Source organism: Pyrgilauda ruficollis, unplaced genomic scaffold (assembly GCF_017590135.1).
Source record: "Pyrgilauda ruficollis isolate IOZ18807 unplaced genomic scaffold, ASM1759013v1 scaffold35, whole genome shotgun sequence".
Lineage (NCBI taxonomy): Eukaryota > Metazoa > Chordata > Aves > Passeriformes > Passeridae > Pyrgilauda > Pyrgilauda ruficollis.
The window spans coordinates 1,038,777-1,182,955 of NW_024524934.1; the positions used below are offsets into that span (position 1 = coordinate 1,038,777).

General features: G+C 37.8%; 2 protein-coding genes across 3 annotated transcripts in view; one reads left to right on the forward strand and one right to left on the reverse strand.

The window, feature by feature from the left end:
- Window positions 1–2,391: 2,391 nt before the first annotated feature.
- Window positions 2,392–113,692, forward strand: EXOC2 (exocyst complex component 2). Its single transcript, XM_041475421.1, has 27 exons — window positions 2,392–2,542; window positions 7,257–7,433; window positions 8,873–8,999; window positions 18,854–18,967; window positions 23,114–23,238; window positions 35,041–35,121; window positions 38,945–39,090; window positions 39,188–39,269; window positions 39,772–39,874; window positions 42,833–42,951; window positions 54,585–54,710; window positions 55,873–55,997; window positions 59,278–59,346; window positions 59,625–59,782; window positions 62,816–62,937; window positions 66,482–66,543; window positions 68,836–68,916; window positions 69,834–69,893; window positions 70,740–70,801; window positions 71,710–71,776; window positions 73,730–73,846; window positions 77,785–77,926; window positions 102,776–102,831; window positions 105,810–105,932; window positions 108,226–108,287; window positions 110,128–110,187; window positions 112,120–113,692. The coding sequence occupies exons 1-27, from the start codon at window positions 2,425–2,427 to the stop codon at window positions 112,211–112,213; spliced, it is 2,778 nt and encodes a 925-aa protein (XP_041331355.1). The 5' UTR covers window positions 2,392–2,424; the 3' UTR covers window positions 112,214–113,692.
- Window positions 113,693–139,618: 25,926 nt separating this feature from the next.
- The window catches only part of IRF4 (interferon regulatory factor 4), a 15,538-nt gene continuing 10,977 nt past the window's right edge, over window positions 139,619–144,179 (reverse strand). For both annotated transcript variants that reach the window (XM_041475536.1, XM_041475535.1), the window contains 2 exons: window positions 143,380–143,492; window positions 139,619–141,430 (listed from right to left, as the gene is read on the reverse strand). In XM_041475536.1, coding sequence (XP_041331470.1) covers window positions 141,287–141,430; window positions 143,380–143,492 — 257 coding nt within the window. In that variant the 3' untranslated portion in view covers window positions 139,619–141,286. The remainder of the gene's footprint in view (window positions 141,431–143,379; window positions 143,493–144,179) is intronic.

Consider the following 144,179-nt stretch of genomic DNA (forward strand, 5'->3'; position numbering starts at 1 on the left):
AAATAGGAGTAGGCCAGTGAAAGAAATGGGAGAAGGCTGTAGATCACAGCCTTCTCTTCCATAGCTGGAGACGACTGTCAGCTGATTTCTTTGTAATCTGGTGATACAGTTCTTTTCTTCAGTGCTGTTCTACCCTTATAGCCTGCATCTGTTGACTGCTTGCTTCTCCAGCCTCATGTTGGGTTCATGTGAAGCGTTCCGATATTTTACATGTAAGGCTATTAAGAGCACCTATATAATTCTATATAACTTAATTCCTTTTTCATAAGTTCATTGTTTGCAAAAAAACCAGAGAAACCAATGTTATTAAACACATTATATAGTTTTTAATGTCAAGAAGTATTACGAGGTTTGCCACAGAAAGATACAAAGCCAAACTAGATATGCATTGTATGTGTTATCATGGGCCCTTAACAGCCTTTCTTCATACACTGGACATGGCTCACATACTGCAGCTTGCTATGTTCTTGTTTGTTCAACATGAATTTACATCTCTTATTCATTGCACACTGTTCAGTCTGAAAAGCTCTCTGAAGATATTAATACTTCTGTTGTGTTCAGGGTATCTAAATGCCTTTTCTATGTTAATGAATTTGTTTACAAAAGTAGCTTTTGAAATGAGTGATAGTATTCCTATCTTAAATATGTAAAACCAAGAAACAGACATTTGAAATCAGACATATTTATAGAATTTTTGTTTAGGACCTCAGTATATCCGAGCATTGTGTAGTATTCCAAAAAGTAGCTTTTGAAATGAGTGATAGTATTCCTATCTTAAATATGTAAAACCAAGAAACAGACATTTGAAATCAGACATATTTATAGAATTTTGGTGGTTGTTTAGGACCTCAGTATGTCCGAGCATTGTGTAGTATTCCCTATATTCAGGATGAATTTCACACTGACTTCAGGTGTGGCTGTGGGCTCTGAAGTTGGATCAGAATTCAAAGTTTTGTTATAGGTGACCTGCTATGAACCTATGGTATGGACAGACATAGACAGGAGATCCTGTTCTGAGGGTAGTATTTGATTACTTTTAGCATGAGATCTTCCTTCCAGTTCCTGCCTTGTCTATTTCCATCTTAATTGTCAGTGTGTGTTCCAACTTTGGAATGTGAAGAATGAAATCAGCTGGTGGGAGCTTCTTTGATTCTCGTGTCAGATCTAGATACTACTAGTGAAAAATGTGGGGAGGCTGTGTAGAAACATGGGGTATCTTGGTACAATGAAAGTATTTTGTATATGCAGAAGCAGCTGAAACAAGTGTTTCTTAATTCTAGTATGTCTTAATGGCAGGTACTTGGAAACTGCAGTTTTGCTGCTATTTATTGTTAGAGATGGTTTAGAGAGTTTCTGGGTTTCATGGACCTGACCGTTTGCAAATAAAAGTAGAAAATACATTTTGATTCAAAAAAAAGTAGCTAAGAGGAACCTTATGAAGCTTGGCTTATATTCGACAACTTTTTTACCAACCTGAACTTCCAAAATTGTTTACACTAAACTGTTGTGTGTGTGTAACTGAGGTTTTGGGATGGTGATGGTATTTAATAAGACTTGTAATTCAGGTTATACTGATCATACACACTCAGCTTCTTACAGGTGTTTATAGCTGCAGAGCTACACAAAGGAAACTGCTAATAAAAACCAGGCATTTGTGATCAGTGGCATAGTAAACCAAATATGGACCATATTACATCGGTACCATATTTCTGTTTGAGCTACAGAGCTAATTAAACTGATCTGAGTTGACTAAATTTCAGGTGCAAAGAAACACTCTTCTGAAGAAATGCTTCTTCAGTAATTTTATGTACATTTTTGTTGATATGTTGGGGTATTGTTTGTTTTGTTGATAATCTCTGCTAGTGTAGTATTTGCAAGTCATCTTCTAATTTTCTCAGTGCATGTTAGCATTGATGCTTTATACAAATAAGTGCTTAGTGCTTCCTCACATGGGACTGTCTATGTCAGTAGGTCTTAATTTGATGGAGAAGTTGTCCAAATATGTAATCATAGTCTATTACTTATCTTAGATTAACAGTTCTGAACTTTCTAAGGAATACAATAATAATTTTCAAATAGAAGTTGTAATAGACTCATTTGAATTCTGGCATAAGTAATTTGGAGTCTGTGTGTACATTTTCCTTAAGCATTCAGAAAGTTTAATATTTTTCTTAATATACTTTTTCTTTCAGAAAGCTATATTTACCTTTTTTTATAGTGCAAAGATGGTATAATTTTTCTTTATTGTTTTATGATTGTGTCGAAAAATACTTTGAGTGGTGTTTACATTTGTATTTCCCTACCATTTCAGAAGAACAAGTTGAAATTATTTTAATAATTTTTATATAATTAATGGGGTTTTAATTTATTATTTCTTGATGAACAGATAAAAGCACCTCAGATTGCAGTAACTGAATAGTCATCATGTCTCGAGCACGGCAGCCCCCGCTTGTAACCGGTATCTCTCCCAATGAAGGCATCGCATGGACAAAAGTGACAATTAGAGGAGAAAATTTGGGTACTGGACCTACAGACCTCCTAGGTAAGTTGAAAAAACACCTTTTGGTACTGCAGAAGGTAACACTTTGGATATGATTAGAGATGAATTTTTTTGCGTGATAGAATCTCTGTGGGATGTTATGAGGAATGCCTTTTACACTAATATGCACTTGAATCCATAAATTCAGAGATGCTGCCCAATGTGCAACTAACCAGACTGACTGTACCTTTTTAGATGAACCCTTAGTCTGACTCATCATCCTGTGCTGATCATGAAAATGAAGAATGAGTGCTTTTTACAGTGACTAGAAGAGGGTAGACATAATGAGATGCTCCTTTGTTACTTTCTCAGAAACTGAGAATTTCCTCATTGAAATTTTCATGTCAGAAGTGTTTTCAGTGTATTTAGATAGTCACTGGGGATTTTCTCCCAAATTTGCCCTGAACCAGGACATTGCTATGCCTTGAATTAAAGACAGTTTATATGTCTGTAGCAGTTATGATAAAGCAGGTTCAGTGATTTAGCTACACAATATGTGAAGAACCCTTTTCATTACTGTTTTGATTTTTGACATGGTGATTTCATTAGAATCGTCGTAGCTCCTGTGCTGAAGGAGAGGACAAGATCTTTTCACTGATTCTCCTGGCCACAGACCTGGTTCATTACTGCTCTTTTACTTCCTTTTCAGGCTGAAATGTCTTAGCTTATTTAATTTTTCTGCATGCATCCTTGGCCTTTCTTCTTGCTCTTCAGTGAATCTCTTTTACTTTCACTACCAGTTGTGGGTGACACATCTTGGTTGTGTGCAGTGTTCAGGATGTGAATACCCTGTGGCATAACATTGTACTTTCACTTTTGTTTTGTATTTCAGCGGTAGTTCTGTTTTCTGTGTAACTCCTACTGAGAATCAAGCTAATGTTTTTGTTGTTCTGCCTACTACAGTTCCATGATTAAATGCATGAGGATTAGTGGTCAGTTTGAGCCTGCCTTCTATGAATTTAAGGTTCTGCCTGCGTGCGTCTTGCCTTTGTTCAGTGAATTTCATCCATTGTGTTATAATATCTACATTATAGTGCATCACTCGGTCTAATAAGTTCTGGCTTGCATTTTTCTGGGGTTTATGGTCTTCACGCTCTAATATAATAAATGAATATCATCAGCAAACTTTATAACTTCTTTATCTTGTCATTTATAATTGTACTGAACACAAGTGATCTTGGCATATACTATGTGGAAACTTTCCTCAGTCAAAACAAATAATTTACTGTAACCCTATTTCTATGTTGCTGAGCTATTTATCCATTAGAGGTTTGTATTGTATAGCTCAATCATTTTCTTAAGCCTTTCAAGAAAGACTCAGTAAAAGCTCCTGGAAATCCAAGTTAACTATAACTCTATAACTTTCCCTTTTTTTTTTTTTTTTTTTTGTAAGTTATGCATATGTGTACTTCAGTAGTCATGTTAGATACAATTTGTCTAATTTGTTGTGGAATCATGACTCCTCTGAAGGCCATTGGAATTTTGTTTGGCATTGCTAGAAAAAATATTTCGCTTCATGGCTGTAAACCAAAGTTCACAAATTCCATTCATGGCCACCACAATGAGCTTTATGGCCAAGCATAAGCTACTACAGTTTTCCACTCCACTTCAGTTTGCTGTCTCTCAAAAGGAGAAATAGTATTTTCCTGAGCTGCTAGGTGAGATTGCAGTACACTATATAATTCATATTGAGAAATCTTCAAAAAACATAATGATCATGTTAGGGGTGAGTATATTTCTGTGTATTTGTGTGGCTGATGTACTTCAATAGCCTCGTTAGTTCATTGGTATGATCCTCTTAGAAATGATCAGTGCTATGTTTTTGGAATGAGGATGTGTCCTGATCTGTACCTCGGTATTACAGCTGAGCAGCTGCTGATATTTCTTCTTATATTTCTTTCAGAGTAATATTTGTAAAACACAGCTGCTAATAATTTTATGCTTCGAGGTAAAAATAAATAATGCATTGCCTTATTTTCTCCTTAGCTCAGTTGTCTGCTTTCTCCAGAAAGTGACTAAGGCCCCAGATAGGTAAAGATTTCTTTTAATGGTTAAATTAGTCATGTAAATATTCCCTGGTACTTGAATGGAAATACTTGGAAAAGTGAGGCTTTGTAGGCATGAGAGTTAAGCGAGTTTGAGTGAGGTCTTTATAAAGTTTAAAAAGTTTGAGATGCATTAGTGTAAAATGAAAAACAAGAAACTTTTTTTCTTTATATAAACACGGTATCGCATAATAGAAGAACATTCTTTTGGTTTCATTTAAGAGAGAGCCTTCTAGTAATCTCTTTGTATCTTTGAAACCAAATAAACTTTTTATTTGTAACTCTATAGCTCATGGTGCAAAATGTCAAATCCAGGAGGTACCTGTAACATGTGTTTTCATGGTTTAGCTTGTCTTTTAAGACATTTGCAGCTGTATTTTTTAACATTGTAAAGTTGCCCATATATGAGCTTTACCAAAATCAGAAAGTCTCCATAAGAGTATTACTTATGCCTATTTATAGAAAGGCACATAAATACTGGAAGCTGAGAATGATGTTCTCAGAGATCTTTATACCATGCAACAGATTCAAATTAAGTTTTATTTAAAAGGAAGTTTCCTATTTCTGGAGAAAGAAATGTGGTAACTGTGCTATCAAAACTTCTCCCCAACATGCCTTTATATGTTTTAGAAATTGTGTTGTGCCATTACTGTTTCATGTGGTATATAAAATGTTGATAGAGACTTAACTTCCTTTTGCATTTTTAAGATACAGGCAAAGGCCATTTCCTGCCATTTCAAAAGTACTGGACGTTGTATCTTGATGTCTTGAGAGCTTTTGGAACCTCTGATGAGTAGACAATAATTGATAGAAGGATCTTCAATCAGTTCCTATAGCTTAAAGTATTGCTCAGTTGAACCACAAATTCAGAAAATACGGGGTGAAAACATCTTTATGAATTGTTTGGGCAAAGCATTTCAGTTAGTCTTCGTTCCTATCACAATCTTTTTTCCTTTAGAGAAGATGCTAGCATAAATCTGTAAGAGATGTAATAATATAACAATATAACATAAGGTTAAATTATTACATATATGTAATATGCATCGTAATATATGGGTTTTTTTCTTTCCCCCATGAAACTAAAACCTGGCCTGATTAAAATTTTATGAGCAAATAATATTTGCACATAAATAAGCAAAATATTTTTTTCAGTCTTTCTGTGTGTATATCCTATTTCATCTCACTCCCCCCCCTTTTATTCAGAAAGAATATTTAAGAAACAATCTGTCCTTTCTCAAGTAAAATTAATTTCAGTTGTAATAAGATTCAGTGCCTTTCCATTTTTTTAATTTTTGGATTTCATTTTCAAGATAGTTTTTGGCAGGGAGTAATGCATTTTTATGTCTGACAGCCGTGAAAACTGCCAAATTTCTCTGCTGTGTCATGTCAGAGACTTAAATTGTAGGAGAAAATAAGTGTGAAGCTTTGGTACTAAGCCACATACACTGGCCCTTTTCTGTCTCTTAAGTATTTTCTAAATTGGTCAGAGCTTTCTAGAAATTAAAAACAAAAGTCAAGCCAGCAAGGGAGGAACTGCTCTGCCTGACTAATTTATACTCCAGTGCAGCCAACACACTAGTACAGCCTTGTTCTTTTGGACATAAGGAAAAATGTTTCTGGCTAAGAGTGTTATTTAGGAAGAACCTAGTGAAGTTGTTCTCCAAGTTGATACTGGAGCAGTTAGGATCTTGCCAGCTTTCCAGGACAGCAGAACTCCAGCTACGAATATGGAAATTGTTCTTCTAGATCTGAGAAAACAATCCATCTATTCCAGCATCCCGAGTCCTGATCTGACCAGAACCAGTCGGTTGGTTGGTGATTGGTTGATGATTGGTTTGATCAATCAGACCAATTTGATGTGAAATCTCAGGAAGCCTTGGGCCTTACATTAAGGTGCACTTTGACTCTTAAGTCATGAGAGGTGTTCTTGAACTCTGAAGCTTGTCAGTCTCTTCCAATGAGAAAAGACCTTCTTGTATTTCATAGTTTGTCATCCTTCTTGTGAAAAAGTATTGAAGAGGGAACAGATGAGCATTACATCATTATTCTTTCCTATAACAAGGGCAGGTTATTCATTGGAATCAATCTTGCATCATGGATTTTTTACAGAAGAGGTTGGGATGGAATATTTGTCAATTAATACTACTTCAGCCAAAACAGCCTTCTGTGTCCACTGAAGTACTGCTAAACAAATAAGGTTGAAGAAACATTCTTCATTGTAAATATTTTACAGAGAGTCTTCTTTTTTTTTTTTTTTTCTGTGCAAAGTCACATAGACTGAACTTGTGAAAAATTTGCTGTATGCAGCTTGTAAGGGAAGTTTCACAGAAATTCAATACTGAACTGCAGTTCTCCAGTGTCTTCCAGACAGAAAATCTATTGTTCTATGTGAAGTAAAAGTCGCAGTAGCCCAAAAGTGATGGAAGAGGTTAAATGAGTTCCAAACTGCACTGCTTGTGTCTTATGAATTGTCACTGGGACAAAAGACCTGAAGTCACCTAGGAAATATCTGAAAAATGTATTTGTGATTCCTTTACTGTAGGAGACTGGTGAAGGGTTATATATTTATGTAAAATGCATGTATCATCATAAATGAATTTGCATTGCAGAATTTCAAGAGATACTTCTATTCACAGAATTTTTTTTTTTTTTTTTTTTTTTCTTTTTCCCAGGTTTAACAATCTGTGGGCACAACTGTCTCCTCACTGCAGAATGGATGTCTGCCAGTAAAATTGTGTGTCGAGTTGGACAGGCTAAAAATGACAAGGGAGACATTATTGTTACTACAAAGTCTGGTGGCAAAGGAACTTCAACTGTTTCCTTCAAACTGCTTAAACCTGAAAAAATAGGTATATTTCTTGTTCAAATCCACATCTATTTTCTTTGCTAAGAAAATCCATGACTGAATGTCTCTTTGTATGAAATGTATGTTTGGAATGGATCCACCTCCGGACAATTTTCAGTTGTTTAGAAAATGTAGAGTATATAATTAAAATATCCATACATATATAGAGATAGAAACTCAGGGTATAGGTAAAATTATTCCTTTTTCAATATCTTGATAAAATCCTCAGTGATGAATGAAAATTCGCCCTTTATTTTTCTTTATGGAATGGCTCTAAACTTCTGAAATTTTAGAAAACTTAATAACAGATCTAGTAATTACTCTCAAGTGTAGAGTAGATAAATAGAAAATCTGGACCAGCTCATGAGCTTTACACCTAAATCCTGACCTGATAGTTAATCCTTTAAAGAAAGTTGAGTCCTCAGTGCCATTTCTTATTTGTAATTCAAACCATCCAGCAAGACAAAGTCTTAAGTATTTCTCATGAGATGCTTAACCATTGAAATTATTTTGCCAAGCAGCCTAGGACCTCTGCTTAACCTAGAATCCAGTCTAAATACCCTGTGGATTGAAAATGTTTCTCTCAGAACCCCTCATTGATGAGCTGGATAGTTATCTTTCCTAACACAAGAGTTCCCACAAGAACTGTTTTAGGCTTTTATTCTCAGCCCTTCAGTGACAGTTAAATAATATGTAATTTCTCCCAAGATGCACTAATATCTTAATACTAGAAACGTGAAATGTGGAAGCGCAAATGTTATACAGTGGAGCTTTTGGTGATGAGAGAGGAGAATTAATCTTTGAAAATATGGGAAAGTGTGGGGATGCAGTAATTTCTGGTGGTGCATCTGATGGGTATGTTAAAGGAGGGTAAGACCAAGGGTATGGCTGGCCCCATTTTCAGCTGAGATTCCAGAATGTATTGTGCCTCACCTTTTTGCACTGTCTGTGCTAAGGCACTGGAAGCAAAGTCAGTTCTCTGTCCTTGAAGTCATTTATCTTGGCATGTGGCCGAAGTTCAGTTACCTTTTGGATAGCAAATGGAACAGAAAAGGAATTTCCCTAAAATATGCAAATGAGAAGACTTTCAATTAATTGCTCTTTTGAAAGTAGCAGATAACAAGGTTTGGACAGAAACCAAAATACTTGCAGGAATGAAAATACTAATACTTTGTGGTCAGGAAATAGCTTCTAATGTACATGAAACTGTGCACTCTGCAAAAGGATAATGTTTGATGCCCAGCCATGAATACCTTTTCAGCAGCTATAATAAAATAATTTGGCATAATTGCATCCAGGTTGTTTTGCCATGTATCTTTCAATATATTACCTAGGCATGCATTTTATATTTATCAGGATTTTTCAAATTAATTCAGTATGTTAGAAGTTGATGGTGCTGGACTGCCCTTGTTGTTTTAAGGATCTGTGCTTTGTTTTCTCTAGGTATCTTGGATCAGTCTGCTGTCTGGGTGGATGAAATGAACTATTATGACATGCGCACTGACAGGAACAAAGGGATTCCCCCCTTGTCCTTACGTCCAGCTAATCCGCTTGGTATTGAGATAGACAAGTGAGTACCAAATGCCTTTAATCCCCTTTTTTAGTGGTTTTCTCTATATGTATCTTTGTGAATTCCAGGAAAGTTTAATGGTTTGCAGGGCAGGGAAGGATTTAAAAACACATGCATCTATTAGCTGCTAGTATTCTATTTAGTACTCTAGGTTGTTAGTGGACATTGTATCCTGCCTCATAATCCTCTATTCTGAATCATCAATGAGAACTGTAGATAATCCAAAAGGCTGATATATTGAACCCCAGTGATGTTTTGATTGTGAGGATTGGTAAATAACCTAAGGCTTCAGATTTATACATTGTAGTTACGGAATACCTACCATTGCATTTGAGTTTCACGGGGCTTTTAAGGATATTAGATTGCTATCTGTTGCTAAAATTGCACTGTAAAATGTGATTTATTATGCCACACCAGCTAGTTTACTTTAATTGAAATACTAATACTGTTTTCCAGCACACAGTCTTCATTACTTTAGTTCTTAAGTGTGGTGGAATTTATGACTTTTTTGTCTGAAATACTAACTTTATAGTGAATGATAAATGGAATTAGGGGTCTTTAAATGAGACACTCTTCAAACCTGCCCAACTCTTAGAAATAGCATCAGGAATACTTCTCTCAATCAAGATACCAGCTCTACCAAACAAAAAGCTATTTAAAATTAAACTATTACAAAGGTCTCATCTGCTGAATATCCTTGTTCATGAGGGGAAGTGCATTGGGAAAAATCTGCAGTGTCCATTGTTACCTTGTTCTGATGAGAAAGCTGCACTTTCCCAAAATCCATATGGAATTTCTAGTGGATCCACACCACCTTCCAGCCTCTGGCTGTGCATTTCTTTCTTAGTTTGAATATATATATTTTTCTTTCTTTTCAAAGTACTAACCCAATTTTTTGTAATAGGTTGGAAATTTTATCTGTTAAAGTCTTTTTCTTTGGTGTTACAGATAATTCTTTCATGGTCCTTAGTTTTCCAAACCCTGACAAAATGTGGACCTTCATATTATGGATAGTATTCCAATGTGTTACTAGAAGACTTCTGTCACTCTTCCACTCTCCCTCCCCATTTTGTAAATTAAAAACACCATAACAATCCATTTTACCACTGTGCTACACAGCAACTAGCAGTGAGTGCTTTGTTAGCTGATTCGCTTGAGTTGCTACTTATAGTTAAGACATTGTCCATATGATAGATTAAGAATTACCATATAGAAACTTAAACTGCATTAGTGTAGGATTTGCTTAATTTAGAGTTATCTATTTGGATGTTTGTTCAATAGAAAACCAGTCATGTTAAATTTAAAATGTTTCTTCCTGAAAACATTAGAAAATGTGTTACTGAAACCTAAAGCTTTGTTTGAAAATAAATAAATCAGAAACATGTAGATACTAGGAAATAATCTTTTGTAGAGGGAGGGAATTAGGAGATCTTTGGGCAAGCATATCAAGCCTAGTTCATTGTTCTTGATCTCCCAGATTCATTGTAGGAGAAGCAGGAAGATTATGGCAAGCACCAGTTTGAGAGATGGATCACTGAGCAATAAAACAAGTAGTTTTGTGGAGGAATTGAGGGGTTACATTGTGCTGAGGGGAAAGAGAGGAAAAGCCTGGTCTGCCCTCATGCTAGGGTTGATACCACAGTTCTGACTATAGATGAACATTCTGGGTTTCATTAAAGAGTGCCTTCTCAATGGAAAGTCTTCCATAATTTTCTTGATAAATTTTAGCAATGTGAGATTTATTTTCTATAAAATAAACTTTAATACCATACAGTTTAGCTGAACTCACGATTGCAAATACTTTACATATGGAATGGGTAAATATTGAGAAGTTGTACAAGGTAGTGAAAAAAGGCAATTGTAAACTAAGAAAGAGAGTGAATACGCAAAAAATTAGCAATAACCATTACTAGATACAGGAATATTTGTCACTAGAAGTGATAGAAGTTGTTAGGATGCTTTAAAATAGAAGACATCCTAATATGATCCTAATAATACTGTTGTGTATGCAGAAAGGATATGTGTATGCAACATTATGGATCTCTCTTTTATTCATACCTTTGGTTTCTTTGAAGGTTTTCTTTAAACATGTGCAAATAGGTATTTATTTTAATTTTGAAGCTGAAGCATTTGGCATTGGTCTGACTTGTTGGGATTTACAACTCTTGCAGCCTGATGGCTGAAAAGGAAGGGAAAGGAGTGCCTTGTGTTGATTATGAAAACAGTGGTAAACAAAAGAAACATTAATCGAGAAACTCAGGGAGAAAAACAGTGAAAAACAGATGTGATAAAATGGAATAGGAATGAAGTATATAGGAGCACACTGACGAGAAGGCAGAGGAAGGTGATTAGACTACAGACTACAAGAGAAAGAAGCCCTCTCTGTAGAAAGTGATTATCAGGTGTTAGCAAATGATACAGAAAAGACAAGCTGCAGCATGGGAATGATGTAGGGTTTTTTTTGAGGGATTTTTTTGTTTTGATTTTTTTTTAATATGGGTTATGCTTGGCTTTAAAAGTTCATTTTGTGGCTTTTTAAAACATTTTTATAGTACTTTGTCCGATTAAAATCTGTTTTAAAATTAATTGTAGCTTTTGAACCATTCAGGTGGATGCTTTTAAGGTGCTGCAAATGAGACCTTGAAATAAGAGAAAAAAAGACCTTGTACGTAATGAAAAGAAGAGCTTCAGTACAGCAGTTTGCTAAATTATTAGGCATGCCCAGGGACAAAAAAAAATTATTCAGACTCAGTAGATAGAAGATTGGAGTTTAATTGGGAGTGACTGAGATTTAGGTGAACAAATGGTTTGAACTATGAATTAAGGGAAATATGTAATAGTGGGTCTGGCATTCTAGTAATAATTAGAATACTAATATGTTACTCCTACAATATAGATATATTGTAGGAGTAACATATATATACTCAGAATATGCACTGAAATTGTCCTTTCATATTCAAATGTTGCAAGGATGCAAAAAAGGCAACGATCTGTATACAGTCATCCTCCTGGCTGTTCTTTTGCATAATCAAGATATTTTAAATGTTACACACACAGTCAAGATATTTTAACTCCATGTGTATACATAATGTTCAGGCCATCATCTCACAGCCTGCAGGTTTAGCAAGTAGTAAGTACATGTAATTGCTGGCTGATAAGTTCTTCACATTTTCCAAATATTAGTTGCAGTTCCTGTATCATGTAACTAAGTATCTTACTTGCTAATAAAAAAAATCAATTATATTATAATGAAACATGAACTTGCTGATCTGTGTGTTTTGGTGGTGGTGATCCTTAAAGTCACAAATGTATTTGCAGAAGAGTGTTTGCACATGTTTGTTCTCCTCTCTTCCTAAAAGTTGCTCATTCATCTTCTAAAACAGAGAGCTGATACAGTCAGATAAGAGTTTTTTGGCATTGATGTAACTTAGTGCCTATTGTGTTTATGCTGTGAGATATTCAATTCCCACAGAAAATAAGTAATTAAAATACTTAATCTTTGAACTCTGGTTTTTAAGATTTAGTATGGGGTAAAGACTGATACAAAGGTTTCGTGTCCTATCACTACCTTTATGCTCACTTTTGAGTTCAGAGCAGGTCTGTGCCATCTTCCTCACCAGGGAGTATTCCTTGCTGTTGTGTTATGCAGATGTAGCCAGGAATCCTTACAGAAACATTGAATCATAGAATCACAGAATTGTTACAGTTGAAGATTTTCAAAGTCATTGATTCTAGCTTTTGACCAATCCCCATCTTGTCAACTGAACCATATCCCCAAGTGCCATGTTCAGCCATTTCTTGAACACCTCCGGGGCAGTGACTCTACCACCTCCCCTGGGCAGCCCATTCCAATATCTGATGATCCTTTCAGGAAGAAATTCTTCCTGATGTCCAACCTAAACCTCACCTGGCACAGCCTGAGGCTGTGTCCTTTTGTCCTGTTGCTGGTTCCCTGGGAGAAGAGGCCATCCCCCACCGGGCTACACCCTCCTCCCAGAGAGCTGTAGAGAGCCTCCTTTTCTCCAGGCTAAACACCCCCAGCTCCCTCACCAGCGTCTCAGAGAAGTTAGTCTCTAGACCCCTCACCAGCCCCGTTGCCCTTCTTTGGATGTGCTCTAGCACCTCAATCTTCTTGAGTCGAGGGGCCCAAACTGGACACAGCACTCAAGGTGTGGCCTCACCAGTGCTGAGTACAGGGGGACAGTCACTGCCCTGGTCCTGCTGGCCACGCAAGTGCTGATACAGGCCAGGATGCGCTTGGCCTTCTTGCCCATATGGGCACACACTGGCTCATGTCAGCCAGCACCCCCTGGTTTTTTTCTGCCAGGCAACTTTACAGCCACTCTGCCCCCGGCCTGTAGCTGCCTGGGGTTGTTGTGACACAAGCAAGATTCAGCCTCGTTGAACCTCATACAGCTAGCTCCAGCCCATCAATCCAGCCTGTCCAGATCCCTCTGCAGAGTCTCCCTATGCTCCAACAGATCAATACTCCTACCCAACTGGTTGTCATGTGCAAACTTAGAGAACACTCGATCTCATTGTCCAGATAATTGATACAGATACTGAACCAGTCTGGCCCCAGTACTGACCCTTGGGGGATCCCAGTAGTGACCATCCAACACCTGGAGGTAACTCCATTCACCACCACTGTCTAGGCATGGCCATCCAGTTTTTAATCTAGAAAAGAGTACACCTGTCCAAGCATTGGGTTGCCAGCTTCTGCAGGAGACATCTTAAACAGATTGCAGGAAGAAAAACAAGTGTGCAGAGTAGTTGTCTCAGTATGAGAAATGCGGGACTTGGTGTGAAAATTCTGACCTTAGCAGCAATGTGGCAGTACTTTGATTGGTTTTAGCAGTTTAGAGCTGTTACAAAAGCAGGTTGGTAACACAAGATCATTCAGAATTTTGTATGGTTCTGGGAGACATTATGTCTCGTAGACACCGGTTAAATATGTTGATGGAAAATTTAGATATACATGATATTTGTGAATGAATTGCTGTTCCAATGTACCACATACTTCCTCCTCCTGCATGATAAGTCCTTGTTTAACTAAGGGTTCCCTGACTCCTCTAACTACTCTGTCAGGCTAAGAAAATTCATTCTCTGCAAAACAGTAACATCAGTCAGACCTAGTGATGGTTAGAAAATTTTTGAGTAGTGTTTGTTGTTTTGCATGTAGCGGAGGTCACTCTGGTGGATCCATCTCGTACATGAAAGCAAAGGCTGACATGCTAAGTACATTCCACATACTTCTGTATCCACCCACTCAATACAGATGCTTCCCTCTTCCCACGCCAGCTTCCAAAACAGTTCGTTCGGGAGAAAGAAACAGATGATCTTGCGCTGCCACCTAATGGTAAACATCAGCTTGCTACCACGAGACAGGAAAAGACTTTCTGGAGGTTGAGATGTTTATTTTTAAATGGCTTGTATGGAAATGCAGTAAATTTCATCATTGAATGTGATGGGCATGTGGAAACTTGATCACAGAGATGCATGCAAAAAAATTCTGAAAGCTACAAAAGAGAGTTGCAGTATAGTCCTAGCTTTATGATACCAAAATATAAAGTAGCGCTTACTGCTTGTTAGGTTGATACATCAGCTACAGCTACCAGCCTATAATCTCTTAGTAGATTTCTCTTACCACATTCTGCCAGCTCTAAAGTACAGTTGCCACTTTGTTTTTGTATTTCTAATGAACCCAATGCTACTGGGGAGGAATTGCCAGAGTACACCCTTGCCTTGTTGCTATTGGAGAGACCTTTGTTAACACCTTCTGATTTGTCATGTTTAGTCTACACCAGTGTCCCTTACGCTGATCTTTTTGCATGCATTATTAACACAGTACAGCTGGTACAAAGCCAGCTTCAAGGAGTCTGACTGGTACCAGACAGAGGGGAGAGTGTACAGCAGCTCTAGCTGGAGCTTGTTTATGCTGGTTGCTATTCAGAATCTGTGTTTATTTAAAGTTGCTCCTTTTGACCTTTTGTAAACTCCTGTGGAACTGAGCTTCAAGTTACTTTTTGGTGTCTGTATCTTGCTTTGGGACGTACCTTTAATCTGCAAATATTGTCAGATATGCTGAAATTATTACCATAAGATCCTGAAGTTCTGGAGCAAAACAAATTTTGCAGAAAAATTGCTACTTACTCAACTGCGTTCATTGTCAGGCTTTGTTAATTAGTATCTGTTGCACCCTGTTGCTATTACTTGGTTGTGACTGCTTGGAGGCTGTGATTACCCATGGACGTTTCCAACTAATCTCTGGAGAATATAAATGCTGTGTATGGACACAAGTTCTGTAGTAGAATTTTTAAGAGCCCATGTATCCTCTACTGTTAAATTTGGTTTATTGCTATTAGTCTATACAGAACCTGAAGTTTGGAGTAGTGCAAGGAGGGACTTCTATTGATGGGTACAAGTGAATTGAACACCTGTTCTGAATCCAAAGTAAATGTGCATGGCCTTTACATGGAAGCAAGGACCACTACATCTAATGTTGTATGACTATTAACTATACTCAACATGTGTTTGATGGAAGTGAAAGGGTATCGTGGCTTGTAACCAAATGTATTTTTATTATACTTCTCATTAATATAACCACAATGTGAACTCTCAATTTCTTTTGTATTTAAAATTGTTGCTGAAGCATAAATAAGACTATTTTAAAATGTTAACTATAGGTCTAGTATCAGATCTAGTTCTATTCTAGGTAAAAATAGTGTGCCAAGCAGAAAGTACTAGTATACAAATCCAGTATGTGTACCTTTGCTGAAATTGTAAAGGTCGTGTAATACTTGGGGTTGTCAAGGATGGTAAGCTTCACTCTTCTTTTTCTGAGGTTTTCTGGATTCAATTTGTGTGGTTCTCAGTTTCTTTTACAGTGATTACTTTTAAATAATGATTAAGTATTCTTCATGAAGTGATTCTTGTATAATGAGCAAATCAACAGAGAAATGATTTACAGTTTAATTGCATGCCATTGTGATCTAAGCTTTTGCTACTGGTTCATCTTCACCCTATAACATTGAAAAGAATAAACCAGAAATACTTTCTCAAGCTTATATGGGCTTGTTTATAAGTAAACAATAAGCAAGTTTTCATGAGAAAAAACTTACAAAACCTGACTTACTTAATTTACTAATGGAAGTTAATGAAACAAACTTGTGTATATGTGGAGTCAGTCTCCTTTTAGATGCATCTGGCCAGACATTCTAGAAATACAATTGCTTTCAGTGTGAGCATTTTAGTGTGCACTTGGTTTTGAAGACAGCTGTAGCAAGTCTGTGTGTAGCAAGCTGTAGCGTATCTGTTAGTGGGAAAACTACTGGTAAAATGTACGATAAAAATAAGGGTACTAAACCATACAGTATAACATATTGTTAACATACCTCACACATTCACATTCATGTTTCTAGTCTGTTGTGACTATGTCTAAAATATGTCTGTACAGATAAAAGCATTGTTAATTTATGGTTTTATACAAGTACATCTGCTGGAAAAAAACCTCCTAATAACTTTCCAAGGCAGCCAAACATCAAACTGAAAAAAATTTCCTTCATTTGTGTCCCTCTGTCTGTAGACAAGATTCATTTGCAGTAATTGATTACAAGTCTATCTTGGTCTTTATACATATATATATATATATATACACACATATGTATGTATTAAAAAATAGTTTCATTTTTCCCCCTAGGAATTGTATAGCTCATGCATAAGCTTAAATTGTCATGCATATCCCTTACAAACCTGCAGTTATGAGTAGCATTTGGTATTGGCATATTTGAGTGGGTGTGCTTTTTGTATTATATCTGCCTCTTTTGGTTTTGGAGAACATACATGGAAATTCTGAAAATATGAGCAAAATTCTGCTTCTGTATTGATTGCATTCACTTAAATAGTGCTTGCACAGAATGTCTAAGTCTCTCCCAAAAACTCAAATTTGTTTTCTTGGTTTTGTTTTTTAGCATTAAAAAATGCAGCTGTCCACAAAGATGTCACCATGTGTGGATCGAATATAAATGGTTTTTTGTACAGTTGTACTGTGTATTGCATGTGAAGTGCTATCCTTCATGTTTCTACTGGGCATTTTTGACTAATTGGAGGGTAAAAGAAAGTATCTTAAATTGTCTTTAAATGAATAATGAATTGAAACTTTCTTTTTACATCCATCAACATTTTCTGCTTACTGTCATTCATTAAATTTAAGGTCATTGAAAATCATTTTTTCATTGAACACAGGCAAATGTTGGAACCCTCATTTTTTCCTGCTGCAGTTGTTTCTCACACTATTTTCCCTGTATCTCTACTTTTCATATCTGTCATCACTTTTCCCTGAATCTCATTTGGGTTTTTTTCTGGTTTTTAGAAAGTATTGTTTCATGCCCCTGCTGTAATCAGGTGCTACTGATGAAAGACTTCTGTACCATGTCATTATGTACGTAGGTCCTTTGTACCTGCTGGTGCTAATGGACATTTGGTATGAAAAGAAACTTCCAGGAAACAACTCCTCTCTATATAATTGTACTTTTTAATGTGCCCGCCTTTAGATTTGTTTCACTTAATCTGCTGTTTGCTTTTTGTAATAAAAACAGCTTTAACTATCTTGAAACATGTTTAGATTAGAAAAAACTTAAACTAACAAATCACTGCTTTTGTGTCCATTTAAATGGCTTTCCCTGTGTGTTAAATGTAATTCTTTATAACTGACTCTGTATTGCTACTCCCACCCAAGTTTGCTCTCAAATGCGAAGTATGGCAGATTTTCATTTGCTTACAGTATACTTTGTATAGCAAAGCTCACCTAACTTGTGAGCATCAGAGAGGGACTTCATTGTCTTTTGAGTTGGATCTTGTGATGAAATAGTAAATTTTTGGAATAGATGAGAATATTTCGCATGAAAGGGATATAAGTCCATCTAGTCCAACTAACTGACCCATTTAGGGCTGACCACAAGTGAATTTGTTTGCCACAGTTAGTCTCTGAAGATGGGATGCAGCTGGTGATGAAGATGAGAGGAGGGAGTGCACCTGGTGATGTATTGAGTGCAGGGTGGAACGAATATGGCCAAGTGTTGAGTGTGTGTCCAGACTGAGGGATGAAGGTTGTTGTGTTTTCATCAAAAAGTGCTTTAAATATTTTTATTATGCAGACTTAAAGTAAATGGAATAAATTTTCTGGATGAGTATCTTAGAAACTACTTATAGTTTTAAAAATGCTGTTGTAGAGAATCTGTTTTCACAAGGAATTGCTCACATGGTTTCTTCATGCATTTGTAAGACTGAATAAAAACTTACAGAACCTGCTGGCTGCCTCTTGAGATAAGTCTGGTTTTCCTTTGTTTTGTGTGTGGTGAACAAACAGATCAGTGTGTTCTGTTTTGCAAGAGAATTATTTTAACTCAGTATTATACTTTTTCCAGTATTTGTATATAATGGAAGTATATTCTCTGTATCTCCCTTGCATGTTTCTGTTACTTCTGCTGCTTAAGAATCAATAGACAATAATTGTGTGAGATCATTTACAAGCTGCCAAAGTTCTGATGTCTTGCCATTTTAAAGTTAAGTAGAAGCACTTTGTACAGACAAAATTTCTGTCTTATGTGTAATAGTGAAATCATAATGGTAAAATAGTTTTGCTTAGAATAGATTTCAGTCTCTCCCAGTCATGTTACATGTGTCTGTAGTAGCAGATTTAATTTCAAGGTGCGTTACAAGTTCATGTTCCCATCTTATAGGGAAATGATTTGGTGTTTGTTGTTAGTTTGGGTTTTTTTGTGAATGTTTTAATTGTAAACAAGGCCTGTTTACAAGGCTATGTTTCACTGAAGAAATGCATATTCATTTTTCAGGGGCAGATTTCCTCAAAAAGATTTGGAGTCACTGTTTCCTGGGATGAGTGCTGATTTCACAAGTGAAAACTTTTCTGCTGCCTGGTACCTGATTGAGAATCATTCAACAACAAGGTTTGTTGCTGTCACATAAGTAATTGTTTTAAATGCAAGTTACTGATGGTATTTCATTATGCAGTAGATGTGTCAATGGTGGTTTATGTGTAAAACAGTCTCAATTGTCTCTGGTGTGTCTGCTTGGCCTGAAACATGAATCAACCGGTTTGCTTAATCTGCTTCTGAGAAAGTCCTTGTTTTTAACCAGACTTAATTTATGATGGCTTTTTTTTCTTTATATTCACAACCCCCAATGTCAGGTGGAAGCTATCTTTCTTCAAACTTTAGGAATCAAGAAGTTAGCCCGGCCTTGAGTGGAATCTCCAGGTGTTCAGTCGTGAACAGAGACACAGGTTATAGGCACTGAACAGATTACTAAAATTGTTCGTATCAATTAGGTTGTAGTTAACACTTGTGGAAAATGTTGTAGTACCAGAAGTTGGACAAGCGAGTAGAATCTTTGAGGTAAATCCCTTAAAAATCTTGACAATTAAAATCTTAATTTAGAAATACAGTTCATAGTATGTACTTACATGAATGTATTATATAAATATATTTTTGCATGTATAACTGAATTCCAGAACTTATATCTGCTATGTCTTCACATAATGCTGGAAGTCATTTTTAATAGAGATGATGAGCTTCATTTCTTGTTTTCAGCTAGATACTCAGATTGGTATTTTAAAGAGAAATACAACTTTACAAATTGTTTTAGTTTTGTTTCCTACTAGTGGAAAAGGGGTGGGTTGCTTCTTGGTTTTGGGGCTGGGAGGATATTTCGTTTTTAAAGAAACAGCCATTTACTCTGCTTGGGAAATACTTAAATTTCCTCTCAAAATGATGGTACTTTAAAGGGTCAGAATAGCAAGAGAATGATTACCTAATACATACACGTACGGAAATACTTAAATTTCCTCTCAAAATGATGGTACTTTAAAGGGTCAGAATAGCAAGAGAACATGATTACCTAATGCATACACGTACGATGACAGCATCTTTTGAAATCAAGCAACTAAGAGGAGTTACTCCAAATTAATTCTGTCTGTCAGAATCTGATAACTTTGGGGATCATCAAGTTTTTTAAAAAAAAAAATAGGGGATAATTAAGTGATAAAGAGTAAACAGCTTTTGATGTAGGTCTTTGTAAAAATTTTTCTTGCACTTTGGTGTCAAAAACTTCAAATTCAGACTATCAGGGGATGGTGATAACAGCCTGCAGTAAAATGAAGGGACAGAGTGCTACCTGTGGGTTCAATGACAGCATTAAGAACGCTGTAGGTAATTACAAAACTAGCTGGAAGTGTCTAACCTTAAGTGCCTTTACAGTCATATGCTGTCTGAGAAACAAGTAAGAAACAGAACTCCACATGGAATTAGACGAACATACTACTGGAATAAAGTGGGCTAGCTCATGTACCTAGTATTTTGGGAAGTATAGCAAGAGGCCACCTGAAGAAGATCCCCAGAAAAGAAGAGATGGACTTGACCTTCATGTGAATGACAGCTGGAATAAATATATGGGCCCTGTTATGGAGCAGGATGGTTGAGATCTTGTTCAGGAGACTGGAATGGGTGACATTGCAGTGGCATGAGGAAGTGAACAAAATCTTCCTTAAGCAACTTGGAGAACTTTCCGGAGAGCAGACCGTGGTTTTTGTAGAAGACTTTAATCTCCTTCATATTTACAAGAGAGGCAGCAATCCCAGGAGGCTTGTGAGGAGTTCTGGGAATGACTTCTAACACAGCTGGAGTGTGGGCCTTCAGGGGTGCTGCTCTTCTGAGTAGGATTCTTGCAGGCGAGGCAGGGGATGTGATAACCAGTGGCAGCCGTGGCTGTAGCAATTGTGAAATAGTTGAATTCAAGATTCAAAGGGGTGTGGGGAAGGCAAGCAGGAGAGTACACACCTGGGATTGGAAAGCAGTCATATAGAAGACAATCCAGTGTTTGTAAAAGTTGACTGTCTAGTGCAAAGCATCTTCTGGGGTGTATCAGCAGCAATGTGTTAGGTAAGATATGGAGATTATTCTGCTTGGAAGATATGGAGATTATTCTGCTTGGCATTGTTAAAGCTGCAGTTGAAGTGCTCTGCCCACCTATGGCCACTTCTATATGAAAGATGTGAGAGCTGAGCCACAAGCTCAGGAGAGTGTAAATATCTGTGGCTATACAGCTTGAATGAGTTAGGTGCTTTTAGAAAAGAAAAAACGTTTTTAACACTTTGTCTAGTATCAGCTGAAGTATTTCATCCTGCTGAAAAAATTCCATCATTTTGTGTCTTTGCATGTTGACAGTTTCAAGTAATGATCGACTCCATCCAATGACATAAAAAGTGTTAATTTGTACTTTTAAATGAAATCTGGATTTTTTTTGCATATTAACTGCATTTATATTGGTCTATAAAATCCAAATCTTAGTGTTGAAGGTCCAAAAGCAGTGTAAAACTCAACAGGAATAAATGCTTAAAGGGTAGGGTGAATCCAGTTCTGTTTTGAATTTAACTATAAGTATGTTTAAATAAAGAAGCAAAAAACTGTTTTGGTTGCTTTTCTTTTTTTTTCCAATTCAACATATATGTAGTCTTAAAATATTCTGGAATTGTATAAATATCATCCCATATAATTTGTGCTGTTTTTCTGGAAATGCAGCAGTGGTTTAGTTCTTGTCCTCTATGTAACCTTAGCTATTGGAAATGGTAAATGTGTGGTGCACTGACATATTGGTTATCTTATGTCTGTTTTATCCTTGAAGGATATTCTTTTTAAGAAATCAGTATAACATCCTTTTTACTAATTCTTTTAATCCTGGCAATATCCTGTTAAATAAAAATGAACTATTTTGACATGCTGTGAGATCATCAGGTAACATGAAACAGTGCTTAAAAGGAGAACTGTACAGATTTTCATGATTTTGAAAATGCTGCTGGTAAGTTCTTCACATGTGCCCAAGTGGATCAATCCAGGTAATGAGTAATGTTATTTCTGTCCAGCAGATGGAAACAGAAAATTAGGCAAAATTTTGTGACATCATCAGTATAAAAGGAAAAGTGCTAGTGTACCAGTGTGCTTTGTCTCCCTGCAGGTGGTGATAGCCTTCTCATTGCCTGGGCTAAAATATGGTGTTTTTTTGTACTAGCTCTTATTTTAAAATGGCCAGAATATTGATGGAATTGTCTTATGTCTTAGTTTTCTACTTCCTTGATCCCTCTCCTCACAGAGTTGTAGTGCAGTTTTTTGTTTCATTTTTTTCTTTTTTGTATTAGGCAGATAGCTTTGGCTGGCAGCTCAGAAGAACGACTTTAAGGATGAAAATAATGTGCTATAATTGTATTTCTGAGCTTGTTCATGGTGGTGCTTTTATAGTTAATCAAGTAATATAATTACTGAGGTCATATTAATCATCATCAACCAAAAAAAATATATACAAATAATGAAGATTTATTCACAACATAAAGCTTTTCAATTAATTGCAGGTGCTTGCAAAAAATAAAGATGTGAAATCAAACGTAAACTGGCAAAAGTGGAGCAATATTAGGAAAATCAGATAAAAAAGAAAGCTACCATACCAACAGCAGTGATGACTTGGCAATTAATATTGCCTTATGAAGTGTCTTTCAAAAATATTTCAGCAGATTGCATATAAAAACCATACCTTCATAAAGCTTGAATCTGTTTAGCTTTTCTTTTTGTTTGCACTAATATTGTATTCAATTCTGAACTGTATGTCCAAACCAACATAAAAATATTGAATGAATTTAGAAACAAAAGCGAGAAAGGATTGTGAGTAAAGCTGCAGAATTTAACAAATGTCATTATTTAAGAGACTTGTAACATCTCACTTGTTAATCTACTGTGTTCTATGTGTGGTGAATTCTATTTAATGTAGTACTGATAGTTAGAAGAAGAATCTTGACCAGGTTGTGTTTTGAAGAAATCTCTTCCATCACAAGTGATAGAATCCCTCTATTTGGGGTTGAAACTAAAATACTGAAGTCTTTGGACTAAGAATCAAGTCTCATTATTGAAATGCACACTCATTAGCAATTACTTCGCCCCTAGTAGTTGTTCTGAAAGTAAGTGGCTTTATTTTCCAAGTAGCTTGTTCTGTTTATTTATTAGATGACCTTATTGTTTGAATGTCTCTGAGGTTTTCTTGTTTGTTTTCAGTTTTGATCAGCTCAAAACAGCTGTTGTGAATTTGAAGAAACAAGCCAATAAGAAAAATGAAGGGAGTCTAGCTTATGTCAAAGGAGGTCTCAGCACATTTTTTGAAGCACAGGATGCTCTGTCAGGTAAAGATGCTTTGCACTTACTAGGTACAAGAAAGAAAATATGTGCATATATGATTGAATCTAATACTAAAAATACTGTTTCTCTTCATGGTCTGTACTAAAACTGTATAATGAGCCCAAAATCTGTGCTGTGTTGGTCACAAGCTAGAACTGGCTAACTCATTGATGTGGTTTATTTGCAAAAGATGTCACCAACTGTATGTTACAGGAATTAAAGGCATTTGATCAGATTGCCTAGACCACAAATGCAAGAAAGAGAAGTGTTAAACTGGAGTTAAGATGGCTTGGAAACTGTAGCAACAGAAAACTTTTGATTTTATGATGCCGTATCCAATAGTCAAATTGTAATATTTATATGAATATCCAGACACTTGCTACTTTGGGAAATCAGAGCCTTTGTGTTCTGCTTGCCATTGGGAGAATGCAGCACAGTAGTGAGATTGTAATTGTCATTTATATATATATATGTTTATTGTATATAGACACACAGAGACACTCTTAAAGCATTAAATGTCTCACAGGTCAAACCTGGCTGTGGGCCACTGTAGTCCTGTCTAGTGAGGCTCTGGTCTGGGTGAGACAGCAACAGGAAACCATCCCCAGTAGGTTTGTCATTTACCACTATGCTGATTATCCATCCTGGTCATTGGCCCCTTTGGCCAAAATCTAACAAGGTTCAATAACAAAAGTAATAAAGAATTTAGCAGAAAATCTAAAGAATGTGGTGGTAGTCATAGGAAAATACTCTAAGGAGAACCGTTACTTGGTGTTGTTTCACCTTTTTAAGCTGAGTTTTCATTAAATGCTAGGAAAAATAATAGGCTTTCCTTGTACTTCTTATATCTTGGAAATACTGAACTCCTGTTTTGTTTTTTTTTAATTGTCTCAAGCATGATCCAAAATAAAGATTGAAATGTGGCTTGTTTTGCACAACCAAATTTCCTTTGCATAAGGACTATCCCATACTCTAAAAAACTGAGTTCTGTTTTCAAGAAATTGCTGCTATGGATAAAAAGTAGTGCTAACAGTGTTACGTTGTAAGGTTATTTTTTGGATCAGCAAATACTTAGCAGGATTTGAAGAAGGATAAGGCAAACCATAAATGTTGTGAGGTTTTAGAAAAGCTGAGCACAACTGAGTAATTTAGTTTTGTTCCACCTCTTAGTAGCATTTTGCCTGTGGAGACTGATTTTCTGATAAATGAGGAGGTCAACAAGCAAGTAGTAATATGAGAAATATTAATAAAATCATGGTAGGGAAAGCAACCGTGTTTATTTTATTAACTACTGTAGTCTCAATTGAAAAAAAGTGTAAGCTGTAATATTGTTTTGTGTCTTTTACCTTTATCAGTGTTATTTTTACCTAAAATCAGGGTTTATCAGTGCAGTCCTTTAGCTAAATTATGAGCTTAAATTTGGGATGACTCAAGTGGCTCTTGGTGTCACTTTTTGCCTGTAACCAAAATGGCTTGGCTTTGTCCTCCCCTCAATGATCTCCCTTTAGTGCTCAAAAGGAAGCAGACTTTCAGCCTATACAGTGAATTAAAGTGGTATAATGGAAGAAGGGCCTTAATGCTCTTGTAAAAGAAAATTATAGACTTAAAGCCTCACTCTTATAAATTCAAAACACTGTAACACTGAAGTTCAAAGGCAGCATCAATATAATACTTAGTTTTTAAATTCGGAACCCAAATTCTTAATGAGGATGCAGTACAGGTCACAGCTGTCTTCTGTAGCATTTTAATAGACGTTTCTCTGTTGAAGTGTTATCCTAAGTGCGTGTGCAGAAGGGTTTTTACTTCTTTTCAGTCAATAAACCCACTCTTTTATTGCATATGAATTTCAGTTTTGAATGCAGAGCTACATATTTGCCTGTTCTTCCTCCTTATGCAGGATATTTTTGAGAGAGTATATTTGGAAAAATGGCATAGCTTTTTAAGGACTTGAACTTGTGATAGGTACAATCAGCTGTTAAATTGGATGTTGCTTCCAGTAGCAAGAAAAAAAAAAATACTTATTTGATGCCATCATCCAGCCCTACTGCTAGATGCCAAAGGTTTTTCCAGAACATTTGATCACTACAGTTTTCTCAAATGAAAAATGCTGAGAATTAAGAGTAAGCATTAATAACATTGTTCTAGAGAAACAGCTCAGATGAAGATTCTAAAAAACCAACAAAAACAACAACAAACCACCAAACAAAAACCCCCAAGCAAACAACCCCCCCATTAATTCTTCATTATGCAGTTATCAAATTCAAGCTTTTTAACAGAAGAATGTTAAATTAAAAATATAATCTGGCTAGACAGTGATTGTGCAAGATGATGTGATGGCACTTTTCTGTCCTTACACACCTAAGGATGAATTTTTATGTCTTATTTTCTTCTTTAAAAAGTGCAACTAGAATTTCAACAAAGCTGAAGTGAGTAGTAGCTTATATTTGAAAGCTGAATAATTGTTTCAGCACAAACTCTTAAGGATATAGCCATTGTTCTGCAAACTTTTATTATTTGATGCTGAGCATACAACTGTCACAGATGAAAAGTGACTTAAGGGAAACCCTTACTGAATACATTTTTTCTGTGTTCCAATATGATTTAAATTTTCTGAGTTGGTTCATTTGTTTAAATATTTTTAACTCTCTTGCTTTAGGAAGATTTCTAAAATCTAATTTATTTTCTAAAGGTAGGGTTTTTTGAGGGCAAAAATTTAGACTCTCAGTATTCCCTTTCAGATGTCTTAGAACACGTCTTGTAACGCCAGTGGTTATGCTTCATAAACTGCAGGTCTGTTGCACTGTAGTTATAGAGTGGAGCTACTTGTGAGCAGTTATTTCTCTTAAGTCTCCCTGCATTAGTACAGGATAACTTTTCATGGGAGGATCACATTAGGAGGTATAATGCTTGCCCAGTTACTTCATACTCCTCTACAGCTTTTATACATGTTTTGTAAAACTCATATACATTTAACAATGTTTATTGCAAATATATATTTACCTTGATTAAGGAAACCCTGAATCACTGATTATTGTGCAGCTTGTTTCATTAGTTAGGACCAGTAAGTTCTGTCTGATCTTAAGTGTACTATCAGACTCTATTACACATTTAAACGACTATTAATATTTTCATAAATAAGCAATGGAAAGCATAAAAAGCAGTCCTAAGATGTTTATTGTATTTTGTGATTTAGAGGCTGTTTGCTGAGAAAATAAGAGCTCAAATAGACCAGAACACATTCTTGTTTGGTTTAATTTCTGGGAAAATAGAATAGCCTTATCAGATCCCCATGTCTCTCTGGCTGTTAGCTTGGCTGACAGTTTGACAGTGACTCTGCAGAGGAGATGTTCAACAGGAAGTTTGTTTCGTCAGCTGAAGGGAGCTGTAAACTGAGCTGAGGGGAGCAAGGTTTATCTCAACTTGACCTACTTGTCAGTGTCAGGGAGTTCAGCTGGTTCATTTCCTGTAATTCTAAGTGCAACCTAGAAAGTAGCATTCCTAAAAGGGTGGCTGTTTATGTGTTTGTAGTTCAGACGTATTTTACCGTCACAAGCAAGTCAGGTCCCACACAGAAGTTGTTAGGAAAGTTAGCAAATTAATTTTCTTTCAGTGTGGTTTTTCTTCTGAAATGCTCTTTGCAATGAACCTAAGGCTGCAGTTTTTTCTTATTTAAATGACAGGAAAAAAATAGGGAAATGACTACTTCAGATTCTCACACAAAAACATGTAAGTACGACATCTCTGTTGGCAGGTAAAGAAGATGCTGTAATGTCTTTAAAACACAGATATCATGGGCAAATTTGAGGTTTAGATTTGGCTCTCTAGTTTGCCATGGCTACAGTTTTTTTGCAGTTACAACTACAAACACATTTTTTATGATTTTCAGGAAGAAGTCTGTACAAAAGAAGCACTACTGGCTATTACAGCACTGTTCCTTTTTTCCGTTTCCTACTCCTGTTCAGATATGTGGTCTGTGGGAATACCTGCATGATAGGGACCTTGGGCTATAGTTGGCCTTTTGTCTTCTACCTTCCTTAATACATAAGCTCGGATGGTGTGGCTGAAATTACCTGGCTGAAATGATCCTAATCTGGCCAATACCTGGGGTTTTTTTGTTTAGTTTTGGTTTTTTTCTTCCAGTAGACTATTTTTACAGTTCATTCCCTGAGGCTCATGCTAGTATGAGCATGTTAGTGATCCAGGGTTGGATTCAGGCTGAATAAGTCTGTGCTTCTGCCATTATGTCTGTTAAATTAATTTTCTCCTAAAGTAAAACAAAAAATATCACCTGAGCTATATTCAATTCTGAGTCAAACTGGGAAGTTGAGAAGCTAAAATCTGATGCTAGTCTGTAATAAATGTATCCCTTCACTTCAAACTTTTGAGGAATTTTGTTGTATTTGAATTTAAAGGGGTTATATAGAGCCAACCCAATTTTTCATTAGTGATTCTGTTTGCAAAATAGATTGATGAATAATTTTGAAATGGTTTTCTTTTTTCCAATTAAATGTTAGGGCATGACTGTTTTTGCTTGGTAACATGGGATTGGGATGGTATACCAGGTTTTGCTGTTGTCACATTGCTGTTTTGTAACAAATCTAATTCACACTTTTGCTTTACTTTACTCTCATGTATTTTTTTCAAATAGTATGGATTTTTTATAAACCTATGAATTTGAGTAAATCCAATTCAAATATATGATTGCTGCTTAAACGTTGCGCAGGTGACTTGAAATGTCTGGAATAGCTCTGTTTCTAATTCTCTGTGTGATCTGTGTCTATTAATGTTATCCTCTTCCTCCTACTTCAAGTGGTAGAATATTGTCTTTTCAGGGTGAGAGCAGTCTGCTGTTACAGCTAATGATTTTAAAGATGATAATTTGTAGAGTATAAGAAAGAATAGGACCATGGAAGCAAGCTGGCAAGAATAAAAAAATGATACTGCATGTATCAGATACATATCTGAGAGCATATCAGTCACTTCAGAGTAGCAGTTCCTCTGCATATGTGTGCCCTATAGCAGGTGCAAGTTACATTATTTCAAGGTAAGAATTATGATCATGCCTCCATGTAGTCATCATGAAGCGATAGCTGATGTGCTCTCTGCTCACTGTCTAGCTTTCCAAGTGGGTCCTCCTATCTGAATACTTGAATCATCTTTGTGCTACCCTTACAGGCAGAAACTGAATGAGAAGGATAAGTACTATCATTGCTTCATATTTTTCCTTACATTTGTAGGCCTCCTCAGCATTCAAAATGAAAAAATAGATGTGCTAAATTAGGCATTCTAAAAATAGCCATGCTAAATAAAACTTAATTTAATTTTTCTTGTTGAAAACTTGTGTTCTGATCTTTCAGCACTAGGTAACAAGAGGGACGTTAAAATGAGAAACGTATTCTAAGAGAAAGATGACCTGACACAGGGGTGCCATAAAGTATATATGTGGTGGTAGATAGTTTAGTCTTGGGTGAATGCTTCCTCTTCACGCAGTTTTTACAGTCAATTTTTGTAGCATACCAATTGTTACCTTAATGCAGTTTTATAAAAGCAAAAGTTATCACAATTGATAAAAGGCTCAAACTTTCCTTTGGTGCAGGTCCCAGCATGGTATAGTGTAGGGAGTTGGGGGGTTTTTTTGTCTCAAGCGAGAGAAAATTTGATTAGAAAATATGGGAAACAGCAGCAATTGTCACAGGTCATAGTGAAAATTCTCTGCCCAAGTTCTGCTTTCATGCTGGCTGCTCATGTGTCTTCTTCATCAGTTACTGTTTTAGAGATGTGAGCTAATTGCTGGCAGAATTTCTTCAAAGGGATGTAGTTTTGACAGCTTATAGTTACTGTGTGGCTGTCATATTTTATGAACTTGGGTATTTTTCAGGTAGGTTAACTCTTCAGTTTGAATTTGAAAAATAGTAAAGCATATGGAAAGAGAAATATGTTTTGCAATTGCAATTTTCAAACAGCTAATTCTGCAATTGATTGCAAGTGTGCAAAAAAGTTACCTGTGACTAAATTTAATCCAGGCTTATCCTGCAAGCCATAAAACCACCTTAATTTCATGCTACATTATTCCATTTTGATTTCCATACCACCTTTTAAATGCAACATTTAAAAACTACTTTTGTTTTTACTATTTTTACCTTTCACAGATGCAGAAATTTAGCACTAGTAAAGAGAGAATAGCATTTTCTGTACTGTTTAAATCTGAAGTGTTCTGGCAAAGGCCTGGATCCAGTCCTGGAATTTTTAGTGCATCCATAGGCAGAATAATAAGCCACATTTTCCTGTCTATTTCCAAGATATTTGCCCAGAAATATCAGACTTGCTTTAATATAAGTCCATCTGAGAACAAGTTGTCTGGTCTCATAATGTTTTTAGACTAAAATTTTTGTGATTTATATATCAATAAAGCCTCCCTTCCTAGCACTGTGCTTCAATTACCTTAAAATATCGTGTTAAGTCTGTCCATTTTCTTCGATTTTTTCCACTGTGTTGGGTAAACAAGCTTGAAAAAGTAAATGCTAGAGAAGCAAAACACAAAAAGGCAACTTAAGACAATACTGCATTTTGTTCAGTATTTTGTCATTTTTGCTAGGATTAATAATGTTAACCAAAATAAAGCTGAGTTTGCTATGCCAATACAAAAATACCTAGAATTCTCATGGGGCACTGCAGGAATGACCAAACCAAACTAAACTTAGCACTATTAACTAATGGCCAAAGGAAAAAAAAATACTTCTTTTTTTTTTTTAGATTTTCATAGAGTAATGTGTTAGGAGCTCTGTTCGTGGCATCCTGTCTTTATTGCTTTCCTCTTTATATGCAGCCCTGCCATCCTGTTAAATCCAGTCAGAACAGTTTTTACCTTACATAGGGATGCTCTCCTCATCAATGACCTTCTTATGTTTTGCTAAAATTACAACAAATTGTTAGTCTTCCAATAAAGGAAACCTAAGGCATTTTTATTCATGCATAAGGCATGAATCCTGGCAATGTTCTAATGTGTTCTTGGTTCCTCCATTATTGTTCTTTGGTGCCAGGTTCTTAGTTACCCACATCCGATCTTCTTAAATGCTTTTCTGTCAGCCTTGCACTTCTTGTATTTTTCCCCCTCCTGATTTCTGCATCTGACTAAAAGGATGTGATTTATTTCAAGTACTTTTTTCTTTAACCGAGATTCTATGAAAATGAGTAAGATTTTCAAATGCCAAAAGCATTTCTAGCCATCCTTTAGTCAGAAAATGGTAGAAGATGTTCATCTGTGTTGCTTTGAGCTGAGAGGCTGAGGAACTTTTGAGAATGCCATGCCTGGTGTCTATCTCAAAATACATTTTAAAAATATCTAATGAGGAAATCAAGTGTGAAATTTGCAAATCAAAAGCTGCATGATCCTGGCAAGTGTGGTTTAACTTACTAGATTCATGGTTACCATAAATCTAACAAAAAGCCCCATAGCCTTTCTTAGATTAAATAAGATTATTTTCAACACAAGTAGCAATGAATTAATTGCAGTTTATTTTAATACAAGGCCTGTATTATGGCTTATTTGCCAGATTAAACTTTGCATGTGTTCTGGTATATTTAGTTGCAGTTAGAGGTTGTGAGTTTTGAACTTAGTTTATTCACTATTATTAATCAGTTTCTGCCTGCAGCTGTGAAGTTTGCAAGCCTTTAAATATCCTGACTTAGCTAGGAAATGTGAACACTTACTGGCAAAGATGATACAAAATACAATTAATTAGCTGGCCTTAGTTGAAGCATCCAGATGTAGCCTTTCCTCATTTTTATTTACTGTATGCTTCTTACAGTAAAGCTCCTAAAAATAACAAACAGATTCTGCTGGGTTTCCAGCTGCTTTTCTAACTTGTATAGTTTGTGTCAGGTAAATCCAGGGTAAGTGGCAGTTCAAGAAAAATCCCATCCATCCTTTACTTCAAGCCTTCAAAGACCTAAAATTGTCTCCTTACTCTTATTGCAGCCAGTGATGAGTTGAGAGTAAGAAGTTGCATTTGAAGGTAATCCTAAGTACTGGTAGTGGGGAAAGAATAGGATGTCTTTCCACCTTCCCTTGGCCGTATGCTCCTTTGCTTATACTGCAGTGCTGCCACTGAGGCAAGCTCACTGGTCAGTAAAGCAACATTTCTTCCTTGGTGAGTTAGTTTTGCACCAAATTATCTCACTGCAGCTGCCCTGCAGCTGTGTGATTGCTAGATCCAGCAAAAGGAAGCACTTTGGGTACAGGAGAACAGGGGTTGTCCCAAACAGTATCATCCCACTATTAGATGGATTTAGTGCTTTAAGAGAAAAAAATAACTTGAGTATCTCTAGATCCCGTTCAAAAATGAGGTCTACAGATACTTTTCATGACTGCATATAGTTTGGCTTGTCTAAACTTTTAAATCAATGACTTTTTGTCTGGTCTTCATGGAAGGAACATGCACTTTCAAAATCATTTGATTCAGATGGAGTAGGCTCAGACTTTATCAGAAAGCTTTTTTCACTGTGGAAATTTAAGACATTTTTTTTCTTTTGTAACTCAGCCTTGGAACACAATGAATGTGCTCTCTATTGCTAAATCAGAATACGATGTGTAAAAATAACTACAGTAAACAAAGTAGCTTAAACATGTAGAAGGAAATATAACAAATTTATTGTGTGAACACAGAGTAATTTAAGTAGGTTTAGACTTTACAGAATGTCCTAAAATACCTTATTTCAGACAATGGTTCAAAAATGCCTTTTTTTTACACTGCTAGTTACGTATGCTTAATATCCCTTTATCTGTACTCTGCAATGTTTTCCATGTTTCTGAAACTCAACACCTTGGTTTTTTGTTGGTTTTTTTTTGCCTTGCTGACATACTTTTCTCTGTCTGCAAGTTCGTTTTGAATTGACTTAATAGGACAATTCTTCCTGGATTCCCAACATCAAAATTTTCGAACTGATTCTTGAATACTGTTTTCCAGGTTGCTATGCACAATAGCATATTTCACAATGAATAGCATTCTTTTCACAATGTGAAAAGAAATTGCTTTCTGCCTTCTAAAAGGAAGAGGAGGGAATAGTATATTGCCATTGTATGTTCTTTTATGAACAAGATGAGAAAGAGAATTGTTTTGGAAAGATGTATTTTAACTTTCAGCAACTGGTTAAAGTTCATGATATTTTAATTTTAATATCATCGTAATTTCTAAATAAGCTGCCTTTATAATAAGAAGCTACATTTTGAGACTTTTTGAAGGTTCTAACATGGTAAATAGTGCTCTTCCAAAACTTACGTACAAGAAAGAAGTCTTCATCATGTTTTACCTTTTGTTGCCAGTATGTATGCTTTGATAGATGTTTAGATATTACAGTTCACTTTTGGAAATGCTTAGGTGTGCCCCCTTCAGAAGCTGTGTGATAATGCATTGGTCAGCAATTAATGGTATGTAATTAAAGGCTCCAAAATGCTAAATTTTAAAAACCTCTGAGGCAGTATGTAACTTAGACTTTAATCCACATCTATTTTTAAAGTATCTTTCAAAAGTATGTTTCATAGAATGATTTCAAAATATGTGAATTGAAATCATTACAGCTTGATGTGATTCCAATAGCACTTGCAACATTTGGCTTTAAAATGTTTGTTTATGTTGTGGTTGCTGTTCTGCTGAACTTGCTTTTCAGCAAAGTTATGTAAAGTTAATTGCACTACAATAATTGACTACCTCTGACTGAAAATGATATATAGAAGTGGAGTCATGTCAGTAGAGCCACTAATGCTTTTGTTATAAAATTGTAGAAGTATTCTTGTTGATAAGTGCTGTCCCCATTGTACACAAAATACGTGTGACAGCTAACAACACACCATCTTTTAAGATAGATCTCTGTCCTTAAAATGTACAAGAATCTGTCAGTTTTAGTTCATTTCATTTCAGGGTTGATTATCTTAAGAAATATGGTGTCCTAATTAGATTTTTTTTCCCCTCTGATAACTTTAAGAACGAAAATAGAGTTGCTCTTGTATTTTCATGAAAGCAAGGCTTCCTGTAATTCTTTGTGTAGGATCAAGGGATTGAAGGGTCGAATTTGGATGTTTGAGAATAATTTATTTTTCCTTCTTTTTTCTCTTTTTTTTTTTTTTTTTTTTTTTTTTTAAATTACACACTGGCCTTACTCACCTGTCTCCTCTATTTTCCCCCAATGAAAATTGCTCCTTTGAAAGAGACTGGAGACTATAACGGGCCATCCTGTTTCAGGATCACTCCTTGCAGTAGGACTGAGGCCCCAGGTTTCCTGTCCTTGTTCAGTTGTTAGCTTGCATCTGCGTGGCATGGGCAAGTAGGGGATGGCACTGGAGAGGGAACCAGTTGGCAATGGCATCTCTGTATGCATGGTATGGGCAGTTTATGGCAATATTTCAGACCTAGTTCAAATTTCACCCAGTGGATTGAATTGCAGATATCTCTTTCAGCACCTCCGGTGTAGTCTTGGGGAGCTTCTTCTAATGTTGTTTCACCTTAAAAGAATCCAGCTGAGGAGCTCAGTTTGCTCTGCCATACAAACCGGAGCAGGATAAGCTGGAATAGTTGAAAAGCTGCTTTCAGAAGTGTATCTGTGTTTTGAACTAAAATACATCATTACTTGCTTTTTTCAAAGCAATGGGTATCACTGTTTTCAGGAGTAGCTTAGCTTCACTCCATTCTACTGAGAACCAGCGGAAAGCAGTAGGAGGATTTTTTAAGCCTCAAATGTATCTAAAGCAGTAGGAGCTGATGGCTATTTGATAGAGCAGATTTTGCATGTTATCAGATTAAAAACCTGAAAGGAAAATCATATTTTATATATGCTGCATATATAGAGGAATAATACTTTAAAAGAGAGAAATACTGGTTTGTGCTGGTTATGCTGAAAGTAGAAGAGGGAAGGAGGGCTCTGTGATAGAGGGGAAGTAGAAGAAAAGACTATCTACACTACATTCACTGTTCGTATTTTCGGAGTAAGATAGTGTCATTAGGCTGTGCTGGTAAGTCTCACCCTCTCTGCAAAAGATATTAGAGTAAATTATAGTAAAATAATAAATTAGTGCTGGCACTGTGCATTTCCACCTCCATTAGTAATACCACACAGAAATAAGGGTTCAGAATTTTGGCATTTTAGGACAGGAGAAGAATAGCATCTTAAAAAATAAAGCATAATTAAAAAAAAAAATAAACCCCCCTCTGTTTTCCTGTTGTTTTGAGCAAAATCACACAGAAAGATTGTGATAATGGTTAATTATTCAAGAAACTTTAAAATTGTATTTAGGAGTGCCTTTTTATAGATGAAAAGAAGTGATGGGGGAATGTTGTAGCACGATTTTGGCATTATCCAGATTCCCAGTGACTCCCTTTCTACCCTTAAATTTTTGCTAATTTCTTTATTGTGACATCAGTGACTTACAAAGCAGAAGTATTATATGTTTAAATGGTACTTTTCAAAATACAAATTTTAATTAATACCTGTACAAGATGGATAATTTAGATTATAATAACTAATAGATTATTCTGTCCATATGTTTGTGGATTTTTTCCTTAAGCATTACTGTCTTGTTCAAGAAGATACAGGAAGTCTATGTCAAAGTAGTGGTTAAAATTCTGCAGTGTCTGGCTCTAAGCCCTGTCTTCCACTAGGCTCTGCTGCCATGAAACATGTTTGTATTTTTTTGTGTCTAAAGAGAAAAATAACACTTTATTTTTAATTTTAAAAATGTTTAAAAGTGTCACTTTGATGTAATGTGTTCCCGCCTATTAAAATGTTCTGCATTTTAACTGGACTCTTTATTCTAGCAATCCATCAAAAACTGGAAGCGGATGGAACGGAAAAAGTAGAAGGATCCATGACGCAAAAACTGGAGAATGTACTGAACAGTAAGTTTTGTCCTTCCAGCAGCAACTATTTATGGACTTTGGACTTTCTAACAGGCTTTAATATTTTCCTAGGAATACTGTAGAAAGTAGAAAACAGTCTCTTATCCCTTCCCTATTTGGTGATAGTGGTTCCAAGGTGTGTTTGAATAAGTAGAAGCGGTTGTCACGACTTTTGGCAGTGTTTGTGGTAACAAAGCAAATAAATATCAAAATAAAGATGTTCTAAAGTGTTTACTTTAGATTAATGTTGGTTGGCTCGCGATTTTGAGTGGATGAGGAAAACAGAGGAACTACGTGGATAGAAGTGTAGAAGGATGATCTGAGCTAAATACCAGGATTGTGAGATGTTCAAGTAAGGCAGAAAAAAACCCAGTTATAAGATATCTGCAGTAGCAAGGTCCTATTGACCGGATATTTTCCACTTAGTGTGCTGGCATTTGTACTATTTGGCATGAGCATTCTTTCTAGAAACCATGAAAAGCAGTCAGTTTTCTTTTTCTCTGTATTAGCTGTAAGGTTGTATTGAGAGATGTGGCTTAAATTTGCTGCAGTTTGGTATGTGTTTCATCAGATCAAAAAAGTTCCTTTTTTTTTTTTAATTCTGGGACTTCTGCCAAGATAATTTTACTTTGTTTCATTGTGATTTTTTTCACAGAGGAAGGGATGTTTCCCTTAGTGCTGTATCAATAAGCAGGAATGACATGCAGATAGCTGACTCAGTGTTGGAAAGTCTGACTGTGTTTTATGAAATCAAGAAAGTGACATGGAAGTTCACTGTTTTTCTTCTCTTGTATGAAGAAAGCAGTGACTGTATGTGTGTTTGTGTGGGGAGCACAAAGAAAGCAGGGGGTTTTGTGAACAGCTCTAGCTCTTTTCAGTAGGGATTCCTTGATGCTCACAATAAAGGTGTACTTTGAACATTGTTATTCCCTCATCTTGATGCCTGAAATGAAAAAAAACAAACTGAAAAAAAATTTTAAAATCACCAAAAAACACCGCATAAAGCCTCACACCTCTATATAAAGACTGTAGCATGTGTCTGTGTGCAGAATATTTGGTACATCTAGGTAGGAGAAAAAGAAGCATTTGTTGAAATTTTCCAGTGCAATCCTCAGTGCTCTGTATTTAGGCCATCTCATGCACCAAGCACAGATTCCTTGGAGAGCACTTTCCCTTGTACTAAATTGTGTAACATATTTTAAATAAAAAAGCAAAAATTTAGGTCTGTGTTATTTTCCTAGATACACTAATATAAGACAAATTTACCTATAATATATAATTACTGTTTCATTTGATAAACGGTGGCTGAACTCTGTATGTAGACAATGCAAGCTGTCTTTTTCAAGCTGGAACGGTGGAGGAACTTGTGCCAGACACTTCAGAGTGGTTTGAAGTTTGGCTCTGCTATGAAAAGAATTGGCTGCTTTTCCTCACGATGCTTTGCAAGTCATGATGGGTGGGAGGCAGGGAAGTAGGAATACAAGGATTTAAAAAGAGTAAATAATATTATGCAAAGTAGTTTAGGATCAAAGCTTTGTTTCTTGCCTGACCATTGAAAAGCTTCCATAATCCGTGAGTAGCAGGGACTGCTTTCAAAGATTACTTTAATTCTGTAGTTGAATTATGCATTTTATGGACTGTAGGTGCATGTTTTGAGAGACAACTGCTGTTGTGTGAGCTTGGTTACAAACCCTTAAAAATGAGCATGTTTTCCACAGCATCTGAATGTGTGTTAAGAGGGTTCCAAATTCTTGAATTGAAATGACATGGGATGGTAAAAGAACAGTTTGGTGTTTTAGCTGGAATTATAGATGTTTGGAATTTTTGCTCAATTTAATTGCTAAACAAGCTGTTAAATTGTTTATTAAAAACATACAGTACCTTATAATTAATTTAATGAAGAATTGTATATTAAAGGAGGCAAATCAAATTCCATTATGTATGGTTTTTGTCAGGCTCTAAGACAATTGTTGAATAACTAGAGATTTATTTTGAAGTAAAAAAATTCATGTGCTGTAGATGAATCATCCATTTTGAAAACATAATTAGTCAGTATAAGAACTGGAACTTTATCCATGGATGGTTAATCAGTAATCAAGAGATAAAGATTGTTCTTGTAGAAAAGATTTGGAGGAATGAGGAGAGGAGGCAAGAAATGTTACAATATTTTAATTCTAAAAAGATAGACCTGTTTTGCATGAAGTATTGAATTTCATTAATACATGAATAAGTAATTTGGTATATTTCAATTTCTTATAAAACAGAAAAAGTACCCTTAAAAAAAAAAAGTAGAATAATTTACCTGAATTGAGGATTTCATAAAGAGATGAAAATATAAATCACTGTGGTCTTCCTGCAGTTGTCAATTACCTTTCAAAAAAGATTTGCATTAAATCAAAAAGAAAGCAAAAAATGAAAAAGAAATTTATGAATATTACTTCAATTCTCAGGTACAGCACATTGCTTCTGGGCTGTTAAAAGAATGGACAAGAAACATATGAATTCAAACAAAAAAAATGTTATTTACTAGAAAGATTTACAAAACAATAGTTTCTTATAAACTTGAGAAAAATCATACTTTAACATGATCTGTATTTAAATGTGCAGCTGACTGTTTTCATTGTGCATTTCTCCTTAATGGATTAAAGTATTCTATGCTGAATAGTATGTGGTGGAAATAGATGTCCTGACAAAACTTTTTTTACATCAAGGCTTCAAAATTTCAACAAAGTTTAAACATTATTTAGATATAACAATTATTTTACAAAGACTACTTTTAACATGAGCAGGCCACCCACAGTGTTGACTAGAGAAAATGGCATGCAAGCCACCCAGCGAGACTGATGTAATTTTTTTCATCTTTGCTTAAAGTATAGTCACTAGACCAGATAATGTAGAAACTTCTACACGCAATGATCAAAAAGGCTAAAGCAGTTCCCCTTTTTTTTGTTTTGTTTTGGTTAATTAAAAGTAAGTCATAAGTTGAAAAATGCAAATATTCATATGCAGTGTAAGACTTCTCTACTATAAATGAAATTGTATTATTCTGTGTTAGGAAACAATCTTTATTAGAAAATAGAAGGCTTTTTAGTTTGGATAGAAAAGGTTTTAGGGCAATATTTAATGTATTTATTGAAGAGTATTCGTAGATAGTATAGAGACTTAAATACATGGAATTGTTGACTAAGGTTTCATCCTGTGTGTGATGAATCCAGTAAGAGTTTTAATGTAATGTGGAGACAATCTGTATTCATTCTGTTACAGTAACCAGCTAGTTAGACGTTTTTAGTCATGATGTTGTCTTTGTTATGACCATCGGTACTTTTAAGTGGTTCAAATATTGTCTATAATTTTTAAGACTTGACTTGGAAACATAAAACAATTGTTTGCCAAACCCAGTGATAACTTTAGAAGCTCTGACATTAATTACCAAAATATAATTATACTTATTTTAAAAGTAAAGCTTTCTATGATTTTTTCTATATCCTGGGATGCATAATTTGGTTGTAAAATGTACATCTGGAGCCAAAGCAAACTATAAAATATCTGCAGCAAAGCTAAGCATTTGAAATAGGGAAGAGTGATTGTTTTTAATCGCACAGGGGTCTTACCACATTAAAATGCTAAGTGGTTCACTTTGAAATAGAATTTCAGCAGTTGTAAAATGTTAACACAGTTAAACAAAAAAGTATGAAAATCAGCAATAATTACTCATTTGCTCTAAAAAAACCTTGAATAACTCATTAAAATGAAGAAAATGTGTTTGTGATTTCAACTGATTACTTACTCTACTTTTTCTTACTGTCACCCCTTTCTGAAATAGGAGCCAGTAACACAGCAGATACCTTATTTCAAGAAGTGCTGGGTCGCAAGGACAAAGCTGATTCAACGAGAAATGCGCTTAATGTTCTTCAGCGCTTTAAATTTCTTTTCAATCTTCCCTTAAATATTGAAAGAAATATCCAGAAGGTATAACACTTCAAAAACAATTTTCTGTTTGCGGAAAGTAGCCTTTTGACATCAGTCTTTTTCTTGACCAATGTAAATGCTTGGTTTTGTTTTTAAGGGCGATTATGATGTGGTTATTAATGACTACGAAAAAGCCAAGTCCCTCTTCGGAAAGACAGAGGTTCAAGTGTTCAAAAAATGTAAGATACGGGTTCTGTTATTTAATGGTTTCGGGTTTTTTGTAGCTTAAAGGCTAAAAATCACACAGGAGACCAGAGAGCTTTATGTGAGTATGATACAGATTTTCATTCATACAAATTATGGAATTATAGGTGCCAATTATTCTAGGCAATATATCTGGCAAGTTTTCTTAGTGAGGTATATACTACAAAATGTGGAATCACGGCCAATTTTATTTATTTATCTAGGCTTAGTATTACTGGACATATAAAAAGATTACAGCAATTAAAATGTGGCTTTGGGTATCTTTCTCACATATTGTTAGAAAGACTTGAAAGTCTAATTCTCTGGTTTTATAAAACTGTCATGTATACTATATTCAGATGTGGCTTGTTATAAAATTATTTATATTGATTTCCACATTAACTCCAGAAGTGTCTGATACCCTAGGAAAATAATGTAATTTTTGGTTCATGACACTGCTTAAGGACACATTGGATTTATTCCTGCTCCCATTCCTAGATTATGCTGAAGTTGAAACCAGAATTGAAGCTTTACGAGAACTTCTGTTGGATAAGCTGCTTGAAACTCCATCAACATTGCATGATCAAAAACGTTATATAAGGTAATCATTTGCCTTGTGCCTTCATCAGACATATGATGTTAAATGTTTCCTAAATAGGCTAGTGACTAGTTTTACTATGGTTTAAATACTGATTTTAAAGCTGTGAATATTTTGAGACTTCATGGTTATGTAAATAATGGCAATGGAATGGTACCAGATTGTTTATTGAATGACTAAAAAACAGTTCTTGAATGGGAGCAATTTAACACAGCGTAATTGAGATTTGAATTTAACTTTTTGAATCTTTAAGGCATGTTGAGATTTTGTTACATTCTCTAATAAGACATATTGCAAGCTGTGTTTGAAATGACCAGTCCTAGTCTGCATACCTCAAAATAGATTTCTTATTAACTTGTCTTACACTTCAGCTTGACTTGACATTGAAATGGAATTGTCCTGAGCCAGATGACAGGGAGGCTTTGATCCAGACTGTTCTGTTGTTTGAAAGTGATATTAGCTCTTTTACTGCTCAGGCTAAACGATGAAGTTCCTTTGTATTTCATGAACATGAACCAGTTGCCCAGTTTTCATTAACATTTACAGATTATCTGTTTTTCACAAAACTGATGGCTGTTGTAGGACTGCTGAGATGAGCTGATGTAGACTTCAACCTTTCAGTCCTTGGTGCCAAACTTCAGAGTGCTCTGGAACATTTGATGGCTTTATTTAAAAAGCTTTTGAGATTTGGATGCTACCAGGACTGCTAGTATGTCTTGACAATCTCAGTGTTTTTATCAGTTATTGTAAAAGAAGCAGACCAAATGTGCTGTGCAGGAAGCATTTGTAAAATTCAGGCACCTGCACAAGGTCTTGAGTGTTTTGTGTGTGCACCAGGCCCAAGTGTGGTGTTGGTGTCTCGGGTCCCTTTGCATCGTGTGAATTTGACTACAGTGACCTGTGTGCATTTATGTAGAGTGCTTCTCATTCTTCTGGATGCTCCATAAATATTGCCTATTCATTGGAATTGCTTTTTAAGATGAATAGTTCAGTGTTTTATGTCTGTGAAGGTGGCACTGGCTATTCGTTTTCTCTGTGACACTTGAAAACTTTAAAGAGCAGCTGCTTAACCTAAGCCAGGTCTTAGGACCTTTTCTAATGGTTCTTTGAAAGACTTAGAGTTGTACATGTGCTTGATTCTGGTTTTTCGTTTGGGGTTTCTTGTGGGGTTTTTTTTGGTTGGTTCTGTTTTATTGATTCTTGCTTGAGTTTTTGGGGTTGATTGTTTTAATTGATTGTTTTTAAGGTGTTTTGTTTTCTAACCACTTGCCTTGAACTATTGAATCTTTAAAAATACCCTAGACTATGTTAAAGCAGACTCTGTTAATGTAACCAAATGTATTCCATATGTAGAAGTATATAATAAAGAAGAGCAGGGAGTGGATGAATGTGAAATAATTTAGTTCTAATGAATTCAACAGAATCCCAGCCTACAAAACTGTTAAATTAGTTTCACTACTCTAAATATATTTGGGTATATTAGTGTAAATTTTCTGAAGGCAAGGTATGAAGTAAATTTTTTTCAGGGGACTTCAGCAAAAATGAGACTAACAAAATCCAAATTGTAAAATAGTTTGCATAAATCGTACTGTTTTTATGAGGGTTTTTTCTTCCTTGATACACTTGTTTTGTATGTCTCTGAAGTTGAAGGCTGACCAAGACCTAAAATACTTCATTTTCTCCTTTAATGTTTATAATTATGCTTCAATTCATATTTTCCTCTCATTGTATTAGGGTATTCACACTGTTAATTATTTTATACTGTTCAGAAATAGTTTACCATAGCACTTAGCATCCGAGTAGATGTGTTTATTTCAAGACCAGTGGTAATTCTTTTTTTTAGTTTTGTGCCTAAGAAAAGACTAAAGTCCTCCATTGAAAAGGACTTGAGCTCATAATTTATAAATGTCACCCTGTCAAAATGGTTAGTTGTATAATTTTCTCATCCATCCAACCAGTCCTACTTTGACAGTTTATTTTTTCTTCAAGTGCTGCAGACGTTTGTCAAAGAAGACAGAATTCAACACAATCCTAATTAACATTAGGTATTATAGTAGTAAAACAGCTTTTGTGAGGAAGTAAACATTCCCTGCGCTGCTTAAGATAATTTATCAGTATAGTTCACCTTAAGCAACTTGACTTCTTTTAATCTGTCCCGAGTCTCATTAATGCAAAATATAACAGAGTGCCTCAAACAGTAGAGCAGCTACCACTTTTTGAAAATACTCTTTTGGAAGTCCTGTTGTCAGATAGTCTTGAATGCCGTACGTGAGACTACATTCCTTTTGTGTTCTCTTTGAAATTACAATAGCTGGCTTCTAATACTCCTTTCTCCCTAAAGACAGACCGTATCTTGCTTCTGCAATTTAGAAGCCATAATCCTTTTTGTTATCTTTCCCCCTTCTTTTTTTTTCAGACTCTGCGTGGACAAAAAACCACCAGACCAAAATAAACAGAGAGGCAATGCAGGACCTTGATTTACATATGTTTGTGCATGCGTGTGCTAAAATTAATGAGCTGCCAGAAATTAATTCCTTTTCTAATTACTTGTTAAGATTACATACATATAGTATCAGTAGGAAGAAAAATACTATATTTTATGTGCTTGAGATGCCATCACTGGTTTCCCTCAAATCTGAAGCACTAAACTGCAACCTTGCAGATAAAGAGTTTGGTTTCCTGCATACTTTACTAGAGGCACAACTGAAAATACATATTAATATGATCTTAAAGGGTTTTTTATATATAAAATTTCTTGGTGGAATTTTGCCTCACTAATTGAAGAAGGGAAAATGCAAACCTTCTGTTTGCAGTGAATGTGAGTGTATCTTAATACTATTCTTGAATATTTAAAATTATGTAAAGAAAAGCAAAAGTATTTCTTAGTACATGTTTGGTCTGTTTTAATGAGGCCTTCAGTGTGTCAAGTCAGAACTGTGATTTTTGGATTGGATTTTACAGATATCTTTCTGATCTTCATGCGCCTGGGGACCCAGCTTGGCAGTGCATTGGTGCTCAGCATCAGTGGATTCTGCAGCTCATGCACAACTGCAAGGAGAGCTATGTTAAAGAACAGAAAGGCAAGGATACATTTTTATTTTACCTTTATATTTATATATATGTGTGTATATATATACCCATTGACATTTAGGAATTTGTCATTTACTTTTATTTGATTCTAGTGTACAGAGGGTATTTTAGGATTTCCCCATCAATTTAGATAGCCTTTTACAAAGCTGAATACTGACTTAATTTTTTTCTTTATTCTGTTAAACACAAAACAGCAGTTGAAGTTTTCTTTTTGCTTAATTTATAACTTTTAAGCTCTTTACATGGGAAAAGCATTAAATTTCAATCATTTATCTATGGTTTACTGTTCTCTTGAAACATTTCTTTCAGGTCATATCAAGTTGGATTGTTCTGTGAATCTGCTGGTTAGATTACTTTGTCACAAGATATTCTGTTAGTATATGGATACCCAGGACATTGGGGCACAGTGGAATAACGCTTAATTCCTTGCCATGTAGTGAATGATATTATGGAGTCCTCTTCTTCTTTGTTTGTGTGCAGTTTCAAAATTCAGATTGTGCTGAATATGCACAGATCTGTGAGCTGGACAAAGGGAATATTTAGGCAAAGTTATTATTAAGACCAATATGAATACATAGTTATATTCTGTCTTTGACAACATTATTCCTTAAAGAAAAGTGTAGGTATGGCTTGCTGCTGTGGCTGCAATTTAGCTACAAATTAACATGATCACATTAGCCTACATATAAAAAGCCTTCCAGGAGGTGGAAGGTTGCTGGCCTGACATTTCTAGTAGTAAAATCTGAAAACTGGATTTTCAAATTAGGAAATAGAAGCATTGCCTTGTTTCTTAAGAAGTCTTACAGAGTTTGCTGCCAGTTCTGAAATGAATAGGCATATTGGAATCTGGCATCCCTTGACTTATAGGTAACTCCCATGTTTAGTTTTAGTGCATGCATATCCCAAGCCAAATAAGGATTTTTTTCTGAGAAATCACAACAGTTTTACTGAGTTGGAGCTGCTGTAGAAATGTGCTGTAAATTTTCTGCAGAGGCTTGAACTCTCTGTTGCACAGGTTGTGACATGGGGTGTGGAGTTCACGGGGTGCATCACTTGTGACAGCAGTGTCAGTAAGTTTTAGCTTAAAAGTGTGCACAGACCATCGTTGTTCCACTAACAGGGTGTGAAGTGCTGTGGAACCAGCTGGAATGCCACACTGTTTTTCCTGGTGTCTTGGTCAAAATTCAGAATGTTTCCAAACCCCCCCGATCTTCTTTCCTTGTCAAAAGCCCTCATGAGGCACTGCCATCAGCCTCACAGCATTAAGTTATCAGGAGCAAAACTCACTTGTGAAAAAACAGCCATGGTTAATAATTCTATGCTTGCTTCTTCTCTCACTTAAAAAATTTTGTATGGCCATTTTCCAGCTTTTTAGCGAGACAAATAGAGACATGATGATACTTAGTGCTTGATACTTTTTGTTTTAGTAGTCTATGTAATTTTTATATGGAGGCTCCAATGAATGAGTGGAAAAAGTGTCTTAATTCCTATATTTGTTTTGAAAAATCTCAACGTTTGGTATTTTTCTTGCAACAAAACTGCTTACCTCAGCCATAATGTCAGAGGAGCCATTATGATACAGCTTTGTTTGACTCACAGAAGAGGGAAGTTAAATAACTTGAATGCCCAGTGAATAAAAATATCAATAGTTAATATTTTGTGCATGTATGAAAGAAATGCTAACAACTCATCAAATTCCAGACATTTTCTTCCAGCCTTCTGTGTGGTGTTCCACTGATTATAGCTTTTTGTACAGTTTTAAAATACTCAAGAATCAATCCTGGCTGATTGAATTTCTTGCTTAGTATCTAGTAGGACAAAGGAAAGTTGCTGAACATGATTTTTACTTTCCACAGATGTTTAATTTTGGCATACTCCAGGTAGGAGACGGAAAAAAGAGAATTCAGAAGGATTGGTTTGAACTGCCAAGTAGAAAACTGCTGGTTGTGATCAGAGGCATGGCATGCATTTTAATCTACTTTAATAGGTGTATGCTTTTCAAACAGGAAAGGTTTGGAGATTTGCTCAGTTTGGTTATGCAAGACTGTGGGATCTAATCAACTCAAACAAGTTAGAAATGTTATTTATATGTTCATAAATTCATAACCCATTTTAAGATAAAATGTTAATAAGTTTTCAAACATGTAAGTCGTCAATCTAATACATGCTTCAAAAAAAGATTTACTTTTTTGTTTATCGAGCATTTGGAGGATGAGATGGGTCATAAGACTGGTATTCTAATGAAAATAATAGGTTTCCATTGTTTCTAGCAGATGGCAGTTTTCATATTATGAATGCTGAAACAAGCAGACAGCAATTGTAGTTCCACCTTGGGCATACCAGCTATTTCTGGCTATTCTCGCCTTCGTTCTTTTGCCAACTGAATCTGTGGGTTCAAACTGATTGAGTCAAAACTTTTCAGCATAGTAAACTTAAACCTCAGTAGCAGATTGTATCTGTTTTTACATTTCTGCAAAATTTTTCACCTTTCAGCTGAGCTTTTGCCAAAGTATTTTGCTACTATTTTATTAGTTTTGAAAATAGAACTCTGCTCTGAGTCATTACACATGACTTTTACTACTTTAAATAGGTTTGGAATTAGACAAAGTCTCTGCTTTTCTTACCTGGATATGGGTGGGGTTTTTTAAACCATTAGACATTCTGGACAGGATTTTTGCAGATGATTGTCAAACTGCAAATATTCTCAAAAAATTTATTTGCTGGCCATGATGTATTCAGGAAGGGAAGGCTTACACTGCAATTATTTGTTACACAAGCTAAAACACAATTCTAAGTAAATTCAAGAACTTACTCTAAATTTAGTCACTACTATAAGTCAACATTGTATTATATGGGACAAAATTGTTTCAGTTGTCTCCACATAACAAGAAGGCGGACCCATTAGTCACTACAACTGAAATGATGTCCTTTTCTTATATAGAAATAGCATCTTCTCCTGTTGTCTGTGAGAGGTTTTGACTTATCCAGGCCAATAGTAATGGCAGTCAGAAAAAAGCCCCAGTACTGACAAGAATTAAGTCTGGTTTTCTACATCCTCTCTGTGGTCCTCACCTGATGATTGACCTCTTGTTAATAAATTCCAAAGGTCTCCAAATTGAAGGATAAGTGTGAGCTAATTTAGATGCCAAGGTATTGGAGTGTGCTATCAGAACTTTGTGTATTAAAGATATATTTAAATACATGTTTGTTTTAGGTTGTTAACAAAATACGTATTTTTGATCTAAGTATGAATCCCTCACTATATCACAGTAATTTTTTTTAAAAAACCTCTGGGCTTGTACATTACCAGAGATGAACTTCATTTTGTAAAAAATACTCAGTGATTGCGATTATCTCCTAGATGTGCAAAGTATCATTTAATATCATATCATATATGGGTGCACTCTCTGATGAAACCTGAAAGAAGAAACTGTGGCAAGTTTACATGACCGTAATGATCTTGGAGTTCTTTCTCATATTTTATTTCAGGGATCAGCAGAAATCCTGTGTGTTTCCAATACTGTCTGTTTCCAGTTAATCCAACTTGTGTTAATATTATTTCCAAAAACTGAAAGAGCATATCCAGCTGTGCTACGCTTTGTCAAATGATTTGGCATTGTGACTTAAGAAGCTGACAACTGCCAGCAGCAAATTGTTTAATTGAATCTTTCCTTTGATTTTAATAGACATTGATCATCTATTAGGTGATTATCTATCATTGATTATCTATCATCATCTGATCAATAGTTAATTGGTTGCATTTATTTCAATGGGTACAAGTAGGACAGGGAATTCTCTCAAGTCCTGTGTATGAAGTACTTCACAGCAGCATTTTGGAGTGTATTATTTCGCTTGAGGAGTAACTCTGTATGTGTATGGTTGTAATGTTTCCCCTCAGTCTAAACAACCCTGTTGGTTTGCTGATTAATCTTGCATTGTGTAGATTAATGTTTCATTATGTGCTAAGATATGGCTGTTGTTACTCACCCATCATTGCCTTTAGCCTGTCTGTTTCTTGCTATTGCAGACCTTCCTCATTTATGAGGCAAAAAAAAAAAAAAATGCAGGCATGGGGTATTCCTATATGTAAGAAACTGCTTGACTCCAAGCCCACATGTTTTAAGGAGTGAGTGAAAGTGCAGACAAGACAGCAGATCACAATTCCTCCTGTGCTGAAGTATAAGTAGCCAGGACAAAGAGACCAAATAGCATTGCCTAAGGCATAGTGAGGCAGTACAGGGAATGCCGGAATCATTAAGCTCCCTTGCTCCTGTCCTTGTGTTAAGGCATTGTCCTGCTTCTCTGATGGTCAGATTCTTTCCTTAAAGGTGCAGCTGTGGGGCCCATGTGCAATTGGCTAGAGCTCTAGCTCTGCGTATGTAGTAGTGCTTGTAAATATATGGATTTATTGCATTAAACAGAAAACTTAAAATGCTATCTGCCTTACTCGTGGAATAGGCAGTTGTGCTCCTTTGTTGTTTTTGAAACTTTTTTATGGTTTTGAAGTTTTCCTGAAGCATAGATGAATTAGTGTTATCTATATAGTCGTATCCCATTGTTCTGTCCACTGGGAGGACTTCAAGTAGGTAAAGCCAGTTTGCTGCTGTTACTTAGTATGTAGATATGTTAAGGAGATGCATGAGACAGAAAAAAATGGAAAAAGAGTGTTTTTTCAAGCCATGAATATAAAGGTTACCATGGAAGAACATATACTCACCCAAAGGAGTATTTATTAGATCTCTAGGAAGAAATATTTGAATGGTAGTCTGAATTGTGCTGGTGTTTGATGCCTTGTATTGGCTAAAGCCCAAATTGCTGCTTTTGATCTATGATCTTATGATTTGTAGACATCTAGGGACTTTCAGATCTGGTACCTGGATGCTAAATGGTTTCCTTCAGTTAAGATTTTACATATTTTTAAATTGCAACTATACTTGGCAATTTATTATTAAATCATAATTGTAGTTTTTTACTGTGGTTTATGCTTCCCAGATTTGTTGGAGTGCAGGAAACATGAAGAACATAATGACATAAAATGACATGAAAATAAATGTAAATAAATGAGGTTTAGTTTAAAATTTTCCTGAGGCACTGGGCAGATAGCCAAAAGGAGTTAAGCAATGGGATTCTTAATGCAAGTATAAGGGATAGAAGCTGTGGAGCTTAAGACTATTTTCTGTGTGGCCAGTGGTTATTTGCTTAGACTTTAATAGTGGCTTAGTAGGTTTCATGATCCTTTCAACTAAAATAGGTATGGACTACCATCCAGTTATCATTAAACTGGCTGAGAAATCTTTTATTTCTTAACAGGTTGTTGCAAACTTTGTCAAGTCTCACTCCTACAAATTCTTATTAAAACCACTTTTGCCAGTACCTTTGATGGTGATTCTTTGAGTGACCTAAATCACTCATCTGTAATGCAAATCTTTGAGATTTCATGCAATATTATTGAAAAAAGCTACCTGTTAGTGGCTAACCTGATTAGAAACTAAAGCTTAAATGGAAACACTGACATGATTGTAGTGTGATCTTTCTGCTGCCCTTTGGTTTGCAAAATATATAATACACAACCTATTAACGTTTCCAATGTGGAGCCAGCTCTCCAAACAGGAGTATGATAGTACAGTCACTGTGATTTTTTTATTATTATTATAATTTTTTTGGTTCATATTGTGAGAAAAATATATTTTTTTGCAGCACTGAGTATGATGCTCAGCTCTCCACATATTATAAAAAATTCTGCAGGGTTTTTCTGTGCCAGAGTAGCAGCAGCTGTACTTGGTGTGAAAGAGAGAAATGGATGGTTAGACCATGTTGCTCTTTTTTTCTGTGCCACACTGAGATTCTATTCACCTTGCAATGAATGATCCATCTTTGTTAGATCAGACAGGCCAGCAAGGCTTGTGTCAAAAGGGCCTTTTCAATTTGTTATCCTAGCAGCTGGTTCTCTTCCATTGCCTTTGCTTACTGTACATCTGGAAGAAGAATTCTTGCAGCTGGGAGCCATTTCATGTCTAAACCACATCCCCTGTCCATAGCAGAAATACCCTTTTGACAGCAGATGTCAAGCAAACCCTTAATGGGTTATTAATTAAAAAAAAAAAAAAAAAAGTGAGAGAGAATAAAAATTGATCAGTACAAAAATGGATAGCCAGATTTATTTTCCTCCTTTACTACTTGTATTTGTAAGTTTGCTGTAATTTAGAAATTTTAGTAGAATCCAGCATGTTCAGAAGTTCAGTGGGCACTCTTATTTTATGTAATATTTAAATAATATTAAAGTACTATAAAGAGAGTAACTGTTGGGATTAAGAAGCAACACAGGTAGCTTAAAACCAAAATTTTAAAGATTGTTATGAATGAAGATAGATTAAAACTCTTCAGTGGCCCAAATTTTACCTTTCTGTCTGCTCCATTCTTCAGTATTTTTTCAGGAGTAAAAGTGAGTTTTTCCAAAAGTGCTGATGATCTTAATGTCTGTTGGAGCTTGTAAAATGAAGTAATTTTTATTTATCTGCTGAACTTTAATGCTTGGCTCTTGTTTCAGAACTTTTTGGTCTGAAGGGCTGACAATAAGGCATATCCTTAGGCTGTGAAATACTTAGAACACCACTAGAATAGGCCCAGTTACCCTTTTTGTAGTAAACTAAAAAACAGTTTCATTATAAACACACTTACAGTAATGAAGACTAGACTTAAGATTTAAAAAAGCATTCCTTTTTAAATATCTCCCAAAACCATTTTTTCTATAAATTTTAATCTTCCATGCTCATCTCCTTTATAGAAAAACAATCTGTTTTCTTCTTGATCAATATGAAATGTACAGTGAGAAAGAAAAAGTACTTAAGAAAAAGACTAAAATGCTAATCACCTGCTGAATAAGAATAATATAAGAATAAATGTTATTCATCTGCTGAGCAGGTTAACTTTTTAGTAATTTTTCCTTGCCTAATTTCTTGCCTAGACAAATGGAAATTCTCACCGCGGCGTCCTTGAAAGGAATCTTATCCTGGTTGTGTCAGTGCGGGCTCCAGGCACTGTGTGTTTGGTCAACAAGCAACAGTGGGTGGTCAGGCTGTAGCACAGGACAAGGGCCCGCTGTGCACAGGAAAAAGTGTTCAAAGGTGTTTGAGGCTGGTGAGGAAGTCTGCCGCCCTTCAGAGAGTCATGAGGCTGTAGATCAGCCTTCCCTCGCTATTGTAGTCTGTGAGAAAATTCACTGTGAGATACATAATGGGTGAGAAAACACAGTAGCTGTATTCACCTGGTTGCACATCTTGTAGGGTCTTTTTTTTTTTTTAATTAATCTTGCTCATATACGTCATGTATGTGTTGTATGTACATGTAGGTGTTGAATATGAGCAAGCCTGTGTAATGACTGACATTTGACTTAATGTGGAAAATCTCACTGAAAAATTACTTAACCTAAGGTTGGTCACTTGTTAACAATTTTATTTGTCACTGAAGGAATTACTGGCACAATATTAATCCCCTGATCACCAGTAGCTTTTGTTAAAATCTTTACCGGAAGTCATGTAATTGATGCACTGGGCTGGCAGAATTGCAGAGTAGCTGAGGCTGGATTATTGAGGGAGGCGAAAGATGTGTGACTCCTTCAAGAAACCTCTGCCTGCCAGACCTCAGAGGGGGGAAAAACCCAGGCAGTTGTGGAGCAGTGGATATTGCAGAACAATTTTTACACTCCGTTTGGTAATAATTTAGGAATATGAAGGTAAAACAGCTTTTAAAATTTTAAATCATTGACTGGTTTGCGTATCATGGAAATATTTATTTTAGGCAAATTTAATGTCAGTTGTCTTTTTAATGGAGGTTGTAATGCACTGCATGCCAAGAGATTGCAGGTAACAATCCAAAAAATGGGTTTTTTTGGACACACTGTACTGTTTGTTTGGTACTGTAGGAACCTATAGTATGATAAACCTGCAGTTAGGGGTCAGCGCAGGTGGCTTTTGATTTACAGAAAGTTAGAGAAATAATATCAAAAAGAATTGTACTTTTACTGTGTTCTTTAGATTCTTATTTTGGTAAGACCTTACTGCACTAGAACAGAAGAGGAGTGAACAAAACCACTGAAATATTTTTATTTCACGTAGCCTCTGAATGCACACCTTCAAAATATCTGTGTGCAAATAGTTGAATCTTACTAAAATCCTTTAAAAAATAAAATTAAAGCAGTACTGAGAGCCTTAAAACTTCATATTTGATCCTCTCGTGATTATATAGTTGTAAATGTAATAAGCCGTTAATTATACTTCTGTTTTGTCTTTACTGCTGGGTAGAAGAAGAGAATGTAGTACTTTTTTTTTTCCTGTGTTTCCTTGGTTAAATATACGCCTGGCACTGGAGTCACTCACAGATAATGCTCCATGTAGATGCTGTATTTTGGAAAAAAAGTACTTTTGTACCTTCAAAGATGCAGTGTATTTTTTAAAAGTAAAGATCCAGTGGGAATATTTTTTTCATGTTGTTTATACTTCTTGAAACCTGTTAGCACAGTAAAAAGTTAATTTCTCAAAACTTTGAATTGTTGCTGTCCTACATTCAGGATCTAGGAATGTAAAAATAGTACACAAATCAAATGCTGAGTGGGCAGTAAATTAGTATTTGGTTAGTTTATTTAGGTTTATAAATATTATTGTCTGCAGTCCATACTACTATTAATTCATTGTATTGCATTACGCTGCTAAATTTAAGCTGCTGGCTCCAGAGAGGGAACGAGTTGGGATGGAAGAAAAATTGTTTGTAAGTTAGCTCTCAGTGTTTTGTACAAGATTTATGTGTTAGTGTGCAGTCTTCAAGCGCTATCTTCTGGTAGGGTGAGAGCAAGATCAGCTTTGCTAATGTAGTCCAGATGTTTATTAGTCCTGAGGGTATATGTGCTGTTGTAGTTCCCTGCTGCTGTGTTATACTTGCTTGTAATGCTAGACAACCAATTAAGAAATTAGTTCATGTTAAACTTTCTTTTCCTGGTACGCGAGCAAACTGATGATGTGGTTTTTTCTGGTGGAACAAGAGAGTATTCTTTACATGTTTTCTGTTACATGGTGAATATGTAAACCATTTGGGCTGCATGGGCATAGTGCAACAGCAGCAATACAGTTACCTCGAGCAAGTGGTTTTAATTGAGCTAATTCACATTAAGGTGTTTTGGTAAGTGTCTGTTTTTCTTAATTCTGAGGCTTAATTGGCACTGTCATATTTAGACACCATCTGTTTACAAGACGTTCCTTATATTAACACTCTGTCTGAAATCTGAGAACTTAAATTCTATGCAGAGAGATCAGAGGAATTTTTTTGCTGTAGTTTTTGTGAAAATAATGCTGCTACACTCTTGCCGGTGTTTTTTTTTTTATTATTTTTTAGTAAAATATGTTTTAAATAGCAATGCCTGTGACAATTTTGACTTAGCCTTCTTGACGTACTTTCTTTTTTTTTTCCAAATAAAGTGCAAATATGTTCAATCTCACTCAAATGTTCCTGAAGTCCCAGGAATTATGTGGGACACTTACATTTTCTCAGGGTCTTCTACAATTTTCTTTTTATTCAGTGTAGAATTTCTGTAAGATAATGATTTTTTTATTTGTTTTTTATCTGAGGAGGAATTAATTGGTTTTGGTTTTACTTAATTCTGTAAGATGGCTGGGTTGTTTTACTGGATGCTGATTACTGCAGAGCTTTGGTTTTTTGTTTCTCATTATTGTGCATTTTTAGTTCTTTCAAAAGGAAAAAATCTTTCCACAAACTCTGTTCAAACTCTTGAACAAGATCTACAGACTGTAGATCTTGTCTGTGGTGACGGAGGCTAATACACTTAAATTACTGCAGCAGATTCTGTGTTGCTGAAAACTCATCAGTTTTAAAGCTGTCATAAAGACAAGTTGTTTTTAATAAGTGGTGTAGGAGTTATACGGTGAACAGAATCATGGCACAGCCTAAAGACAGGAAGGCTGAGTTCACCGAGTCAGTTAATACGGTGTATCAATCACAATTGTGAATGATGTAGCAAATTGGATCTATTTACTTATGTGTCTTATACTGTGAACAGTAAGATGATGAGTGGAAGAACTGACAGTTATTTTGGTGAAGATAATGCTGCCGTGAAAGACCATAGGAAATTTCTTTAAAACCCTTTAAGGGATTATAAAAGAACTTTCAAAATGAAAACCCAATACTGTCACCTATTGGAAGTTTGTGATAAGTTTCACAATACTTTATATTGCTCTTTAAACCGCAGCTGTTGAAGTAAAAGGATTAGGTGTATCTTTTCTGCCATGCTGCTCTGACACTCGAATAATGTGCTTTGAATAGTTTTTGCTTTGTTACTCCTGAATGTGAGTATTTCAGTGTTACAGCCGGTGGTCATGCTCTGTGACCTTCCTGTTATTTTAAGTGAATGTGGGTATCAATGGAAAAGAGCAACAGTATAAACTCAAATGCTGGGGTTCTCACTACAAAATTCAGGATTAATTACCAGGGGCGGTTTCGTCTCAGTATAAGAAAATATTTTTTTGCATTGAGAACAATCAATCACTGAAGTAAGCTCCCCAGTGACATTGTAAAGCTGCCATCACTGGAGGTTTTCAACATTGAACTGGACACAGTGCTAGATAATCTCACCCTGGCTCCCTTTCCCATGAAAGATTGCACTAAATGGTCTTCTGAGATCCTTTCCAACCTGGGATGTTCTATAATTCTGGGAATTTTGATTGATTTAAGTTTACTTGTTACAGCTCAGTTGAGCAATGCTGAAGTAGTTTTTGATGACTGCTTTCAGAAATGTCTCTATAAGGTGAAATGCATAAAGCAGCAATTTAGACTTTTAAAAAGTTATTGGCAGTGTCACAGTACGTTAAAAAATTATCATAATCCTCTTATTCTCCTTATATGTTTGTTTTTCAAAATGCATGTTAGACTCTTAAATATCTACCTCCATCAGATTAGATCCTCACTTAGACTTGTGAATAGTGACCTACATGTGGACAGGCACCCAAAATAAAAAATAATTGTTTGATAATGGAAAATATTTTGTGGGTTTGTAGTTATGTATAAATAAGGACATTTACAAAGGAAATGTGCCATTAGTTCATCTGCTTCCTGATGAATGGATTCTCTCTACCTGAACTTCGTAGAGGCAAAACAGCTAATAGTTGAACACTCTGCCTTTAACTGCTTCAGCTAGACACAAAAGAAACTTTTGCTGTTGAAAAGTATATTTAGGACATACATCAGGGAAAAAAAAACATGGGCAATGTCACTAATGGCATAAATACATTTTTATCCATGGCTTTCAAGGAACTTGTTAATTTACTGTTAATTGTAGGGCATTAATTATAAACAGAGAAAGATACAGTCCAAAGAATGGCGTTTTCCCCATGGTACTTGTGGGGAAACTTGTGGGCTTTGCTACAGAGTCAGTAGTGGTGGTATTGAATAGCATTGATACAGATGAACAATGAGTCTAAATAAAGCAAGATTAAGAATGTTTTTGTAAGATAACATTTGTATCACTGAATTAAATTAGAATTCCACATGCAGCATGCACTTTCATGTCAACCGATGTGCAAAATTGTTCTAACTTTTGGGTTTTTTCCCCTTTGCCCAGGCAATGCATTGCTCCACAGCCCCATGCTGGACCTGGACAGTGATGTGCGTCCATCGCCGATCGGCCATCTCAGTCAAACTGCTTCACTGAAACGGGGCAGCAGCTTTCAGTCTGGCCGTGATGATGGTAGGCATCTGTTCTATTTTAAATAAAAAAAGCTGCAGGCCCCACTGTCTACTGTGTGGTGTAGTCAAGAAGCCCAAACAAAAACCCACATACTGTGTGTTTGGTTTTGATCGCTACGAAATACAATTCTTTATTCTTATACACCATTGTTGCTTACTGAAGAAGTCCTCCATGTTTTCTGCAAGCAAAGAGCTGTTCATAAAATTCAAATTCAAGTTCAAAGTTTGCTTCTTAGAATGTAGTTAAAGTAGTAAAAGTATTTTTTTCTACAAGACCAGATATTTTCTCTTGCATGCATGGCCACCTACTGCCTACTACATTTTGCTTGTTATACCTTTTGTGTGTGTTTGCTAAGATGGTTCACCTTGCAATTGCACCTTCTATGACTTCACATATCTGGCTCTCTGATTCTTTAAACCCAAAAAGGGAAACAAAATGTTAGTCTAAGCTCAAGCAGTCTGACTATCCGCAATCAGCTGAGGCCTTCTGTGTGTCATCAATACCCTTGTCCAAACAACTTCTTCTCAGGATTCTTTCAGTGGTGACATCACAGGAGACAGAAACCATGCTTTTCACAGAAAAGATCATTCCTTACTGAAATAGCTGTCTTACTGTTAGCCTTGTCATTTCTCAGCCTAAAGCCTTGCATGGAGGTGATTAACAAGTGTTACAAAGCAAAACACTAAATTGCTGTTTCTTTTTGAATGCCATCCACTAACAATATGAATACTGCACTTAATGTAGCAAGCAACACCCAAAATCCAGTTTATTTTTAAGTTGTTTGAATTCTTTTGCATGAGCAGGGGCTTAATTGCATATATGGCTGACAATTCCACTTCAGTTATTTTGTTTTTAAAGTCTTAGTTACAGATCTATTACCTTTTACAAACTGAAAAAGGTTAAATTTCAGCAAGTTTTGCATATTCTGTAGACACCAATTTATACCAAGATTCAAAGGAAAACTGGAGAATTGGAGTGCTTTAATAATCCATCCCAATATGTTATTTGCACTAGGCTTTAAATTTTTCTATTTTTACTCAAAAGGTTTTATATATACTGTATAGTCACTTGTGTAATACAGTGCAGCAGCAAGCTATTAGTACATTCTTGTTATTTTTAAAATTGTTAATGTTGCTTTTTCCATCCCCTCTCCCCCTTTTAGCTTGGCGATACAAAGCTCCTCAGCAAGTTGTATTTGTTGAAAAGTTGACAAAACTTGTTGTGAGTCAGCTGCCCAACTTCTGGAAGCTCTGGGTTTCCTATGTGAATGGAAGTTTATTCAGTGAGGTATGGATCCTTTTATATAAAGGACTTATAAGTAATAAAGGTCTGTAATAATTATATTTTGAGTATTATATTTCACTGGTAGAAGTAACTACTTACTTTAGTAAGAGATTTTTCTTTTTAAAAGAACGTAAGCATACAGTGGAATTACCTTAAATTCTGACACTGGGGATGGTGTGTGTGGCTGTGGCTGTGTTCCTGTTGCTGGACTCAATAATATCTGAGTACTTTCACCTCTTACTCATAGCTGGCCCTTCACTGGTGATCTGAAGAAATAACACATTGCATGAAGGGCAGAGATATGTAAAAGGCAGAGTCATACAGAAAAAATATTGCTTCCTTTCATTGGAAAAGGAGTACTCATTTCTTGAATTTTAAGTATTTGGAAGTGAGGTTAGGTTCAAGAGCAGAGTTGCAAAATAACCAAGGCGCTGAGCAGAATTCACAGACACATTATAGGGAGTCTAGTCTGGAAGGTTAGTCAGCTGCAACTACCTGTGTACCTACTCCTTCTTGCTCAGATGACCTGATTTTTCCAAATCATCCTGATAATGCAAGAAGAAGGAGAAAAGCAAAAGTAATGATTTATGATACATACTGGTTTTATATGCACAATCTTAACAGATTTTGAAAGGATACCTCTCAAAATTAATTTTTGATAAATTAATTTGTGGTATACTCTCTTCTGGTGTGTTTAAATTCTGAAGTCATCATGTCTATCTACTATTCTTTGCAGCTTTAGTAGGAAAAACAAAAGCCTTTGAAAAAGAACGTTTGGAAGCCTATATTCTTATTTTCCAAAGAATTAATTTATCTACTGCTACTGCTTTTATGATGATACTAATAGATACTGTAGCCCTTTACATGTTGAACACAATATACGGAGCATTATAGCTTCAGTGAAATAGATGCTATGTGTGATCCTCATTTTACATGATAAAAATCAAAAGAAAGATATGACATTTACACCTAATGTTCAGTGTAGGAAATAAAATCAAGAATAAGCCTTAGTACTGTTGACTTCACAAAAATAATTTATTTCATAAGGGAAATGACAACCTTTCTTTTTGACACCAGTACTGTTGAAAATTATACTTTACAAATTCACCTCTTAGGTTTACTGTGACTTTTTTTCTGTGTGCAATGAAGTAGAAAGCAGTTTCTAGAGAAACAAAGACTTGAACTGTAAACAAGATTAAGCAATCTTGCTCACAAAAATGACTGCAAGTGGAAACTGTAGTGATCTTCTGTCTTGCCTGAACAAAACTCTGTATCAATGCATTAAAAAAAACAAAAGAGGTGGTTTTGTTGCTAGTCTGTAAGGTACATATGCTTTTCTATCTTTGGGCCTAATTCTGAACTTCTGAGAAATTAATCCCCACACATTTGATTTCTTCCACTCCTTTGGTTCCTACAGAAGCCCCAGAAGTTCTTGGGGAGATAGGAAGGAATCCATTCCTCCTGTGTGCTCTGCATGCCACAGTCAGTTGAGGATGGGTGAGAGGAGGGGGTGGCATAAGCTGGAAGACTTCTAGAGCACCTAAGAATATCTGTCATCACAATGCATTCAAGACTGAAAGTTTGTGTTTTGCTGTCAGAAACAGTACAAATTTTAATTGTCCACAAAGAAAATTCTTTTACTATGTTGCATGGTATATATCATCATTCAGGAAGCAAGGCAATTGCTACGTTTTTTTTAAGAAGCATCCTATTAAAAATGGTATACAGGGTTATTTTCAGTTAGCTTATTTAAGTCTTGAAGACATTTAAAAATGTAGAAAGAAAATCTCTACATATGTATTTTATGTTGTTCAGTTTGTAGGGTTTTGGCAGGGAGGGGGTTCTTTTTACCTCTGAGAGATTAGCTCTATGCCTTAAAAAATTGTCAGTTAAGATGTGTGTGGTATTTCAACAGTTTGAAAAGTTGAGTTCTTTGAATCACTCTAGGTGAAGTCACAAATGTGAGTAGTAACCGTTGATCTCACCACAAGATAGTTTTGGTCTGTCTGTGCAGGAAAGGTTTAAGATTGGTCTTCAGCAAAACCACTGAAAAAAAAAAAAATTGTATCAAGGATCTATGAATTGCTTTGTTTAATCCAGCTGTAAACCAGTGTGAATTTAAAGTTGCTATCTGAAATTTCAAGGAATACAACTTACTTTCTTTTTAATGCTTTAGAACAGAGAAGTGGGAGTTAAATGCAGCAATAATTTGAAGGTTGTTCTCCTTATCTGAAATGGTATAATTCAGAGCTTTAATGTACAAGAGTTTTATAGCTATGTATTTTCCAAAACTGTTAAGCAGTTTGGTTTTTCTCTAATTTTTGCTCACTTCAAAATATTTCTTTTATCTTAAAAATCTTAAATGCTTTAACTAAAGAAGGATTTTGAAAAACAGAGCATTTCAAATGAATCATTTGAAAGTAAACTGATTGTCTTTGAGGACACACTCCTGTCATGTTATTGCACTTCTTGTCCAGTAGATGTTGCTGTACAAACATAAAATAGCAGATTTTCTAAGTACAAAATTCAACATCTGCACTTCACCTAGGATTTGAAGTAACTTTTTCAGTGTAATTTACTCTACTGAGATCTCAGTACTCTTCACAGAAGGGTAGAACTACAAACAGGAAGACTATTAGTCAAATCATGTTTTTCTTCAACTGTAACTGTCTCATGCAAAGTGTACTCATGTTCCTCTGTTCTCAAAGAAGTGACAATAAAGGTGCTGCTTATTTTGCAGTCTCTTTTACAATTAGTAGAATTATTTAAAGAGCATATGAACAAAATACTGTTCCTAAACCAAAAACCCTGCAACCCTCCCCCTCACATGATGTATTTCCAAATTGCCTTCGTTCTGAAATTCGTCTCCCACTTCACATTGATGTCTTTCTCTGCTCAGCTTCCATGCTAAACAAATACAGTTTCTTCATGTAAATTTGATGCGCAAATGGACTATATATGTTTTAGATCTCACTAACACTGCAGTGAGAAAACTTTAACCTCAGGAAGTTTGTACAGCTTGAGCTACTTTTATGCTTGTCTCTGTCTTAAGCACACATTTTTCCTCGGAGTTAAACATAAGGGTACTTAGCTACAGTAAGTTTAGTTTATTGAGATATATATATATATAGTCTTTGCTTACTGAAATGCCCTGAGTTCATTTTTATAATTACATCATAAACTCATCGGTTTTCACTTCTTCACTTTGAAACCCCCTTTTTCAGAATTGTTTTAACAGTGGTTATAAGATACTTACACTTTTCAATTTTCTCATTTTCACAAGACTGCTGAAAAATCTGGCCAAATGGAGAGATCGAAGAAAAATGCTAGGCAAAGGCAAAATGATTTCAAGGTAAGTAGTTGGGAGAGATGTGGTGGGGAGAGCCCTTATTTCTTTCATTTGTATATGTCTATTTCCTAATAAATAATGTTATAATAAATAATATAAAAATAAAGTCATATTTCCTAAATAATTTGTGTACCCTCATACCTCCTTTTCCTCTCTTCTCTACCATATGGAGCCACCTGTAAATCTAACATTTCTACCTGTTGTATGTAGCAAGTTCATGGCTGCTTAAGCATCTTGGAAGAGATTTTTCCTTGATTTATCTTCCCCTTCTTCTGATGCAGAAAATGATTCAGGAAGTGATGCACTCTCTGGTAAAACTTATACGTGGAGCCTTGCTTCCATTCAGCCTCAGAGAAGGAGAATTAAGACAGTATGGTGGCTGGGAGATGAAATCTGAACTTTCTGGCCAGTGGCTAACACATGTTATCCAGACTGTAAGGTAAATGCATCTCTGGACCCATAAAATCATTCTGTTCATGGAATGTGTGTGCTTTAAGACGAAATGTTTTGTTCATTGTGTTAAATACCCTGAATTTTCAGAATGTTAACATTTTCAAAAATAGGATTGCAAAAAAAAAGTTGTTTATGTCAGATTTAGGATTCTATGTGCAAGTGTAATTATCAATGTCTCATGATATAGTCTTATTACATAATAATATATTCATTTTTTTTCCCATAGCGTCTTATGAAAAAGTTTGAACAAAATATTTGCCTGGCACAGCATAGAGCATAGGCATTCAGTGACTGAAACACAATTTAATTCTTTAGAGTATAAAGCAATTACTTGCCGCATTTGCTACATGTCTTTCTATCTTTGTCAAAATGGGTGAAAATATGTTTTTCACTGTAGTTATTCTTAGATCACAATTTACCATTAGAGTTGTTTAATGGAAGGTGATACTGATGCTTATAATGTCATTCAGCTTATATTTTTTTATGAAATTAATTATGTACATGTTATTAATTGCAAAATGACTCACTAATATACAAAATTTGCTTGCATATGTCTGTGGGGCCTACAAGAATTGTCATTACCTTTTGAAAAGTAACTACTCCTTTTGATTAATACCTGGGTATGATACTGTACTTTTTATCTTGAGTTTTCAAAGCAGGTAACAGGCGAAGCACACATGAAGAAAGGAAAGGGGTATAATCATGTGTAGATATTCTTAGTGTGGATGGGGTGATACACACCTGTTGTCAAGTCTGTTTAACACTTTCTGTCACTCTGTTGTCACTTCAATTATCTGTAACCACATAGAAAAATATTTCCATGTGAAGTTTGTTATTCTGGCTGAGTTTTATGGAATGCTTTCAATTTAAGAAGGAACTGACTTGATGAAGAGATATAAAGGGGCACCCTTTTATGAGATGCAATCCATGAGTTTCACTCAAGTTATAAAATTCTAGACTTTAGCACTTGCACATCTGTAATACTGGCTTGGAAATGTAAGCAATGGTTCTCTAAAGGTTAGTTGTGCTCCTGCCATCTGAGATAAGATCCAGGCTGAGGCTCCAGACAACATGAAGACTCTTTCAGAGAATCTCCTTTTGCTTTCCGGGCACTACCCTTGTAATGAACAACTAAACTGAGAGCTGGGGAAATCCTCTCTCCTTCCTACTCCTTTCCCCACCGTGTTTTCTTAGTGATGGCACTTGAGCAAAGTGGGCTAGACTTTACTGCAAAGTGATCAAAAGTAGAGAATAAAAGGGGCATCTGGAGAAGAGGAATGGAACATGTCCTCATAGAGTACTGATCAGTTATGACCAGGTCAGAAGTCTGTGCAAGTGCTGCAAGTAGGTTAATTTTCAAGTCCCCACACTTTGACAGTCTGACAAAATTCTTGTGACTCACTAATGATGAAGGTGGGCTGTTACCAAGAGGAGTCTACACATTGCCTAAGACCTTTATTTGTTGCAAAGTTATGTAAGAGCTTAAGCCTCATTTTCATAGTTCATAACTAAAAGTCGTTATGAAGCACATGATAGAATTTTACTCTTTTCTCTCATCTCACAAATTATTTACTGTTTTTTGCTTGTATTTAAGAGTGCTAGAGCTCACAGCATTAGACAACAAGGAGCTGTCATTACATCTGTGTGACGTGATCTTAATTTTTCTGCTCCTTTGTATGTCTCACACAGCTGATATCACACATGCATATTTGTGTGTATCACACAGGTGGTGGCACAATTTTTCTCTTGTACCCCATCGTGTCATTGCCCAGTGTGCATAGGTTCCAGAGAATAAGTTAGAACTATGCAATCAAATGAGCCATTGCTGATAAGATTTTTGCCTTACTATAAAGGTATGAAAGGTATGTATTTGTTAGGGTGTATTATGAGAGAAAAAGGATGATCTTAGGGATGTGACAGCTGTGTGCTCAGTGGAATCAACTCTAAAGTACAGGGCTTCTGTTCAGTCTAAAGTAACTTACATTTCTCACAGATGGGTATTTACATTCTGTTTCCTGGCTGGCTGAGATAGTACAGATTTTTCTCATCTACTAATTCAGTAGTTGTGCTGGGTGGAGAGCAGCCTCATTAATGGTGGGAGTTTGGTGGTTTGTGTCCAATACCAGGGGTATGGAACTGGAGCCTACAGGAGGATGATTGGCAATGTTCCACCTGTTTGCTTTGTGCCTTCCTATTCCTCCACCTTGGCACTTCCTATTACTTGTACTTGCCTCAGTACGAGCAGTAGGGCAGATGGCAGTGACTGCCTTTGAATTTTCCTTGCTTACCTATCCAGGAATTGGATAAAAACAGTGAACAACCCTCTGTGCCCCTAAGTCTGAGTGCAGCTGCAGCTTTTTAGTTGAAAGCTGAAATGCTAATTCTTGCAAGTAGCTACTGTATTACTATTTCTAAAGGAAAAAACCAGAAATTGTCTCCATCCTCACCTGTAGTACCAGTGTTTTGTGCTTGGTCAGAGTTGGAAGCAAAAGAGTGAATTAATTTATTCTGCCTGTGGTGCAGTATTTTGGCTCCTTGAATATGTATATTCTTAGCAATCTGATGCACAGCCACATCACCATTTCTGGCAGCTTAATTGTGGTTACTGTTTTCATGCAAGTAAAAAGATATCTCAGAAACCCAGTTGTGGATCTTGTCTTTGACCTAGGCATTTATCTAAAAACAAAACAAAAAAGTTATTTCTGCTCCAAAAGAATTATTCTTGGATCATAGGACAGGAGATCAAGCAGGGAAGTGTAAGAAGATGGTAGAAAAAAGGTGGCATGTTGCTGTGATGACATTATTATAATCTTAGAGAAAAATAAATCTGTATTTACAATCTTCTTATTTAGATAAATAATTAATCTTCTCAGAATGGGATAATTGATTTTCAAAGATAATCTGAGAATGGAGCTGTTGTATTTATTTATGCAGAAAATGTCTGAAAAATTCAATGTAGTCATATCAGCTTAAGTAACCTTCAGATTTACACTTCCTCCTAACTTTATTTCTTTTCTAGGCTTAGTTCTGAGTCTCTTACTGCACTCGAGATACCCAATGACATGCTTCAGATCATCCAGGATCTTATTCTGGACCTTCGTGTACGTTGCATTATCGTGACCTTACAACACACAGCTGAAGGTAATAGAAGGCTGCAGGTCCCCTTGCTCATTGTCATTCTTTGTGTCCCTAATTAGGCCAAACCATGGTCTGACAGATAACTGTGTTTGTTACAGATGTTGTAGTGGCAGTGCACTCACCTCATTCTGTAGTCTCTCATGAAGGTTACTCGAATACTTCACTTTTCTGCCAGAAATAAGTAATGAGTATTTTCTTCCCTCAGTCCAATAAATAGAGTAGGTCAGACTTGTTTCTTTTGAGTTGAGATAGTTCTACAATGCAAGTGATTTATTTCACGATGCAGCTTTTCCATGTTGGAAATAGAATATATTTTCTTTCTTGAGGTTTTCTATAACATGAAGAATTAAATAAGCAGTGTCCCACTCCCAAGGACAAAAAAAAAAGCCCAAAAAAACAATCCACAGACCTTTATATTAGTTGTGTCGTTTCCAGGGCTTTTTACTAACATTGTAATCCCCAGGGTTTCCTGCTGTGTGCACAACTTTTGCCATAAATGTCTGGATTGTGAAAGCCATAACACAGTCTCTAAATCTAATATGACTCCATACCATCAGAGGCCATTCTTCTTGCTATCTTGCATTCAACTCTGAAACTTATATTTCAGTTAAGTAGATCTCCTGGAAATAAGTGTCTCTCCTAAACTCAGGGCAGATTGATCTACTAATTCTCTTAGCAGAGCATGGGATTTTTTTCCAAAAGGCTACTTACCCTCAATGTTAAAAAAAATGATGGCTTTTTAATATTACAATTTAGTCACTTTTAGTCTTTGGCATATGATTCTATGTAAGCTAAGAGTTTTACTCTGGGCTTAAGTATACCAAGCATAGGTGGCTATATCAAGCAAGTTTTTAAATTTTTGGTGACAACAAATCATTAGTTATCTATGGTTTATTTGTTACAATATTGATATGAATTGCATTCTTGGCTCTTGTTTTATTAAATCCCATTTCACAATTAACTTTTTTTTTCTGCATTAATATCAAACGAGCTGGCTGAACAAGTTCATACATTGTCTTGTCTTCTTAAAACTCTGTAAAGTATGTCACTGTTTCAAATTTCACATAAAGTATGAAAAAGTCTTTTTTGCTTTCAACCCTTAGCAGCATTGAGTTCAGTTGTTTTTTCTTAATGGTGTAAGAGATTTTTTTCTTTTTACTTGTGATATGAGGACGATCTTATTGGACTGACTTATTCTTCTGTCTGGCAACTGTGAGGGAGTCTTGCTGTTTCAAAGGAAGGAAGTATTTAGCTCTCAGCTGTTTTCTTGACAGTCCTCATCTTATCGAATCTCTTAGCTACCTACCTAGCTTCTCCAGCACAGTGCAGAGAGCTCCAATATGTGACCAATGATGAAAAAATCTCTTGTGTTACTGGTTTTACCTACTTGTTGCACCAAGGCAATAGCCCAGTTCTTTGTTTGCATGCAGAGATTCTGCTCCGGATGTGCTGATTGCTGGCCACACATTCTGTGTAGGGAAAACTCTTGTGGTTGTCTGCATCTTAATTTTTAATACAAGCAGTTCATACTTTTCTGTCTTGAATCAAAAGAAAGCAGATCCCTAGGGATGCTGGTATATGTTATTGGCTGGATAATGTAGCTCTCTTTTGTCTAGCCATAACAGCAGCTTTCCTTGGCTGCTGCTTCCATACTGTGTCAGTGAAGCAGTTCTGTGTGTTGGCTATAGCATCAAGCATGAGGAAAGATGCCTGCTTGTGCCATAACTCTCATTCTGTACTGTTGTAGTGCATACTTTATCTGCGGGCCCCTTTTTTTTATTTGCCTACTAAAGAAAATTTGTACTTCTGGAATGTATTTAAGATAGTGGGATTTTTTTTCTGCATATGACCAGGTTAATTAGGCCCTTGAAAAAACTCTTACTATTGGGGAACAAGTGAAAGTACAGGTAATGGATATTCATAAGGAGCTATGTAAATGTGTCTCAGAAGTAGCTATATCTGCAATATGTAAGTCAAAAAGGCTCCTCCTGGACTTGAGGGGTCCTAATAACTCTGAAATGTGAGTAAAGTGCTGATATAAACTTCAGTCCCATCTCTTGCTGCATGTTGTAAGTTGGTAAAAGCATTCAATTGTAGTTAAAATATTCAAATGTAGTTAAAATATTCATTAGAGCACTTTAGCTTTTCAAAGACGATAAACCTGCCCACACACAGGAATTTTTCTGTTGTCTTATGATAAACACCTTGTACACAGACTGGCCCTGAGAGGCAGTCTGTGTTCTTTCCCTCCTGTATGTGGTCATTGGTCATAAAGGTCATGAAAGACAAATTATGTGAATGCCAGACTAGACTGGGAGTTTACATGAATGTGTTTGACTGGAATTTGATGAGCAGTGAAATATGAGAAAGAAATTTGATGGGTTTTGTATTTGTATCAGCTAAGAACAGAATGCAAAAGTGAGCAGCCACAAAAACATGTAAAAGCTGACCAGTGCAATCTAAACCCTTAGAAGAGTATCAGTTGAATTAAGTAGGAAAGTGAACAGAGTCATTATTTTACACAATCTCTTAATGCCTTTTATCCTCATTGAGCCTATACTTCTGTGAGAGTTGCAGAGTATGACACTGTAACTAAGCTTCTTAATTTAGCTACAGAAAGCACTAAGATTTTGAAGATAACTTTTAGCATGCATTAGTTATCCTCTTTTCTTGGATTTTTAGAAGAGATGGTAATTCACTGAGATTTTTGTTCATTTAAAAGGGAGTTTCATGATGTGCATGCACTTATGATGAGCAATTTCTGTGTGGGAAAACTGTATGTCAAAGCCCCGCAAACTGCACACAGTTAATCTTTGTTCTGTTTACACTTCAGTTAAGCTCAAAACACAGTGATGATGCATGATGCACGCCATCCATAGAAGAATTGTATTTTTATAGTGCATAAGTTTTGGATTCACGTCCCAATAAATAGTTATATAGTAAGCCTGTATAAGCTAACACCTTCTGGGTAGTAGAAGAGAGTGCTTTTTGCATACGCATTCATGTACTTTTGAAGAAAATCTAGCACCATGAATCCTTGACCCTGAGTGGAGATCCTGTGCCTCCTTTATAGTTCTGAATGTGAATTATATGCTGTCCTTTCTGTTTTTGCTAAAATGCTATGCAGTTTTTCTTTAATTTTTCATTAAGAGCTAGAGCATTATAGGCTAGAGACTTGGGCTCTTAGTTGAAGTATTTTATGTTGTGATTAAAAATTTACAAAACAAAAACAAAGCCAAAGCCTTTGCAATATTCCTTTAATTCTAAGCTTTCCAGTAAACGATGTGCTTCATGCAAGTCCTGCCATGTGTCATAGATGTGCTTCTCTGTGTGGTGTCAGCAGCACACCATGTGTGAGTTCCATTCTTAGTCATTTGAGAGTACTGAAGGCTTTGAAGCTTGTAGTGCTATTTACTTGTATGCCTAGTCATTGCAGTTCCAGTGTCTGTGGTTTCTTTTCAAGTTCAAGGAGTTTTTAATAATTAAAATTTATACCTTCTCTCCCCACCCTCCCATCCCATGTTTCCCCTATTACTCTGTCCTACAGATATAAAGAGATTAGCTGAAAAGGAGGACTGGGTTGTTGACAATGAAGGCTTGACATCGTTGGTGGGTATACTAGGTGTCTTGTAGGCACTGCCATTATTGGATTTTTTCTTTCTTTTGCATGTGTAATGAAAGTGATTTCTGCATTCTCCAAAATTTGAATTACTTTGGACTTTATATGTGGGTGCATATTGGTGTCTGTAGTTTTATTAAAATACAAAAATATGGGGCGCTAATTTTTTTTTAATTGTTTGAATGGTTACCTCTTTGAATTGTTTACTGGAGTAAAAAGTCATACTTGAGGTCACAAGTTCAGTTCACATCGAAATGCTTCATTACTTAGTAGGCACACTACATGGAGTTGGTCTGTAGCTGAATAAATAGGTCACTTACATGTTATAATGAGAAATTGAACTGAAAAGCAACTAATTCAGGATATTGCCTACATGCAAACAACCAGTGACTTGAAACCAAATTCAGATAAATTAGTTAGACGCTTTCTGGAAATAAACAGTAATGAGTAATGCCTAAAACACAGCAAGCGTGTTGTAGGTGTGACTTAAATGCAATCTGCGAAAGCAGAAAAGGCCTGTGGGAGGGACAGTTGCTTTGTGTATGTTATCTAAGGGAATGCTCCACAGACTTTTTTAGTTTTTCTTATTTGCTTCTATAAATACGTGTTTGAAGTTGAGTAGGAGGACATTAAGCAGTCACAATATGCATACCGTAAGAAGGAGTGTTCTTGTCAATTGTAGTACTATAACCAGATTTACAGCTTCTGGTCTTGATTTCAGTTGCTGCCGCTATGGGCAAGTCCCTTAACTTTTCTGTTTTTCACCGTGTTTATCTGCTGAATGAAAGCAGGGGGAAGGTTCTTCTACAGAAGTGTTGTTTCTTTATGCTTGTGCTGTAGCCTAACCCATCCTTATTAAAAAAACTGCTCAAGTCATTTTTGTGCTTAGAAATCATCCATTCATTCCTTGTATACTGTATTTCACTAGATACCTTTTGAGGCCATGGTTGAAACATGCCAAATTTTAATAGTGGAAGCTGACGGTGTTTTGTCACAGAGAGATTGTTTACCTACTAAAGTATAGTTTATTGGGGTAATATTAGAGCAAAGGTTAACCAGTATAAAAAAGGATCAGGCAGTCTCTTTGGGAACATTTTAGGCTTGAGGTAGAAACTTTATTTTAAGTTTGTAGGAAAGGTTGAAGACGTCTCCAGTATTTATATACCAGGTAAAAGCAACAGTGAGGTACAGAACCAAGTTGGGTTATTTTTTTTTTTCAGCTTCGTAATATCCAAAGAATCAAATATCTAAACAACTTTCCTCTCCTGAGATGTGATGTTTGATAGTGTGGAAGTGAAAACCCAAGAGCAGCACTTTACTGCTGGCCTTCTTTTGAGGGATCCAAAAATACTAAATACATATTGTCTTAGTGGCTTTTTCATGGTTTTTATTTTGCCATGTGAGCATCAGTTTTCCAATCCATCTCCATGATTTACAGAAATAAAAATTATTCCTAAGCCTAAAGTTGCTGGCATGCCATAAACTATCTACTGAATGAAAAGCAACTTTACAGGACTTAAAAACATTTTTGTCCACTTCTTTGACCCAAATCCAGTAAGATGATGTCTCACTTTTCTGGAGCAATGACTCCTTCATGTTGCCCTGCACAAATAGATTCCTGCCCAATACCAGCAGACAGATGCATTAAAGAACTGAAGTGTAGCTTATCAGAGAAGAGAGAAAGACAAGGAAAAAGTGACTAATGACTCTGCTGTGAACTTGTTTGCACTTTCAGGATGAAATTGATACATGTTATCAAGACACTCAAATTTCAGGTTTGGAAACCCGAAGGTAACAACAGCCCCTCAAACCGTTTTTTGTTCCATTTGAAGCAAGCTTCAGTCTGATTTTCTTAGAAACTTTTTGTTGAAATGCAATGCAGAAATATTGGACATCCCAGGTGAAATTCTATTCCATCTTGGATAAAGGAGTGGAGGAGGGAGTGTGTCAACAGGCATCTGTAATGCTACCACAAAAATAAAAATATTTCCTAAGCCTTTTATACAAGGCTGTTGGGTATCAAAGTCTCATTCAGAGAAAAAAAACATGCATTGATCTATGGTAATAATTCTGTAGATAATTTACATACAAATACACATCACTATGAAAGGATCCTCTGGTAATACATGAAGTGTGATTATTTAGGTTTTTTTCCCCTCCCACTCCTTATTTGGGATAATTTGAAAATAAAGAGCTTACTATACACCTTATAAGATTTTATGTATTTGTGTAGTGTATATTTAACATGCTTATCTGCAGTTTACAACTTGTTTGACTTTCAGCCATCCCAGTTTGAACAGTGCATTATTCGTTCCTTGCAATCTCTTAAAACTGTGTTGGACTGCAAACCTGGAGAAGCCAGTGTAAGTTTTGATTTATGCTTTCATTTTTGTTCTTCTTCTGAAACCCAATAGTAATTTATGTGAAAAGAACTTTCAGAGACTGATCCAAGGGTATAACTTTCCTCTGTATTTGTTTCCCATGTACACCTTTTCACTTGTGCTAGCTCTTAGGCTTCTGATTTTGCTTCATTTATTAAGGGTAATTTGTGTTTATGGGGCAGATGGAACCTCTATTTAAATCCTTAAAACTGTTCTTCCGGAAAAAAAATGCTACTCATGTACTTTTCAGATAGCAGTAGACATTACATCTAAATTAAAAAAGGGAGAGGCCATTCCTAGGAGTTACTCTTCACTCAGTGTTAGATCCAAATTACTTGAAGAACTTAAATTCAATTTTTTGTCCCCATCTACTCAGTACCTTGAGGCCCTGATTGATTGAAGCATTGATGTTTTCTTTCTAAGGGAGTTTAAGGCTTTTCCAAACTCCCTTGGGGCCCTGTGTATAGATACTGTTTCTCTCTCCTCATTTACATTAATCTTTCTGACTAGCTGGTCTGTTTTCTTAGTGAACATTATTCAAAAGAATCTGCAGTCAATTCATCTGCATGAATTCTTCTTTTTAGGACATGAAGATCTTGAAATATCCTGGGAGCTTTTGCTGCAATTCCATTAGCCAGCAATGACGCATACCACATGTGCTAGGATTTTCTTCCTTTTACTGTGTTATGTCCTCATGACTATCAAACTGTTTACTGGGACTTGTATTGTCTCTCCCATTTTTAGGATGGAGAAAAATTGAAATTGATCCATGAGAAAACAGTGTCCTAGCAGCCATTCCTTTAATTGTGTCATCTCTTTAGGGATAAGTTACTCAGGCCTTCCTTGAAAATAAGGCCATGTGAAGTCGTTCTGCTGAAATAATGTGCTTGCATCCTCAGGTTTTCCAGCATCAGAAAACACAGGAGGATGTGTGCCAGCTAAGCATTGGGATCATGCAGGTATCTTGATCACTTTGAAGTATGAAATTGTCAACACAAGTGATGATCAAAAATGTGTGCGTTGTATCTTACCCACCTCCCAAAAGGTAGCTTAAGTTGATGACTCTGTTATTCCTGTGGTACACTCAGGGATTCTGAGAAATGTTTGACTTTAAAAGTAGGTAGAGCTGACTAGCTCAATCCGGTGATGGCAGATCCTGAGAGAGTAAGTGACATATTCAAGTATTTTACTGATTGTTCGAGATTTTACTGACAATTGATGCTTCCTGAGCTGATGCCATCTAACATCTATATGATGCAGTCAGAGGAGAAATGCTGGTTTTCATCAGCTGAGGATCTGGCTTTTAATTTCTGTAGCAGAAAACAGTGTTCTTTGTAACAAAATCTGATTTTTTTTACATTTATTTGAAATTTGGTAATAACATTCTTTAGGTTTTTGAGCCATTTTAAGAGTCTCCTTGAATAAGAAATGATGAGCCAAAGCAACAAAAGGATTATCTAGTGAGGCTTCTGCAATTTTTACTTGGAATCCTCTGTTTAGATTGAGCACATAAAAACTGTTAACCATGCTAATCAGCAGACTATCACTGCATAATTTTAAACATGCATCATGAAAACTACTTATCAGGGTTAAAAATTACTGTGTTTTCCTACAAGTACTATGATGCATGCAAAACAGAAAATATGCATTCAAAAGCTGTAACTAAACGTACTATATTTATGTAAGGTTTAAGACAAAACCAGGTGATGATGATTGCTCTGCTTTTATGGAATTTAGTAAAAGTGAATTTGAGAATGTTTTTTAGTTCTGGCAGAAAATTTAGATCTTGCTTTATTATTTTTTAGGGCTTTATAGATTGTTTGGAACAACTAAGCACTAAACCTGATGGTGATATAGATACATCACAGTAAGTAAAAAGAAATAAGATTTATGTGTAGTATTCTGCAATTGTGTGTGCAAGTCTTACATTTCACTGGGGTTGTGGTTTTATCCCTTCTGTATTTCATATTTCTTGTGAATACTTTTGCCTCTGAAAAGTGATGTTTTGAAATAAGAGCAGGTACTTTTTGTGTCAAAATGTTGTGTGGCATCATGTAATAAAGATCATACAAGATAATTAATATTACATTACTTATACCCTTTTATTCAGTGACACAAGTTGTGTGCTGTTGAAACAGATGTGTTGGTTTTGACATGACTTTACATGGACTCAGTTGTACTTGTCAATAAGTAACACCCAGTCATGGTGAAACATCCCCTGCCTTTCTTTTCTTCCCTTCTATTTTTTTACTGATTGTATTGGTACTTCTGCTAAATTCATGAAAGTTGTTTGCTCAATAAAGTCTTATAAGCCACTTGTTTTAGAGAGCAAAACAAGTCAGGGTAGCCTGAGCTTCCAGGAGTTACAAACATTTGTGAAAAGCCAGAGACTTGGCAAATATAGCAATATGGATTGGAAAGGGCAAATTAACTCTGGTTTTAATGAAATTTCTTTTTCTTCCTATTCAGGAAGACTATTGGCTGGATAGGTGTGAAAACAGAATGTGTGGCAAAACAGAGAAATTATAGAAAAGAAAAATGCTTTAGGATGGAAAGATCTGTAGCTAGAATAGTGCTATCAGACCACCAAGCTCCTCCTGCAGGCTTTGTGGGCATCTTGGAAAAACTGAGCAACGTGAACTGCTTTGTCATCTCATGTAAGGGGGGTTTGAAATAGGATTGCATTTCATTTCTGTTGATTTGAATTCACCATGTATCAAATAATAAAAAGCACTATACCTTTGTATATACTCACTTTTTAAACAATATTCCTAGTCTTTCAGCTGATGTTTCGTCTCCAGATTTGTTTGGAAGCATTCATGAAGAATCAAGTCTTTCTTCAGTAAGTTTGGCTTCTATATCTAAAAGTTGATGTGAAAATATTTCTCAAAGATAACAGGAATGTGGGTCCTTTTTATTGTTGCAATATTGCAAATATTGTTTATTTTGTTTTCTTTTTTTCTAGAGAATAATTTTTTATTCTATAGGCATTTCTCTTGTTGAAAGCACTGGTTTTTATGGTATCTTAGTGTACCTTGTTAAGGTAACTCATGAAAATTGTTTTTGAAAACAGGTCCTCAGAAACTAAAATGACATCACAGAAATCAGTGAAAATAGCATTGGTGTTAAGTCAACTGAGGATTTGACTTTTGATTTATCACCTTATTTCAGATTAGAATCAGTCTGATTATTCGTTACTTTTTGGAACCCACAAAGATACAGTAATACTTCTTTCCCCCAGAAAATTTACTGAGAATAAGTATTGGTTATTTGTTTGGCTTGTTTGATTTTGGATTTTTAGGAAGTTGGAAAAAGATTTTTAATATTCTTGCACTTTGGTTAATGTACTTTCTTCCATTTAAGCAGCTGATGAAAAAATGTAGATTTTACCTGCAAGAAACTTACTGAGAACCTCTTGTGAAATTAATATTCCTTAGTAGAGGTTTTAAATGTTGTCAGAAGCCCAGCTTTGCTAATTTACGAGAGTAATAAGCATTTCTGCTACAATAAAGAATCACAGATTGCCACATTGGGGCAAGTTTCTGAATTGTAGACTATAATAACTAGTTCTTTATATCATTTTATTCTTGCAGTACACAGATTTGGTAGTAATTGTTGACTTGTGGCTTCTTCCTATATGTCATAGGTATAAATGCTTTAAAAAAAAAAAAAAAGGTTATTTTAGGCAATGTCTGGCTTCCATGGTTCCATGGTATTATTTTCTTATGTAAATCACAAGACATTTTGTGTTCACTTTCTTGAATGAGAACAGAGAAAGTGAGTGATTGGAGTAAGATCGGTCACTGTATTTTTTAAATTCTCATTTTTCGAATAGTTTGCATACTGCCTGGTTGTAACTTAAAGTGGAAGGCAACTCTCAGTCCTAGTCATCGTATTACTGAAATACAAAACTGTCAAGAGTTCTGGGTCTGAAAACCAATACCATTTTTAATCAGATCAGTGCTGTTATGGTGACATTACTGTCACCAAAATAATTTTGTTTTCAAAATATTTTCTCAGTTGATTTTTAACTTTCATCTGAGGTAGAAAAATAGTTTGGAATGAAAAGGAGGCGAGGGGAAGAGGCAATCTATTTAATCTATTTCAATAGTAGTTCCATCTTGTTTGGTTCTTTGTTTAGAAGCTGTATCTTATATCAAGATCAAGGAAAGGCAATTAGTATCTAAATTACAGAATGTATTTGACTCTCTTGTAGTTAAAAATATCATTGAAGAACAGACATAAGTTATAACAACCTAGAATTCCTTCGAACTGCTGAAATTATATAATGTAGTTCAGAACCTTATAGTATTTTAGAGTTGGTGAGTGCATTTGTTCAGTACCTGTTTCCCTTGTTTTAGCCGGCTTCGTGGGAAAGTGAAGATGATCTTCAGTTGATTTTATAATGGTCATAATTCTTAGTATGTTTACGGTGGTCATAATTCTTAGTATATTTCTTGAAGTAAAATGAAGTAAAATCCAGAAACAGCTTCCTGGAAAGCTGTCCAAACCCAATTTTTGTAAAGAAGTCTTAGCCACAGTTCTGTATTAGTCATAACTATTCCAATGAATGCTCTGGATCCTATAAGAGGAAGCATCATGTTCAATCATCATATCTGATATTCATTCAGTTCTCAGTAATTTGTTGACAAAAGTATTTGTAAACCCTACTTTATTTATGAGAATGTTTATTATGCACAGACAGTCAGTAAAATACTCTATATGCATTTGCAGCGTTGGTTATGATGATACTTCTTTTTTCAACTGTTATGCTCTTTCTTCTCTTAATTTTTAGGAGCAGAGACTTTTAATTGCACTCAGTAACTGCCGTTACCTGGAGCGCCATACCTTCCTAAATATAGCTGAACATTTTGAGAAACATGGCTTCCAAGGTGTTGATAAAATAACTCAAGTAAGTGAGAGCACTGGAATGAAGCAGCATTGCTTGAAGATTTTTATTTGGTTTACCTTCTCTGAAAAGTAGGTGCAAGTGTCCAAACATGCAGAATGACTCCTGGGTGAGCCTTCCACAACTAGGTGGGACTCCAAGCGTTGGTTGGACATAACAACAACAAGGATATGGTTCTGTGTATTCATACAGGGCTTAAGTAGCTGGTATAGAAAATGCGAGCTCTTGCTCAAGACTTTTGTATTCAATGGCAGAGCTTATCTGATTTCTTAGTAAGGCTGTTTAATGTCACTGTGTTCTCTCAATGCAGAGAGTAGAAGATTGTTATCTGAGGAATATACTTGATAAATTATTTCATCTGGAAATATGCATTACTGATAGCTCTTGTTCGTAAACTAGTTCATGGGTTTTTTGTTGTGTTTTGGGGGGGGTTTTCTTGTTGTTTTTTCTTTTTCAAAGAACGAAAATGTCAAAGTGGGTGGCAGTAGCTGTCTCATTTTCCTGCCTTTTTGTAAAGATTAATCACTTCTTATGAGAAATGTTGTGACTTAATCCTTAGGACCATATAGCTAGTTTATTTACAGAAATATTTGTTGGTTGGAAGTAAAGTGTTATCTTTTCCAGTACAGAGTACCGTATTTCACTCAAACTGATTGTTCAGCTATGTAGTACATCCTTAGTCCCATTATGCCTGAATGTTGCTTGAATGTCTACAGCCTAAGTAGTTTTGAATAGCATTTGAAAGGAATTTCTATGATTTGTGTGGTTAGTACAATGTAGAAAATTATTCTGGATATTGCCATTTTTTTGCTACTTAGAGTTGAGCTCGGTACAGTTGGAAGCAGCTAAGACATCTGTTATGTATGTGTTCAACACCCTGCCTTGCACAGCCACATCAAAGTATTGCCACTAAAAGTTTGGTACATTTATAAATTACCAAATTCAGGTGTTGAAGGGGCAGATTAATTCCCAATCTGTGTTAACCCTTTCAAAACTCTGACTGGTGCAATACTGCATGTGTGGGACACATCAATGGGTCATGACAGCTAGGGGGATTTGGATAATTAGATAGTCATCATAAGAGGGCAATTTTTGAGCCCTTTATTAATTTTAAATGAGGTTGGAAGCTCACAGATGTTTAGAGAGGTGGGTTGATTGTTTCAGTTTTTTGTTCTGTCACCTGTGTTCTGAAAGTTTAAAACCAAACTTCTAAACTTCTGAAAGTTTAAAATTTATTTAAATATTAGATTAAAAAGTTGTAATAAAGAATTGGCAATTTTTTTAAAATATTAGTTTTTATCTGAAAAGACTGAAACTTAATAATACTTTTAAGTTCTGTCAGCTTTATAAATTTAATTTAAAGTGAGTTTGGTAGTGTGTTTTATTAAAAAACTATCTGTTCTTACACTGGGCTGTATTTTTTTAAGTTGCCTTTGTTAGTAGGGAAATTGTTATTATCTAATATTCTGAAGTACAGAAATTATAAATGGTATAAATGAGCCAAGAACATTTCCTTACATTCTATATGAAAATTATTTCAAGATTTTTTTCTTAGTGTGCCAAATACAAAATTACGTAAAGCAGCCAAACGTTACACTGTGCTTTTAGCACATTCTACCTTGGTGCATGTTCATGACTCTTGTACTTCTCTGTGGAAATTCTTTAATTCAACTTATCATTAGTTTAGTCATTTAAGAAGTAGGAAAAAAGTGTATCCCATAAAATTCATCCAGCTTATTGATTAAGCTTCTGAATTAAGTTGTTTCCACTGTTCGGATAATTAGATAACCTTAAAGAGTAGAGGTTCAAAATGGCTTTATGCAAGAAATGAAAACTAGTCACAGGGATGTTCATAGCAGAAAGGCAACAATGTGAGAATTGTCTATTTTTGTAAGCATTTAGCCCACTTGAGGATCAGGGACATGGGTATACATGGTGGATGTTAAGGACTTCTGCTCTGCATCCTTCCCCCAATCCTGGGCTCAAAATTACTTTCAGATTAATTGTTCATTCTTTCTTGCAATCTTTCCACCAGCTGAAAAACCAGGTTGCCACATCTTAATTGTGTATTGGACTTGAAACAGGTTGAAGAGAACTCGTATGAAACAAAAAAGCCTGTACTGAATGTGCAGATGACCTTTTGTACTGAATGACTGCAAAAGTGGAAGGTCGAATTACTTAATTCTAAAACACTTTGCTGAGAAACACTGAAGCAAGCAGTTGTTTCACAGATTCTTTGAATGGGTGCATACTTGCAGAGACTTTGCACTCAAACTTACTTTTCTCACTAGTTCAAAGCTAAATAGGAATGGTCTAAGGGTTGTTGTTCTCCGTAATCATAAGAAATTGAAGTGAAAAATGTCTTGAAATGTGTGTAAGAGGAAAAAAGAGCAAGATTTCTGTACCTTTTTAAATGTACTCTTCTATTTAAAAATAGGCAGTCAGGTAGAAGGAAAAGAGAAAGAAAATAGGCTTGATCTTCTTTTGCCCTGTAGAGAGCTTTCCTTTGGGATAGAGATCCTCTTGTGACAAATCAAAGAAGGTTCATCACCTAGAAAAGCAGGGAAGTCATGTGTCTTCTTTCTGAGCACCAGCTTCACCATCCCAACTTTCCTAACATCAACTTTAAACTTAACAACAACTGCTTTCCCTTACACTTGTGATCTCCTTCCTGAAAGCATCTCTGCTTCAGTTCCTGACTCAAGTATTGCAGTTCCTTTTTCTCTTTATTTAACAATGTAGGCATACCAGAGTAGAGCAGAATTTAGAGACATTCCTCTAGTAAATAAGGTTCAACCCTTATTCTACAGTTTGCAGTATTAAATCCTTAGAAAGGAATGATAAAGAGTCCTTTCTTTTTGTGAAATCCCAGTCTGATCTAGAGACCTGCTTTTAAAGCAGAACTTATTTTTAAACCCCTTTACTTCTGGAAATTATTATTCATACATACATATATATATATGTGTGTGTGTGTGCCTTTTCCCCTAATTGTTGAGGAAAATGAACACTAGTTGAAAAGCTTTATTTTTGTGTTGCTTAAGTTCTTTTTTATAAAAAAGTAAATACATTTCAGCAGGTCATGTGAGATTTTGATCTTAATTTTATTTTATTTGCATTTAGCATCCATTACCATGTTTAGATAGTAGTGTTCTGCTTCAACATTTTGTGATATGCATTGTGTTATAGAATCATTGTAGAAGCTATAATTACAGGGGGTACCTTTGTTTAATAAAAAGCCTGGTATAAAATTTAAACTTGTTCAGATACAATGAACAAACTGTCCATATCCCCGTAGCTTTCAGTGTGGTTAAGTTGTGTGAATTACAAAGAAGCGCATGGAGAGCTGTTAAAGAGTTCTGCAGATGCTGATGAGCGGCACCTTCTGTTTCTGTTTGTACAGATACTTGTTGAAGTAGAGAGGGAAAGTCCATAGGTTCAATTTCAGAGGACAGAGACTTCTAAATAAATAATGTATTTTTTTAATATAGTGAGAAATTGTAAAATTAAAATTGATAAAGCTAAAGTATTTTACAAAAATCTTCATGTTTAAGGATTGAAATTTTTATGGGTATATTTTAAAGCTTTCACAAAATTCAGTTGTTTACTTTGCAAGATAAACACCTCCTGACATGCAGGAAAAAAAATTATGCCAGTAGACAGTTACTGAATGATCTGCCTGCTTAGGCATTCCTTGTATTTTTCATGGAAATGTCTACTGCTGAATACAATCAGGAAAAAAAATTATACTGGGTGGGATGGACAGATAATATGGAAGTTCTGAAGTTTTTATATACGTAATTATGAATTGAAATATGTCAGTAATTGCTGCTTTTTGCTGAAATTAAAGATGATGTTATTTTTTGGGTATGTGATTAAATTCTTTTAGTTAATGACTATTTACTATGTTGTTTCTCTTTTCATTTTTTTGTTTAATTTTTTAGGTTAGTATGGAATCCTTGAAAGAGCTGGATCAAAGACTGTTTGAAATGTACATTGAATTCAAGGCAGATCCAATAGTTGGGTCATTAGAACCTGGCATTTATGCAGGATATTTTGATTGGAAAGATTGTCTCATTCCAACAGGTAAATATCTGCTTATTAAACTCAAATGATTTTAACAGTGATTGATAGGAGCTAAAATATACTGTACAATTAAAAACTTTTTTCTAGTCTGTGTTTTTAACTTTTGACATGTTCTTATTATGAGTTCTTTCTCACAGACTTTGCTTAATTCCTAAATCATTTTTCAAATACCCCCAAATGATTAAAGCTGCTTTCATTATTGATAATCTCTTTAATACTTGTTTTTTGTGATTATTTTGCTTCATTGCTTGTATATAATAGAAAGAATTATAAAAGCCATCTTTGCTATTTTCTTATGAAATTCACTAAGGTAGTTTGGGATATTTTCCAATAGAATCTGGCTACTTTGATAATAGATGTAATTACAGTTCTCGAAAGGTAAAATTATGAGAAAATGCATATTATAACAGTAGTTCAGCAAAGAATGTTAAACCATTGAAGGGCAGGTATAAGGTGTTTAAAATGACTGAGATGTTACTCATTATTTAAATGCTTTAATGTCCTTTGTTTTGAGGGAGCATAATATATAAAAATATATAAATTTGTCTCTTCTTGCAGCGGTGAATACTGTGCACTCTTGGGCCCTTCGAACACTTAATTTGTCCTATGCATAATTGATACATTTGAATTCCTTATCACATAAATGCCTGGTTAATACCAAGTAGAAATAAGTTGCAGTGGCATATTGCATGGCATTTTGAAGATGATCTTGTCCTAATCAATTTATCCATTCTTGTTTTGATTTTTTAATGGAGTTGTATGTGGCAGACTTGGTAAACATTCTGTGGTACTTGAAAATTGGATATGGAGGTAATTACAAGGGACACACTGGTAATCTGTGAATCAAGAGCTGCAGGTGCTTGTTTGCTCAAAAGCAAAAGGATCTTAGGGTTTATTACTTTAGCGAAAAGTGTGTCTTCCATCTCTTGTTAATACTTTTGTGCTCAGAATATATGCTGTGATACAACATACTGCAGAAATAACTTAGATACTCATCTTGCACATTCAAAAACGTTTCTGAATAATACATAACTTGTCATCATATTTGAACTATGTTTTCACTTGGCACATTTGGATTCCCACCAGCTAACCAAGACATTGTGTCAGCTTTTTATATGCTCATTTCTTGATCTAGTGCATTGGCATCTACTTTCTAGTTTCATATTGCCTTTAGGATAATTCTACCGTCTTTTCTTTGTTTAAAGGGAATATTGCATTTCTAATGCAGGTAGGCCTCAGCCTTCTTGTTGTCCAATTTATTTTTGGTTTAACGTACTTTCTCTGTAACTTTGTGGCAAAAATTGAAGTGAAGACAGTGAATATTAGAGACGCCTCTTCAGGTTGCATATCATAGTGTTGGCCAATTCAAAATAGTAGAAAAGTCATTTGGGGTTTTTTTATTAATCCCCAAGCTAGACATGTTAAAAAGGAACATATAGACACTACTTCTGTGCTTCTCCACCTTGATGATTAATTACCTTTCCAATTAATTAACACCTGTTAAATGTTAACTCTGTTGACTACTGGTATAGAAGTATCATGATTTAACACAAGCCAGCAGCTAAGCATCACACAGCTGCTCTCTCACACCTCTCCTGCCCTGGTGGAATGAGGGAAAAAATCAGAAGGGTAAAAGTAAAAAACCAGATGTGTTGAGATAAGGACAATAATTGAAATGAAATAATAATAATAAATTTTATGAAAAGGAAAATAACAAAGAGATAAATAGACCACAAGGAAGAAGAAGGAAAAACAAGTGATGCAAATGAAAAATAGTCACTCACCAGCAACTGACCAATGCCCAGCCTGCCCCCAGCCAGCTTTCCCCCTAGTTTACATACTGAACATGATGTCATGTGGTATGGAATATCCTTTGGCCAGTCAGGGAAAGCTGCCCAGCTGTGTCTCTTCCCAGGGTCTCATGGATCCCTACCCACTCATTGGCACGCCGGCATGAGAAACTGAAGTCCTTGACTTAGTGTAAGCATTGCTCGGCAGCACCTGAGTCATGGATGTGTTATCAACATTATTCTCATACTAAATACAGTAAATGCTGTACAAGCTGCTAGGAAGAAGATTGACTCTATCCCAGCCAAAACCCAGACAAAGAGTAGCTTTGAGGACCTTCAGTTTGTTTGATTATAGCAATGGTTCATTGACCCTGGAAATATTTGTTGCTCTGAAGATAAAATTTGTAAGTGATTAATAGGTAACCTCTTCATGAAGGTAGAGGAACTTCATAATTGAAGAGGACTGGATGAAAAAAGCCTCTTTGTGGGGCAAATGAGAATTTGATTTTTTTTAATAAACTGGTATTCACAAACAACTTTAAATTGTATGTAAGATTTTAATTGAAAAAATATACTCATACATAATTGAAACAATGCAGTTAATACTGCAGTAGATGTGCTATCTTTTTTATTTTCTTTCTAGGAAAACCCAAAACAAACGAGGCTCTATGTTACGCTTAATCTCCAACAGCATTGAAAATACCTACTTTATTAAACTGAAATACCATACATATGACGAGGAGTGGGTCTAACTTGAGTCAAACACATTGTTCATTCAAGGATTTCTTAAACAGTGACATATTGATTTGTTAAGAAAAAATTGTGTATTGGAAACTGTTATCTGTTTTCAGTAATCTTTATGTCTGCAGATTGTAAATATTTGATTTGTTTCATTTTCCTGGTTTGGATTTTGACTTTCAAAGTCTTAATTTTTAAAAATATAAGAAAAAGGCATGGCAAGGGAGACTATTTCGGCCTCAGCTGTGTTCCTGAGTGATGCTATCAGTGATGTGTAGTGTTGTATCCTTACTGGATGATTGCCAGGACATTAGAGTTGGGCATGAAGTTTATGTGCTGTTTCTGCATCAGCTTTCAAACAGTACTAATGATGGTAGTAAAAAGGTGAACTTTGACAAGAACAGTTATTTTTCTGAAGGGAAAGAGGAGGTCAAAACATCAATTTGCCCATATGTAAAAGACAAGGAAAAGGTAAATAACTTCCCTGATTCAGTCTGAAACTTTCAAGCCATCTGGCCACTGAAAATCTGACCAGAACTGGGGGCATGTTGATGCCATGACACATCTTTTGCAAATGTGTATGAAAATACTCATGATTTGGTTAGGAACAAGATGAAGAATTTTCTAGTGGTGAATTTCCTGTCCAGTCCAGAGCTTCAAAACTACAGCTGTTTCTGAACAATTCTCTGCAGAAGCCACCTGATCTGGACTATTGGAAATAATGCTTTTGGGTAGATGGATTTATTCAGGAGGAGGATGTTAATGCTGAGATAGGGAATAATGTAACTGCAAGAGAGAGAGAGAGACTGGAACAAAAAGCTTGTGATGAAGACTGTTATCAAGCAAGGAGTGGAGATGGAGCAAGGTGGGAAGCCAGGACTGGATGAGCAAGTTAAAACCATAAATTAGGGTAGGATTTAGAAATTAAGTTAAATATAATTAATCCATTTTTATTTAGAAATATAAATGGATTGCACAGGATTATTCAAACAAGAGACAGGCTTGAAGTGCAAATAAAAGGACAGAGAAATCTGATACTCACTAGACAAGTGAGCTTACCAGAGGCTGCTGTGTAATTTAAGAAATCCCCTCAATCTTGCACTTTCATCCTCTAGGGATAACAGCCTATTAATATCACTGATTGCTTTCTTTGCACAGCTTACAGAAGTTATATATGAATTACTGTATTCTTGGAGTACACTACAGGCAATGCTATGTATCGGCAATACCACTGAGTAGCACAGCAATTACCTAAATGTTATGCCTTGACAGCATTATCAACATTTTTTCTTTCTGAGAATCAGGGCTTCAAAAGTCAAGGTCTATATCATCAGGAAAATGAATCAAATCCACATTAATTTCCTGTACAGAAATGTAATGTACTTATTGCCAATATTGTTGCTGAGCCATGTAGACCAACGCAGTAAGAGAATTTGCTGTTTTCCGGTCTGGTTTTTGGTTTGTTTCCTTTTCCATATCAGTAAAACTCGCGCACAAAGAAAAACTACACAAATGAAATAATTTATAATTCTATCTTTAAATAATATTTTTTCCCACATGAGTGCACTTGACTTGCTTCGTAAAATGACAGCTGATTTGGAAATACAACTGGTTTTTATATTAAGTGGAACTGATGCAGGCAAAAATCTATCCTGAGCTGTTACAAAATTTGAGAAATGAGTGAAGCATAATCTGGGTGGGGAAATAAGATGCAGGTAGGTTTCTGTCTACAGAGTTTGCTATGCCATGTAAATAACTCACTTAAGCATTTTTCTCTATTTTTACCACCTTCTTTGAATCCTGTCTATTTGAGCATTCATGATTAATTTGACTAGCTAAAGTCTTGTAAGTTATAGAACATTTAGAAAAATCTTATCCAAAAACCTTGACATTATTTATCATTGGCAGCTCTGCAGGCATCTGGCTGTAAGTACTGGGGACAACAATTTCTTGCGTCATAAAATTCATAGGAAAATACAAGAATGAGAAGAACTGTATTAAATGAACAGTTCTGAAGAAGAATTTTGAATAAAATTACGAAGCCTGCCTTTTGAGCAAGCTTTGAAAAATATATACTATTCAAGTGTGGTACTCTGCTTCTGTCAGTGTGGAAGACGCTTATGCCTTGCTCATTTAAGCAATTGTCCTATAATTATCAGATATTTCCTAATACATATGCTTTTTATTACAGTTTTAAATATAAAAAAAGGATAAATTGTTTGCCTGGGGCAAATTTTCATTTAGCCTATGTACTAAAACATTTACTGTTTAGTTTTTCAACATACATGTGCTTTTCAGTAAGAGAGATCTAAATGTCAGAACTTGTGCACAAGGTGATTTTATGTTTGGCTCTTGATTTTGATCTAAGGTGTGACTGCTGGTGTTAGAAGGCAGTTTTATTAACTTAATTAGGTTTATTGTTAATAAATAACTTATTCAAGTTTTCACTTTAATTTCAATGTAGACTTCTGAGTCTTTACAAGACAGACTTCAATTTTAACATGCAGCAGCAGTGAAATCTAGTTTAGTTCTTTTCTCTTGTTTGAAACATTGTTCTGATTTATTCTACATTATTAACATAATTAAAAGGGATGAAAGGAACCAAGGAAACATAGTGTTAATCAGTTGCCAAGTGTGTATTTAGATTGTTTTTTGTGTATACTGGTCAATCTGATAGTTTAACGTACAAAGGTTTTTTTTTGTTCCTGTTCATACGTCTCTGTTTTGGTGGTAAATTGTGTTTTGTTGTGGGTTTTTTATTTCTAATTTAAAAAGCATAAGTTATGTCTTAGTCATGTAACAAAATTAGACAGCTTTTTTATTTATATTTTTGCATTTTTTTATATTAAAAAATTGATCTTTTTGACTTGCAATGCAATAGACTTTTGGAGACTAAATGAGGTGGTTGCTCTGAATTTCGATGGAAAATATTTCTGTGTATTAATGTTTGTGCAATACAATCAAAGGTAGTTGTAGTATGTGAACATTTAGTCTTTTAGAATATTAATGTGAGCTTTTGCATGCAAATGGAAAATTACTTTTCATAATATGGCAAGTCTGATTATATTTAATTTGTTTACATATGCAACTACTGTATTAATTTCTGTAAGACAGTAGTATGTGAGGATTTGTTTACCACACAAAAGGTCGATGTTCATTTATTTTTCTGAACAATTCAGATAATGGTGATATCTCTTTATAACTTGCTTTTGAAATGCTGGCTGCTGTGCAATCTAGCCAGCATTCACTCAGAGTTCACAAGCATACAGATTTTCAGCTGCTATTCTAACAGTCTTTTTTAAATATGTGTCTTCTGTGTTTCACTTGTGTTGTCAGATACTCAGGGGGGGGTTGTAGTATTTAAAATTTCACATTGCTTTGAAAGTTTTAGGTGATTTTGCACTTTCAACTGAAAGGTGTTTGTGGTTTTTAGATATTCATTCTGTACTTGGCATAAATTGAATATAGTCAAGTTATAGCTGAATTTCTTCTTTGGTGTGTTTGAAACATTTCAAATATATGAAATGCCACTATCACAGTAAAAGATTAAGTGCGTCACATCTGCTAAATCAGATTTTTTTATACTTGTCACATCTTTTATCTGTTATTTGTCTAATTTAATAATCTAACAAAAAACTTCTAATGGCAATAGCCTGATGAAAAGGTACTCAGCAGTTAAAAATTAAATATCAAAAGGCATATTTAATTTGTAGTTACGCAGCGACATACTTGTCAACCCTAACTTTTCTTCTTTTGTTTAATTTAGGGCACTAGCACCCTGCTTACGTGAAAGATGACAAGTGCATTTACATCTTAAAAACATTTGGATATAGTACAAATCATTTTCTTTTTCTTTCTTTCCTTTTTTTTTGTTAGAAATAAGCAATTACTTTTTGACTGAAATGTGCAAAATAATTTTGTTTGAAATCTCTGTAACCCTTTAGATTTCTCCTAACCGTTTAAAAGGATGGCTTCAGAATTATCTCACTTACATCAGGTAGATGATTTTGAGCTCCAACAGTCCTCAAATTGTTGATGTCTTGTCTTTAGGAATTGTCTGAATTTTTATGCTTCAGTAAGGCCAAATTTTGATTGCTGCATTTTGATGCAGGGATATGATGTGCCATGTATGTGAACAGGAAGAAAACTATGTTTTGCAGGTCTGTTGCATATAATGTTAAGGGAAAAAAGTCTTCTGTAAGGGCAAATGAAGTTGCTAAAGGACTTGTCAGTTTGGGGGGTTTTGTTACAAAATGCTAGTAGTTTGTTTATGACACAAGAGGGTTCTTATAGACAGCAGCCTTTAAATAGTCCAGTTAAAATGTGCTGGTTTTCATTCAAGCTAACTGCTCTTACAACATACATTAGTAAATTGATGTTTTGTGCTTTTGGTAAGGAAATACCAACTATATAACAATCAAATTTGTATTTGGATGAGTTGAATTAATTCATCCTTAAATGACCCATTCAGTGAGCAAGTATGACAATCCATGTGTTGAATGACTACAGTTCTTGCATTTGTTTACTACACATAATTCTTCACAGAGTAGAATCATATACCAAAATTGTAATGTCAGGGGCCCTCATATTGTAGCCTTGCCATTTTTTGTAAAAAATTAATTTACTGCTTAAAACATAAACACAAATTTCAATGCATGTTTCAAAATACTTTCACTTGTGTAATTTCATTTTAACCTGAAATTTTTCTTCAATTTCACTTTGAGGCATTTAGGTTTCATTCTGTTTTTCACTTCTCACAAGATTGTATTATCATGTTATATTCATGACTAAATTTAAAATTTTAAGGATTATTGTAGCTGATGAAATGGAATGCACATTGTCCTTGCAAAAGGTGGCAACAGAAGAAAGCAATGGCGCTTCAGCTTCCTGTAGTTTCTACCAACACATTACCCTGAATTTCTGACTATTATAGAAATCCCATTAGAAACCATCCTGGAGAGACATCACATTTTTCAGTTCCTACTTGCTACACACTGAGTTGCACTTGTATGTTGACTTTATTGATATCTTTTTGTGCTTCCCCAGCTTCTTGCATGCAAGATTTTCTGCTTCTAATTGTGATTGAAGTTTCTGTTGACTGCTCTCAGCAGCTTCTAGACTCCACATGTACAAGCATACAGTAGAGTTTATCTGCATCTTACCTGGTTTATACCTTATGCTTCCTCTTGCTTTTCACATGTCCTCCGTCACTCACAGTTCTGATTTGTGGCTTTTTCTTCTATTAAGCCTACCAGTAGTTGTTTACTAGACTGCTATCCATCACTCTTCCAGCTTCTCTTTGGCTTTACCTGTCAAACTTCTTGCTAGGATACCTTGTGGCATTTCTGTCTATGTGTCTGTGCCTTGCTAAAGACTAAAGACTTCCAAAATGAAATCTTGCTGTGATTCCTTGGTCAGACAGCAGCTTAGTCTTGTAGCTTGAGAATTCTGTGCTCAAGTACCTGTTCTAGCTGATGACAAGTCACTCGAATACCTGCATAAGATTATAATTATTGCAATTTCAGAGGATTTACTTATTAGGCATGTCTGACAAATCAGAAGTCTCTTCTGACTTGTCTTCTTCTGTTGTCTAGCCAGTTGTAGGAAGTTGTATGATACTTGTCATCAGTTCAGCATTTCCTTGCTTATACAGTCAGCCTCTGTCATGTGAGGACATGTGTTAATGTCAATAGCCTTCGTTTTGTTTTGGTTTTGATTTTGTTACAAGGCGACCTAAATTTTTTTAGCCCCTCAAGCATGCTCTCTTTGAGAAACACTTAAGATCTTCTAATATCATTTATTATTTTTATGACTGTCTTTGGTAATAGGATCTAATCCCTGCATTGCTCAAAGCAGAAAGCTAATTGGAGATTGGAATCAGTGATAATGCATAGAGGAGAAAGGGCAAGCATTTTTTCCCCCCTCTTCCAGCACACTATTTACAAGCACGAATGAGGGTATATCCACACAAGTTTTGTATTGTCTCAGCCCTTTCAGTAAAACAAAAGTAGTAATAAATTGTGTCATCAATAAAACAATACTCCATGGTCTAGCTTGTTGGCATAGTGAATGCTTTCATGTTTATGTTGCATTTGATAGGCACAAATGGCATTTTTATGTTTCCTGTCTGATTTACTAAATTCTTTGGGAGCCCCAATGTTATGGAATGATGCAGTTTTGGAGCAAAGGCAGGTTGGGTTTGCAGGTTAGATAACTGAGCAGAAGTGAAAGAATGGACGCGTGCGAGAGGAAGAACTCAATGGGGTTGTTTCAGAGGGGTTTGGAAGCCAGAACTGAAGACTAGGGAGGTGAGGGAGGTATGAGAAGATAATAGGTAAAAAAGCTTAGAATTCCAAGTCAATAGTCGCTATTACTACTACTTGGTTTTATTTCATTACTAGTTGGGTTATAAGCCAAAATAAATTCAAACCTTGGCTGTGAGTGAGGTGTTTGAGTGAGCTATGTTAGACTGCTCCTTCAATTGTTACTCTTAGAAACCAGATTTTTTAATATCTTGGTAATGCTCAAGGTAGTTTCTGTGGCAATGTTTAACAAACTGATGTGTAATGAAACTAGTGGAGTGGTGAAAGTAAGTCACATGAAAAGTAAAATTACCTGTAGTCCCAAACTCTGGTATCAGATCTGTTCTGGAGTTCCTAGTTAGACTTTTTTGCTTGGATTTATTCTCTTCCTTCAAAGTTTTTTTTTTCCACAGGTGTGCTAATTGTAGGCACTTTTCTCTTTCTCAGAATATGCAGCTGGGTAGTGTTAGCTGCTAAAAGGTCTTGTGACTGCTCTCTTCTTCTACCCAGAACTGTTTCCAAGTCCCTCTGGCAATGTTTACCCAGATGTTACTGGGGTCATCATCACGGTTTCAGAAGGCAGTGTGCATGGGAACACTGTGAGATCAAGAAGCATTTACAGGTCACAATTAATATTTGTGAAACTTAATTGTATTGTTGTTACCTATTCATAGGTGAATGTGGCTCCCATTTAAGGCTCATCTGTAGGAGAGGTTGGTTTGCTGGTGTTTGTAGCTAAGTCATAGTCCTCTAGCTCAAATTATAAAGGATCAGGGATTTGTGTGTGACATTTAGATGGAAAGTCCCAAGTTAAAACTTTGGTATTGGTCCAAATAAACTCAGCTCTGTCAAAATTACCCATTTTTCTGTGCATGGAGCTGCCTGTGTAGTTCCTATAATTAAAATTGTTCTGCTTAGCAAATGGTTTTGTCTTGTTAACCATTAGCATGTAGGTGCTCTTTAGAAACAATCCATAACAGTTAGTGATCTCTCCTGATAAAGGTGCTTAGTGTCTTGTGGTGGAGATTCTTCAAGAGCCATATAAAATACAGCATTATACTACCTTCTGTGGAGATGCAGACAATCGTCTTAATATATGTTGAATTTGCCCCAGACAGCACAGCAGAGGAGGTCCAATAACCTTGATGCCCTTAGTGAGCCCACTGGTCAGTTCACATTCTCAGTTATGGTTTGAAGTTTTGTGTAAGGGGTCTGTGGTCAAACATAAAATAATACTGATTTCAAGATGAAGGAGGAGTAGTAAAAAACTATTTTCCAAGCCCTGAATGTATGCAGTAGTTAAGGATGCTGTTGTTTTTAACGTTTTAAATGCACTGATGAAAGTAGTCTCCAAAATGAACATTGCAACTGGCAAGACTTGCAGAATCCTACTAGGACAGTGGGGAACAGCTGTCTCCTCAGTACTTCATAACACTTTCTGCCGAAGGGTCTGCGTGTTTTTAAGTTAAAAATTCTAGTGTAACAAAATACCTCAGCTTTCTCTATACAAAACTTCTATACAAAATTCAGCCTGGAGCATATTCTCTCAGTAGCCAAGTTATCAAGCCCATGAACTCTTACTTTTTCAGTGGGAAAATATTATTGGCTTCTAACAGTACAGCGAATCCATTGTAATAAAAAACATTTCATTAGCTTAAAATTTCTTTACACAACGCATAGCAATTTAAATTTAATGAAACACTTAAAACTTTATTGATGTGTGGATGAAATTAGTGTTGGGATTGTTCAGCAGTTGAAGTAATTCAAAAATATTAAAAGCCTTTACTTTGAACTGTGAAAAGTCTTAAGCTTTCCAGTTATTGTGGGTCACTCCTGAGTCAAGATAGCTTCCAAATGTTGACTTCGGATTAAATAATTTTTAAGAATCTATTGTTCAGGTCATGCAGAAACATTCTTCTTTTCAAATCCATGCCCTTTTCAGAATGCTATAGGGGATTCAGTAAAGCTTGGAAGTGAGAAACAGTGAAATAGTAACACTGGAAGTCAGTGCAAGTTCTCACCTTCGCATTAATAAATAGGATTAATATGTGATCTCATCGAATACTGTATGTTTCCTACAACAATTTTCTCTCATTTTCTCCTTTGTCATAGCAGACTAGAAGACAGTAAGGTGCAGTGGGGTTTTTTTGTTTTGATTGTTGGGGTTTGGTTGGGTGCTTTTGTTGCTGGGGTTTTGGTTGATTTTCTTTTCCTGCAGTAGCATCTTTAAAAGCTGCTGTTATCTGGTTCCAAGTCATGGTTATTTGAGCAGACAGATAAGTAAAGGTATACATAAAATTCAACTTAGGACATTTTTTGCCATAAATAAGGCATACTCTTGTGAGTAATTATTCCTGATATGCTGATCTATGTGCATTTGACTGCAGTACATGTTGCAGGTTTTAAATACGTACATTGGTAGAAGAGCTGTCTGAAAGGCAAAATGGTGATTGCCCCTTCAAGGTCATCCCAAGTTACCAAGTCTATGGAAAAAAAACAAACAAACAACTAGATTTTGCAATAGAAATCAAATTTGAGAATTTGGTGAAATGAAGCAGAGCACAACCTCCTACCACATTTTCCAAAGAATCCACTGAATCTGTAATCAAAGTCCCTTTCTTCAGTCAGCTTTTTCCCATGACGCGATACTTCCATCCTGCCTACTAAATACTGCTGCCTATTAGTGTTTGTAAGTTAATACAGTGGCCTTGATTTAGTTGCCAATTTGCTGAATTTAGTTACTTAAGACAAAAATTTCATATACTTTCATGCATTTCATGTACAATTGGTACACAAAGCAATTTGGAAGAAGGTATGTAAAAATATTAAGAACTGGTTCTGTGCTTTTTTTCAGTGTGGTGACTGCTTGAATTTTTTGAGTTAAGAACACTCACAGAGCTTTGCAGAATCAGGTTCCAGAAGTATTGGGTTTTTTACGTTATGCATTGACACCTACTTGTTGTCATTATACATTTGTATAATTCAATAGAAATAGCAACTTTCAAAAAAATCATCAATTTTAATAACAAAACATACTGTAAAACCATGAAAATTGTGGATCTTAGTGCTGCTCATAAGCTTTTTCTCAAAGCACCACTTTTGAAGTTGCTTACTTTAAAAAAGTCTTTTAAAATGTCTATACTTTCTCTTGCCAATTTTGCCTTTTCTTTTACTTACCCAAGTATATCTGTCGTAAGTCACTCTAATAAATGCAGGACATGTTTCATGGGTAATTAAATTTTTTTCAGTAACTTGAAGGTTAGAGACATGCAGAGCAAAACTGGGCACTAAAATTATTAGTGTCTGTATTGTTCCAAACACTTTATTTGTGAAATTAGTCTCTTTTGGATCAGTTGACTTCAGTTTTCTCATTTCTTATGATAATAATATTTGAGTGACAACCAAAGTAAATTCATAAACATAGTATATCTCTAAGCCCATTCTCCATTTATGAAATTGCTGTCATTTTGCATTTGACAGGCTATTATTACAGTACCAGTGACTTAAGGAATTATGAGAAGAACACACAGTTTCCTGAGTGAGTCTGTGTTTTGAAAGGTTTTAATAATTTTAGGTTTTATAAAATCATGAAAGGACACCTTCAGGGTGCCTTAAAATTGATGTGTTTGAAAGAAATAAATGAATATTCTTGCCGACTATGCTTGGTTTGTGTTAATGAAAGGAAATACTGCTTGAGAGTTTTAGATTCAACTGTTCTCAATTTTGATAGAGATGTTGGTTTTTAGTCTACCTTACAATTAAAGGAGTGTCTGGATTTCCTGTTGAATTGGTCATCCTTTATCTTTATGGGGTGAATACAGCTACACTCTTTTGTCTGTGGAACACCTTTTTAAATTGGCATTCTTGTCATAAGTCTTCCTGTGTGGGAACCTCTGGGGCAGTCTGAAGGGGTTTGTCCATGTTGCTGGCGTTGACCCCCACGGACACCACGGTACGTGTGACTTCACTTCTGTAAAGTGAGAGACGTCTGGGAGTGGCAAGGACCCCCAAGTGTGATGAGTTACCACACTCAGACTTTTGGAAGCCTATGTCAAAGTTGTCAAGGGGTACAACTGTTTGGGTTTTTTTTTCTTAAGAGGCTCACTTTTGAAGAATTTGGAAAATAAATGGCAAACAGGTTACAGTACTGGAAATTATGTGAGTGCCAGGCTTCAGAGGTATGTAGGCACTAGTTTTACAAGATGATGATGCTCTTCATTTGTCTACCACCCACCAGCTGGTCTGTTTCACAGTTTCCCAATTATTCTTAAACCTGAAAAAAAAAAATAGGAAGACAGCTTTTAAGCAGCAGAGCAGTTTATTGGTCAACATAATCTAACTTTATTTCATGAAAAAACTGTTGATGCATGCAGCTATTTGAAAATATGTCCAATACATAGCAAATATTTATATACACTTTGTAGTCTGTTCCATCTTATGTGCAATATTGTGTTGTCCCTCAGTGTTTCTTTTGCCTACAAACTTTTGAAACTTAAGAACATTTGGTTACCAGGAAAGAGCCATTAAGTTTCCACTCTGCTACATTTCCTGGATACATACAGAAGGATCACAGTCCTGTCTTATAAATTCTAAAACCACTTATTCATACCAGGGACGTGTGCCCTGTTTTCAGCACACTGTGTTTACCTGTTGGCTATAAGTAGTCTCTGCTTTATCAAAATAAAATCCTTTAGCACTAAAATTATTCTTACAGTGGAAATGTAGTGATAGATACATACTTAAATACATAATGCTATGACCTTTATATGCTATGACCTTTATATGCTGAAAATCAAGGGGGGAAGAGAGAAGAAATTTGTTAAAATTTTTTCTTCTGGAAAATGAAGCAGCGTTCTACAGCAAATGGATTGCTGGTAGATAAAGTTCAGGTAATACTGAGTCATCCTTGGATGTCTTCATTTTCATGTCAAGGAGGAGTGTTTGTTATATCTGAGTGTCTCATGCATAAATTTTGTTCTTCAGAACCTGGATTTTTTTACATTCAGGAAGAAAAATGGGTTTGGTTTAGATGTTATGTTTTAGTCAGGTGAAATGTCTTTTCTTGTAGTGCAATTTTTTTTCATCTTCCTCAAACCACCTACTTTAATGTCTAATAGTTGTAATTCATTTCTACTGTTGGGTTTTCCCTTCAGTCAAATGTGTACCCACTTTAATTCAACAACAACAAAAAAAAAGACTCAACATCCCCAAAGCTGTTAATGCTGAAGTAGAAACAGTAAGGTATTTTTTTAGTAATGCTAAAGCTATAGAGCAGCACACTGTTGGCTGTGAAGTGTTTATATTCTTGTTCTGACACCAGGTTGCTCTTATGGGTTACAGCTACACATTGGTGCTTGCTCTTGTAGAGCACTGTAAAGGCTGTAACTCTGCCAGTGTTCTTATTTAAATGACAGCAACAAAAAGACAAATTTCTGTGGGTCATGTATCTCAAGTACTGGGTTCATCTAATGATCATCAATGCATTTCTTTACCAGTGGGGAGTGAGCTGAAACCGGTGTATGCTTAGATGGAGAGGTATGAATGGCTATAACCTCTGAAGTAGGTTTTTTTGGGGTTTTTTTTTTATGTTAGTGCATTGGAATTCTTGGTTTATGGGGTTTGGGGCTTTTTTGTTTGTTGTTCTTTCACCATTTACATTCTTTGTTATCTGATTAGTGGGTTGAAATTTTGCTGACTGTGCAGTAATTTGACAGTCTTCATGGTTCAGTTCAAAGTATGATATGCAGCTTCTTTTGCTCAAGACCTTCATGTCTGCATTGGTAAAATGCCTTTTATGCTTTGTTACTGTGTTTGGAGGAAGAAGTAAAAATAAATCCATCTCTTAACAAAATCCTTGCAAGAACATGCATACATATCAAATGGGCCTTCAGCTACCTGCTCTTCTTTTAAATATTTGATGCAAGCAAACATCTCTCCTTCCCAAGTGAAGCACTGTTGGGTTTTGCATTTTCTCTTGTGGTGTTTGACAATTACAGATTTTGCTCCTTCTTAATAATGAAGGAAACTCTATTCTGTCCTATCCCAGAAGCAGTGGAGTTTAATATCTGTAAGGAAAGCAGCAATATTGGGTAGACCTCTTCAATAGTCCCTCAGATCATTCTGTGGTTTTAATGGGGTAGCAGAAAGTTCAGAAGAGCCTCAGCAGCTTCAATTTTAAAGATATCTCAGCTTGGGCTATGCAGGAAGGCACAGAACCAGTATTATTCTCTTGGTGCTTTCCTCTTGTAGACTGAAGTTCATGCATAGACAAAGGTATTAATCGAAGTATTGGCAATCTTTAGAGCTCCTGCCACTCCAAGGCAGCTGAGGCACAGAAACTTTCAGGTTCTTTGACTGTCATGACATAATTTCAATTGATTGAATTAAAGTAGTTCAAAACCTGCAGGTAACATAAGTCTGAAAAGCCTTCACATTTTAACATTATTAGAAATTAGTTTTGTGGCTATTTGTGTCGGGTCCTTCAAATGACATTCACTGTGTTAGATCAACAGACTACCATGGCTAAAAATAAGTGCAAGGGGACTAATTCAATGATGTAGCATTCAGGCCTTCATATCTCAAAATACTTAGAAAGGTTGTGACTTTGTGATCAGCCTCTTCTCTTGCTTCAGAACTGTTGTTTGTAAAAGCACTTTGCCACATAGTTTACCAGTAATTTCTTCATTAAATTTCAATTATTGATAGCTATTTTTTAGGTCACTATTAGTTCTCGGGACTTTTTCTCAGATTCCTAAGGCACTCTATATTTATAATTACCGTGAGCTATGCAGGCAAGAATTTCAAGAAAACATTAATCTGATTCACAGTTTAATTAGTATGGAGCTAGTAAGAACAATAGATTTATCAAAACATTTTCAGTTTTACTGAGAAAAACCTGCTAATGAACTATTTATAGCACACTTGTATCTATTTTTGTCAGTAGTCTAAGGACTGACTTAGGACAAATGGGTTAAAAAACAGGAAATGTGGTTAAATAAGTGGGTAATCTCTCCAGAGAGTTTCCAGTTTGCCTACACGTTCACATTTTCTTCTTAATATACTTTCAAAACAACATTAAGTACAGTACCCTGAAATCCATCTCCGTTTAAAGGAGGGAATGTTTCCAGCAATAGCAGGAAGTGGCCTAGTGAGAAATTTCACATTCTTGTTTAAATTGAAATTATATTCTGGAGTCCCTGTTTTTAAGTGGATTTTTCTTCTTAAATGACAGTGGAGCAGTTGTGTGACATTTAACTTGGCTCAGGTGTATCGTATGGATCCATCAAATTCTGTGAATGCTGTAATTATGTCTTTCATTCTAGACTGGTTTTAAATAATTACTTTTCTTTAACTTACCTTTTTCTTATATATGGTATTTAATTTTTATGATATTTATGGTATCATCTGTATTTGTTTGTTAATATATTATGCACATACTTTAAAAATATTTATAATCATGTTTGATGGTTGTAAAAACCTTCAACATGATTATAAAAATTGTGTAAAATTATTGTTAAAATAGTGTTATCAATCAGACTGCATAAATCTTACTGTGAAGTAAGGAATTTACTGAACATGATCATGTCCATTTAATTCTCTAGAATTAAGAGGTGGTGTCTGTATTTCTTTGGGCAAACAAAAGCAAAAAGTAAATGATAGCCATAAATTGCACTGCTTATTATTTGGTTTTTGACAGCTACTAATTATTAACTTTTTTAAATCAACCTGAATAATACTAGTGGGTTGAAATAACTAGGGAATATAATAAACAAATAAGGCCGCTGAGGTGGTGGTAAAAGTTGTGACCTGGTGGATCTCCTGTATTTTGAGAGCTACTGCCACTATGTCTTCTGCTCATAGCATCCTGCAAGCAGTTTTCTGGAAATGTTTTTATCCAGGGCAAACAACAAAGCATGATAGCAAATGTATTTTTAGTAATTAGGAAGAAACAAGCAGGCTTGTGTAGCTGCCTTAATTTAGAAAACAGGCCACTGGTAGTACCGTTAGCTGAAGCTGGTTTCCTATCAACTGTCTTTTAAGGGAGAAACCTTTGTGCTGCTCTAAAGGTGAGCTGCTTTGTTATGTCCATGGGGAAATTCCAAGTCACGTCTCTACTTTTTTTAATATATATTTTTTTAGCATCTGTGGGGTGTCAGGTTAGATGATATCACTGTGTGGGTGGGGGCACTTCAGTAAAACAGCATGAAATACTCATGTACCAGTGCTGTAGTTCATGGAAGGCTTATGCATGCAAACAGGTTTGTCTGTTCCTCTAGGTTTAGGGAACTATCTTGCAAGGTGTAGGCTGCTTGGAAATTAAAAGACTACTTTTCTAAATGGGGTATCACATTTATTGTAGTAATTGCAAATAGTTGCTAGCTTTCAAAATAATTTTCCAGAAACATTAAATAATTTAGGGCATTTTCTAATGAGGCAAATTATCTAATGAGGCAAATACAGTTTGTTGTTCTGGGAACTTACAAAGTTAAACAGACTATCAATCACATTAAACTTTCCCTGCTTATAAATGTTAGATTTCTGAATAGTTTTGAGGGTCAACACCTTTTTTCAAATGCATTTAATGCAGCCTCAGGCATGCTGTGCTGTTGGTTCTCTTAGATATATATCAGCCTTTTTCATGTCATCCTGGGCACTTCATTCTAAATCCAAATTGGTCTATTTTTTTTTTTTTTTTCAAATCCAAGTTTAGTGCTCTGAAAAATTCAAGTAATAAGTTTATTCCTTCATATAAGGAATATTCCTTCATAAATACCTTCCCAATAGCAACATAATGTAAACTGGTTTTTGATATATGTACTTCACAGACCAGTACCCTGAGTCTCTGAAATAGTTTACTTGTAAGGTACATTATAAGTCATGTTTATATGGAATTCTGCAGCCTAAAAATAAAAATATTTTGGTGTTCATTTGAATTTTCACTTTTAGTCTATGCTGCTTCCTGTTCATTTCTTGGGATAAGATAGTTGATAGATCTTCGCACGCACTGGAGGTGTCAGGCAGTGATCTGTAAGTATGGGAAGCCTGGAGTTATCTGTAGATATTGTAAATTAAATTTTTTCTACCAAGACACATCTGCACAGTTAACCTTTTTTAAAAATTGCTCCAGAAGCTTTTGCATGGAGGCAGTGCTGACTGCCCTGCTGACCTGCTGTGACCTCAGACAGTGTTTTACTCTGTAGAGCCTCTTTCCCCTCCCACCCATTCTGCCTTACTTGTGGAAATGTTTGGGGTTTGGAAAGAGATTACTTAATTTTAGCTGGAAGTTATTGTTTAGGTTAGATTGAAAAGTGAAATTCTGTGGTGTGTGTGGGGCAGCTTGGTTTATCAGGAGGCGTCCATCTAAGCTTGAAATTCTCACACTGCCCAGGCAGGACGGGGCTCACTTGGTGTGTTGCAGAGCACAGACTGCCTTTTCAAGAGCTGCAGAAATACAAATTATTGTCTGCCATCCCAAAAGGAATCCTGCTAGCCCCTAGCACTGCTTCTGTAACAGGAGTTGCATTGGAGAAGAATGTGACCATGCTAGAAATTGTGCTAGGATAATTTTAGTAAAAGCAGGCATCAAATACTGCTGTTGCAGCTGCAGTGCAGCCAGAACCTAGAGGAAACTTAACAGTTAAAATCAGGCTGTTTAAAGAAGTTACATCCACATGGCTTTGGATACCATTCATTAGTTTCTTTTTTAATGTACACTATGCAGCACTGATTAACGACTTGCAGTAGATGTGTGCAGCTTTTTTTTCCCAACAGTTTCACATAGCAGATTAAAAACTTAGAGAAGAGCTGTGGGAGCTTAACTGACAGTTCAGAAAACTTTGTGTGTGACTCGCTGTAAAGCTTGGCTGGCTATATCTGAAGCTTAGAAATTAACATTTCCAATACCATTTTGCTTAAATTTGGCAGTAGGATGTAATGTCACTAAAAAGAATATATATTAAACAAAAATTTAAAAGCCAGTTCCTTCATTAGAACAGAGCAGATTAAATACTTTTTTGCATTCACCCTCCTCTAGCAAATGAAATGTCCAGGAACAGGCAATTATTGTTCTTCTGCAGCTAAATAGGAAAAATATTAATCTCTTTGGATCACCAAATTCTGTACATTATTATTTTTTCAGAAAGTTTTCATTAAAAACTAATCAGGAAAAAGGTTTCAGACTGATTGACTGTTACTGGCGTAACCCACCAAACAGAACAATAAATTGTAAAAAATATTGCGTACAATTGGATGTGTCTTAAAATGCAAAATTTCAGACTCCCAGGCATCAGTTTTCCTATCTCTACCAAGTCATGCTTAAGCCTCAAGGCCAACAAATTTAGTGTTCTCTTTTCAGAAGCACTAAGAAACATTGCTACCACCAGCAGCGGTTGCTTGCCCAGTTAAGTATTGACCTCCTACAGAATGGTCTCAGAATGCTCTCTGTTGTTGCCTAAATTGGTGGCTCTGTGCCTACCCAACACTCATTTCTGAGCTTAGGTTTCTAATAAGTCAGTCAACTCAGTCGTGAAACAGGACTGGCTTAGTCAACATATTAAGAACTGTTCAGTCTTCTCTGCTTTATTTAAAAAAAAAAAAAAAAAAAAAAAAAAAAAGTGGCAGCTGTCAAACTGTAGAATTTCCTGTGGATGACTTTTCTAGCTCCTCCAGAAAGGAACAGTAGCTTCCAATATTCCTGCATGATTTCTCTAACTAAATTTGCTTCTTCTTTTCTTTTGATCCTTCATAGCCTCTCATCCTCATGTTTTACTGCTAATAAGCAGAGGTACCTGCTGACATCACCTGCTTTTTCTAAACAGTTATGTGCATTTATCCTCTCCTCCTCCTTTTTGCACAAGAGGCAAGCTAAAAGGCTGGTTTGGTGAGAGGCAGCAGCAAGGTTGGATTCCCAGGTGTCCATCTCAAATGAGGTTCCAATCTCACAAAAGTTAAAAGTGTGTCAAACCCCATCTGCCTGGGTTAAAATTTCCTGTGTGCTTCAGTTGTCCTCAATGAACTTGAGCTCATTCTTTGAGCTCGAGTCTGCAGAAGGCTTAAAAAATGTTTAAAGCTCATATCATCCTTCAGGCTATCCATTTACTGTAGAAGGACTGGGAACATTTGAAGCCCCAAGTTAACTTCTGTCACAGAAAAAGCAGCTTGATGAGTTCAGTCTTACTGTGTGTGCAACCTTTGCTCTTTTCTTGCACGCAAGTTTTTGTAACCTCTCTGTGTTCTAGAATTACACATGTGGTATTGGAGTCCCAGCTCTTTCATGCTTATTCAGTCACTTTGGGGGTTTCGTAGTATAACAATGTCATATAAGTACTTGGGGGAAACATATCTCTGAGAACTAACTACAAGTGGGACAACTGGTAGCACTACAACATCTGAAGATCTCCTGAATGACTCCTGCATTAGCAAGCTAAAAGTTTGGTTTCTGTTACTCCTCGGAACCACAAACCTTTTTCCCTTCTGCTTTTCCCATCATTCACACAGTCATCCATGCTACAGCCTTACAGTGTTGCTAAAATTGCTTTGAAATGTAGACTGACACATTTAAGTTGTAAACAAAAAAAAAAAAAAAAGAACAAAATTAATAGGTGGTATAAACTGGAGATTAATGGATAATTTTGTTATATGTTTCTCTGATAAAAAGTACAGTGGAGAGTCCAAAATTGGAAGATGCTATTTTAAAGTTTCTGTCAGCCATTGTGATAGTTGATGGCTGAAATTGTCCTTCATTTTTATTTCTTAAGTCTTCCCATTCATTTTTCTTTAGAGCAATGCTGGGGCTTTGTTAGTGGCAGCTAGAATTCCAGCAAGTCAGTCTTTGGTATTAAGAATAGAGTGGGAGTGGAATGCATTTATGTTGTAACAGAATAATAACATTTTCTTCAGAGAAACTGCAAGGGCTTGTTGAGACTTTCTATAACACATTTCTGTCAGAAGCAGTGGAAAGGCATTGTATTTGTCCTTCAATATGCTAAATAAGAGGTATTTTAGACTTAAGAATGTTATGTTTCACTTGATTAGCCTAATAGTTGCAATCTACAGTTACATCGTGCATTAGCTTTCTGTGCTGTATAATAGGACTGGCAGCATGGTGTCCCAAAAACTGTAATTGCGTGGGCTGCTGAACAGTTGTAGAGAAAGCTGCACAAAAATTCTATTCTAGACAGAATTTTTTCATTTTGAAATGAATTTCACAACAAATTCACAGTTGGATGCCACTGCTTGTATTTCCAGTGAATCATACTCCAGAAAAGTAATACTTTGCTTCAGCAAAGCCTGCCACAAACAGTACAGTGATATAAATCAGAAATGGGATATTTTTTAATTGTAACTTTTCAAAATGTAGTACAGTTATTAACTATGCCTGCAGGTCCTGACATTCTGATCTGTTTGGTTTTGTCTCCACATCTAAAAATTAAATCCTTCACAAATAAGACAAAAGAGAGGGATGGGGGGAAATGCCCTTTTTACTGATGTTCTATTTGTGGTAGGAAACTGATCCCCCAACAGCAATGATTGTCATAAAACCACATCTTTCATAGCTTAGTTAGAGCAAACCTTTACACAGTGACCTTTAATTTCCAGCCTAAGTTCACTGATGGCCATTCATGTATACCTTCCTTTCTTTCTTGTGACTGTGTTATTCTTCACCTTGCAAAGTTCTTCCTTCTTTCCCTGTTTGGTTCCACTAACTGGCATTTTTAGAGTGCAATTGCGTGTTCTTTCTGTCTTTGGCTTGTTTAGCTTACCACGACAAGGTCTTCCAGGTTATTAAACGCTGCAATTAAGGCAACTGCAGTTTCATGTACATAGACTGTCTTTAAACTGCATAGCTTTGCACAGTTTGTGCTGAATTATTTGCTCTTAAATTGTAACACCTGTTGAAGAAACTGAGGAAAGATTTGTGCTGGTACTGAGCTCCCTGATCCTGCAGTCATTGCAGGACTGAGCCTGCTACGAAAGGTCAGGAACACCTAATTATTTTTTTGGAGTCCCAGTAGCAGTTATCTCCTTTAAGTTCTTAACTCACCCATTTGTCCTTGTGCATGGCACAAGGATGGAATATGTCTGCTTATGCCTTTTCACTGAGGTTTAAGTTAACAATTTTATCATGCAGCTAGGATACACTAACAATACGTAATACTAAACTACTCTCACTTCATTTTTACCATAGCTTCTATCTCCATTCCATTTACTGAATTGATTCTGAGCTCTGACATAAATTACCATTTTACCTTAGCTGAGAACCATCGGACAGTGGTGTTCAACACCTGGCGCTAATGTTGCTGATACTAGTAATTTCTAAAAGCATGAAATAACAGTACTTAGGTAGTTGTAGCAGTGATGGCAACTTGGTAACTCACTCTTCATGAAATATGTTATGGAAAGTTTCTGCAGATACAGTGATAGGCAACTTTTACTAGCACAGTCAAGAGTTGTTTAATTTGGGTGCTTGCCGCAGCAGACAGAATTAGCAGCTCCTACCCTGAGCCAAGTTGCACAAATGTGTGAGAAGAGGCTCGCTACCTCGGGGGTTTAGGTGGGATAGGTGGGAAATGAGGATTCTTCCTTGAAACCACATCACCCTCTTATACAACCCACTTCAGTCTCTATCCAGTCCAGCTTTTCACTCACCTCGTTGATAACACTTCTTCCCAGTTCAGCCTGCTGGCCACCTCTGCAGGAGACCCACGTGCCCTCTCTGTTTGACATGGCAGCCCCCTCTCTGTACTTTCCTTGCTGCTCCCCAGCAGTGCAGGGTTTGAGTGAGATACTTCATTAGGGAACACTCATTTGGGCCAAAGAAATGCTGCTTAGGTCACAACTGAAATTTTGATTGACTAAGGAACGTGCTGTGGCAGTGCTCAGGTATCCCTAGAGTAGGGAGACTGTCAAAGTCTTAATCTTGTTCAGCATTTGTGCAAATCACAAATCACAGTTTCCCCATGAAAGATCCTACTGTCACAAGATGAGGCTGGGAGACAGCCAAAAGCTGAATACCATATGGGTTTGTAGACCAAAAGCAACACTGCACCCTGAGGTTAACTGCAAACCAGCTCCCAAATTCACCCTATACCTCTTGATGTGGTATGCATACTATTGTTCAGTGTCTGGTCAAGTTGTATTTGTTTCTGGGGTGTGATAGAAATTTTGACCTCTGTGATATGAAGTATGCAGAGGATTTAAACAGGGGCAGAGTGAAGTAAAAGCAGGAAAACAGTACAAGAGGAAAAAGGAAGGGGGTGTTGCATTTCCACATATACCTGTGATCTTTTGGTGTGGTTCAAGTATTGGTGTGTAACATTCTTGCTTTGTTTTGCAAGGTTACAGGGCAGGAGAAAAAGAGTGAGTTTCATAAAATTTCTGGTGTTGCTTTATTCCTCCCTCATTACCTTGCTAAGTAGAAAGAAATTTTAAGTTTGCAAGCTGGTATATGATACTGTTTGACTTGTCTTTGGGTTAATGTAAGCAGAAAAAAACTACTGAAATTTTCAAGGGGAATAATAAAGGTGTAAAGAGAAAAGGCACTAGAGCACTAGAGATGTTTTGGAATGTGTGGAGAAAGGCTTGTATTTTTCTGACGTCCAGGCTGCATCCCACTGCACATTGTAGATGCTTGTTCCTCATGCAAGACAGTCCTGTCATCCTTGTGTCCTGCTTTGATAAAATTTTTATCCGTAATTGTCTAACAAAGAAAAAGCGTCACCTTTTTAGATCTTGAGGCAAGTTCTCTCATCAATGGTTAAAGATACGAGCATGACTGAGGTGGCAGTAGTGAGATACTGCTCTTCTCACAGAACAGCTCATTTTGATGATCTTGGGTAACCCTTTTTAAAGCTGTTTTTTGTATCAGGACTAAATTTCTGCATTGGTGTTATCTGAGGAAAGGTGGAGCAAGTAAGATGAACTGATTAAAGGTTCACTTTGTAATTTTTATAGCATTAGCCTTAATCACACTGTGATCTCTGAGCTGTATGGTCTCTCCAGTCTTTGTCCATGATTCTTGTATTTTACTGTTGATTGAATTTATTGAAGGGAGGGATGGGGTCATTGCACTTTCTCTCATTTGGGATAGACTAATCTAAATCAGAAGTTGAGGTCATGTGGATCACTAACCCTCTCTCATTACTTTGTACTTACAGCATTTATACATGCTTTAATGAGTTGAATGCTTTCTGATTTTCCTTTGCCTACAGAGTGAAGTGGCCATAAAAACAAGTGAGGCAATTTTAGATTTTTGCCTATTTTAAATCTTAGATGACTGGACTACAGGCTGGGAAAGTTAGAGAATTACAGCAGCAGAGAGTACTAAGAGCCTAACTAAAGCACATGCTGCTGGATGTTCTGTTTAGAATTCACTTCTTAGTGCAAATTGACAAGTGTTTCATAAGGTTGGCAAGAAAATGCTTATTTGACTTCTCCACCTTCCCCAAAAGGAAATTTCTACTAAGGCATGACATCTCCTATAAACTGCCATGAGTAATATATTCTGAACCGCTTTCAGATAAACAAGAGACCTTGTTATTCCTATCTGTAATAATTCACAGATAGAGAAGCTGATAAAGTAGTACGATCTTGAAGACTGTTATACAAACAAAACCCCTTGACTTTGTTCTTTAGAACTTATCAAACTGTGGTGCATGTTCTGTGCCATGGTGTGTGTATTCTAGCAAAGCATCCAGAATGTATTTTTAATAATGCTAGTTTTTTTTATTAAATTGCAAAGTTGATGAAATTGTCTTGCTAGAGAAGAACACTAAAACAGGAACCTACTGGCTTGTTTTAACCTTCTGCTGTAAGGAAATGTGCCTTTCTCCCTTTGATTTGAAAAAGGAAATAGTCTGGTGGTGTGGCTATAGAACTTTCTCTTTCTGCCTATGATTGCAAAAGTAGTAGTAAAAAATGAAAATAAAAAGTACAGTAAATGAAAATAAAAGAACAGCAGAATATTATGGTGTTGTTGAGACAACAGAATGAAAGTAATTATTTTGTTTCTCTTGTTTCAGGTGTCAGAAACTACTTGAAAGAAGCATTAGTGAATATCATTGCTGTGCATGCAGAGGTGAGGAGAAACTTCAGATCATTTCATGCTTATATTCATATGATTTCAGTGTATTTTTGCTGGTAAATCCTGGATTTTTTTTATTGAAGTATCTTCGTTATTGATGTGTTTTAGATTAGGTTTAGCCAACCTGTTACGCAACGCATAACTTTTTCATGGGCAGACGGAGATGAGTAGTTCCTGTTTATCCTCTCTATCACTCCATTACACCTTTTTGTCTCCATTATCTGATAAAGAGGAAAGCCAAATGCTAAAGTTAAATTCTCCCTTTCCATGCAGATAATATATAGATATGTAGCTAGTTATGATGCTCTCTTTCTCTGATTATCTTTATTTTCCAAAACATCTGTAAATTAACTTCTGTTTCACTTTGAAGGAAATGTTCAACACATGCCACTCAGAGTGAAAAGCCAATATATGTCAGTCTTCTACATCTAATGGAAATAGGAAAGCTAAACACAGAAAGTTTTATAGTCTTTCTAAGCACAAATACTTCTTGAAATACCTCAGTAGGTAATGGCTACCTAGGCTAGCGAGTGCATGTTAGAACACTGCTTATACATAAGGAGCTCGGAGGGGCTGCAGTTATTTAGTCTTTTGGGTTTGTATGCAGGAATTTTCTATGGTTCTTAAAGTTAGAGCCTGTGTTTTACATAATCACTCCTTCTAATCATCTAGAGTGTTAACAGATTACTGTTGCTCCTGGTAGAAGCATTGGTAGTAATATCACTCTTACCTTCCAAAACACAAGTATGGCTGCTTTACCGTTTCCCTGTAATTAAAATATAATGATATTCACTTGAGGCTTTTACTTATCTTATTCCTTCTTGAATTACAAGGATTCATACAAATTAAAATATTTTCAGGAACTTAAAATTTAACTTGCAGTATTTTTGATACTATTTCAGTGTTATATTATAGCAGAAGCATTTTCACAGAAGCATTGTGATTTTACCAAATGCTTCCAAATGAGGCAATTAGAAGCACTAAAAACATACACCAACATTATACCAATTTTTAATATTGCATTTCAGTGTAGTGGAAATTGATTAAAATGGAAATAAGAGGTTTTGTTTTAAAAAGATATAAAGTAATTTGTGATTTATTGAACTAGGCTTTTAAACATGCATACTTGTTAAAATGCTGCAGCAGAAAGGTGCGTTGCTGCGCTCTCTTCATTGAGACCGATACTGATTCTGGCCTAAATAGCACTGCCTCATAAATGTCTAGATGTGAAATACGCAGAAATATCAGAACGTGTGTCAAGATGAAACTCCCATTTCCACTGGTGAAATTCTGTTAAGCTGGGTCAGGTGTAAGTTTAGTTAGCAAGGCAACAAGTTTCTGTATTTTGAAACAGCAAAAATTAACTCTCAGATGAACAGCAAGGATAGACTGAAATGGAAAGAAAATTGTTTCTCTACCTTTGCATTCAAATTTTGCTGAAATCAAAATAAGGGCTTCTTATTGCAAATTTGTGATGATTCACCCTTGCTGACAATTATTTTTCTGGGATTCTGTAAAGTAACTTCAAGAGTGCTCGTTGCAGGCAGAAATAGTCTCTTCTCAGGAGAAGATCTTTGGGCATGTTCCTGGTGTGCTTGTGTTGAATTGGTCACCAGTGTTTGGTGCTGAGTAAGATTACCCCTTTCCAGCACTGGTAACAGCTGGTAGCTGATTTATGGGGTCAGTGAACTTGGCCTGTGGTGCAGACCTGTTTTTTGGAATGGTCAGCCTTATGGGATGTCTGCTACACAATTCTTTATTTAAATCACTGAAAACTCTGTAGGAATCTTTCTTTCTTTGTTTTTTTTTTTTTTCCTTGTTGATTTTTACAGGTATGTGTTAAAATCTTCGCTCAGTTAGTAATTTCCTTGTCATACATGGGATCTAAACTTTGCATAAAAGCAAAGATATTTCAGCAAAACAATCCACTGCTTAATTCTTTAGAGTTTTTCAAAGCAGAAACTGGGGAAATGTTTCAAAACTTCATACATCTCATCTTCCTTCTTGTACCACTTTAGTCACATACTTAAGCTTACATACATCACTCCAGCTTCATGTGTCATCTTCTCTTCCAGCCCTGTGCAGTTTAATGCAGCTTTTATCATCACCTTTAAACTTTGACACAAGTTTGGTGTGTCTAACCTATAATCTCACTTCCTCCTGTATTCCAGCCTCTTGGTCTGCATTTTCCCGAATTCATTATAGAAAAATCATACTTTCTTTTTTTTTAAATCCACAACAATTTCTCACTTCTGTAAAACTCCCTTTAAGGAAGATTGGTCTCTTCATATTTTGCTTCAAGCATAGATTTAATAAATTTGTGTTGCAGTTACTATTCTAAATATGCAACTTTTAAAAGTTACACAAATAAGTGGTTAAAAAGATGATTTTGATTCATGGGAAAACCAGTAGGATTTAAAATTTTTTGCCAGGGAACTGATAAATGGCAGCAGTGGCAGAGTCTAAATGAAAATCCATTGACACCCTCATACTCGCACAGGCTGTCAAATGTTTATCTCTGCCACAGAGTATAATGATATTAGCCATTTAACAGTGGTCAAATATAAAGGAGTCTAGAAGAAATAGCAAAATATATGGGTAAAAAGTGGCTGAATGTGTAACTGTCAGTCAGACACCCAACTCTGAATTAAAGGTGCTACCTACAAGACAGCAGTCTGTCTACAGCCACCTGACTACCTGCATCCATCAGCCAAAAGCACGTATTTTGAAGTTTAGCTGCTTTTTGGTATAGCAAGAAGGTTATCACAAATCACATAGCCAAATTTGCCGTTAGCAGAGGGGATTGGTTGAAGTGCGGGACAAGCATCAAAAGACATCCTTCATATTCTAGTTTCTTTTGAATTTTTGGCATGTTGATAAAAATAAAGGAGAATTTCAGTCAAAGATGTTTATGGTTTTTATTAATGTTAATGCAGGTGTTGTGCTCATGGTTCTTCTTTCATTAAACTTAGGTGTTTACCATTTCCAAAGACTTAGTTCCTCGGGTAATGTCAAGGGTTGTAGAAGCAGTCTCTGAAGAACTGAGTCGACTGATGCAGTGTGTTTCATCCTTCAGCAAGAATGGAGCTTTACAGGTACCTGAATACTTTGTACTGTCAAACATCTGAATCTAGAAAACTGAGAATAACAGACAGAGGTATAATCTGGGTATTCGATTTATTGTAGCAGTGAAAGCAAGGAGATAAAAAGGATTAGCTTACAACCTATTTCAGATTTATGGATGAATACCCTTTGGGATACTGGTTCTTGGGTTTATTATATTTTAGGGTTATCTTTGTGTTAGACAGCATAAAAAGGCTACCTGTATTCCATGAAATAAAAAGCATCATAATGATATCTCTTTGAAATGTTGTCAAATATTCTCTTTGGCCTGACATAAAAAATCACTTCAAAAGAAAAAAAAACAATGTCGTGATATTTTGAGATTTAAAAATCCCTAAAACAGGATGCAGTAGGATCTAGTAAGACTTTGCAGGACTAGTCACCTGTTTGGTTTACTCTCTCTACAATACCATGTTGTTGTAACATGGGTAGAATAGTTTTGCTGTCTTTATTTACAGATGGAATGGTGTTGCTATTGGGTAAGCTTTAAAGGACTCAAAGAAAAACACCTCTTTATAAAAAATCCCTTTGAGTAAGATTGCTATGGCTGTAACAGAAAAAGAGCAAACTCCCTATTTTCATTGTACATGACAGAATTCTTGCATTATGATGGCAAAATAATATCCAGTGGTAAGCCTTGTTTTCCAATTGCTGCTAGTAATGGCATTGGACAAAGAATTAGTATAGGAAGATCATAGCCAAGTGATTGACTCCATATTTAAACCAAATCCATGAATAACAACAAAGCTACACCTATGTGCCTTTTGTCTGGTTAAACAGTCCACTGTAGGGACTTGCTGCCTAAGCCCACAATTGAAAGGCTTTTCTCTCCTTACTGTAAGTTTGTCATTCATGGTCATTTTCTATTCCTCTGAACATGGAAAATCCTTTCTGACAGACAGCAGCAGCATGAGAGTCATCCAAGTCTTGTTAGACTGAACAAGAAATTATCATTCAAGCCTCACTCTGTATTCCCACATCCCATGACCTACAGTTTTGCACGGCTTCCTTCACCCTTCACCTTTCACCCTTCCACCAGGTTTACTTGGGCTGTGGTACTTGAGAATGGGATAGTGGTCTCTCCTAAAATGTAGAAAAGACTCAGAATCTTAGGCGTAGGACTTTAAAAAGTCCACAACTCCTGAGGTTGGAGCACTATACAAAAAGAGGTAAAATAATGTATGTTTAGAAAAGCATTTCTGATGAGTGTAAAATTTGGGGTGGCTATGTTATATTTTGTGCCAGAAAGTTCTGGCTCTAAAAAAGCATAAATTTTACCGGTCTTTCTACCTAGAGCAGGGATGAGGGAGATACCTAAAAGCCAAAGGCTTTCATTAGATGTCGAATTAGTTGTCTGTGTTGCATTGTTAAAAGTTTTGTTTCGGAAGATTAATGTAAAGGTGTAATGTAGATCTGTGTAAATGTAGATCAGTTACTGTAATGTCTAACTGGATTAAATTTCATATTTATGCTTAAAGGAACAGAATGTTAATTTTTATTAAGTTTACTTTGTATTTTTAAATGAAATTATTTCATAGTCTCTTGCAGAATGTTTCTATTTCATATAAAAGTTATGATGGTAATGCTTGCTTTTCGAAGTCTAATGGATGATCTATGAAGTTGGTTTAATCTGTGAGTTCAGTCTCCTCCACAGTTTGCCTAAGTGAAAATCAATACCTGGGCACACAGTACAGTGCAGAGATAAAATCCCCAAGCTCTTCTGCCTGCCAGGTGATACAAAAGAAACAAAGTATGATCATTCTGCTTCCTCATCTGATGGAAAAAAATAAATTCACCAGAAGAACCAAGCGCAAAATGTGTATTGACAAATTTTTGTACTTTTGTGTTTCCTTTCTCCCTGGCTAAGCAGCGCTGTGAGAAATTAAGCTCACTGTATTTAATTTTTTAAAAAAGAAAAAAAAAAAGTTGCATCTATCTTTCTATCACAGTACAGAAAAGGTGAAACAGAAGTGAAGATTTGTTACTGTTACTGAGAGACAAACCAGTGTTTTTTGACTACTACACAGTGACCATGTAAACAGTTTGACTTGAATCAAAAGTATGACATTGTTCCTTTGAGCAGTCTCCTGACAGAGTAGCATGGCAACAAAGAATACAGGAAATAAACTGTTAGAAGCCAAGGCTGCTTACAAGGGCAGTTGCAATAGTAATTGCCTCTCAAAAAGGTGAAGCTCTGGGATACTTGTATACAGTTGGTGAAAGGACATTGTGTCATTGTTTCAATATTTGTATTTCTGTCTTTAGGCAAAACTTGAAATCTGTGCGTTGAGGGATACCGTGGCCATATACCTAACACCTGAAAGCAAGTAAGATGTGCTGTAATGTCACTTTTTGCAGTGTAATGGAATCCTTGGTAAACATGCAAAAACACATACAGTAAATTTAGAATGAAGGAATTTTGCTTCAAATAGAATATGCAATCCACTGTGTAAATATAGAAAAACCAGATGCCTAGCAAGATTTTATCAGTTGAGAGAAAATGGTTACTTTTTTGTTGTTTTTTATGTGGACTTTTAGACACAAACTAATATTTGCCACCAAAAACAAGTGGTAAAACTTCTTAACAGAAGTACAGCTGGTGAGGATAATTATGCTAAAGCCAGACACAAGCAGATCTTGATGAGTTTTATCCAGTTTTTCACAGCACTCTCATAAAACATAAATAACCTGCCAGATTTATCAGAGGGTCTACAGATCCAGATACTGGCAGGGCCCCCTTACAACTATATGGAGAATTAGGGCTCTCCATAGGCTTATATAATGCCCTGCTCCTTCTCCATACACCTAATCAGGGAAAGGGAATTCAGCTTCACACTGTCTCCTGGAGTCAATGCCTTCAAAAGGCTTTCAGCAATTTATCATTTCTCACTGAGACAAGACCAAAGATAAATAGTGTGGGGAGCACTCACACACGTTCATATAAAGGGAGAAGGAAAAGCATGAGCACCATCAATGGTTGATGCAGCCAAGGCTTGTAAAAACTGGCTACAGCAGCTCTCAGCACTTTTGAGGAAAGCTGATTGATTGAAATTTCTAGGTGCTTATGGTGGGAATTGGATATGGGCAGATTCATTCATTATTTTAATTACCTTCACTTCTTTTAAGATTGGCATTACATGTCCCTGCAGGTGGCAATTTGATCATCTTACCTAATCAACAGTTTTATGGGAGACATCGCAGTCTTAATGTGTCTTCATAGAGTCACACGTACTGTCCACTGGTGTCCACTTCATAGTGTCCAGAGATAGTGTCACTGCATTCCAATTCAGAGTACTCACTTCCCTATTCTGATAGTGACAAAGGCCTCTAAAAGAAAACTACTTAGCACTGGCTCAGGTTGGATAAAATCGAAATTATATTGTCTGTAATAGGGCAAAGTACAGTGAACCCTGAAAGCCAAAGCTTCATAGAGGTTTTTTTATTGCTGAACTTGTAACTAGTAGTAGTTGCCATAAGTCACCATATTAATCTTTTGCTGACAAGATTCCACCTATCTGTGCAGGTTCTGCATTGTTCCCTCATTTCTGTTCCACTTCTGTTGCCCAGAGCGGGGTAGGAACCCCATCTTTGGAGTTATCAACACTTGACTGGATAATGGCCCAAAGAAACCTCCTCTAACTTTGAAATGGGCCCTACTTTGAGATCAGGGCTGGATCTAAAGTCCCTTCCTACCGAAATTATTCTATGACTCTATATTACCTCAATGCAAACCACTGGAATACTCTTTGTAGGCACCCTTGTGTAAGGCAGAATGCAGTGGTTTGTCTACTAAGCAGAGAGACAAAATCAGTGTTATCTGTGCTTCATACACTGATGGTCACTTGGTTTTAGGCAGAAGGCAGGCTGACCACTACCTGTTAATTTTTGAGCAGTCCAGGATGTGACAGTCTTCAGTGAGCTGCTGATTTAACATTTCCTGTTGATATGTGATGTACATCACTTTAGGAATATCAAGATACATGCTTGACCCCATGACTATTTTATGTTCAATTTGCACATGGATATCAGGTCTCAGGTAAATATTTTGTCAATTTATTGAAAAAAAGAATGGATAAAATATAGCATCTCTCCATAGGATTTAGAGAGAGAAACTTTAAATGCTGAGTCTTGTATAGCAGAATATGAGTATTTTTGTTTCCCTTGCAGATCAAGCTTTAAGCAAGCTTTGGAAGCCTTGCCTCAGCTCTCAAGTGGAACTGACAGAAAGTGAGTACAATGCATCCTTCTTGTTTCCTTTATGGTCTTCGGAGCCATTGCTTTTTACTCTTGTAAGAAAACTTTGTTATAAAAGGGTTAACTTTCATCCTATCTGACCCTTCTGAATTACAGAGCAGAAGCCTTTTTGGACAGAACCAAGAAAAAGCTCAGTCCTTGCCCTGTTCATGGCCTATTAAATTACCCAGAGGAGCCAATGGCTTTGTGACATATCCTGCTTGCCTGTCCTAGTCTTATCAGTACAGTGTAGCTTTGTATTTGTCTTGTAGTATCTGTCTACTTTAGCCTTCCTTGTAAATCATAAGTTTTCTGTGAGTTCCATTGTATTGTTTCACTGAATTTAGTAGCAATTAAAAAAACGGTTGAGAACAAAGTTCTGGCTGTTGCAAGCTGATGTATGGGGAACTCATAAAACTGGCATGTTTCCTTTCAAAAACAAATAAGAAGGGTCTGTGGCTTTAGTTAACATCAGGAGGAGGAATTTTGGGTTCTTCCTTTTCCACCACAACAACCTTTGACAAACAGATTGCTTTGCTGTGTCCAGCCTGGTATACGGTAGTCTATTTTACAACCACAGCATAATAAAGAGTAAAACTAGGACAGATTTGTAATGAGTAGAGTAGTGTTAGTATAAATGGTTTGAACTAGAGATTGGTTTCCTTGTACTTTCCTGCTTCAAATCAGTTTGCACTTAGCAGTCAGAATTTAGAATATTTTGGAGACACATAAAGAGATAGTGCAGCTCATGGTCTGTGCCTTCTTCCAGATGTCCTCTGTCTATGTAGTCAAACCTGCTCTTCGCTAGCCACAAGAAGTCTCAAGATACCTCCTCATCTTACTTAGCTCTTATGCTTTATTAAAGTTAAAATCAGTTTGGAGTAAGGAGAGATCTTTTAACTCAAATTTTCCAAAACACCTGTAGAAATGTAGACTTTTTTTTTTTTCACTTAGTCACAAGCATCTGAGCTTCGTGAGACAAATGACAATCAAGAACTGCGTCATTATTACATCTGTCCCATTGTTTTGAGCCCCGGACAGTGCAGAACTTGTTCTGTTTCCCAGGTCACTACATGTCAGTTGTCATTTTTCCAGACAGCTTACTGTAATCTACATGTATTTGTGTAAAATAACACATTTGTCCTCTGACTGGGAGCTGTTTGGGTGCGTTCATTCACAATCACTACTATGATGCTAAATTATTGATGTGGACGTGATCATTTTCCAGAGGACCCACTGAGGAAGCAGATATTGATTTTTTGGTTTAAGTTGCTATTCTTGGGCCTAGTTTTTGTTGTTGTTGTTGTTGTTTGTAACACACAGTATATTTTGTTGTTGTTACTTGCTGTTCAATAATGCAGCATGCCAAAAGGTTCAGGTGATACAAGTCTGCCCAATATGGCTTGCTTTTGAAATAGGGCAGAAAGTTCAGAGATCACATTATTCCCTAGATTAGGGAGAAAATAAAACACCCAGCCAAGACCTTAAAACAACTTAATGCATCTTCAGTGTTACAATCAATATTTTCTACAATCAACATCAACAGCATTGCTCCTACACCTGTAGTTTGTGGATTATAATAAATACTATCCACTACACCAGGTACTTTGTTGACAGCTGGGTAGATGTAAATTAACTATTGTTATGCCCCTAAATGAACTCATACACAGTTTATCTGTTAGGGACAAAACAACATGATTGTGGTGAATTAATGTTTCTCCTAGAACAGTCTGATCTTTCAGTCCTAATACTTAAGAGAAATCCAAAAAATACCTTCCAAAAACAAGCCTGAGAACCCAAATTTGCGATGCAGCTACGCAAGAAAAGCAGACAGCGTACCTGAAGTCAGAGACAGAATAATCAAAACTTGCAGTTATTGTTCCCTTTTCAGAATCTTCTATAATTGTAACTGTTTTCCCTTTGCAGGTTACTAGAAGAGCTGCTAAACAAATTCAAAAGCAGCATGCACTTGCAGCTGACCTGTTTCCAAGCTTCTTCGTCAGCCATGATGAAAACATAGACAACAACACAATGCAGACAAATGTGCTTAAACATTGTACATTTTTTCTGGACTACTTCAATTCCTTTGAACACCCTAAAAAAACTAAAAATAATCCCACTGGAAAATAAATTGAGATACAACTTTCTCAGTAATGTTATGTGGTGTCCTGCTGAGTCAGACTTGTGTTCCTACATACTTTGATAAAATGGTTTTCTGTCTTCTGTATTTCACTCTGTGGAGGTAATTAAGTCAATTTTGTTTACATACACTTGTTCATGAAGAAATATTCATCACTGTTCTGCAGTCTCAGTTTCACTTGTTAAAAATACATTGAAATGTATTTTTAGCAAATGTCAGCTTAAATATGAGTATTACTCATGTTGTTCAGTGTATCAATCTTAATTTCTAGGTGTAGAGGATACTGAAGTGATGGGAAGACACAAATTCAATAAACTATAGAAAAGTATGTAATAAGCATTGCCCCTAGAGCTGTCTAATAAATGTCCAGATACCATATTAAGTACACTGCTTCTTTTGCATTTAAAAATGGTAACTTTTTTTTTTTTCTGTTCTTATCTACAGTTTTGGTATTTGTAAGTCTTATTTCTTGGGGGCTTTTATTCTCTTACCTATTTTTAATTAAACATGTTGCTGCCTTTCATGTTTCTCCCTTCTATTCAAGTATTGATGGTAATCTTCACATCTGAAATCTACTTTCATTGGAAATTACCAGAAAAGCATTCCAAGTTTATAAGATCAGTAGAAAAAATGTCCTGGTAAAATATTCTTTGTTGTTAAGGAGTAGAATAGTTAACAGCTTCTCACATAGTAAGGAGGAGCACAACATATCATTTGTTTTGCTTCTTCCTTCTTACTCTTCTTGTCTTTCCTTGCTCTTACAGGCTTACTACCACTGTCTTCCTCTTGTTAGTCAGTCCTCTTTTTCTCTTTTCTTCACTAGTTATTGGATTTTTATGGGGGGGAAATAGGGATTCAGGAGAGAACAGTTTTGCTGCCATTGTTTTGGGGGGTAACAAATGGGTTTAATTTTATAACTGATATCATGGCTTGGAATTAAGTAATGCAGTAATAATATATTCTTTCTGTAATTACGGTCATTTTGGGTATATCGTTTCAGGAATGATGCATAGTTTTCAAACAATTTCTTAATGTCAGCTCATTTATTCTGCCAGTTCAATTATGTACTTTAAAAATGCAGCGTACAATTCCTATAAAATGCAATTTTGGAGAAAGTTTGATGCACACATAGTTACTTGTTAAAAAGTTTTGTGTAAGTAGTAGCATCATGTTGAATGGAAGTGTGAGACTTCAAGTATATGTTATTATCATTCAGCACCTGGAGCAGTGTTGTTTTGTTAAGTGTTGTCCATTCTGCGGTGGTCATAGTCTCAACTGCTGATATTAACTGAAACAGTCATCCAGATCTGTAAAAGATTTCACTTCAGAATAATAAAATATTAAGAAATATGGTCAAAATCTCTTTTTGAATTCCTCACTTTCCAAGAAGTATTATTTCTTTGAATTTTGCCAGTCTACAATTTCTGTATTTGTATCAGACATGTTCTAAGTATTGAAAACCTGTTCTGTTGTCTGTACTGTCTTAATATACATTCAGACATCTCTGTATGTAAGATCATTCTCTTACTCATCTTTTACTGCAGCAGCTTGTTGCTTGTCTTTAAAACCTGAAGCCAGACTTTCGTGTAGGTGCTTCTCTGAAGTAACTTACACTTCAGAACATCTCGTTGGAGGCAACGAGAATAATGTGGAATCGATCAAAACATTCCTTGAATCCCATCTGATATGAATAAATGTTCACAGTCAAGTCAGAGCACTGCTTTTGAATAAATCCACTTTGTGGATTATGGAAGTCAGTGAGCATCATGCTGCAACAGGGGGTATTGGAATCCCTTTGCATAGAAGGGATGTTGGGACTGCTGAGGCTTCATAGCCAATGTACAGCAGGCTGCAGTTCCTCTGAAAAGAACATTACAAAAAACAAGAAGTGGTCAGTGTGGGTTTTGCAATAAAAAACTGTTAGAAGGTACAATTAAGTTTAAAAGGGGTTGTTGAAAGTGGGAAAAGACAGGGAGACCACACCAGAATACACCGTCAGTTACAGCTTGCAGAGAAGAGACGCAGCAAGGAAATCAAAGTAACAGAAGTGAAAGGCTCTGACATTTAAAGCAAGGTAAATGCTGAAAACAGTACAAGGAAAAATAAAGTGAATTATTACATGAACTTTGAACCTCTAGAAAGAGCTAAAATTGATACAAACTGGAAAAAAATTGTCATTGAAGTAAAAGCCTAGAGTGCTTTATTTTTGCCTAAGTGAAATGTAGAAAGTAATAAGGCTGTAAAATATATCTGACTTAAAGTAGAGACTTACAGGAAAATTCAACCATAATATGCTGTGTTGAGATATTCAGCCTCTGGAGATGTTGAGGCATTCTTCTATTACTGTATTTTGACATTTATTTTGAGTAGTCCTGAGTAGTTCAAGAGGTAGGCAAAGAAGAAATAAAACACAAATGCTGCATTGATGTAATTAGGGAGCAACACAGGAAAAAAAGTTTTAATCCCCCTGTAAAGTGATGGGAAAATAATATGTAAATATAGGGAGAAGTCATTACATATCTGGGGGTTAACTTAATGGAATAGCTCAAATAAGTAGTGTAAAAGAATGAAGAAATCCTGTTCCTTCTCACTCACAAAATGTTTTTTTTAATTGACATGCTTTAGAAATCATTTATGAAATGTGCTCATAGTGTGTCATTGTCCAAGTTTAACATCTTCCTATAGCTTTTTAAAAGCCACCTGGTTTATAATTATAGAAAGAATGACAGTCCTGCTACTTTTCATGCCTGTGCTGAATTTTGAGGATAAGAATAGGCATGAGATAACTGAGGATCAGACAGGTTGAATTCTGCGTGCTAAACCCCTTGCATCTTCCCAGGACTTGGAGCAGTTTAATTTCACTGTATGGCAACAGAGAAGGAAATAAGAAGCAGTTGTGCTTTGCAGGGGGCTTTTGGCTGCTCCATAACGTGTTGGCCTTGTAAAACAGGTCCAGTCTCTTAACCTTTGCCAAAGCTATTGCATCTCCCTGAAGAGAGAGTACTTTCTGGTGAAGGTGAGATTTTTGTTTTGTTTTGTTTTCTACCCAGGCAGCCTTTCACCTCCAGAACCAAAAAAAAATCTCTAAAGCACGTTTCCCTGCTCTCTTGGTAAGTAGTGAGATACAGATAGAATAGGCCTATGTATGTTCAGGGGGAAAAATAAGAATTGATTGTTGATATAAAGGGAGAGATAATAGCAATATTCTAAAAAATCATGATAGAAGAATTTCCTGGAGCTCTTTCACTGCTGAGCCTGAGAAGTAAAAAATCCCTCACCTGAAAAGTCTAATACTTAACTAAGCAATGCCCTAAGAAATTTATCTTAAAAGTATTCTCAAACTCAACTCCTTTTTAACATTGAATGTGTTGAAATCCAACTCCTTTTTAATGTTGAAGGTCCTGATAGGCATTTTCTGTTTCTAATCTAAGAGAAGGTAGAAGATTGCGGTTTCCTTGATACAGTTTTGGCCCCATGAAGAAGGAAACTTCAAGAACCTTTTCTCATGGTTACCATGATCATCAGAGACAGTCCTGCACAGGGGATTTATACTTCCAAACCTACTGCCAGACCACATTCAAGTCAACTCCAGACCACAGCTTTGGATATGTCCAGCTAAAATACTCTTAGCTTGGTTTTCCTGAGGATATTAAATATTGATTTTATCAATGGATGCAAATACTCATCTTTGTATCCAAACAGATTTCTGGACTCCCTAAAAAGGAGGGGATTTACATGTTTTACACACTATAAACATAACTGCTATTTTGCTCTTATCATTGCATAATATCTATAAAAAATAGAAGAAAATATCTTTAATCTCATCAGAACACATTGAAACTGAAAAATTAATGCAGTGCCTGTGCTGAAGCCTGAGATTCAGAATTCACATCTGGATCTTTAACCTTGTAAAGCTTTGGCTCTCTGGATCTGATTGATGAGGTGCATCTTATCCAGGGATAGAGGGAGAGACCCCTGAGGATATTTAGCATCTGCAATCTGCTTCTGGTTCTTAGGAACTGTACTTCCTGTACAGCACTTAAAATTTTAGCATTAGTCAGGAGTTAGTAATAGACTCTGACTACTGTCAAAGCAAGTCACAGCACATGCATTATTTAACTAGTAAGATGCAAATATGATTTGAATTACTCAGCCTTCCAGATAGGTTGAAATATTTGGGAATTTGTTTAACATGGTGAAAGACTTCAACTAGGACTTCGGTCCTTTGGCATTTCTGGTCTAGCTGTGTAACTGGAGGAGTTCTGGGTGGCTACGCTCCTCTGAAAATAAAAATAATTGTAACTTGGAAATTCCTTTATAAGATTTTTAGGAGATAATTTGGTGTGTTTACCGTTCAAAGATAAAAACATCCTTAGATATGTTCCAGCCTGTCCATGTAGTGATAAAGAGGTGATCTAATTTACCTGCCATGGCCTCATGAGCAGTTCTCCTGTCTTTCTGTATCAAACATTAGTACAAATTGTGCACACATGAGTTTGGCCACAGCTAGAAATGCTTCTGCAGTGCAAACACAGGACACATTGCTTCTTTCAACATTCTTAAAGAGAGCCATAAAAAAGGGAGCTAGATGGTTAATTATAGGCAAAAATAATTTTGCACAAGCTGTGTTACGTGTTAAGAGTATTTTGGCTTCATGTGGTCGACAGGCTGTTTTCTGACTTAGCATCACTTACTAGAGTTCTTTTGGCATGAAATGAAAGGCAAAACTGGGAGTAACAGGGAACAGTTTCATAAGGGAACACGATAGCCATTTCTGTCTTCACCTTTTTTAAGTTCTGGTTTTATATAGTGCTGCCAAGGGTTAAAGAAAGATATGTGCAATTCAGTTCCATTTCTCTTGTGCTATTTTGAGAGATCTAAAAGCTTGTCTTTAACAAAGGTATTAAGAGAGTGGGTCCAAAATGGTATATTTATTTCAGAACAAGGTGTTTATCATGTAAATTATATACTCCTTTCAGTATTACGTTACAACCCAAGGGGGCTTTCCTTTGGAGAATCACCAGTGCAACCTTGAAGTCTTTTAAAACAATGTGCCTTGGTGAGTAACTTAAATGCCACAGTTTGTGGCATTTATCACTGCACAGAACAGCTTTTGGAGCAGCTGCATCGACAGATCTGCTGCAGGACTTTTTGGGGAGCAAATGGGGGGACTGGGTGGGCTTCTTTGTTGTACCTAATTGCTTCTAGTCTGAACATCCCAGAAGAGAACTGTATTCCTTTCCTCTCACAACCCCACTATTTAAAGGCTCGTAGTAGGTTTTGTACAACTCTTCTGCAAGCAGCCCTCCTTGAGCTCAAGACCAAGTAAGGGAAATCTTCAGCCAAATTCCTTTTGAATTGGAAAATTTAAACAACTTGAGGAAAAAGGAGTAAGACAATGGAAAGTGGAATCCAGCCTTATTTGTAACAGATGCTATTAACACATGCTTAGTTTTATAGCCTACTCTGGCAGGCTTTCACCTCTTTCTTGTGAAAAAAACTTTTAATATTAAAAGTTCATTACCGGTCCCAGGCAAAAGTGCACAAATAAAATGGGCTGATGGTCTCAATATAGCTCATGAAAAATGCATTAAATAGCAGTTAAGGATTAAGAATAATCTTTTCATTCATTTTATCTTTTCCTTTATTCCTGAAATGGGGTGCAGGTAGGGGAAAGGAAAGCTTTGCTGCATGCTTCCGTGCTTTGATGACACCTGCGTGGTGAAATTACTGCAGTTCTGATGTGACTGCAGATAACCAGGGGGCTCAGTGTAGACTCAGACCTGAAGCCTGGTGTACCCAGTTATTTCTTAATACACAGCGATCTAGAAACAACCATGAGAGCCTTCATTTTGGTGGCACAGGATTTCATGCTGCAGTACTAATGCAGAAAAGATTTTTGCAGCCACAGATTCTGTTTTGACCAAGTGGAGCACATGCCTTGCTTTTCTTGGTTCATAAGCAGATTTTTAGCACAGAATGTCAAATCAGATAATTTATAAAGTAAAATTAGCGAAATGAGGCAGTTTTTCTCACTGCTCATTACTCATTTTTTCTGATAAATTTCACTCATTTTAACTAGATTGTACTTCTGCTCACAGAGGGGCTTCCCGTTCCAGCTTATCTTTTTAGATATTCAGCAGATAACTCAAATTCAAAATGTGAACGGTGCCACTTATTTTTAGAACTTGACATAAATACAGGCAGACATAGGTTTGAAAATAAGTTAGGAGAGACCAGAGAACTCTGAACCACTTGGGTAAAAAATGTTGGTAGATACCTGTTCTAGCTGTCTTTGGTACAGCCTGCATAGGAAAGGGAATCTCCATTGCCGTCTCTTCAGACATCTCCACCTACTCGTGCTGGAGAACGGGAGAATGTGATATCATGGTACAGAAGGTGAGATGATTCTTTGTAATAACTAAAAGTGCTACAAAACTGAATAGAATGAACTCCAGCAAAATTTTCTGTCTCACAAGGATAAAACCTACTCTACATTTTGAAATTTCCAAAATGTGCAGCACAACTGGACTAGTTCCAATATCATCTCTGAGGAAGGCATCTCTTGCAGGCGTGTTTTATCCTTGTGCTGCAGCACTGCCCAGGTTGACCTTTTTGGGTCATTATTTAAGCGTTGAGTCAAATGGGAAAACTGATCTGTAGCTCTTGTAGTCAGTTTGAGCTTTACTAACCCAGGTGGTTCACGGATTAGCTCATGGGCAAAATAAACAGTTTTTCTTAGGGTCCCATATGTGTGAATGTTGAAACTCTTTCTAAACCCTGCTAAACTCCACTTTCTCGGGACCCTGTGTGCCAGTGCCAATATGTTCTGTGTGTGTGGTTTTCTGCTCCTGAGAGTACTCATTGCACAGACCCACATGAGTTGTGTTAATCCATACTTCAGTCCTGCCTCCTGAATGTACTTGGGGACCCGTCCCATAGCAGATCAGGACTTGTGTGTCAGCTTTTTCAGACCAATCTCATTGATTTTTGCACCCAGCTTCACAAGCAGATATTGACATCTAAGATGAGATGTAGGCTGCTGTAGGTTGCACTATGATAAGGAGTCCCAGTTCCCATGGTTTAGTCTGTGCAGGAAAGAACTGGTGGACAAGAAGCTCCAGCAATGTGCAATCACAGTCCAGAGAGCCAATCAGTATGGAAAGCCAACCAACATGTTCTGGGCTGCATCCAAAGCACTGTGGCCAGTAGAGTGAGGGAGAGAATTCTGCCCCTCTGCTCTGCTGAGACCCCACCTGCAGTGCTGCATCCATCTCTGGAGCCCTCAACACAAGACATGGACCTGTTAGAACAAATCCAGAGGAGGACCACCAAGATGATCAGAGGGCTCCTCTGAGAGCACCTCTCCTATGAAGACAGGCTCAGATACTCAGGATTGATCAGCCTGGAGGAAAGAAGGCTCTGGGGACACCATCTAGCACCTTGCAGTACCTAAAGGGGGCCTGCAATAGAGCTGGACATTTTACAAGGATGCATAGTGGTAGAACAAGGGGGAATGGCTTAAAAATGAATGAGGGGAGGTTTAGATTAGCTATTAGGAAGAAAGTCTTTACTGTGAGGGTGGTGAGACACTGGAAGAGGTTGCCCAGAGAGGTTTTGCATGCTCCATTCCTGGAAGTCTTCAAGGCCAGGTTGGATTGGGCTTTTACCACCCTGGTCTAGTGAAAACTTTCCCTGACCATGGCAGGGGAGCTGGAACCAGATGAGACCTAAGGCCTCTTCCTGTCTAAACATTCTATAATTGAGTCCATGAATTCAAGATTTCTTTGGTCAGAAAAAAGGAGCCAAGGGGTGTTTTGTTGCTGAAAGTGAGAATTGAGGACAGGTGAACATCAACGTCTCAGTTTCGAAGACTGATGAAGTGTTGCAACTAAGGACTGTTTAAATATGAACTTCTGACTTCTGACAACTTGTGTAGGTGCCTCTTCATGCAGCTGATGTGCACTTGAAGCACACTTGTACTTTTCTTATGATGTTCACAGTGGATTCTGCTGTGGGACTGAGGAACTGCAAAGCTGGAAACAGCTGGCTCTGAGGAGTGTGAGACTGCTGCATCGCTCCCCTGGCCAAGCACTCCACCTTTCCCTTGAATTCATCATCTGTGGCATCAGACCACTGAGCAGATGATTGCCAAGCCCAAGGGCTGGAACAAGGAAGAGTGTAGGGACAAAGAATGCATGGTCTAGGGCTGGAAGGGTCAAAAGCAGCCTCACTTGACATGGGACAAAGTGCCCAAAGTTCCCCTCCTGACATGAGATCAGCTTTGGTGCCTTCCCTGTGGCCACGTGCATTGATGCAAGAGCAGAGACATGAACCTGAAGTCCTCCTGGAGCAGAGTCATGGTGCATCTGGGTGGCTCATATGTGACAAGCCGTGCTTGATGCTACAGTGAAGGCAGAGGTGGTCTCACTCCTCTGCCACCCTCACATGCAATCTATGAACACACTGAAAACTCAATTTACAGGTCCAGCGTAGCTTCTTGTGACACTCTCTGACACCTTTGATCTCTGACTCCGAGTGCAATTTGCAGGGATGAACACCAGAACTTGTGAAAGCAAACAGACACCGCCCATTGGCTTTGACAGCCCCAACCTGGCATTGGCTGTCCTTAATAGCTGAGCTGTCCCACCAGGTGTGCCACCACGTTCCCTGGAGGTGTGGAGCCAGGAGGTGACACCGCCAGCAGCCAATAAGTCAGTGCCAGTGTCAGGGATGGAAGTGAATACTCAAAGCCCTGGGCCTCTGCTCTACCCAACACACCACACCCTCCAGGGTTTCCTGCCTGTGGTGAATTGTGTCCGGTTTTATCTGTAAGACAGGTTTAAAAGCAAAAAAAAAGAAGAAAAAAAAATAAAAACCCCCAAAAACAAGCAAACAAACAAACAAACAGTAAAACCAACTCAGTTCTCATGAATGAAAAACTACTCAGTCTTCAAAAGCTTTTTTCAAAAGCAGCATGTCACTCAAATAACTGAAGAAAGGTTGTGGGTTTCCTCTGTTTCTTAGGACCTTCAGTCTGACTAGCGAGCCTTTACCAATGATAGTGAGTGATAAACACTCACTGATAAAAATGGTTCCACCTTTCTTGGGAGCCTTTTTTTCAGGCTGACCGCTGGGAAAAACAGCTCACAGATTCTGGTCTAAGCTGACTACTCCATTGTGCTACAGAAATGAAGGGCAAGTCAGACACACCCCCTCTCCCCCATACACACCTATACTTAGGAAAAGTAAAATTGATACACTAGGGCTGTAATATTCAGACTTGTACACAACAACTGACCACATGGTGATAAGCACTCATCTAGAAATAGGTGTCTGAGGCTTGCTGGAAGGTGTTATCTGTATTCATAGTGTCACATTCTCTCTAATGGAGTGTTTTTCCCCATCAGCCAGATCCAAAATGAAGTGTGCTTGCAAGATCAGTCTGGTTGCTTTACACATGTTGTTCATTTTTTTTTTTTGTTTCAGCTTATACAAATATGAGTGAATCTCACTAAATGACTCTCCTTTGAAAGTGGCCAATGGCCAATTTGCCATCAAACATCCTTCCTGTGCTTTTATCATGCTGCAGAGAGCAGGGAGGAGAACAAAGACATAGTGGGCTGGTGGAGCATCATCTGAAGTGACTCATACCACAAAGTGTGGGCTTTTTGGAATGATGCCCCGAGTGTTTATTTCCTTCTATTCTTCATCTTGTTGGGATGTTTTGGTGTTTTCTTCCCACTTCCCATGTCTGCATTTTGTTTGGGCTTACATCTATTCAGTTCCTCATATTCCAATAAAACCCAGTTGCTGCCATTTTGTCAGAGTCTTGGGGCTGGTTGGTCCTTTTGGTGTTTGTGTTTCATGTGTTTTGCTTGGTCTTTTATTGGGAAGAGTTTTTTTATATATTTGATTTATTGGAAGGGGGTGTTACCTGAGGGGGATTTTGCAGTGGCAATATATTCTCTTTCTTAAAAAAATTTACACTTTTCACCAATGTAATATTTCAGCTTAACTTCAACATAACAAAAGTTTTCTCTGTGGCAAAAGAGAATCTGTTTTACACATCCTGTTATATCACATTTGAAATTGTGCCATTTTGGCCCTGGGAAAGAAGAGGATGTGTGGTGGGAGCAACACCAGCAGAAGTTAAGGGTGAGCAAAGGTTCAGTCTCCTCAGACCTGTCCATTAGTAGACCTACCCCTGCTCACAGACAAAAATACACATCCTTTTGCTTTTATGCTGGTCCCACAGGATGAAAACTGAAGCTAGGACTGCTCTAAAAAGCACAATGCCTTCCTGAGCGTGAAGAGAAGTAAGTGCTCCAGCTTCATGGGACATCGTCTGCCCTTGCTGCATACCTGGTGGAAAATTCCACTGAAGCATCCCTGCAGCTCTCACCACCTGCACATGACTGCACCAAGATGGTTTTTCATCTGCTGTACTGCTCTGCTCTTCCCAACAGCCATATAGATGAGGGGCAAGGGGTTGACTTACCAGGCTTTTAATTTTTCTGTGGAGCTTTTGCCTCAGCAATGATGTGTGGCAGTGAGTCCACAGGTTAGAGGGAGTGAGCAAGTTTGGGGGCTTTTTACAAGTTTTAGCTCCTGTGCTCACGTGCCATTCAGGCTATTATCCTAACCCATGCAATAGTTATGCAATTTGCAGTTGCATTGCTTTTTCATTGTTGGGGAGAGTTTTGCTGCTCATGGAGTTATTGAGTACCTCTGAGTGTACTGAGGTACCTCCATTCCCATATGGAGCCTTCCCCCACGAGTATCAGCTGTTCCCAGGCACATTCACTGGCCTTGGCCCACACTCTCCAACACATGCCCATGGTCTCCTCACTATCTCACTTGCCCAGAGGGCCATGCAGGTCAGGCTGCATTTCTGGACTCCTTAGCACTTCCCACCCTTGCCCTGGTGGCACTCTAGGGCAGTAGGGGAAAGAGGGGCTAGGACACAAAGGGAGTTCAGTGAAGTGACAGAGACAGTGAAGACTCGGAGACAAGAGATGGAGATGAGTCAGAAGGCATAAGGAAGAGTGAGCTAGCCAGCAGCGCTCAGGGCAAGTGCAGGTCATACCTGTGAGCACTCCAGGGACACCTTCCCCCACTCTGGTCTGGGGAACCAGAACCCTTTGGTGTCCATGTGGGGTGATAATGGCACCCAGGCAGCCAAGCCTTTCCCCAGGGTGTCATGAGGATGGTGCACTGGCTGGGACTGTAGCCCCGTGGTGTGACAGGGGACACAGCCCTCTGCAGCCTCTGCCTCCCCAGATGTCCAACAGGACCGAAGGAGAAGCAGAGGTAGACGAGGTTTGATTCTGAATCTGGGGACAGTTAGCAAAGAGAGTGACAAGCCTTTTCATGGGGCTGCCCAGAACCTCCTCAAATGCCCTGCTGGTCTCTGCCTGGCCAGGCTGACCAGGACACTATGGTCCCTTGTCACCCCTCAGCAGGTTGAGAGATAACGACAAAAGGCTCACAAATATATTTCATGGAAGCCAGCTCAGAATAAAAAGCAACCCATCATTTCAGGAAACCTCATTTTTCATCTGTAAAACACTTTCATTCAGTAAAAAAGGGAGGTGGGGGGGAGAAGCAAAGCAGGGTGCTTCTTCTTCCCAACCATGGCAAATTCAGCAAATTCAGTCTTTGAAAAATGCAAAAATGGGACACAAGCAAATCCAGCAGTTGCCTCTTGCTTCTCAGTTACAGTTGCTTGTAATTTTGGTCTAAAATATCCCAGGTTGGAGTCTGCCCCAGTCTAATTTCTTTGCCTGGAAATTTTAAGTAGTTGCTGATCATTTAGCTGGAAGAAAATATACTCTTTCTCTCCCGCTCCATGCTTCAAGAAACTCAGTGACCTTTTCCTCATGTCCCCAGGCTTTGGAAAAAGGACTTGAAATGTGGCAGGACTTTGGCTTGGGTGTCAGGAATGTGCTGTTTGCCTGCAAAAAACCTCCATCCAAATTTTGCCAAGTTATAAACCTCTGAAGAAATAAATCACCCTGCTCACAGCACTCCCTAGAGCTGGACAGCTAAAAAAATCCTCCCTAGCTTTATTCCACACCCAGGGCTCCCCATGAGCCACCCTGGGCTCTGCACCTGATGCCCCCTGTGTGGAACTTTGTCTTGCAGCCCCAGGAGTGGGTCTTGGTGGGGTCTCACCCAGGAGGAAGCTCCCACTGCCACAGGCACCGACAGTGCTGGCAGCAGCAGCCTGAGCCCTGGAGCTGCTGGGGACAAGGCAGGAGCTGGGGGTGGAGGGAAGGGCAGGCATGGCTTGGGGTGGGATGAGGGATGAGAGAGGGAGATGTGCCTTAGAGATGGTGGTGATGGGAAAGGGAAGTGCCTGGAGCATCTCGGGACATACTGGGTGAGGACCAGTCTTAAGGATGGCAATTCAGAGTACCCCTGGGAGGTGCAGCACCAGGCTACAGCCAAAAAGGGTCCAATTAAATGGACTTAAGTTTGCTGTCCCTTCCAGTTCTGCCTCCTTAAGCTAAGGGATCCACATACCCAGGCACACAAACACTGTACAGACAAGTCAAACGCTGACATCTTTTAAATTTGCCTTCATAATATTCTCCTCTGCACAATACTGTAAGTGAAGTGAAAAATAAGAATAAAAGAAAAACCAACCCAAAGCAAAGAAGCAATGTGAGACTTCTGTGATTAAAGAGATTTCCTTTGAGAGTTCAAGGTGAGGTACTTTTATCAACAGGCTTTGTAAACAAGCAGGATTATAAGTGATGAGTGGGTTTGTAAATAAAGGGTTGACTTTCTGAGAAGCTGAACGCCCACCACTTCAGACAGTGCTACAGCGGTGACCAGCACCTCTGAATCATGGCCCATGAGGGTTTTCTGTTTTCTGAGACCTGTGCCAAAACCATCCCTTATCTCTGCTCTTTTTTCCTAGCTTGCCAAAGAGACTTTTCATGTGCTGTGCTTTCATTCTTCAACTCTTCTAGCCTCCTTCTGCATGTACAGAGTTACCCAGCCCTGGGAGGACATGGTGAGTAATCATTCCAGTCAATCCCAATCCTTATTCAGAATTCTGGCATTTCCTTCTTAATTAGGATAATGGATGCAATTGCTCACAAAAATAGATTGCTGGGGCTTGGGGTTGGTTGGTTTTACATTTAATAGGTATTGACGTCCAGTGAAAAGCAACTTCCAAGGCCCTGGGCTTACACCAGCCTCTCATTGTCACCAGAGAGCCACTAGACACCATCCCACCCTTGGTCCAGCTGGCTCCTTGGAGTCCTTGGGAAAGTGACAGGTTGTGAATTGATGCCACATGCTCTCCACCAACACCTCATCTCTGTGCACTGTGTTGAGACCTCGACTGTCAACTCAGTGCTGGAAAAGCCTCCTGCCAGCCCTGTCTGCAGCTGTGCTGATCCTTCATTTCTCAGCTGCCTGGGAGCAAGGGAGCAGCCTCAGCTCCTGGAAATGCTCCTTTCACCACCAGCTAGGACAGCACTACCTGGGCAAGGGCGAAATCTGAGATATGAGCTCATGAGGGAGAGTTATGGGGCCTTCCTGGAGCTGGGCACCCCAAAGGCTCCTTGCAGCAGCCCTGAGTACCCAGGGCAGGTGTAGGTCTCATGCCTAAGACTGTAAAGGGGTCCATGGTGTGATTTCTAGGTCTTGTAAGTATATGACTACAATCAAAAAATGCTGTCCATATTTTTAATTTCTTTTTTCAACTATCAAAACTGTAACATTTTTCTTATCAGTCCTCTCACTATATCACTTTTTCAAAGGTGGCGGGGGAGTGATCTAGTTAGTAATGTTTCCATTCTTATGCCATTTGCCCCATTGACTTAGACAGGAAACTTCTGAGGGCAAGAAATGTCATTTATTAGAAGCTACTGCAACTGCCAACCTCATTTTGGTTTGGTGTCTAGACAGCAAAGCAGAAGAAAACATTAACAAAAATTGAGCAACCAAATGCCTGAAAGTTCTTGTTTGATGGTCTCAAGCTCACCTTCCCATGAGGTGAAATCAAACCTGTAAGTTTTTTGACGGTTTTTTGACGGTTTTTGTTGGGTTTGGGGTTTTGGTTCTGTTTTGATTTTGACTCCAACATGAAGATGACCTGAATTGTATATGTGTCTTCTACATACACATGTGTGCTGGTTGTGCCTGCTTCTAGTGATTGAAGTAGGAAACTTCATATAGGATGTGCTGCTTTTTCAGAAGTTACACTGTTACTGCTGGAAAAAGGAAAATCAGGTTGATTCTTAAAGTGACCAGCATAGAAAGATGTCCCTCGCTTTTAAATTCCCTAAATCCAAGTAGGGTGGTCTCAGTGTTTAAAAGGAGATAAACATTTCTGTTTTTCTCTGCTTATAATCACGTGGGCCAAAGACTCATATCTGTGTGAATCTTTTCTAGGAAACTACTTCAGACTGCTCCATTGAGCTCTCCCCTGGCTGTTCCCAATCCCTGTTTATGTTGCCACAGCTTTATAAAAATGACAGGAGAAAAAGAAGCCAGCCCCCCATTTATGTGTGTTCTGAATTGCTGTCATAAACAGAGGTCTGGATTCATTGGTTTGGGAATCCTTGAAGTGAAAGCAGCAGCAGCTCCCATCACCATTCTGTGTGCTGGGAAAGGGCAGCAGGAGCTCTGCAGCTCCTCGAGACACTTGGTTGGTGGATCTGGGGATCTTCTGAGTTTCAGATAAACTGAGAGGCCTATTGTTGCCTCCAGCACCAGCATTCCTGGAGGTAAGGTCAAACCACCATTGCTCTCTTTCCTTCCCTCTGAGCACAGGTTTTGAGCTAACATGCTTCCTGGCATCGGACACCTCTCTTGAAAATAATAATCCAGGAACAATCCATGCTCTGCATCATCCTGCTTTGCAGGGAAACAAACCTCTTAGTTTTACAACTTGGCTTTCTTTAAAAAACTGAGGGGTTGGGGAGGAGGGAAAGAAATCAGAAAAACAGCAATGGGAAGGGAAACACTAATAAAAATGTTCTTGGTCTATCCCTGGGGAAAAAGAAGAGCCCCCCACTTTCATTTAAGGTGACATAAGCCCCAGACACCCCCCCAACAACCATCTGGAGGATGAAGTCTGCTCTCCAACACGGCCTTTGCAGAGGGAACCCCACATCCAGGAGCAAAACAGCAGCTCCAGCTTGGCCAGCAGCACTCCGCTGTCCCTGCACACACACAGAGCTGCAATTCATACAGCGACTGCTGAAGTAAAAACAAGACAAATGGGGACTATATATAAAAGAGCTGGAGTAAAGGCAAGTACTGGATTCTGCTTCTGAGTAAGTGTCCTGTTTTTAGAAGAAGCCAGGCTTTGCACACCCAGCCCCTGGGCGACCGAGCCCCGCTGTGCGGCCGTGAGCACCGGCAAGGCCCCGGCCTGCAAGGAGCAGCTTTCCTCCAGGCCCTGCCTCGCTCCAAAGCACCCAAAACCACGCTCCAGCTGCATCACACAGGACAATCCCAGCTCCTGGAGAGCCATCCCCTCTGCTGCGCTTTCTCTGAGCACCGATGGAGCACAGCTCTGGAGAGCCAGGGGTACTCCCAGCAGGCTGAGGGCTGAGCCTTGAAGTCACTGATTTTGGCAGAGGTGAAGAGGAGTCCTCCCCACCAGTGAGCCTCTTCTCCACCGAGTTCAAGCCTCCTTTGCTCTTCCCTGGCTGCTGTTTCCAGGGACAGCAGTGTCTGGGCATCTCAGTATCTCTGCTCAGTCACCTGCACCCACGCATGGCGCAGGTGTCACCACCAGGGCAGGCAGGTGACTGGGGAGACTGGACTGGGCCAGGCCCCACTCCTGATTTCAAACTTTCTTACTGGTGTGAAGTACTTTTGAATGGCTTCCCTTTTTCTATTATTTTATTATTTCATTTCATTTCATTTCATTTCATTTCATTTCATTTCATTTCATTTCATTTCATTTCATTTCATTTCATTTCATTTCATTTCATTTCATTTCATTTCATTTCATTTCATTTCATTTCATTTCATTTCATTTCATTTCATTTCATTTCATTTCATTTCATTTTTATTGTTTCTTGGAGACTTTTTCCCCAAGAAAAATCATAATGAAATCTTGCTTTCCCCCCATCCCTTGCTGAATTAGAAAAACCTCCAAACTAGACAGCAAACAAAAGCCCAAGTTCCAAATGTCACAAAACTCCCTGCTTCTTCTGCAAAACAGAATTCTTATTGTCCCACAGCCCCAACTTATTGACAGGCAGAGGCAAAGCAGACAGACCTGTGGCAGCAGTGGGAAAGAAAAAAAGCAAAGAAGGACAAAACACAACCACTTCCAGTTGGGATGCAGCTCAATTCCCGAGGTGCTGCTGCTGCTGTGAGCATTGCCCAGGCTGCAGTGAGGTGCTGGAGAGTGTGGGGCCAGAGAGTTTCCCATCACCCAGGACAAGGGATTTCCACATGCCATGGGGCTGGAGAGGGGTCTAACATGGAGCAGAGCTGTGCAAACACCAAGGAGTCTGTTTTGTTTGTCTAGCCAAACTAGCACAGGCAGCGACAATGGAGCTGTTGCAAAAAAATGAACACCAGGGAGCCACCTTGCCTCCCTCCTCAGCCAGTGCCTCTGAATTACAGGGAGGCAGAAGTACTAAGTGAGAATAAACAAGCAACAGGGAAGGAAGAGTAGGAGGCAGCTCCATTCAAACTGGGTAAGAGAAAAAAACAACTTAAAAAAAAAAAAATCACTGGTGTGAAGTTCCTGATGCCAACCACAGAACAAAAGGAACTACTCTTTGGTCTAAGTAAATGTGGTCAAGTAGCTGTTCTCTCTTCCAGCAGGCTCCCAACAGTAATCAGGCTTTTACCTGCAGGTGAAGCATCCTGCTCCCTCCCAGCAGTGCCCAGCTCATACAGTCCCCATTACTGAGCAGCAGGAGCTGCCCTTCTCAGGAGCAGCTGGAAATGAAAACTATTTCAGACAGACAAAACATCCAGTGCTATCAGCTGTGGACGTGTTTGAGAACAGGGGGCTGCAAAGCCCTGGAATGGCTGGAGCTGTGTGGTGTGGACATGCGCATCACACAGGCATGCCCTTGTTAGCTGTGGTTGGGGCACATTCTTGGGTTATGCTGTCAGGAGGGTTTTTAATATCCTGGAGAGATTTTGGGCACACATCTAGTGGCATCAAGGCATCTCTGATTGCACAGGAGACCCTTTGCCTCTCCTCTCACTGTTCTCCTGGAGATGCCCATGTGGCTGGTGGCAGAGGATATTGCAGGACACACTTGCAGGCTCTGTCTTCCAAGGCATCCAGGATGGTTGCGCTCTACTGGATGCCAGCAAGAGTGTGCTGGCGCTTTGTGTGTTGTAAGACGTGCTGTAGCAATGCTACTTCTTGGCTGCATTTGTTATACTTGCCCTGCCACCTTCCCACAGACTTTGTAGTGTGGCACCACACAAAGCTCCCAGCTGGAGCCACCAGTGCTTAGTGACAGGGAAATGCCCACGCACTGTGCCAGAGAGTTTGCAGTCTGATCTGAACCAAGACGAGACGCAGACAAAAAACTCACCAAAGCCAGGATGGGAACATCAGGATGGGCCAGAGGTAATGCCAGTCCAAGTCTGAGCTTTTCCAGATTTGTGCTGTTCTGTACATCTTTGAAATGACAGAGCTAAGTCCATAGCATATCCCTTCTGTTTCCATTGACAAAATACATTATCTGGTGTGGGAGAGGGAGAATCTACATACTCGCTTTATTTTTGTTGTGATGTATTTGAGGAGAAACAAGACCTATTAGAAGGCTGAGCCTGACTTAGTACGAGGAGTTTGATGCCAGCCAGGGCTGGCAGACTTCAAATCAGATAAAGAGCTGTGATAAGAGAGCAGCACTGCAAAGGAATCCCTGCTCCAGTGTGAGAGGCGTCACGTACTTGGGAGCCCAGAAACTGTCCCTCTCTGTGCTGCACCTCCGTTCTGGCTCTCTCACAAGACACTGACTGAAAGATTAAGGCGTCAAAAGGCTGGAATTAGTTATTTATGGGCAAGTTTCTTTTAAAGTGAGTTTTGATACAGAAATATTTTCTCCTCATGCAAAGTCATCTGAGGTGGTTAGGAGGGAATTAACATCCTATAGGCTGTCCTGTAGGATGGAGCACCCAGAATCAGTACAGGTGGCCTTTTCATCTTTGTAATGATGGAAAGATGAACTCAGACAGGCAGGAAGGTACTATTAGACACTTTTGGGTTATCATGCCTGATACAGCCATCAGGCAGAGACTGATTCACTTCTGGAAAAATGCGACACCGCAGCCAGACTGCTGAGCCCTTGGCTGCAAAGTGGGCCTGTGACTGCTGCGAGTACGAAGTGAATCAGCCACACACGGGCAGACTCTAGGTAGGAGCCTCCAGCTGACAGCAGGCAGTGGGAGCCCAGCTGCCAGAGAGAGTTAAAGCAGCTCAGCACTCCTGGCAGCCTGACCTCCATCCCCTACCTGCCCTGTGCACAGCTCTGGTGTCTTTTGCTCAGGCACAGGGATTTTGGGTACCTGCCCCTCGCACTTAGGGGCACTTTGCAGCCAGCTCAGGGCTGCCCGTGTGCCGCGGCGACTCGGTACCGTTCCCGTGGAGGCCCCTCGTCTATTCTTGTAAAGGAACCGATTCAAGTAAACTCTGACTCTATATTCCCACCTTTGCTTGACAAACAGAACAGGGAAATGCCATTAACACGCAAGCCTTCCTCAAACCACCTTGTTTTCGCTAGTCACTCGCTGCCAGTCACAGTGGAAACAACACCACTTCCTCCCACATGCTGTCAGTGCCTAGACTGTAGTTATTTGCTTTTAATTGAATTAGCCAGCCCATTGCTTTTTTGTTATCCTATACAAAGCGCTAAGTTCTGCAAACACCTTGCCGGAGTGACTAAATCAGACGGTGAGATAATTATTTCCACCACATCAGTTGCTTCAGTTCCAAATTGGCCATCAAAACACAGGCAGGTGGCTGTGAGGTTCATGGGATGTCCTCAACAGTTAGGTAACACCACAGACCCACTCCCAAATAACTGAAGTAATCTCTGGTTTTTTAAAACATAGAATTTTCTCTCAGGGGTGACATCTCAGCCCACAAAGTCAGTGGAGTCAGGATTTTGAGCCTCTACCCCAACCCTGTCCTGCTCCAGCTTAGATTGTGTTGCACCAACACCTCAGTTTCCACTAAAATAATACTTATTCTGTTTTTGCTACTGCTGTCATTAACACAATTGCACTCAGTTCAATATTCTTTGCAGAGAAAAAAAACCTTTGCTTTAATCATCAGCATAAGAAGTGATAAACAGCACATTTGCTTTGTGTACTTATCTTAAAACTCACCTACTTCAAGTGCATTTAAAAGCAAACCTGAATGACTGGTCACAAATAAGCACAGGACTATTTTAGGGGTGGAAGAATGGCGTTGGGTAGCCTTTAATCATGGGTTTACTCTGGACCTACCCCAGACTTTTATTCACCCCTTAGCAAATCTCACCAAGTGTTTCCCCACTCACTCTGGGGGCAGGTTAACTTTCCCTCTTGCCAGGCAGAAGACCTTGTCCTGTGAATCCTACTCAAGCATCAGGGAGGTGACCTTTGCCTGGTGCATTTAGCCTCTTCCCCCCACCCAGGGGATGGGGGAAAGGCTGCATGCTCATGGGAAGGGAAGGACATTTCTGCTGGACTGTGTGATCCAGAGCAATCCATGCATTCTGGGAACATAGCACTTCCTTTAACCTGTGCAGCTCACAGCAACACCTTCTTGCTGGGGGCATGGTCATGGCAATGGCAGTCCAAGAGCTTTCCAGAAAAGTGTTGAGTAGCAATGGCAGCCTGTGCTTCTGCATCATTGGCAGTAAAATCAATGATTAATTGAACTATTCACTACTTAAAATCAGCCTTCTTGGCCCATTAAACCCATGGCAGTCTTGATGAGATTCCCTGGTGGACTGCACAGAAGCTGCTGTCTTTGTTCCAAAAGTAGTACTCTTCACTTTCTACTTCCAAACATGGAGCTGGAGATGGCTGGGCAGGAGCAGGAGCACGTGAGTGTCTGTGGGGAGATGCTTACCTGAAGCCAAGGAAGCTTAGCTTGACTTTGTTGAGGAACTGAGGAAATATTCAACATCCCACTTTCACTAAGGCTTCACCACATCAGGACCACTTACTAACTTTCACTCCTCTTAAAAACGTTCTTCAGGCTATGCTCTGCTCCTTATCTGATCTCTGGGCTCTCAGTTCCTTCTCTATGGCCACCTTTGTCTCTCCCTCAGCATCATCTTCTTGTCTCTCCACCTGGCCTTGCTGTGACCTTGGCTATATCACTGGATGTGGCTTTGCTGCTTTTCTCAGCCTCTCCTTGTCCCTCTGCACAAAGATCCTTCAGGTCCTCTCCAACAACTCTGAGTCTCCTGATTTTATCTCTCTGTAGCACTGGGTTTGCTCTGGCTCACACTATCCCAGCTCATGAGCTAGTTTTACCTCATTCTCCAAGTGTGGATGAAAGCCTCCTGGCAAGGCCTTCCAATAACCTTCTCCTCCAGCTCCTCTGGACCCAGCCACACACCTAACACTGACTCCTCTAAACACAACCAGATCCTTACTTCTGACCATCATCATCCTCCATCCTCTTCTTCTTTCCTGGCCTTCCTTCCTCCTGCTTGCCATAGCACCTGCGGCTGCAGCATCCCTCTTGCTGCACTGCCTTCTGCTCCTTTTCTCCCTCTAAGCTCTTCCTCAAGCTTCCTCCCCTATTCCAACCACAACTCACTACTCTGTATTCCTCAAACTCCCCCTTGCCCTCCACTTACACCCACACTTAGCAGCCCCACTGTCACCTTCCCTCATGGCCAAGGCTCCACTCCTGCCCCTTGGGGGGCCTTTCACTCCCTTTTTCCTCCTCCATCCTCCCCTAGGATGGTCTCCAGGCTCTCTTCTGGCCCACTCCCTGATGGTATCCCCCTCTCAACTCTTACTGAGCTCCTCCAGACCTATCCTCATAACAGCTCCCATTCCCACCATGCCCCCACATAACTGATCCTGTGTGGCCACAAGCAGCAGCTCACACCTCTATACCTGTCCACCTCTTTTCCCAGCGAAATTTTCCCAGCCAATTTCCTTAAAAAAACAACTTATTTCTTTTGTGGTTTTTTTTGTTTTTTTGTTTTTTTTTTTTTTTTTTTTTTTTTGAGGGGAACACCCGTCTTTATGCACCGATTTTTATTTTTACATTTTTTATGCCTTTCCTACTCCCCATGTCTGCACATGCTGCCTTATTTCTGAGAACCAGCTGACTTCTCCTCCTGGCCAAAACCCACTTCTCTACTTCAGACTCTTGCAAAAGGCAGAACGCACTAAATGGCCCTAATGAACCCCAGCTATACCTGCAACTGAACTGTCCTCAACCTGCTGTCCTTCTCCACACTTTGTCCTTGCAGTCACCGGGTTCATGCCTGCAGCCACTGTCCTCTGCCTCCTCCCGCCAAAGATGCAGAGCTTTTCCTGGGAAAGACACTTTTGGGCTGGAATGGTAGAGAGCAGTGCTGACAATCCTTACATCCTGCTAGACTAATTTCAGTACTGTCCCATTCACAGGGGTGTGCCAGAGGGGCTGGAAGAAGAGGCTGTACATGAGCATTCGCCTTCCTTCCCCTGCCCACAGCCAGCCTACCACCCAAGCTGGTGGCCAGGGGAAAGGGTTGTTAGTGCCAAGAGCTACAGCCTTCATCCTGGGAACACCTGGCATGTGGAAGGAGGAGAAATGGGTTTATTGGACCCTTGGGGTATGTGCTTTGTTTTTCACAAGACCTTGCAGGTAAGGTGGAGTTCTGGAGCAGCAGAATTAACCTGTAGTGCAGTGCAGGCTAATTGCAGTGCAGTGCAGTGTCGGCGGGTTAATAAGGCACAAGGCATCAATGGACACTTCTCCCCTAGTGAAGTGTGAAAAATTAAGTGCCTAATACGTGTTGAGAGCCTGCAGCAGATACTGATCTACACTTCATCTTTTTTCCTCTCCGCAGTGCAATATTTTCACAAAATGTTTAGGGCGTCATTAGCACCTCCTTCACATGGGAATAAACCCTGCTAGTTGTGTAAAAGATTATTGAAGAAGGGTGAGGGTGGCTTGCTAGCTGCACACACACACACACACACACACAAACACACACTGTATGCAATACCTTCATGTTTTACCTAATGACTCTGGCTTTCATATAAATTTTGCAATTACAGGAAAAAAAAAAAAAAAAAAAAAAAAAAGTAATCAACCTTCACAGTATAAAAACGAAGCCAGGCCAAATAACTTTGCCAGATCCGTGCAGCTAGCGGGCTGCAGGATGGTAAGCAGCACAGAAGTCATGCTTCAACTTCCTGCATTCATCCTCCCTGCGCTGCCCTGCGTGCTGGAGCACCCCCACCGCTGCCTCCCAGAAATGAACTCATTCATTTCCAGAAAACGCCGCACCGTCCCCCTCCCTGCGGCTGGGACCCCGGGTGCCCGGGGTGCTTTTGGCTTTTGCGGGGGTGCAGGTGCCCCCAGGGCACAGATCCAGCCCATTCCAGGTGGGCCAGCTCCCTGGAGAGCGGCAGCGCGGGGATGTGCGAGCCGGGAGGCGGGACGGGCTGGGCAGGGCGGCGGTGTCACCTCTGGAGCAGTGGCGCAGGTTGGACCGGGGCCCCGGGCACACGCAGCCGATCACAGCTCCAGCCTTTCAACTTCCTTCTTGCGGTTTGCTTCGCCTCGATTTATTCATTTCCTTGTAATTCGCAGATAGACATCGATGCTATATTTAAACGGTGCCTGTAACTGTGTGGGGATTGCAGGTAAGCCATTTTATTTGTAGAGTGATGGTTTTAAAGGAAAGTGAGACTTCAGAGTCATCTTCCAGGCTGGCGCTGTCTGCGGGTACGGGTGACCTGCATCCCTGCCCCGTGACACCAGGCAAACCCCCTTCCCGGCCCGCGGCACCAGGGACACACAGCTCCCAGCTCCTCCAGCTTCCTGCCACCACCACCACCGAGAGAGAGGGCTCTTCTGCCTCTGCCCCACACAGACAGCTGCACAAAGCTCAGCAACCAAACCAGCTCATTAGCTCAAATAATAAAATTATTAAGATGGTGCAATTAAAACTTCCAGGATTCCATTATATTGGGGGTGGAAGAAGCTCAAGAAACACAGTTTCATTTTAAAGGGTGAAAAGGATTCACAATGTACCCATGCAAACCTCTGTCATTTATTTCACCATTTTCCGTTGGAAAGTCCATGTTAAACAATGGAAGATAGGATGGCAACCTATGTTGAAAACCACAGAGCAGCCAGTTCTCTGGATGGAGGGTCACCAACCAGTTTGGGGAAAGATGAGATAAAGGGTGAGGGCACCAAAAATTCTTCAGACAGTCTGGGTTTTTTAGCTGAGTTGTGAAAACCCCATTGCTCTAAACAGCTCTGACCTTTCCTATTTCTTGGAGACTGACGTCTCCACAGTAGATGAGGTCACTCACCCTGTTTTTGAAGTCTCTCTCTCTCATTACTCCTTGCATGGGTTTTTTTTCTGTGGGAGGGGACAGTCATGAAGAGGGCAAAACCTCTTGATCATGTGTGAAAAAAGGAAATGAAAATGAGCTATTGGAGATGTATCAAGGCCTGACCCATAACTTTGGTTTCTGAGGATATAAAATTATGAAACCCAGAAGTTTGAAAGGAAAAATGTAGGACATCTAGCTCTAAAGTGCCTTGGGTGGAGAGAAGTTGCACACCAGATTCCTGTGGGAAAGCCTGCTGGGCATGCTCAACTCAGAGGCACTGTCTGCCTTTAGATCTTGCTGCCAGTGTAGAGGAAAACTGATAGAGGACCCAAGAGAAAGTCAAAAGGGTTAGCTAGACCACAACAAGGTACCTAGCCATGCACATTACTAGATGGCTGCAACCACCAGGAAAAAAAGGGAATTTCTTGATGACCATTTGCTGAGGCATATTAGTCCAGGAAGAGAAGGCATAAGACTATATGAGTCCCTGATATATGAGTAGGAGTTATCCATGGACAATGACAGGCTAATGCATTTTGAAGACACACAGGAGAAGAACAGATGCTTGAACCTGAAAGCATCTGACCACTGCCTGTGCTGCACTGGCCATTCCCAGGTCAGGGAGAATCTGCATCTTGCAGACCTGTGGAAATCAGGGCTCTCTATCTGCCTGATCCAGATTTAAACATCTTCATGAAGGAAGTGAGAAGGAGCAAGAGGAACAATACAGTGAGGATGGGATGAAATGTGCTTCATGCACATGGTGTTGTACACACTGCACTTGCACTGGCATAGCCAGGAGAGCTTGGAAAGCATATTTCAGGTAAGATGCAAGTGTCTGCTCTAACCTCACCACGTTCACATGGACAGTCACAGAACATCCTCTGGGAGGTGGTTACATTGATACTACATGGACATGATTTCTGCCTGGCCAGGAAAGGGATTAAAAGCTGGGGCAAGCAGACAGAACAACCAGAGTCCATAAGATTTTGGATTTCAGACATTCCTAGAGCAAGAATTCAGAAGCTGGTCTCAAAATCAAAACAGAGAAAGCCCACGGGTCAAAGATGAAAACACTTCCCAGAAATATGGAGGGCATGCATTAGCTGTGGTTTGTGAAAAGTCACCTGGATCTGTCTATTCTCTTAGCTTAAAAGACAGAATTTTTTGCATAATTCATGACCTGTCTTTTGTAGGGAGCAGGAAATGATAGCTGAAGCCTAGAAGACTGATCTGAGAGAAGTACCCAGCACACCAGGACTGGCCTCAGCTGGCAGCACTGTATGCTGGAGTGGCAGGAGGCTGCCAGCTGCCTGCAGAGACATGCAAGGCAGCCGTGCTGTACAGAAACAATAAAAGTGCATTTGCAAAATGAAGTCCTCTGTTTCATTGCCATTGTTTACCAGGGCGTGACACTACTCCTATCTAAGAGATGAAAACCTGGACTGGGCTCTTCACACTCTTGATAATTGCTTTTTTGTGGAAAAACACCCTGTGCAGAGCCACTCAGACATGAGCTGTCCAGCCAGCCTCTGCTAAGGCCAAGCAGAAAAACAAGTCCAAACCCAGAACCAAGGCATCTAGCCTGCTTTTCAGTTTCCTCTTGGGCACAGGTGATTGCCTTTTCCTCTTGCCAGTTGCCAAAAGGACAACAACAACCCATCCAGTCAGCGTGTTCGTAAGTTATTTAACATCTATTGTTCCAAGAGTCTTATTCTGAGACGCCTAAGTTAGCTCCTCCTTCACTGCATAGTCAGGGCATGGAGCATTCCACAGGCACTGGGCCAGCTGGCTCCTGAAGCCCAGCAGCGGAGCTGGCTGTGGGTCACAGTGGATGTGACCGCTCCTCTGGGATGCAACAAGGATGTGCTCACCTGACTACACACTTGAAAGTTAAGTGCTGGAATGGCTGCACAGCAGCTACCTCGCAACTACTCCGAGTCACAGGGACCTGCTGGCATCTCTTCAGAGCCAACCAAACTCATAAGCGTTAAATCAAAAATCAGCAGCTCTCAGCCTACTACCAGCCAGATCAGAGTTCAGATAAAAACCACCCTGGCAATCTTTATTATCTTCCCATCCAAGTTCATCTAAATTTGACACACAGTTCTGCCTGGGAAAGGAGATACGATTGTTTCAGTCTGCTTGGCCTTTCTGGTGAGTGCTCTTTCTCTTTCTCTCTTCCCTCCCCCTTCCTCCCCCCTGCCTCTCTACAAGTATACACAGACAGTGATCTGAGAGCGTGCAAGAGAAAATGCTTTACTTTTTCCTGAAAGCCCTGTGCCGAGGGTGGTGTTTCCCCACCTCCACGCTGCTGACAAACGCTGATGTAAACACCATGAATGTGCCCGTCTAAAGGCCACAGGGGTTTTCACGTGAATCCTGCGTTTTTTCCACAAAACCCATTACACTGTACTTCAGCTTAAAATATATCTCCTTGTTTCTGGTTAACCTACAACCCCTCTAAGGCTGATACAGTTTACAGGCAAAACTGCTCAGCAGAACCAAATTTGGAATATAGGTGCTTCTCTGCTACAAAATCCTTTCAGGAAACGGTTGCAACTGTGGCTGTATTAAAATCAGAAAAACCAACACTGACACAAAAAACGTTTGAAAAAAAACCAAACAGCTATGCCTTCAGTGTTGACAGGAGTAAAACATGTCATTTACAATGCCACCGAAAACATAACAGGAAGGAAGTAGACCTCAGAAACTATAAACAGAATTTAACAGAGGTAGGAAGTACCTCAAATGCTTTCACGTAGTGACTGTAAAAAAGATACTAAAAGGAGAAAATGTTTCCAGGTTTTTTTTCTTGTTTGCTTTTTGTTTTTCCCCCACATTAGAACAGTAAGAAATGATCACAAAAGTAAATGCAGCTTTAAGTTGCAAAACAATTTACAGTACAAATAACAGCTTGATTTTCCTTCCACTCACCCCCCTGCTCCATTCCTCCAAGCAAGTTGTGTTTGGCCAGAAATTAAATGGTGCTCTTCTCCCTCCCTCCCTCCCTCTCCACAGCTGCTGGCTTTAAATTATGCTACTTCAAGGAAAATAATTAAAAGTACATTCCAAAGCCAAAAATTATAATGCACCTTGATAGTCAATAGGAGTCTGCACAAAAAGACAAAATACCCTCCCCCCATCTTCAGATGCTTTACAGATCTCGTGACTCTATTTCACACCTTGCTTGCTCTGTAATATCCTGCACCCAAAAACCCCTCTCAGGACCCTGATTTCCAACTAAGAGGGGCTACCTGGTAAACCCCCTCCTCCGTGCAGCTTCACTACTTTAGTTCATTTTACCATCTCCTTTTCACCCTTTCCTAGCTTTACTCACTTTAAAGTGCACTGGAAACTCTAACAACCAGGAACCAAGTGGCAGTCAGAGGATCCCCACACGCTGGGCTGGGCAGGAGAGTACCAGCCTGGTGCCCAGCCCCAGAAGCCCTGGAGGAGCAGGTGCAGAGCACGGCAGCACCAGATCCCCAGCTGCACTGGCCATGGACCTGGAAACCAACAGCCAAAGGGGAACCTCCCTGTTTACCCTTTTTCTGTACCTGTGGCTAATATTGCAGACATTTCCGTAAACAAAAATCCTTACCTTCTGACCTTTCTCTGCACTTTTGGCTCAGAACAGAGTTCCCCATAGACAGCCAGCAGCGCTGCCCAGGCTCACAGTGCAGAACCACACGCGTTAGATTTGTCCCACTACTGAAAACAACACATACGCACCGAGCTGGTAGGGAAATAGAACTTTATTCCAAGACGTGAGCTGAAGCAATGAGCATATGAAGCAACAACCACTAGAAAAAAAGTGAAAAACACATCAAATATTTGTATTGTACCAGTTAAGTCTGAACACAGAAGTCTCTTGTCGTAAAATGTAAGCGCAGGACAAAAGCACATGCGAATCTCAGATGGTCACCAAGAGCATTGCTTTTAATGTCTAAGAAAGAGGTCTCCCCTACAAAAATCTGTAAGCCAGGAAAAAATACCCTTCAAGTAACAAAGTAGAAATGATCTGTTCATTCTGCTTGGCACTGTGGAAAAGGAGGGGGATAATATATCCCAAAAGAGTATGCATCTTTAAGATGTATAAATTCAAAGTCCCTAACACAAGTCTGCTGCCAGACCAAGTACCGTTTTTTCTTCCTCATTTAGGAAGTCAAGTAAAGTATGTCTGCTATGCACAGCGGAATCATGTTCTGGAGTGAAAGCTGCTAAGACCGCATGGTCTGCCTGCCAGCAAGGAAACTTCATTGGCACACACACCCAACAGACCTCTTTGTCTTTCTAACAGCACCCTACCACTGAAAGCTGCGAACTGCATCAAATTCTGCAAACATTCAAACAAGTATTTCCATGAGTGCCTTAATACAGAAGGCTAAATGCTGCTCTCCTTGAGCTCTCCCTTCACATTCATTTCAGTACCACTGGAAGAAAGCTGCAAGTGCACATAAACAGCAGAGATGGCTCTGTATAAGTCATGGGTGGTGGTAATTTTAACCTGGCTTATGTATGTGACATCAAAAAGGGGTAGCTGGACCATTTCTGTGCTATTTGCAAGGTCTGCCGACTTAATTCTAATGCATACATACATACATACATACATATATATGTGTATGTATAATGCATGTATAGTAGCTTACAACTGTAAGAAAAATGAATTTATTTATAAACCTGCTCTTTGGGACTCTAGAATTTTAGTGGTTGATCCACTAAATTCACAGGTAATATAAGTCGAATGGTCACTCTTCTTAACACAGTACCATAAACGCATTATTTTAGGAGGCTAATCCAATAACAACAATGGCAGCAAAATTAATTGTCAGGACAAGTGTCAGTCAGGCATTAAAAAAATATGTCTCTGAAGAATTGCATTGTTTTCAAAAAATACACTGAAATATTCTATACAAGAATATAGGCATCACACTTATGAATCTAAATTTATAACCACGTACATGTATTAGCTATCCTCAATAAACCATCTACATTTGCTACCCACCTACAGTAGCTACAGTTTCAAATTGGTAACACTGCAAATTTATGTACTTTCCCTGAGATCAGTAATCCAAAATAAATAGCCCTGCAAAGGTAACAGTGTAAACTCTGGATTTAAGTCTTCAATAAGGATCAGTCCTCAAAAGCCAAGAAGAACATTAAGCAAACGTAAACACAGCAATCATTTTGTCAGTTTGTGAGTTAATTCTCAGTGACAGTGGAACCCCATGTGAGATGTAGCATCCAAATGTTGAAGACCCATCAATTTTATTGTACAACACAGTTGTCCTAGTTGCTCACTTTCCTATCATTGTACCCCTGAATGCATCCAGCTGAGATTGTGGATCTCCAAATCATGAACCAGATCTGCTCTTCCACTCTGCACAACCTTTACAAGTGCCTTTCAAACCACTCTTTCTGAGGTTCTTACTCTTGAATAGAGGAATGGCGAATAGATCTGTGATAATCCTCTGGACTAGTCACAAGTTCTGGTAAATCATAGCCTCTCAGCAGATGTCCACTGTTTTGTTGAGCAAAGTAATACAGCTGCCTGGCAAACATTGGTTCAACCTTAAGAACAGACAAAATGTTAATCAGACATGTGACAAAACTTCACGCTCCTCATCTTAGTTATTCAGGGTGGTTTTAAGTTAAAAACAACATAGGGCAGAACAGTTCTGCTTACCAGAATGGGAATGCAATTTCAGTGGTTTTACTAATTTCTGTTTTACACTAGGTCTTGCCTAGCCTAGCTTAGCTCTGCTGCCAAGTGTCTCACAACCTCCTTACCTTCACTACATTCATTATAAGGGACTGTAGCAGTGACGCAAATGATGTATCAAAAATTGCAGTCCCTTAGCCAGCCCCAGGCTCTGAGCAATGCCCACAGGACACACATGCCCATGGCCACTCAAAGTGTTTAAACACGCTGAACATGCCAAAAGTCTTGTCTGCACTGCAAACTACTTTGAGGACTTAACTTGAAATGCTGGAGCCCTCAGGTAGACTGAGACAAGTCACCAAATGACTGTGTCTGAAGTTAGATTTCAACCTAACATCAAGGTTACTTTTGTTTCTGTTCATTCGAGCTCTTATGAGGAATTTGTTCAACCACCAAGTGGGATTTGTATGAGTTAACACTGCCTTTACTTCTGTCTCTTCAGAAACCACCACTCCCTCTCAGGGCTTTGGGCTCTGACTGAAAATATTTGAGCAGGACACTGAGAACAAGCACCTGAAGCTCTCCTTACTCTCAGTGGAGGACACACTGGATAACCCTTGTCCACAACCCTCTCCTGCTGGTCAGCCAATCCCTCCATGTTAAAAGACACAGGCACCATTTTAGAGGAAATAAATGCCAAGGTGGAGATGGGAAGGCAGTGGGACAGGTGTCCCAGGCAGCTTTCAGTGCATAATTGTTTGGTGGGATAGTAGAGTCCCACCAGTCCACAAGCCAGGGCAGATCGAGAAGATGAGCAGATTGAGCAATTGCCAAAGCCCCTGAAGCAAAGGTCTGGAAAGAGCAGGAGGTACAGGCTCACAGAGAAGATACCAGGACAAGAGATGGATAAGGGGGCTGGAGGGAGGATGCTACGAAGCAGGGATGGAAAGCTGGAAAGCCAAAATAAGAATGGGAAAAGGTTGAAGGAGAGTCAGGGATGGGCAACCATCTCTAACTAGTCATTGCACAGCTCAGGATGGATTTGTGAGCTTCTCAATTTCCACCCCAGAGACCTGCCAGGCAGCAGTGTGGCAGCACAAAAGCTACACAGCTAAGCAGAGGCCACATTTTATGGCAGAAGTCTCATTTGGCACCCATCCTGCTACTGAAGGGGCTTTCGAAAAATTTAAAAGAGACACCAGTTTTCTTCTCAAGGATGCAGTAAGCTAAGCCCTGCCACTAATGTGAGCACTACCATCTCTCTTGTGGTTTTATGGGCCAATACAGCCAATTCAGAAAGTACCTGGTCTCAGTCTCCACCCTCGCCCTCTCTCAGAGAGCATCTCGAAACAGCAGCTTTGAGTGTGTGTGAACTGAGGTCAGGCAGCCCATGAGGCTGACAGCTACTGAACCCTGAAGCTGCACAGGCAGCCCCTGCATCCCATCAAGGGCTGAGGCTCTTGAGATGCAAGCTGGGATTCTGGAGCACCTTCAGGTGCAGTGGGTTTTTGTAAAAGCACCACATCCTGCAGTGGCCAGGCAGCCCAAGCAGCTGCACAACTGGGCTGCTGGTGATAACAACACAGCCCAGCAGTCCCAGGCGCATTTCAGTTTTAGATGGGATTTGCAACAGATCACAAAACGCTCTGTAGAGAGGGAATATCAGGTGCTCTGCCCTATTGTGGGCTTCCAGTCAGTCCTTGGCAGATCTGGGGATTAAACCTTGCTCTGGAAAGTGCTGCATCTTCAACAATTTACTACCTCCCTCATATTCTATATGAGGAACAAAAGCCTGACTGGCAGATTCATATCCTCCAAGGAGTGTGCTTGTTTTAGGTAAGGCAGAAATCCTACTTACATGGGCTGTAATTAGTTTCCTCTGCCTCTGTGGATCTGGAAATTCCTCCCCAAAGCACAGAGCGACCTGGTATCTCGGCAGCGGACGTCCATGGTGAGCAAAGGCTTGCAGCTCTGGGAAGAGAGAAAGTACCGTGCTGTGGAATAATCAGGGGAGACAGGCAACCACCACACAGCGACTCTCTCACTCCCACCACCAGCATGAGAGAGAAAAACAGAATGGCAAAAGGAAAAAAAAAAAGTGAGATAAAGACAGTTTAATGGGTAAAAAGAAACAAACAAAGACAAAACAAAGAAAAATAAGAGATGGAAAAAGCAGTCACTCGTTACTGGCTGATCTACACACAGCCAGTGCCCAAGCAACAGCAACCTCTGGCAAACTCCCCCATGCCCTGTTTTACTGCAGAACACAAGGTCATATGGAATGGAATATCCCTCAGCTGGGATTGTTGAAGCCCTGACTGTGCCCCTTCCCAGACTCTTGTCCACCCCAGACTGCAGCCTGTGAGGGCAGATTGAGACAAGGAGAAAGCCTTGACATTGTGCTTGCACTGTTCAACATCAGCTGAATTGTCCCTGTGTTATCAGCACTGTTTAGGTCACAAATCTAAACCACAGCATCACAAGGACCGCTATGAAGAAAATTAACCCTGCTCCAGTCAAAACCAGTACAGGCCAGTAAGACAGACTTACTGTGGATGACCTTGGAGCATAGTGGAGAAGATAAAGTAACTCCAGGGGTTGATGAGAGAGGTCAGGAAAAAGACAAAAGGTAAGCACAAGACACTGAGTTTGGAGACC

Coding starts and splice junctions, on each gene's coding strand:
- EXOC2 (XM_041475421.1), top strand. CDS start 2,425: ATGTCTCGAGCACGGCAGCCCCCGCTTGTAACCGGTATCTCTCCCAAT. Junction 2,543..7,256: donor TGGACCTACAGACCTCCTAG/GTAAGTTGAAAA, acceptor TCTTTTTCCCAG/GTTTAACAATCTGTGGGCAC. Junction 23,239..35,040: donor AGCACAGGATGCTCTGTCAG/GTAAAGATGCTT, acceptor TCTTTATTCTAG/CAATCCATCAAAAACTGGAA.